We start from the raw sequence: 121,392 nt of genomic DNA on the forward strand, positions 1-121,392 counted from the left end.
CGGCAAAAAAAAACAAAAAAAAAACAAGATACCTGTAAATAGTGTGGGTGATTCCGCCCACCATTCCACTCAGTGAGCATATGCCCCGGAGTGAGCATGAGATGGGAGATGTGAATCTGCTGTTCCCTCAGTCGGTCTCAGTTCCCGCATGCCTCTCATAGTGTGAGCATCTCGCCATGCTGAGTGTGATTCTAGTGTTTAAAGATACGTATTTTTTGTACAACATGGCCCCTAAACGCAAGCCAAGTACTTCATCTGGTGCTCAACCGAAGAAACAGCGATCTGTTCCAATGCTGGAGGAAAAACTGGCTGTGCTGGACTTATTGAGAGATGGTATGTCGGTCTCCAATGTGACACGAATCTAGCATCTGTGCCATCAAGATTCGAGAGAGAGAAATTCGTCAAGCCATGGCATCAAGTGCTCCAATAACTGCTAAGGTGATGAGCCAGGTGTGTGATAAGACTTTAGTGAAGACTGAAAAGGCATTAAACTTATGGCTGGAAGACCTGAACCGTAAACGCATACCTATCGATGGCAACACGTTGCGAGAAAAGGCTCTTCGCCTCTATGCACCTTTCAAACCTCCCACCGAAGCAGGACAGCCTTCTGATGAGAAGGAATTCAAAGCCAGCCAAGGTTGGCTTAACAGTTTTAGGAACCGCTTCAACCTCAAAAACGTGCAGACTACTGGTGAAGCTGCATCTGCTAATGAAGAGGCAGCAAAAGCCTACCCCAAACAATTAAAGAAAATCATAGAAGAAAAGGGCTATCTTCCGGAACAAGTTTTTAATGCTGACGAGACTGGGCTCTTCTGGAAAAAAATGCCCAACTGCACTTACACTTCGAAATCAGAAAGACAAGCCCCTGGCTTCAAAGCAGCTAAAGATCATGTGACTGTGTTGTTTTGTGGCAATGCGGCTGGGCATTTAATAAAGCCGGGCTTGCTCTACAGGGCTGCAAATCCCTGTGCCCTAAAAGGCAAGAACAAAAATCTCCTGCCTGCGTTCTGGCAATCAAATAAAAAAGCTTGGGTGATGGCAGCATTATTTCTGGATTGGTTCCACAAGTGTTTATTTCCGGAGGTCAGGCAGTACCTCGAAGAGAAAGGACTTGACTTTAAAGTGTTGCTGATCGTAGACAATGCTCCTGGCCACCCTGCAACACTCCGGTTTGCACATAACAACGTTGAAGTCATCTTTCTCCCCCCCAATACCACCTCCATCCTCCAACCTCTCAACCAAGGCATGATTCGCTGTTTCAAGGCCACATACACAAGGCTTATGTTCTCACGGATATGTAGTGCTGATCCCAATCTTAATGCGATGGAGTGTTGGAAGTCCTTCAACATTGCCGATTGCATCACTTATATTAAACAGGCAATGGATGCAATCAAGCCTGAAACAGTCAATGCATGTTAGCGAAACCTATGGAAAGAATGTGTGAATGATTTTAAGGGTTTCCTTAAAGAAGTGAAATGCATTGTTCAGGTGGCCAGGCAAGTGGGTGGTGATGGCTTCGTCGACATCCTTGAGGAAGAAATTGAAGAATTAATTGAGAGCCATAGAGAAACATTGACTAACGAAGAGTTAGAGGAACTGATAAAATCGTCTACAGAAGATGAAGATGATGACAACGAACAGGAAGAGCCAGCAAGTTGGAATCTTCATAAATTTGCTGAAGTGTTCCAAGCAGCGAAACACTTGAATGATTTAATTTCTGAATGTGATCCCTCTATGGAATGAAGCCTCAAAATCGCACGTAGTATTACGGACGATTTGAGACCGTATCAAGAAATGTTTGATCAGCTCAAGAGACAACAGCAACAGTTGCCGATCACCATATTTTTCAAGGAAAAACCACCAGCAGCAGATGAGCCTACGCAATCAACTTCTCAAGCTGAACCAGAGCCGACCACTTCATCTACGACTCGCTCTCCGTCACCCAAGCTCTCCGTCACCTCTGTCTCCTGGATAGACATCAAGCCCTGACGACCCCCTGTAATTACCCTCCGTGTAATTACTCCCTGTAATTAAAAATACAGTACTGTAAAATTATATTTTGCGTATGTACTCTTTATTATATACTATACAGTACATTACTGTATACATTATACATTTATACATATAACTATACATGGTTGAATACACAAAACCATGTACAGTGTACTGTACTTTATGGGCGATTTAAGGGATTTTCAAGGGTAATTTTGACTATAGGCAATTTTTGCTTTATGCACTGACTTTAGAACCTAATCCCCGCGTAAAATGCGACTCCACTGCACTGTTTCATCTCTAATCCAAACGCCTTGTTCTTTCCCACCTTCACCTAATGAAAATGATACTTGTGGAATGCCATTAGTCGCTTTTAGAAACCCAATCTGATTGCCTACAGAGTTCTACTTGTTCTGTGGCTGCCCTTATAGATCTTATTTATTTCATACCAGGTGCTTATTTAAAGTCAAATCCAGGGATTATTAATGCTAGGGCCACAATTTTAATTCTTTTTTCACAGCACTTTGAGTGTAAGTGTCACTGCAACGTATATCTCAGAACTTAACATTTGCAGCTATAAGACTCATCATTTTAATTTGTCTTACACTCATCCCTCCTTTCCCTACCCCCTTCCTTTGTCCATCTTAATATTCTAGGTGTGTCTAATTTAGGGCCTTATCCTATGTGGTAGTTTAGGGTCTCCTGACAGGTGTGAGTTTAGGCCACTAAGCACATCTCAGGAAGTGCTCAGAACCTTACGGTAGTAGGCTCTTTATCCAAAGTCTTCAAGCCTGGATGCCTAAAGCGAACCTCCTAAATCCATATTTAGGCACTTAAATATAAGTGGCCTGATTTTCAGAAGCACTGAGCATCCACAAATCCCTTTCAAGCCATGGGATCTGGGATTGCTCAGCACCTTTGAAAATCAGGCCACTTATATTTAGGTGCCTAATAAGAGCATAGCTTTAGACACCCTGATTTGAATAGTTTCAGGGCAGGGCCAACATCTTTAAAAAAAATCTCTTTAAAGTGCCATCCCAAGTTATGCATGCTACAGACATGCTTATCGTTCATCATCATCATCATCACCATCATCAATATTCTTTCAGCGAGGCAGAAGTTAGCATGTCATCCTTTCCATCTGCAGATATTTGTCCAGTCGGCTTTTTTCATAACATAATGCATTATCTCCTCCATTGCTCAGATCCTGAAAGCCTTTGATAAAAGCCCTGAAGTAGGAGTATTTTGCTGAAAGCAGACACTCCCACTGCTCACAGGAAATTTGGGAATCCCTGGGAACTATACTGTTCTTTTCAAATTTATTGTAGATTATAAAATAAAACAAAACCTAGCAAGAACATTAATTCTGCTCCTGCCTTAGCCAGGATGGTTTTGTCATAACTTTCTACATAACTTTGAGGTGTTTCAGAACTTTATCTCTTCACAGTGCAGATGTCAAAACCACTCAGTTTCACTTCCCAAGCCTCATCCACATATGACAAACATTCACAACATAAGAAATGCCCACAATGGAAAGTGTTATTTTATAAAGCTAATCCCAAGGTCATGTCTGCATGTTTACCAATAAACATCTCCAATCAACTATTGTCCCAGAGATGGCCAAGGTAGAAAATATTTGAGTAGGGAAATCCTGTGCAGTGACACTTATGCTCTAGCACAGGGGTTCTCAAACTGGAGGTCGGGACCCCCTCAAGGGGGTCAGGAGGTTATTACATGGGGGGTCGTGAGCTGTCAGCCTCCACCCTAAACCCCACTTTGCATCCAGCATTCATAATGGTTTTAAATATATTAAAAAGTGTTTTTAATTTATAAGGGGGGCTGCACTCAGAGGTTTGCTATGTGAAAGGGGTCATCAGTACAAAAGTTTGAGAACTACAGTTCTAGCACATTTTGGCATTTAGTGTTTTTCTTTTGTCCCTGTTAAGCGGCAGACACAATACATTTAGGTTGATGCCTTAGCAGGGTTGCGAATTTTGGTCAGACATATTCCCAGGGGTTTCATCACATGACATAATCTTTAATTAAAGAGTAATCTTTAATTCCTGGAGACTCCAGGACAATCCTGGAGGGTTGGCACCACTAGGCCTTATATGTTTTTGCGCCCCTTCCACTGAAACATCTGATACTGGCCACAAACAGAGAGAGAGGCTATTGGATGAGATGACCATTCAGTCTGCAGTGTGAATTGTATATTCCCTCCAAGCACTGCAGGATTCTGTAATAAAGATCCAGGGCACTACAGCTTACTGCAGTGTTTTCAATAAAGGTTCCTAAAAGTCTTCTTAGTTAAACACTGGCAAATAAGTTGCTTGTTAAAAAAACTAAAACACAGCATCTGACCTGGCTATCACTAGTAAAAACATCAAGTAGCTTCTTCCTACATAACACACCAATGTTACTGACCCCATCTTAAATCAAGATTAGCATGTTTAGGAAGGGGTTTGGTTATAAACTTCTCAGGGAGGAGTTTCTTTGTTTTCTGAAGGATGGGCAGGGGTTGTCCACAAACATCGGCAAAGCGCACTGCAGCCTTCAGAATCGTTCCCTGCCAATTGCTGACACAGGCAGCCCTAATGAATCATTCTGAATTGTGATCATGTGCTACCAGCCGTCAGTGAGCTGCCAAAGAGGAAGTGCAGCTTGTTTTCTTTCTCTCACTTTCTTGGTTCCTATGCTGCTGTAGGAAGATGAAAGGAGGAGTAAGCAGGAGCAGAAGCAGCCAAACTTAATAAGCAACTCTTGACGATTTCTGATCTCAAATGGAGGCCTCTGAGTGGGACCCACTGAAAAATGACACCCTGCCTCCGACACTGACACCAGCTGTCCCTCCATATGTGAAGCTGGGCCTGACCACTGTATATACTGTTTTTTATTCCCTCCTCTTTGTGTTCATCTATGTCCAGCTTTGGCTGGTCCTCCACTACAGGCACAAGAGGTTCAGTTACCAGACTGTCTTTCTGTTTCTGTGCCTATTTTGGGCCTCACTTAGGACTGTGCTCTTTTCATTTTACTTCAAAGATTTTGTCACAGCAAACTCTCTCAGACCCTTCATCTTCTGGCTTCTCTATTGCTTCCCAGTTTGCCTCCAGTTTTTCACACTGACACTGATGAATCTTTACTTCACTCAGGTAAGGAATGGACATTTCTGTGCCTGGGTTGATTAAGTACTACAAAATTGTAAAGCTTTACTTTTTTAAAGATTTGTAAGAGAGATGTGATTTCCTAATGTACCCAGGCAGGGAAAGAAGTACATTTAATGTATTTAATTTGGAACTTTGTGTTTTGGAAGGCAAGTGACAACTACTACACTGAAGCAGCCACCCTGGGGAGAAGCAGTAAATAAATCTGTTGCCTAGTCAAAGGTGACATTTAACCTAAGGCTGAACAAATTGTACTGGAAACCTTGGGGTTATTTTATGGTGGCTGTCTAAAGTGCAGTTCTGCTCAAAGGGACACTGTAAAACCTTCTGGCTCAGCTGTTCTGTGTGCATTCAGAATCATATCGCATGGTTTTACTGACAAAAAATGAGATTTTGTTGTTTACTCCTGATGGCTCTGCAATGCCAGTATGAGTCATTGACCTGGACTCTATTTTTCTTTGTGTATCAGTAATAGAATTCAGAGTGGTAGCCGTTTAATAGAATTGTTAACTAGATTCCTGTTGCAGGTCCAAATTATTATTCTTATTTGTATTACAATAGCATCTGGGGTCCCCAACTGAGACAAGGGCTCCACTGTGCTAGGTGCTGTACAAACACACAGTAAAAGACACCCTCTGCCTCAAAGAGTTTATAATCTGAATAGACAAGATGGAACTGAGTGAAGAAAGTGTTATCCCTGTTTTACAAATGGAGAACTGAGACAAAGAAAGTTTGCCTGACTTGCCCAAGGTCAAACAAGAAACTTGGAGCAAAGCTGGGATTCGAGCCTAGATTTCCTGAGTCCTAGTGCCCTAACCACAAAGCCAACCTTCCTCTGAATTCTGCTCTTAGATTACCTGTATGAGTAATGGGTCACCTTCCTAGCATACCTGGACCTTATGGGTGAGCGTACAGATCAGTCTCCCTGCTTGAACACTCCACTGAGACCACCTATCCATTAGAGTGCAGGTTGTAATGTGGACTACCTATCCATTAAGTCCTAGACTGGGACTGGACTGATTTTTACACACACCTTCTAAGTGGTTCCCCAGAGGTGACAACTAGTATAGGTCTGCAAATTACAAATAATCTTACTGAAGAAAAGAGACTGGCTTCTGAAACCGAGAGCCACCAAATAAGAATTATAAAAACTGCATGTGTTAAGTGTGAGAGCTGATAGTGACCCAAGCTTGCTATTATAATACGGTGATTCCCTGGCCGTTGTGTAATAAATTTGGTGGTGGTCCTGTTTCCAAGAGACAAGTGTCCAGCATCACACAAATCCATCGGTCACCATAGTTGGCTCTAAATGGCACCCTTGGGCCAAATTCACACACACATGCAACTCCCATTGAAGTCTTCTGAAGAGAGAATTTCATATCTTGGCTCCCAGCCAAGAAGCTATGGATTAAAAGCATGGAGAATGCATGATGATTAGTAGTATAGGTAATTGATTCCTTTCATCTCAAGGAAAATCCAAAAGAGAGAGTGAGAGACAGAGAGTTTATATATATATACTCACATTTTCATTTTACTTGGATTATAACATTGCTGCCTGGTAGCACTTTGAAGCTATGTAATGAGTATGGTCAAGTGCAGTGGTTCTCAACCTGTAGCCCATGTGACATCCTCAGGGCCATACAAGTAGTATATCTATTGTGTAGATGCAGCCCATGTAATACATAGGGAGCTGCATATGGGGCCCACAATGGTAAATAGATTGAGATCCACTAGACATGGGGTTCTCAAATGGTGGGTCTAGACCGCAAAGTGGGTTGAGAGGCTGGTGTTGGCCCTGGGCCCCAGCAAGTCTGAAACCCAAGCCTCATTGCCCAGGGCTAATGTTACAGGCCACCTCCCAGGGCAGAAGCCCTGGGGCTTCAGCTTTGCACGCCCCCGGCCTGGGGCTGCAGGCTCAGTCTTCGGTCCTCCCTCCTGGGTTCATGTAGTAATTTTTTTTGTCAGAAGCAGGTCACGGTGCAATGAAGTTTGAGAACTGCTGCACTAGACTGTAGTGCTTAGAGGAGGGGACAAAGTTAAGGCTCCTGGGTTCCAGTCTTGACATCAATTGTGCTGTGCCACCACGAGTAAGTCACAAGCTCCCTAGGCCTTACTTTGCCCCTCTGTCAACGGAGTATAATACTGACCTGGTGTTGTGAGGCTTTTAAAATTATATTTGCAAAACACTTTACGAGTAATGATTGAAAGGTGCTAGAGACAAGCAAATGATTACTGTATTTCTTGCCGTTTGTTTCCGTGCTAGTTAATCCCATGGAAAGTCCCACTTGTAATAAGGCTCCACCCAGCTAAAACAAGGAGTTGAGATTAGAAACACAAGCACAGCCATTGTGGGAATATAACCTAATACATGGAACAAATTTATACATTTTTAGTTTACTTTTATTAGTTCTTTGCTTCCAGCCAATGGGGGGATGGCTTGTCTTATAATTAAACATGTTGTTGAGATTATCTTTTTTATGTACACCTACGTTTCCAAGGCAGACAAGCACGAACTAGTGTGAAAGGGGTGGGGAAAGAGAATTTGTTTTCAATAATCACTTTAACTTCACAAACCTGTTCAGAGGCAACTTCCCTCCCCCCCCCCCCCCTTGCAAAAGTAGACTGCAGCTGTGCCTCACTGCATGAAAGCCAACTGTTATTTAGTGAGAGGAAAAGAAGGTAGCTAGCAGAAGCAAGAAAGATGTGAAGCTCGTAAATGTTCTCCTTTTAAATGAGGGGGTGGGAGGGAAAAAATATTCCTAAATCCTTCCAACTGAACAACAAAACTGAATTAATTGGTAAGAGCTTAAAGATCATTTGCAAAACCTTTGAACTTGAAGGGGAGTTAGCAGCTACTGCTGTCTTTTGGAGTGAAAGAGACAAGGTGGGTGAGGTAATACCTTTTATTGGACCAGCTTCTGTTGGTCAGAGAATCAAGCTTACAAACTGCTCTTCTTCAGGAGTAAGGACCCTTTATAAATAAGGCCTCAACTGTGCCTTAGATAAAATGAGACAGAGTGGCACCAGCGCAGCAGGGGTTTTCCTGAGTTTTGAGCGTCACCTGCAGCAATAAAAAACCCCAAAGGAATTGTAATGCAGTGGGGAAGGTTGTTAAACCTGCTGGACCAGTGAGAAAAGCAGTTACAGATAATCAAGGTTTTGACTGCCACTGACTGGGGTCCTTGGGGTTGAGTGCTGGCTGCTGCTTGGGAGTACGCAGACTTTTACTGTGCGGGGCTTTTGATGCCCTAGATATGGAATAGTAGTAAAGGGTGCTAGAAGAAAGCATACGTAATAGCAACGATCGCTTCTCTTCCAAACCCAACTGCTGCAGGAAGTGCACATGTTTCCATAAGGAAGACAAAGATCCTGCTTCTGTGTCCATTCATTGGTGTCCTAAAGATAGGAAATAATATAACCCACTCCTTAAGAGTAAAGCTTCCTCTACTTGGAAGCTATGAAACTACATGTCAGGTTAATGTAAGAACAAAACAAACAGCAGGGATATTACTTTTGTAAAACAATAGCAGGATGCCTGCAAATAATTACACAAAATGAGCTACAGCAACTGATGTATCAGGTAACATATGGTAATATGCATTCCTGCCTCCAAGGGGTGTCTGCAAAACCTGCAGTTCTGCCTGCCTGACATCTGCCCCTCCCAACGCCACAGGTTTATTTTAGCTGTTCAAAACCATCAACAATTGTATAACTCAGCAACAAATATATTTCCTACTTTAATTGAATTCAAGAAATGTCTTATTTGCAGCCTCCCTGGTCGGGGTCCATTTCTTCTCTCTCTCTCTCTCTCTGATCTACATTTGTTGTCACTGACAAGGTTGAACCAATAAAAGCCTTGCGGTTTTGGAGGCAGTCACAAGAACCTAAGAAATCCTTCAAAGTCTGAGTTTAGAGACATAGACTATGGGTCAGCTGAGATGCTAAAAAATTTCCCCGTTTGGGAGGAATTCAGGGATAGGGTGGCATGTTTCATTTTGTTCTGTTATGTTTCAGAGTTTAAATGTAATACTTGCAGCACAGAAGTTTTGGGTGGGGGGACACAGGTTCGAGTGCAGAGAGGTTGGGTGGAGAGGATGAAGTCAAGCAGACCTAGAGAGATGCTGGAAATCCCAAACCTTCCCCCATTCCCAGGACACATACAAAAAGCTGGTTGGCAGGTCTTAAACCATCAGGGTCAGACACTTTCCAAGCATTGCAGATGACTTGAAGGAGGCTCTGTGGTGAGGTAGAGGGAGGTTCCATCCCCAGGGAAGGATGGCTAGATAGATCCAGTCCTACCAATTCAACTCCTCATTTCCCCTCTCCTCTTGGCATCCTGACTGGGAAGTTTTCCCTGCCTCACACAGCTGCCATTGCCCACCAAGAAGCAGCGTTTAGGCAACTGAGGGCAGAGAAAATCCAGTCCAAGGCTTTAAGTGACATAACCTAAATGGAATTCTAATTAATGTGTATGTTATCTCTGAGGGGAAAACAAGGGAAGTTGTTATCTAATTATTTTGTATAGAATTTAACAATATAATCTAGCCAGTAAGGGAGAGAAGGTTCTTCTCATTAATAAAAAGAGGCAGTAGAAATCAATACACAAGTTTTAAAAAGTTTTATCCAGCACGTATTCATTTAGAGAGCACTTTAAATGTACCCAGAGCTTCCCAGGAGTAACACTACAGGTGGTAAAACATAAGACAATATTCCTTGACATGTTGTAAGACATACAATAATACACTCTATGTGGTGGCTACATTAGAAAAATTAATACCTGCACAGGTGCTAAGTCGCTGGTATAAACAGGGCTCAGGTGTTTTTACTGAGAAAATGTTCATGACTTGATGGTAAATAGCCCTAGCCCTGGCTGCACTAGCATCTATGCTATTGCTACCAGCATTGGCGCGGCTGCTGTATTACAAATACTGTGGAACAAGGTAAGAGTCAATGAGGCAGAGGTATAGGCAGGAGTGGGTGTTGCCAAGTGCTTTCAAGGTGTGAGGACAAACTTGCATGGAACATGGAGGAAGAGGAGGAAGTACAAAGATGGGCAAGTTTCAGAGTAGCAGCCGTGTTAGTCTGTATTTGCAAAAAGAAAAGGAGTACTTGTGGCACCTTAGAGACTAACCAATTTATTTGAGCATAAGCTTTCGTGAGCTACAGCTCACTTCATCAGATGCACTTTCCACAGTATGCGTCCGATGAAGTGAGCTGTAGCTCACGAAAGCTTATGCTCAAATAAATTGGTTAGTCTCTAAGGTGCCACAAGTACTCCTTTTCTTTTTGCAAAGATGGGCAAAAGACACACTGCTTCACAGGTCCCTGAAATGAGAACTGATAATGAAGAGTGAGCTTCATGCCTGTGCAAAAGCCTAAGTCCTTTGCACTTAAGTCCTATTCTAGCCCTCAGAATGAGGTGTGGTCTTGGATCCAGTTCAGTAAAAATGAGTTGGGTCACCTCACACTGTGGCTCTAATCAGCATGTTTCAAATAACCTGATTTTCAATGTTAAAACTGGATAGAAAATTTCTCCACTGTAGACAAGCTCTAGGAATGAGATTATTTGCTGAATCAACGTGCAACCCCAGGGGGTGAGAGGTGGCTATAACCACCTTTACATACTCCTGATTCTGGGATACTTGTGGTGCTAGAGAGACCTGTGGTGTAACATAGACAACTTTTGATGGGACTGTCTAAGTTATGACAGCTTATCCCTGGCTGCTTATGGGCGCAGAGATACCCAGAATCGCTGCACTGCGGCTCTACCCTTCCTGCCCCAACCCCACAACTGGCATGCCACCTACACTGGGCTTTGCTTGAGTACTTCATCAGAGGACAACCTGCTGCTGTTTTTCCCAGTTTCTGCAATAGAGAATTCTCCCTAGCTGGATCTGAGGCTTTTAGAACCCCTTTACACCTCTCCAGCTCTTACACTGGGGTAAAGGGGCCAGAGTAGGGAGAGATTCTCATCCTAGATCTTCAGTCTTTCAGGGGGGAAAACAAGGACTCAAGGCAGGATATTTATAATGTAGAGAACAATTAGTAGGAAAAAATCTTTAAAAAAATCAACTTTTTTAGGCATGAGAAAAGCAGCAAGGGAGATCACAAGCGCAGTTTTCCTTCTTGCCATTCTCCTTGCTTCTTGGGAATGTCTGAAGAATTTTTTTAAAAGGGTCTCTTTTCTACTTGCTTTCCAGGCTGTTCTAGCCTGGCTTTCCCCATTCTGCTGAAAGACCTTGGGTGACTCAGATGTTGACTAGGAACTTTCTTAGTCCTTCATGGAAGGGGAGGGGCTGTTGAAGCTTTAACAAGCTGATCTTTTCTTCCAACTGCTTGTAGGGTGTTTGAGTTAGACAAGTGTTAAAAACAAAAAGCTGCATCTCCACTGGGAAAATCTGTAAGGGCCAGATTCTGATACTCCTACCCATCTGAAGAGTACCTTACTCTGTGACAAGCTGCATTAATTTCAAGGGGCTACTCATGGAGGAAGATACTACCCAATGGCAGAATCTGACCCTCTGTTTTTCTGCTTTGGTGACATGGTGGTAAGAATCCCTATGCCCTTGCACTACATCTTCTATTATTACTAGCACCCTGGGAGCTGCACTAGTGCAGAGAAATATTTACACATTTCCCTAGCATAGTTTTAAACAGTTTGAATAAAAATCACTGATCATCTCTGATAAAATTCAGATGCAGCTCCACTCAAACGTACAGTCAATCCAGCACAGCCTCTTTAGCACTCTTTCATCTCAACTTACTGCCCTGCAGCATCTACTCTTGGTAAATTCTGCAACCAGTTTTTGTAGGGTAACCAAAGCTAATTAAGGCAATCTACAACCCTGTAACAACTCTTTACATCAGCTCTTAACACGTTGAGTACTACTTTGCTCATGAAAATAATCCTATTGAAATTAATGGTAATGCTTGTGTAAGTGCTACTCCATGTGAGTAACAGTTGCAGTATCAGCCCCTTAGTTAGATGTCACTTGCCTGATCTCTGCAATGTCATGATACTACATGTTCTCCAGTCATCCAGAGCGTTGTCTTCCAGGATAAATTGGATAAACAAAAGCTGAATTTCTAGTGCAAAAAGCATGGAAGAAAACAATTTAACCCCCGACCCCCTACAAAAGACCTCTTGGGCCTTGTTTATACATCACAGAGAAGCAAAACCAGGCATAAGCTTTTTATCTCCTTTAAGCAGCAAGTAAAATAAAACAACATAAACCTGTTTCTGAAGTCCTTTGAGTACATATTATTAGGGGTGCATAGATAATTGAACACAGAATATTATGACACTACTATCAGGGATAATGCCTGGGTTTGTAGGCAGCCCAGACATTTGACTTACTTTTAAAAGATTAGAAACTGTTGCAGAAAATTCTCTAGACTTTCAGATTTTAAATGAGCTATTATTTTTGTAGGGCCTATTGAAAAGCCAGGCTCCCTCTACTGGCTCTAACTCAACAATCACCATCTCCAGAGAAGAGGAGGCTAGTGCACAAACAAAGACATTTTCCATTATAAGAGATATATTCTGTAAATAGCTGTTAAACAAAAAACAGCAAATATTATTTCAGCTGTATTTAAAGCACACGGGAAAAGTAATTCTAGTGATATGGAAAAGAAAAGACCAGTGGGAGGAAAATGGTTTTAAAAGCAAATCATCCACACTAAAACATGCAACATAATTAAAGTTGTTTTTTTTTTAAAGTGGTGAGCAGGTTCCTTTTCAGTCCATGGCAAGGAAGCTGAGGTTAAATTCCCCCTTACAAATTGCATTTACTTAGAAAACATTTTAACCTGTGAAATACTATTGATGCTTCCATACCATTTTTGATAATCATGAATGTGTTCAAAGTGTGTGGGGATATTTGTTTTTTAAAGAATGTTATTTGAAAGAGGATATGTGGTTAAAAAGGTGAAACAGAGTGCAAGATACAATCATGGAGCACAGTCAAAGGGAAGATTATGGCAGGTGGGCACTTCAGTCAGGGTATGTACTCACAGTCAGAAAAGATTTTTTTTTTCATTTTATTTTTTTAAGATAACTAACATGCATTAGCTATTCTGCTGTAAAATCCTAGTGGAGACAAGGCACAAGAAGTTTTTACTGAGATGTAGCTTGGTGAGTTCAAGCCCATGCCCCTCAGCCAGAGCTGCCCACTCCTAGCTACATCATGATAAAAATCCCTGCTCCTTGCCTAGGTTTTGTTGTAATAACTGGGCCTACCAATTTACCCCATGTGTGAGCCTAACTGTGGGAAAGTGGACGAATGTTTATAAAGTATCCCAATAACCTAAAACAGTAAATGTATCTGTGAAAAGGTAAAGACAGACTAAATTAGTCCAAACAGAGAGGCTATATATAACAGAGATATAACTCAAGGCCTGTGTTAGGATCCTGCCTAGGGTGACCAGATAGCAAGTGTGAAAAATTGGGACAAGGGGTGGGGAGTAATTGGCGACTATATAAGAAAAAAACCCAAATATCAGGACTATTCCTATCAAATCAGGACATCTGGTCACCCTAATCATGCCTGATAAACAAGAGAAGTAAGAAAAGGTTTTTGGTGAACATTAACAGAAGATGCAGCTATCTGCCAACAACCACTGCAATGAAATTTACCATCATGGCTGCCACCCCTCACCATCTCCCGGGACGCTGGGATCTACCGTAACACTGTTGGGCCTTTGTCATCCTGATCCCAAGAGACGTCCTGACCCTGGGCCAAGAGAGGGACCCAGATAACACTGCCACCTCCACTGCCTCCAGCTAAATTCCAGACATCACTTGGGATGTGAGATTTTGACACACCCACTCACTCTTGTGTGTCCTTTTCCTTCCTTATTTCTCACCCACCTTATTTCTCTTTCCTATCCTACTCCTTTTTCCTTCTGTCTAATAAAAGTCTGGCTTAGGGGGCCAAGATTGTATATTTTCCAATGCTGCTGTAAACTTCTGACCAGAAAAAGGCAGTTAAAAGCAATGATCTACAGCCTGGCACAAGTTTGTCAGGTCTCTGGGTGGCTAATAAGACTCTGAGCCATGCCTGTGCTTTTCCAGCAGTGAGGTTGCAAGTGAAAGTCAACACCAGAGACAGAAGCTGCATTTTTAAAAAATGAACCTTTGCTGTTCTTTTCTCTCCCTTCTTGTGTGTGTTTGTCTTGTTTTATCTTCTAAAATGTGATCAGACTTTAACAGCAACAACAAGAGCTTCAGCTCAGCTAACTTTTTCTCTTTTCCTTCAAAAGGACAGTTATTACCATTTAAGAAACTGTCAGACAAGAGTTTTGTTCCTTCTAAAGACTCTCTCCAGCTAAAGGGAACAAGGAAAGTTGTTAAAATGAAAGCCTTAGGCCATGTTTACACTACAGAGTTAAATCAACTTAAGTAACGTCAACAGTCATAAGTTGCTTTATTAACATCGGTTGTGCACGTCCACACAATGCTCCTTGTGTCAGCGGAGAGCGTCCAGAGTTTTTGCTCTTGCATCGACAGAGAGAGTGCTGCATTATGGGTAGCTATCTCATTGTGCAACTCCCTCCTTTTCTTTTCACTACCCTCTGTCACCCTCTGCCACTGGGAGCTCTGGGAACGGATCGTGGTACATCATGGGGACGCGCTTGCCATCCCGTGATGCAGTGCTTTCTGTCCCATCATTCCGTGGGCTTCCTACTTCGTGTTGCACCATTTTTCAACTGCCCTTGTAAACTGTGTGACTGTTGCCTCTGCGTGACAGCAGGGATCCTGATCATTCTGGTAATGAGCCTTATGAACACAATGCAGCTGGTCCTGCAGTATTTCACACACTGCCAAATAGTGACTTGCTGATGCCTGCTCTGCCATGGAAACAAATAATTTAAGATTTCTGCTGGCATTCATGGAGCAGCTTGCCATGGTGGACCATCAGTACTGGGCTAGGGAAACAAGCACTGAATACTGGGATCGCATCATGATGCCTGTATGGGATGATGAGCAGTGGCTGGAGAACTTTCAGATGTGCAAATCCACCTCCCTGGAACTGTGTGTGGAGTTTGCCCCAGTACTGTGGTGCAAGGACAACAGAATGAGAGCTGCCCTCACTGTGGAAAAGTGAGTGGCAATCACTGTGTGGAAGCTTGCAACTCCAGACTGCTACCGTTCAGTCGTGAATCAATTTGGGGTTGGAAAGTCCACCATGGGGGGTTGTGGTGATGCAAGTGTACAGGGCCATTAATTGCCTCCTGCTAAGAAGGACTGTGGCTCTTAGTAATGTGCAGGAAATAATTGATGGCTTTGAGGCAATGGGATTCCCTTACTGCGGCGGGGCGATAGATGGAACACATATCCGAATTTTGGCTCCCAACCATCTTACGATGGAGTATATCAACCGAAAGGGCTCCTTCTCTTGCAGGCACTAATGGATCATCAGGGCTATTTCACTGACATCAATGCCCTAGTGGTCAGGGAAGGTGCATGATGCATGCATCTTTAGGAACACTGGAGTGCACACTGGGACTTTCTTTCCAGACCAGAAGATTCCAATGGGGGATGTGCAAATGCACATAGTGATCCTTGGAACCCCGCCTACACTTGCTTCCGTGGCTTATGAAGCCTGACTCTGGGAACCTAGACAGCAGCAAGGAGCGCTTCAGCAACAGGCTCAGCAGGTGCCAAATGACCACTGAATGTGCCTTTGTACAAATAAAAGGTCGCTGGCACTGTCATTTTTGCTGGTTATACCTTGTCATAAATATAAAGGGAAGGGTAAACCCCTTTAAAATCCCTCCTGGCCAGAGGAAAAACACTTTCACCTGTAAAGGGTTAAGAAGCTAGGATAACTTTGCTGGCACCTGACCAAAATGACCAATGAGGAGACAAGATACTTTCAAAGCTGGAGGAGGGGAGAAACAAAGGTTCTCTCTGTCTGGGTGATGCTTTTGCCGGGCACAGAACAGGAATGGAGTCTTAGAACTTAGTAACTAATCTAGCTAGATATGTGTTAGATTCTGTTTTCTTTAAATGGCTGAGAAAATAAGCTGTGCTGAATGGAATGTATATTCCTGTTTTTGTGTCTTTTTGTAACTTAAGGTTTTGCCTAGAGGGATTCTCTATGTTTGAATCTAATTACCCTGTAAGGTATTTACCATCCTGATTTTACAGAGGTGATTCTTTTACTTTTTCTTCTATTAAAATTCTTCTTTTAAGAACCTGATTGCTTTTTCATTGTTCTTAAGATCCAAGGGTTTGGGTCTGTGTTCACCTGTGCAAATTGGTGAGGATTTTTATCAAACCTTCCCCAGAAAAGGGGGTGTAGGGTTTGCGAGGATTTTGTGGGGAAAGACATTTCCAAGCGGGCTCTGTCCTGGTTATATATCTGTTAGATGTTTGGTGGTGGCAGCGATAAAGTTCAAGGGCAAAAAGCAAAATAGTTTGTCCCTTGGGGAAGTTTTAACCTAAGCTGGTAAAAATAAGCTTAGGGGGTTTTCATGCAGGTCCCCACATCTGTATCCTAGAGTTCAGAGTGGGGAAGGAACCTTGACAGACCTCAATGAGGAAAATATTCCAATGGTCATTGGGGCCTGCTGTACTCTACATAATATTTGCAAAGTGAAGGGACAAAAGTTTCCCCTGGGGTGGACTGCTGAGGCTGGTTCCTGATTTAGAGCCGCCAGATACAAGGGCAATTAGGGTGCACAGCGGGAGGCTATTTGAATCAGGGAGGCTTTGAATAAGCATTTTGACAATGATTCCCAGTGATGCATTCAGTCAGGCAATGATTATTTGCTGCCTTGAATTACCTCTGTAGTGCTTGCTTCCTGAGTGTTAATTGTAGTGAGCAAATATTCCTACCTATAGCCACTGTGTTTCAATGTTAGCAGTGATCAATATGTGTATTTCAAAAATAAAGACTCATTTTATTTCAAAGATTTCACTTTAATAACAGGAAAAAACACAATTTTGGTCAAACAGGGAACAATGCAATGAGGAACAGTCTTGTGGTTAGGGCTCTCACAGCTGTGTGTAACTCCAGCTTTCATTGGGAAACCAATCCCTAGGCGTGGAGTGCATGGGGTACGTGCGAGGAATGCGGTGGGGGAATTTGGGGAGGGCGTGGAGCAGAGTTCTGTAGTAGCTGCAGGGGGAGCTGTGCCCGGATGTGCTCAGATTGCAGGGTGAATGAGGGACTTCATCATCTCTGTCTAGTCCTCCAGGAGCTTTATCTTCCACTCCTGTTCCTAAATCCTTTCCAGGCTATTCAAGCTGCGTTTTTCATTAATTTTCTCCCTCCTCTCTTGTTTCGCTATGTGCTGTATCTATTGACTGCAGCACTTCGTGAAACATATCCTCTTTGTTCACCGCCTCATCTGACAGAGGCAATCCGCTAGTGTGGAGGAAGGGGTCCTCAAGGCCTTTTCAGAAGCAAAGAAACAGTGAATAGACACAGTATTGTGAGTGTGCTCAGAGCTGTGAATCACAAAAGTTATACACACTTCTTTCTCGCTGTTCCTGGGCTAGCACACAAGTTGGCCCAAGTCCCAAATATGGTGAGATCGGGGCGGGGGGGGTGATATGGGGGAGAGGGCAGGAAGGGACAAAGAGTGGTTCACGAAGGGGGTTACTACAAGCAGCTAGGGAGACTATTTTGAATATTGGTACCCTTTTCCACAAGCTAGGGCAATCAAACCCGATATCTCACTCCTAAGGGTAACCCAGGTTGCAAGCGTGCATCTCCTGCATGCGTGTGGGTTCAGACTGGCTTCATATGCAGCTTGCCTGTGTGCCGCTCTAGTCCTTGCAGAAATACATTTTTGGTGGAGCAGCAAAGTTTCCTACAATGGGGGGAGAAATAAGGCGGCTCTTCCAAGGAACCTTTGGCAGAGGATTGCAGAATACCTACAGGAAAGTTTCCTAGAGATCACTATGGAGGATTGCAGGGACTGCTCTATGTACATTAACAAACTTTTCTGCCATGGACCCAGAGCAGAGAGGGATAGGCTCTGTTGTTAATTTCTGTCCCTTATCCCTCCTCTACCATATAACAAAGTACGTGAGAGCTCAGTCTTCTCTGACCATGCAGTATCAAAGCAAAATGAGCATTTACTGGAGCTCCCCTTTTCTGTGCACCAGAGCTGGAGTGCTGGGACTGGCTAGACCCCTCCAGAGTGGAAAAAGGGTCCTAACTTGCCGCGCTACCAGACAACCCTGCCAGTTGCTCCACATCATCTTCCAGTGCTACTTCCTCATCCACCACTTCATCACTGGGGTTGAGTCTGCTGAACGCTGCCTCCAATCCCTGCTGAAGTATCCACAGAGCTCTTGGCGGTGGAGGTGGGGTCGCCACTGAGGATGGTGTGCAGCTCCTTATAGAAGCAGAATGCCTTTGGCGCCACACCAAAGCAATGGTTGGCCTCCCTTGCCTTCTGGTATGCCTGCTGCAGCTCCTTGATTTTAGCACAACACTGCTGCATGTCCCTTTTGTGCCTCTTCTACATGCCACCAGCAATCGGCCCACAGGTATCAAAATTCCTACGGCTGGAGTGAAGCTGCGACGACATAGCCTCCTCTCCCTATAGACTCAGCAGATCCAACAGCTCCGGTGTGCTCCACGCAAGAGAGCGTCTGCTGCAGAAAACCAGCCTGATCAGCTGGGCAGATGCTACGTGGACTGTGCCAAGCAAACAGGAAGAGGAACTTTAAAAATTTCTGGGCCTTTAAATGGGGGAGAGGCGCATAGCTCAGTACCTTTGGGGAAGGAAAGTTCAAAGTGCTGACCAGAGTGGTCAGGATGGCATTGTGGGATGCCTCCTGGAGGCCAATTAGGGCGACAAAACCAAGTGGAGTGTCTACACTGATGCTGCATCGCTCTAACTATGTTGCAAAAAGCGCTACGCTGCTTGTCGAGGTGGTTTTATTATTTCGGCATAGCAGGGGAGTTACATCGGCAGGAGGAACATTTCAGTGTGTACAGCTCCACCGTTTTGTCAATGAAAGCTGACTTTTGTCAACAAAACTGTGTAGTGTAGACAAGGCCTTACTTAATACTTTACATTTCAAATGCTTTAACTGTTTTTCCTTCTGTTCTGTATTTTTAATAAAAGGTTTCAAAGATTTTAATGGTGTGTTTGTCATAGTAATAAGCAGGCTGAGGTCTCTGTATACCAAATGCTGAATAGCGTTTAAAACTGTGTAATGTTGGACAGTCTCAGGGTCGTGTTAACACCTTTGAGTCTTTGGGCTCATGTATTCCATTACAGCAGATTTTACAGCAAGATAACTAATGCTCCATAGCTATCTCTCTGTAAAAACACACCTTTTTTAGCAGTTAAGATGTAACCGGAGAGAACTGAATAAACTTAAGTAGAATACACTCTGCCTGATTCACATTTACACTGCTCCGGCAATGTAAAGGGCCCCTAAAGTGGATGCAAACATTTATACCCAATTTAAGGCTATGCTACACTGCCAGGTAAAGGGACCTTAATGTAAATGTGAATCAGGCCCAAGGTGTCAACAATGGCTGGTCTACACTAGAAAGTTGCACCAGTATATTTATGTTGGTTAGGAGGTATAATTATTTATCAATATAGTTATACCAGCATATGTCCTAGTGTGGATATAGTCATACCAGTGTAAAGGTGCCTTCTACTGATCTAGTTAGTTCCGATTCCTGAACTGGACTAAGTTATACCAGTGTATCTGCCTTTGGGTGGTTTTGCCACTTGGTATAGTTTAAGTGGCAAAATTTTCTAGTTCAGATAACCTGAAGGTGCAAAAAACATTTTATGAATCCTAATAACCTGTGACACATAAGATGGTTTTTTCCTCAGGATCATAGTGTATTTGTTCATTTGTATTTACTTTGTGAATGATGCAATTTTTTCTCCCTATTATTCCAGGTGATTTTCAAAGCTAAGTCAAAGTACTCTCCAGAACTACTTAAATACCGGTAAGAACTATACAAACCTTTCTTGTGGTAAATATTTTAAAATGATACTTTTAATGCCCACTTCTGCTGGTAATTTAGGAATGGGCGTAACTTGCCAACATTTAACACCTGAATTTTTTTAAAGTATTTATTTATTTAGGAAGTTTTAACAAGTCTACAAATCCTTGCCATGTAAATATCAGAAACAAAACAATCATTACAACAGTTGGCTTTTGTTTACAGAGACATTCTACAAGACTATAGTCATCAGATCTATCTATCTGCAGTTTTATACAATTTTACTCAATATTGTTAATCAGATGTGAGTAGAAAGCATTCAGAGTGGATCAGTGTGGCTACTCACTGACAGGTTCATGTAGAAGCTTTTTGTAGTTGGGTTCAGCTGAATGCTCAGGGATAGTTAGGGGAAGGTTGTGTCAAGTGAGGAAAGAGAGCGTTCAATCATCTGCATTTTGGTCAGAGCATAGGTTCTGACAACAGGTGTGTGTGTGGTGGGGGGAGTCAGTTACATGTTTTGGTAAGAGGAGGAAGAAAGTTGAGAGGACAAGGAGCCAGGGAGGATGGATTCAGTCTGGTGACTTAGCTGGGGGCCCTTGGATGGGTTTCCAGAAATTTAGAGAGGTAAGGTTGTAAAAGCTGAGTGTTTATGTTGAAAGATATGGCTGGCGTCTTGCCGGGGCCGGAGGGATTGTCCCGAATTATCAGGAGGTTCATTATAAGGTGCTGGTGGATGTCCAAGAAGCTGAGAGAGAGATTAATTAATTAATTTCTATTGAGGTAGTAGCCAGAGGCCTCAATCAGGACTGCAGCCCATTGTTCTGACTCTTGTACAAGCAGAGTAAGACAAAAAAAGAAAAGGAGTACTTGTGGCACCTTAGAGACTAACAAATATATAGGAGCATAAGCTTTCGTGAGCTACCGCTCACTTCAACGGATGCATTCAGTGGAAATGCATCCGATGAAGTGAGCTGTAGCTCATGAAACTTATGCTCAAATAAATTGGTTAGTCTCTAAGGTGCCACAAGTACTCCTTTTCTTTTTGCAAATACAGACTAACACGGCTGCTACTTTGAAACCAGAGTAAGAGAGGTAGCCTCTGTCCTGAAGAGTTTACAAGCTAAAATAGCAACTCAGGCTGAGAAAATGGAATTACCTGGAACTCTAATCTCATAGATTATAAAATCAGAAAGGATGACTATATTTATACTTTGTATTTTCGCAAAGTAATACAAAAGATCCTCTAGTCTGCCCTCCTGTATAATGCAGGCCATAGGATCTCCCAGAATTAATTCCTGTTTGGACTAGAACATATTAGAATGGTACCAAATTTCAGTTCTAGCCCTGTTGCTGTGTTGATATTTCACCATCACCTTGTGTTTTAAAACAAGACAGTATTTTCTGACTAGTTATTTGGTTTGTCCGCATCCCTACCATTCGGTAGTACATGGTGCTTTACCGACCATTAAAAAAAAAAACATTTTTCCTGCCCTGGAAAGCTTACATGCAGGTTTGGTATGGATACAACTCAACAGGTAGTAATCCGGAGCAGGAGTTTAAGAGCTGTTTGGTGGAATACTAATACAATGATTGAAAGGCTTGGTGAGGAGACAGCTAAACATGGATATTGGTTGAACAGTGTGTGAAACAGGTAGTTTTTGAGAAGACAATTCAATGAAGAAAGGGAGGATAGTTGGCTGAGACCAGCTGGCACAGAAGGTGCAAAGATAAGAACAGAGAGTGAACAAAAGTGTAGCAAAGAGAGAGGCCGCACAAAGCCTAGTGATGAGAAGATGAAGGTAGAGAGGTAAACAAGGATAATGTTGCAGAGGGGTTTGAAGGTGAGAAACAGAAGCTTTGAACTTCATCCACAACTACAGATATTTACAGTAATGCCTTTTTCTACATAATTTAAGAAATGCATCTGTGTCGAGCGGGTAGTTATTAGAGACTTTCCATTCTGAAGTATGTAATAGCTGTACTATATGTCTGTGGCTTAGTTTACACTACACAGTTTTGCCAACATAGCGATGACAACTAGGAGTATGAGGAAGAAAACCTCAAACCCTAGCTGCCATAGCCATGCTGACCCTAAGACTCCAGTGTAGATGCAACTAGGCCAGCAGAAGTGTGCTTCTGCTGCCACTGCTAATGTCGTTGGGGGAGGTGGTTTTAGCAGAAAGGCTCCTTCTGTCAGCATACGCTGCACCTACAGTATGGAGCTCTGCCAGCATAGCTCTACCAGTTTAGCTAGACAAGCAAACCGTTTGTAGTGTTGGCAAGTCATGCACCCTGAGTCATGCACACACTGTCCCAACACACAGCTTCATACGTATTCTACGTTTTTTCCTATTGCATTCAAAACATTTAGGCATGGTCTCCACCCAGTTTTTGTACATGTATAAATAACTGTGTTGGTTAGGAATGTGAATTTTTTCTTTTTTTCTTACACGGGTATCACTAGATGGGTGTAATCTCTAGTGTGCCCTATATATAGGTTATTCCCCTTCTGGTACAGGATAGCTGTATGCTCGGGAGGTTGTGCCGATTTAATTATAATGGGATAGTGAAAGAGGTACAACGTTTGTGAGTAGACAAAGCTGTAGTAATACTGGAATCTGTACTAACTGTATTTGATTTGTCCTTATTTCTGAGCACTGAATTCCTCATTTTATTTTTAATCTGTTTAAAAAAATATCTGCTATAAAGATAAAGTAACCAGGATGTGATGATGTCACAACTGTATAAACAAGGCAGTTGTGAGAGGGTGTGTTCTCAGGCCCTGTATTTATATAGATCAAGAAATGATACGATTTCAAGATAGGAAAAAGATAAATAAAACCCACCTTCACAGAGCATACACATAAAGAAAATTTCCCTCTGCTCTCTAATAGTATCAGACACTCTGGCAAAGGGGCTCATTGTTATGTTTGTAATAAAACTACCAAACGTTTCCCCTGGTTTGGGGGTTTCTTACAAAGGCCTGGTCTACACTACGAGTTTAGGTCGAATTTAGCAGCTTTATCTCAATTTAACCCTGCACCTGTCCACACAACGAAGCCCTTTTTTTCGACTTAAAGGGCTCTTAAAATCGATTTCTTTACTCCATCCCCGACGAGGGGATTAGCGCTGAAATTGGCCTTGCTGGGTCGAATTTGGGGTACTGTGGATGCAATTCGACGGTATTGGCCTTTGGGAGCTATCCCAGAGTGCTCAGTTGTGACCGCTCTGGACAGTGCTCTCAACTCAGATGCACTGGCCAGGTATACAGGAAAAGGCCCGCGAACTTTTGAATCTCATTTCATGTTTGGCCAGCATGGTGAGCTCACCTGCACAGGTCACCATGCACAGCTCATCATCACAGGTAACCACGCAGTCCCAGAATCGCTGAAGAGCTCCAGCATGGACTGAACGGGAGGTACAGGATCTGATCGCTGTATGGGGAGACGAATCCATGCTGGCAGAACTCCATTCGAAAAGATGAAATGCCAAAATATTTGGAAAAAATCTCCAATGGCATGAAGGACAGAGGCTATAACAGGGACCTGCAGCAGTGCCGTCTGAAAATTAAGGAGCTCAGGCAAGCCTACCAAAAAAACAGAGAGGCAAACGGCTGCTCCGGTTCAGAGCCCCAGACATGCCGCTTCTATGATGAGCTGCATGCCGTTCTAGGGGGTGCAGCCACCACTAGCCCAACCCTGTGCTTTGACTCCGTCCAAGGAGTGGGAGGCAACACGGAAGCGGGTTTTGGGGGCGAGGAAGATGATAGCTCACAGCAAGGAAGCGGAGAAACCGGTTTCCCCAACAGCCAGGATCTGTTTATCACCCTGGACCTGGACCCAGTACCCCCTGAACCCACCTAAGGCAGGCTCCCAGACCCTGAAGGCAGAGAAGGGACCTCTGGTGAGTGTACCTTTGTAAATATTATACATGTTTTAAAAGCAAGCGTGTTTAATGATTAATTTGCCCTGGCATTCGCGGCCAGTACAGCTACTGGAAAAGTCTGTTAACATATCTGCGGATGGAGCGGAAATCCTCCAGGGACAGCTCCATAAAGCTCTCCTGGATGTACTGCCAAAGCCTTTGCAAAAGGTTTCTGGGGAGGGCAGCCTTATTCCGTCCTCCATGGTAGGACGCTTTACCACCCCAGGCCAGTAGCACGTAATTGGGAATCATTGCAGAACAAAGCATTGTAGCATATGGTCCCGGTGTTTGCTGGCATTCAAACAACATCCGTTCTTTATCTCTCTGTGTTACCCTCAGGAGAGTGATATCATTCATGGTCACCTGGTTGAAATAGGATGGTTTTAGTAAGCGGACATTCAGAGGTGGCCATTCCTGCTGGGCTGTTTGCCTGTGGCTGAACAGAAATCTTCCCCGCTGTTAGCCACGTGGTGGGGGGCGGGGTGAAGCCATCATCCCAGAGAATTGGGTGTGTGTGCGGGGGGGGAAGGGAGAAGGGGTGTTAATTGGGTTTCTACTGACCATGAACCCGGAAACTGCAGCCCCTCCTTTTAAATTGCCAACCCATTTTAATGGCCAACCCAACTGCTACTTCGTATGGGAAATGAGGGCGCTGATGTTGGAAACCATTCCCACATGTTATGAAGGTTAAAGAAGCCAAAAGACTGTGGCTTACCATGGCTGCCTGCAAGCCGAATTCTGCTGCCCGGCCCTGCGTGAGTGATCTCTCACACCAAACTGGCATACCCTCAATAAGAGGCAAAATGCGACCTTGTAATGAAAGTGCATGTGCTATGTAACGTTAACAGCAAGGTTTACCATGAAAGAGTGTACCCATTGTTCTATAAAATGTGTCTTTTTAACTACCACTCTCCCTTTTTTTTTCTCCACCAGCTGCATATGTTTCTCCTTCCCAGAGGCTAGCGAAGATTAGACGGCAAAAAAACCGCAGTCGTGATTAAATGTTCTCTGACCTCATGCTGTCCTCCCACACTGACAGAGCACAGAAAAATACGTGGAGGCAGACAGTCTCAGAGTGCAGGAAAACACAATTTGCGAGGAGAGGTGGCGGGCTGAAGATGGTAGGTGGCATCAGCTTGCTGAAAGAAGGCAGGAGTCAATGCTCATGCTGCTGGAGGATCAAACTCATATGTTCCAGCATATGGTTGAGCTGCAGGAAAGGCAGCAGGAGCACAGACTGCCACTACAGCCCCTGTGTAACCAACCACCCTCCTCCCCAAGTTCCATAGCCTCTTCACCCAAACGCCCAAGAACACGGTGGGGGGGGGGCCTCCCAGCCACTCCACCCCAGATTGCCCAAGCAACAGAAGGCTGGCATTCAATAAGTTTTAAAGTGCTGTGTAGCCTTGTCCTTCCCTCCTCCACCACCCCTCCCGGGATACCTTGGCAGTTATCCCCCTATTTGTGTGATTTGAATAAATAAAGAATGCATGAATGTGAAGCAACAATGACTTTATTGCCTCTGCAAGCAGTGATCGAAGGTGGGGGGGGGAGGGTCCTTAGCTTACAGGAAAGTAGAGTGAAACCGGGGTCGGGGCAGGGGGCGTTCCATCAAGGAGAAACAAACAGAACTTTCACACCGTAGCCTGGCCATTCCTGAAACTTGTTTTCAAAGCTTCTCTGATGCGCACCGCGCCCTCCTGTGCTCTTCTAACCGCCCTGGTGTCTGGCTACGCATAATCAGCGGCCAGGCAATTTGCCTCAACCTCCCACCCCACCATAAACGTCTCCCCCATACTCTCACAGATATTGTGGAGCACACAGCAAGCAGTAATAACAATGGGAATATTAGAAAAGGAGTACCTGTGGCACCTTAGAGACTAACAAATTCATTTGAGCATTGGTTTCGCTGAGGTCTAACTGAGTCAGTAAACTGCGTCAGCGTGCTTTTAAATGCCCAAATGCACATTCTACCACCATTCTGCACTTGCTCAGTCTATAGTTGAACAGCTCCTGACTACTGTCTGGGGTGCCTGTATGGCTTCATGAGCCATGGCATTAAGGGGTAGGCTGGGTCCCCAAGGATAACTAAAGGCATTTCAACATCCCCAAAGGTTATTTTTCTGGTCTGGAAAGTAAGTCCGTGCTGCAGCTGTTGAAACAGATCAGAATTCCTGAAGATGCGAGCATCATGTACCTTTCCCGGCCATCCCACGTTGATGTTGGTGAAATGTCCCTTGTGATCCACCAGTGCTTACAGCACCATTGAAAATACCCCTTTTGGTTTATGTACTCGCTGCCTTGGTGCTCCGGTGCCAAGATAGGGATATGGGTTCCGTCTATGGCCCCACCACAGTTAGGGAATCCCATTGCAGCAAAGCCATCCACTACGACCTGCACATTTCCCAGAGTCACTACCCTTGATATCAGCAGCTCAGTGATAGCGTTGGCTACTTGCATCACAGCAGCCCCCACAGTAGATTTGCCCACTCCAAATTGATTCCCGACTGACCGGTAGCTGTCTGGCATTGCAAGCTGCCACAGGGCTATCGTCACTCGCTTCTCAACTGTGAGGACTGCTCTCATCTTTGTTCTCATCTTTGCTCTCATCTTTATTCTTGTGCTTCAGGGCAGGGGAAAGCAAGTCACAAAGTTCCATGAAAGTGCCCTTACACGTGCGAAGGTTTCGGAGCCACTGGGAATCATCCCAAACCTGCAACACTATGCGGTCCCACCAGTCTGTGCTTGTTTCCCGGGCCCAGAATCAACGTTCCACGCCATGAACCTGCCCAATTGACACCATGATTTGCACATTGCAGGGGCCCGTACTTTGTGAGAAGTCTATGTCCATGTCCTCATCACTCTCGTCACTGCGCTGCAGTCGCCTCCGCCTCGCCTGGTTTTGCTTTTCTTGCAGGTTATGGTTCTGTATATCCTGCTGGATAACGCATGCAGTGTTTATAGTGCTCATAATTGCTGCGGTGATCTGAGTGGGCTCCATGTTCCCAGTGCTATAGCATCTGCGCTGAAAAAAGGCGTGAAACGATTGTCCGCCATTGCTCTGACAGAGGGAGGGGTGACTGACAACATGGCTTACAGGGTTGGCTTACAGGGAATTAAAATCAACAAAGGGGGTGGCTTTGCATCAAGGAGAAACAGAATGGCCCCCTCAAGGCTAGAACTCAAAACCCTGGGTTTAGCAGGCCGTTGATTTCACAGAGAGAGGGAGGGAGGAGAAAATGAATACAAAACAAATCTGGTCTATTTCGTGTTTTGATCCACTTCATCTATCTTTATACATCTTGCTGGCAGCAGACGGTGCAGTATGACTGCTGGCCATCATCGTCTCCTGGCTGCTCATTAGAAGACGGTGCAGTAGGACTGCCGGCAGGACTGAATCGCCATGAGACAAAACTTCAAAGGGAAATGACCTGGCTGAGTCACTCCCATGTTTGCCTAGGCGCTCCTGACCGACCTCATCGAGGTCGGCTAAAAGAGCACCCTGGAGTATGGCGATGATGGCTACCAGTCATACTGCACTGTCTGCTGCCAAAAGGCAATGAGCTGCTGCTGTGTAGCAATGCAGTACTGTGTCTGCCAGCACCCAGGAGACATACGGTGATGGTGAGCTGAGCGGGCTCCATGCTTGCCGTGGTATGGCGTCTGCATGGGTAACCCAGGAAAAAAGACGCGAAACAATTGTCTGCTGTTGCTTTCACAGAGGGAGGAAGGGAAGGGGGGCCTAACGATATGTACCCAGAACCACCTATGACAATGCTTTTGCCCCATCAGGCATTGGGATTTCTACCCAGAATTCAAATGGGTGGCGGAGACTGTGGGAACTGTGGGATAGCTATCCACAGTGCAATGCTCCGGAAGTCGACGGTTGCCTCAGTACTGTGGATGCACTCCGCCGACTATATGCACTTAGAGCATTTGTGTGGGGACACACACAATCGACTGTATAAAAACGCTTTCTACAAAACTGACTTCTATAAATTCGACCTAATTTCGTAGTGTAGACATAGCCAAAGAGAACGCTTAAGCCAAACTCACCTTTCTGTGAGCTTAGGCTGTTATCAGCGGGTCTCAGGCAATTTATGGTTTCTTGCGGAAACCACATATGAAATTTGATAGTTTCATGTGATTAAACCAGACAAAATTGGTGGTTTTAGCCAAACTTTGCTTTGAGTTTTTTGGTACAAATGAACTCAAACGCTCAAAGCAAAACTCAAAGAATGTGCACAAATGGAAACTGAAGCAACAGAAAACATCTGCATGGACCCTCTCCGAGCAAAGCCCCCAAATGTTGCACAGCCCCAGTTATGTGCCAACCTCAAGATCATGGTTATGGACAATGGGTTGATACTTAAGAACTGAAAGGTACTATAAGGTAACAGGCGGCATCCTATACATTCATAAATAATGTACTTGTCACAGGGTGGCTGGCCCTTCTAAAGGGAGATAGTTCTCAGCTGTGTTGCAGGTGATTTGCCTCTCCAGGTGGAGAGAATGCACATAACAGGTGGGTCTGTGACTAAACCAGGCCTCTGAGGGAGTAGAAAAACAGAGGCTGTGGGTAGCCAAAGGAAGACATTGTAGAGTAGGGGTGGCCAACCTGTGGCTCCGGAGCCACATGCGGCTCTTCAGAAGTTAATATGCGGCTCCTTGTATAGACACCGACTCCGGGGCTGGAGCTATGGGTGCCAATTTTCCAATGTGCCGGGGGGTGCTCATTGGTCAACCCGTGGCTCTGCCACAGGCCCTGTCCCCACTCCACCCCTTCTCACCCCGTCCTGTGAGCCTGCCATGCCCTCGCTCCTCCCCCTCCCCCCAGCCTCCTGCACGCCATGAAACAGCTGATCGGGAGGTGCAGAGAGGGAGAGGGAGGCGCTGATTGGCGGGGCTGCCGGTGGGCGGGAGGTGCTGGGAGCCGGGGGGCGGGTGGGCGTTGATGGGGGGCTGCTGATGTATTATGGTGGCTCTTTGGCAATATACGTTGGTAAATTCTGGCTCCTTCTCAGGTTCAGGTTGGCCACCCCTGTTGTAGAGTGAAGGTGCAAGGAAAAATAATGTCTCCTGCAGTGGTCCCTGAAGTTGGGGCTGGGTAGAAAGAACCAGCTAGAACAGGGGTCGGCAACCTATGGCACACGTGCCAAAGACAGCACGTGAGCCAATTTTTAATGGCATATTGCTGTCTGCCGGACCCTGGCAGACAGCAGCATGCCATTAAAAATCCTGCCCGACCCGCTCTTCTCTGCCCCCCGTGCCACACTCTCTCTTTTCAGGGCAGGCAAGCTTCCCCCTCCTCCCGCCTCTTCCCCCAGCGTGTTGGGTTCCTGCCCCTCCTCCTCTCCCTCCCTGCAGCTGATCAGCTGACGGCCCTTGCTACGGAGGGGGACAGGGAAAAGCAGAGCTGCAGCATGCTCTCTGCTCCGGGGACCTTGGGGAAGGAGGTGGAATCAGGGCATATCCCCTCCAGCCCCCTGCCGTTAGCTGCTCAGGGCAGGGGGCTGGGAGCACCCCCACAACCCCAGCCCCCATCCCCAGCCCTCTGCCCTGACCCCTGAACCCTCCTCACACACCTCCAGCCCTCTGCCCTGACCCCTGCACCCCCCTCACACACTCCCAGCCTTCTGCCCTCACCCCTGCACACCCCCCACAACCCCAGCCCTGACTCCTGCACCCCCACACATACCCAGCCCCCTCACACCCCATGCCCTGACTCTTCTACCCCCCACATCCCGACCCCCACCCTTAGCACCAAACGGGAGCTCCTGCACACCCCCCCCCACATTCCTACCTGCACCCCTCACACCAAATGGGAACTGCCCAGGTAAGCACTCCACACCCAAACCTCCTGAGCCCCCTCCCTCATTCTACCTCCTGGCCAGACCCTGCACCCCAACCCCCAGCCTGCTCCTTCACCCCCAGCCCTGTTCTCGGCGCACTCCCACCCTCAGCTCAGTGCAGAGAGAGGAAGAGAATAGCTAGAACCAGGGAGAAGGTAGGTTACTCTATGTGGACAGGGCCGGGACGCCAGAGTGGCAGCGGGCTGATTGGCAGCGGGCTGAGCCGCTCAGCCCACTGCCGGTCTGGGGTCCCGGCCGCCGGCCCCGCTCAGCCCACTGCCGGTCTGGAGTTCTGGCCGCTGGCCCCTTGCCAGCTGGCGTTCCGGCCGCCAGCCCCGCTCAACCCACTGCCGGTCTGGGGTTCTGGCTGCCAGCCCCTTGCCAGCCAGGGTCCCGGCCGCCGGCCCTGCTCAGCCCGCTGCCGGCCTAGGTGAATGGAACCCCAGGCTGGCAGCGGGCTGAGCAGGCCGGCGGCGTAAGATCAGCATTTTAATTTAATTTTAAATGAAGCTTCTTAAACATTTTGAAAACCTTGTTTACATACGACAATAGTTTAGTTATATAATATATCGACTTATAGAGAGAGACCTTCTAAAAATGTTAAAATGTATTACTGGCATGTGAAACCTTAAATTAAAGTGAATAAATGAAGACTTGGCACACCACTTCTGAAAGGTTGCCGACCCCTGAGCTAGAAGCTTGGTTTTCCTTGTGGGGAGAAGACAAAGAAGCTAGACCAGGCCTTGTGTCTTTTCCTGAGATTTAGGGAATGGAGGAAGAGGCAATTTCTCAGGGAGGAGGGACTGAGCCCAGATTACAGCTGGGTTCAAGGGCCTTTTTTTTTTTTTTATTTTGGAACTTTGTTTTATAAAAGCTCCAACAAGAGCTATTACTGGACTTGTGAAAGCCTCTTTGTGAGTTACTGAGGAACCAAGAGGGGAAACTGAGATAAAACACTGCACCATCATCCCTGGCCACAAGGGGGTCCATGGGAAGAGGCTGAGCTCATACAATACTGAGATCCAGCATCTGGAAATCCCCAAGGGAGATAAACCGTCATGTTGCCCATGAAATTTCTGTTCATTTCTGTTTTATCTTGCCATTTGAATAGATGATATGCCATGGGACTCAGGGCTTGGACTGGACCAGTGTGCGGCAGTATGATGTGGCAGCACCTCTTCCACACTGCCCTCTTGTTCACTGGTCTCTAAGCTTTCATTAACCAAAATTAAGTCTCTAGCTGCTGTGGTTGCTGAGATACCCTCCGTTCATGTTTTTGAGGACAAGTGATGCAGCGTGTCTGTCCACAGTTTCAGAACCTCATACAATACCTGTGAAATGGGTGACCTGCCCCGGTCTTTTCAATAGTTGCTAATTCAGAGGCGCAGTGAGAACCCTTTAATTGTCAGAACTGTTCAGTCAGCTGAGGACTGAAATGCTTTGGTTTGACTAAAGTTACTGGGCTCAGTACCTGGGTAACTGGGTGAAATGTAAAGACCTGTGGTGAACAGGAGGTCAATCTAAAGGATCATCTGGTCCCTTCTGATCTTAAACTCCTATGAAATCATGAAACCTGTCAATTTCACTGCTCAAATTATGTAAGAAAGGGGAGGGAAGATTATATTATAAAGAGCTGTACAAACTGTGAGTTACAGCTCATCTTGACATCAGGATTGTATGAGTGGCAGGAAAGTACCAACATTTTTGGCTGTCCCCAGTCCAGGATCCAAATGCAAGAAGACTGGTACAGCCCAGAGCGCACCTCAGTCTCTCTAGTGGGGAACCAAGGTCAAAAAGTCTAGCAGGGCATACAAGCATCACTGAAGCACAAGAAGCCTAGCACAGCATACAGGCATGGGAGTTTTCAGGCCCCACTGCAAGGGACCTGAGCCAAAGGAACTCAGAGAACATGCATGATCACGTTTGGAACGTCTGTACAATCTATTGTGAATGGTGGCTTGTGGGTAGAATTTAAGAGCATCACCTTTGAGGGAAATAGTTTTCCTAATCTGAGCTAGAAGAGCAGAGTACTTTGTGTTGGGGGCCATGCATTGAGAAATGGTAGGGGAGGAGAAGGAACAGGCATGCCCACCGCTTAAAGCCTTTTGCGACCTGGCTTACATTTTATTCATAAAGTTACAATCACTAGAACAGAGAGCATAATTCTTCAGACCAATTCATTTATGTGAAAGATAAAAGCTTCAGGACTAACGTGCCCCTGACATTATTTTGTGGGGTATGATGGAGATGTTTCAGAATGTTCACCCTAAAACCTTCTGCAGGCTGGAATTTGATCTATAAATAGCATTAATGAAAATACCCTATCCTTAAAGGTTCACAGTGAGCACTATCTTCCTTCTGAGGGGTAATTTCCACCCCAGGCCATCCATGCTAACTGCAGAATGTAACTGGAAAAAATGGGATTGATTCATAAACATAAGTAGTGGCTTTAGGCTCTTTCAGTTCTTCCTGTTACATATAAAAAGGCTTTCAGGGAAGCACCCTTTCTTTTCCAATTACCAGTTCTGGCAAAAGGGAGCACTGACTCGTTTTGAAATGAGCTAACAGTGCTTTAGTTTTATATCATGATCAGGGCTGCAGATTTGTCATGACCTTTTCTATTTAAAAAAAAAAATCACAGAGCAACCATGGTAAATTCAGGAAATGCCATATGTTTAGGAGGAAGTGGTATGTAAAGTCACAGCTATGAACATTCAACTTTACTTCTTTAAATGCAGGACACGTAAATCCTGCCCTCCCCTCCTCTTCGCCCTGCCAATGGGGCACTGACCAGTCACAGCAGCACCCTGGCACCACACCTCTAATCCTGGCCTGGGGTGGAGGGTGTTGCAGAGTGACCCCTGCCCCACACTCACTCTGCAATGGCAGCTCCTGTCCCATGGGGCTGGGCTTGGCTCTTGCTCCCTGCTCTGAGTGTTGAGGCCTGGTGCACAGGGTCACAGCACTGCTCAGGTTTGGCCTAGCTGCCCCTGCCTCATGACGGGGTGGAGGTGGGGGGTGGGTAAGGCAGATGTGTTAAATCTGAGTAAATGGCACAGCAACCTCATGTGCCAGGACACAATGCTGAGAGTGGGGGAGCTGGGCCCAGTCCTTTGGGACAGGTGTTGCCACTGTGCGATTACTAGGGGGCAAGCTAGCTTTCCAGCCCTGCCCAATTCCCAGTCCTCCCCTCTGCACCATGCTGGTGACCCTTAAAACCTGACTGTGATGCACTCCTGGGTCACAACCCACCATTTGGGAAATACTGCTTCATTAAAATCACAGACACAAAGAAAAGTTGCAGAGACAAACAGAAATATCCTGGTATCTGTGACATTTCTAACACCATGACAAACCTGCAGCCCTACTCATGATTCATAAATTACACAGTATTAACCTTTTGGGGCAATATTTTCCACTGCTGTGTAGGTGGGCAAAACTGTTCTTTACAGACTGAATTTAGATTACTCAAAAGAGAACCTGGGCATATATCCCAACCCCAGGCCAAACCTCCAAGCAGAGCGCAAGATGGACTGCAAACTCATCTGAATGGCTTCTCTATTGGCCTAGGTTAGTAACTCTTAACAAAACCTGACAATACTGAAATAAGCAATCAATAAGAAAGGTAACACTTTTGCTTATTTTTTTAAGTTCTGAGACCGATTGTGATCTTGGCTCTGCTACTGCATATGGGAGTAAAGGAGCATCCTTATCCTTCTGCATGGACTTTGCATTGCAACATTGGGGATGTGTGGAGAAGAGGGAGAGCAAAGCACTTGCTGCCAAGTTGCTACCCCCCTCTCCTCACCAGATGACTGAGGAGTGGGCAGCTCTCAGACTCACCGTTCAGGCCTTGCTCTGCTCTTGAGGTGGGGCAGTGCAGCTATGTGCTGCCCTTCGCTTGGAGCGGGTTGCAAGGTGCCAAGCCAGCCCCAAGTTTTCATATTTAGAATTTTGAATGTTCCCTCAAAGAAGCTGCATGTGACAAAGATATTTGGGGGACGAGGAAGCGGTGTTTAGTAGCCAGCTGCCTCATGGCTTTTAGACTTTAAAAAGGGCTTCCTGTATTTGATATAAAATATGACTTTAAAAAATGGGTAGTCAGTGGTTCTACTCATGGTACTGAGTGTGTACAACACCCAGGCCTAAAGCCATAGCATTCCACACAGCTCGACCGTTCAGCTAACAATGGCTTCCTCACGCACACTGAGTCTGGTTGAATGGTCAGAGGGATTCCCCAGAGATATGATGTGCAGAGCCTAGCAAAGTAAACACATCCGTTTAAAATAGATGTAAAGATCTGTCTCTATTACATTTGTCTTATACATGCTTTTCTCCCGTATGTGTTAAGACTGCCCCATCTTTCATGCTTTATCCCTTACAAGTAAGTATATGGCTTGAATATCAGTTTATTCTGGATTTTAAAAATAGTTGTGAAATCAACTGTAATCATCCTCGAGGCCACGTAGAACATTCTGAATCAGTTTGGTGTAGCTGCTCTGTGTGTCAGCTGTGACAGCCTTGACGCAGGGACAGTATCTTCCCTTGCTCTATGTGCAGCTTCAAGCACACTGCTGACACTTGCTAAACAGTAGTTCTAAAAGCCTGTTTTTCCCTCTCCAGGTTGCCTCTCTATCTGGCTTCTCTCTTCATCAGTCTCCTCTTCCTCTTGGTGAATTTAACGTGTGCTGTGTTGGTGAGAACAGAGAATTCAGAGAGGAAAGTCATTGTCTCTGTCCGAGTGGCAATTAATGACACATTGTTTGTTCTGTGCGCCATCTCACTCTCCATCTGTCTGTATAAGATTTCCAAGATGTCTTTAGCCAACATTTACTTGGAATCCAAGGTAAAGTACATTTTAGAGATCATTTAAATCTTGCTTAAGAATAGTTTTGGTCAAAGGAGACAATTTAGTGGGACGAGACTCAGGTTTAAAAAATGCTTTAGACTCTGCAACCAAAGATATTAATTCCAGGAATTTCAGCTTAGCCTTTCTTCCTTCTAAAACAGATCAGTTGAATACCAGGTAGTTTACCAGATGCTTTCTGCTCTGCATGGTTACTAAAGATGCCATAGCACTTTAAATAAGAGTTTGCAGAAGTTGTCATTGGCCAGAATTTATCACATACCTCAGCTATATTTCAGTTGGCTGCTGTCCTCCACCTCAAACACAGCTGCATTTCAGTGCTGCTATATGTAGATAGTTGAAGAGCACCTTTGGGCTCCCTCAGTCTGTCAATTTACTTTAAGTCTTTAAGGGAGCAGCATGTCCATGAAAATAAACAGTAACACAAAGTATGAACTGTCTTTCGTGAATGGTGCATGTCCTTCTCTCAATGACTAAGGGCATGTCTACACTTACCTCTGGAGCTATCAATCCAGCAGGGGTCGATTTATCGCGTCTAGTGAAGATGCGATAAATTGACTGCCGAGCACTCTCCTGTTGACTCCGGTAATCCACTGGAGCAAGAGGTGCAGGCGGAGTCAACAGGGGAGCATCAGCAGTCGACTTACTGCAATGAAAACACCGCGGTAAGTAGATCTAAGTACATCGACTTCAGCTACGTTATTCACATAGCTGAAGTTGCATGTCTTATATCGATTTCCACCCCGCCCCCAGTGTAGACCAGGCCTAAGGCTGTATTTAAAAGTACTTCCACTTTATAAAAATGGTCCACTAGAAAAGGAGATTCACTTAAGATCCTGCAGCAGGTATTCTTTAAGGATATAGTTTGTTATGTTGACAAGTTTGGGATATGTTAAGTAGACAAATGGGCAGACTCATAGTTAGTGTAATGCTATTGAAGCCAATACATATTTGGCACAAAGTCAATAGAGGATATTCTGTAACATTCATAAATAGTAAAGGAGGGCTTTATTTTCTCAAAGAACTCTTGTCTTTCTGACTTGCATTAGGAGTTTAAGTCTGGAAGTAAATGACTAGAGTTTAATGAAAATATATTATCCTTCTCATCATGATGAAGCTGCCAATACTGTAAATTCAGTTACTATGAAGAAAATCTTATAGTAAAATTCTTCCCTGCTGGTTGGCCATCTAATTACTTTTCCTACTTAATCAGTGTGGACATACAACAGAAAGCCCATGACTGACTGGTAGATTTCAATCTACAGCTTTGTGCTTTTCAGATTTTTCATTTGCTGACCAAATGGCATGATCAGTGGATTTGTTTTACTACAAAGGAAGTTTATCCAACTCATGCAAATCATCAAAGCATGAGGTTTTGTCAGAGAGATGTTTACCAAGTAGAGGTTGGGATCGATTCCTTCATTCATTTCCTCCTCCCACTGGAAATCCAATCTGTCGTACGTGAGCAAAGAACAACAACTCTGAAATTAGTGTTGAGGTGATGGAAACGTACAACATGCACACCAACAGCTGAACCTAGAAGTATGAATAACCGCTAACGTATTGACTCCTATTGAACTGAAATGGGAGTTTTGCTTGTGTAATTATTGTAGGATTTCATTACATGTGTTTAGTTTACTCTGAAAGCTGGAGCTTGTAGCCAAGTGATTTTTAGGTTGAATTGTTAAAGTTGTTCTGAAATTCTTAGTAAAAATCCATGCCATGTGGTGATATAAAATAGGAATGGCAGTAGGGTTGCTAACTTTCTAATCGTACTAAAGCGAACAGCCTTGCCTTGCCCCCTTCCTCTCCCTTCCCCGAGGCTGTACCCCTGCCCCTCCCTTCTCTGAGGCTCCCCACCCCCACTCACTCCATCGCCCCTCCCTCTGTTGCTCACTCTCCCGCACCCTCACTCACTCATTTTCACCCAGCTGGGGTAGAGGGTTGGGAGGGGGTGAGGGCTCCAGCTGGGGGTGCGGGCTCCGGGGTGGGGCCATGAATGAGGGATTTGGGGTCCAGAAGGGGGCTCTGGGCTGGGGATTGGGGCCACGGGGTTTGGAGTGTGGGAGGGGCTCTGGCCTGGGGCAGGGGGTTGAGGTGTGGAAGGGGATACGGGCTCTGGGCTGGGGGTGTGGACTCCAGGGTGGGGCCAGAAATGAGAGGTTCAGGGTGCGGGAGGGGCTGGGGTAGGGGGTTGGGGGAGGTTTGGGGCACGGGGTTCCAGGAGGGAGTTTGCATGCAGGAAGGGGTTTGGGGTGCAGGCTCCAGGTGGCACTTACCTCAGGCGGCTCCCGGGACGCGGCCGGCTTGTCCAACTCCTAGGCACAGAGGCGGCCAGGGAGCTCTGCCCGCACCCACCACCCCTGCAGCTCCCATTTGTCATGGTTCCCAGCACTTGGGGTGGGGGCAGCATGCGAAGCCCCCATGGCCACCCCTATGCCACTCAAGGGACATGTCGCTGCTTCTGGGGAGCCTAGTGGAGCCATGTAGGGAGCCTGCCAGCCCTGCACCAACCACACTTTTAACAGCCTGCAGCGGTGCTGACCGGAGATGCCAGGGTCCCTTTTCGACTGAGTGTATCAGTCGAAAACCAGACACCTGGCAACCCTAAATGGCAGAAATGCCCACATTGTGGTATTTGGAGATTTGGCACCCTTCCATTTGACCCTCACATCTGCTAGCTCCCTCTGTTCAAATATCACAGGGGTGATAAAGTGCACAGGGGTAAATCCTGCATTCTCCTGCATAGTCACAGAGCCTCAGGAAGTGGAACTCTTTTAGTTCTACTGTGAAAAGTTGGGGCTGGAGTGGGAGGGCCAAATGTGGGGTACACAGCACTCACATAGGTAGAGCCCCATTCTTTGGAGATTCCTTGCATGGCACAAGCAGTGAGTGCATGACTAGAGTGTTGCCACTTCAGGTATCCTCAGCCCTCTGAAGAGGGCATGTAAACCTATTGCAGCTAATAGGGTTAAGCAACCTTTGTGGCCTGTGAGGAAGGATTCCCTTCCCTTATTCTCCCTGTGTATCTTCCCAGCACCCAGCTACTTAGGCTGGACACTGCTCTGAGGATTTGGCCCATAGAGGACAAAACATTTTTATCATGCCATTTTATTTGTTGAGCTCAAAGTGATTAAAGCTACAACATCTTTAAATATTATACTGCACTAGCCTTCCCTGTATTCTGGCAAAAACAGCACTGAAAAATGCCAGCTGCTTTCTTCTGTCTTGTGGTACCTGCAGCATGGAGAACTGAGCTGTGATGTCTGAGTCAGCAGCTTCCTCCTCTGTTTCCATAACAGCATAGTTGATTCTCCAACACAGAGTGCGAATAGAGAAGTACGTAACAACTGTTTCCTCTTTACAGCATTTCCTGTCGTTTGCATTGGTCTCACCACAGCTTTCACCGCTACTTACCGTATTTCTGGTTTCAATCCTCTTATAAATATCTGAGTCTCTGAACTCAGCACAAATGTCACTGCAAGCCAGGCCTGCCACCATATTATGCTCCTGCTGACGGGCAAGTCTAGCAGTATTTGCAGCATCCATCTAATCAGACAGTCAGTCATGCTGATTTACAAAGTTGTGAACTCACATCCAGGATGTCAAGCAGGCTGAGTAGTACTCGGGACACAGTGTATCAGATGAATCAATGTCTTAAGTCATTTTGCTGCAAAGGGTGTGCTAGCTAGTTTTTCATAAATGGTGATATAATTCCCAAACATAGGGGCTGACCCAGGCTTCTTGTGTTGGTAGGAAAAAATACTGCTTGTGAAGGGGGATGATCAGTGTTGGCATAATTATATTCTCTCTCAAGGACAATTTTTAACTCTGCTGTTGGCCAGCTTCATATACAATATATTGAATGAGCTCAGTTTTTACAACACTATGAGGGGAAAAAAACAGCTAAAGCCTTCCTTTCTCCACTCATTCCTCTCACCTTTCCCTTCATCCCAGCTGCTCATGGTCTGCTTGCAGCAAAGAGAAAGGTGCAGTCAGGACAGTGAATCTAGTGAGTGCTATGAGATAACCCCCAAAAAACCAGCCAGGCAGGCCACTGCTTGAGAAGACTCTACTGCTCAGAGTGCCAAGGGACACTCTGAAGCAGAAAGCACCCTCAGACTGTCAGAGTTAGGAACACAAATTCTCACAGAAGGCAGAAAAATGTCAATACTGCATTGACGTGACATTTATAAAAGTGTAACATCAGCGCAACAAGGCAACGGAATGTGGCATCTCAAGGGAAAGCACTCCCACTATACCATGCTGCATTCCTGTGTACAAAGAAAACAGTGCATCCTTGTACAGCTGGTCAGAGTTATTTGGGGTCTCATGAAACCATGCCCCTTCCATGCTGTCACAACTATACAGCTGAAAAGGCCTCAATAGAAATGTAGAGGAAGAAATATTTTATGTGAAGGTTTGGAGACCACTATAACCTGGTGAAATGACATGATGCTTAAGTAATTGTATCCTCCTTGTCCTAAGCCTTTGATCCCACTACTGCTTGCCTTTAGACTTTGTAACCCAGGCTAGACATCTTGGAGTTATGCTTCTGCCCGGGTAGGCCTTCCTATCCCCCACAATATTGTAAAAGGGCCCATGATGAGGTGGGCAACTTCCAACTCTGTCAGGTTCTGGAGCCCATTTATTGTACTATATGCCTCCATTGTGGGAGGGAGAGGGAGTCATGTGAGATGGAAACAAGGGTTTTCCCTTCCCCACAGGGGCTGAAAGCCTTACCTCTGCTCATCCAGAGAGCTCAGGACAACTTTGTTCTCTCTCATTTGGTTGTGTAAAAGGCTGCCACCAGGCCAGCCCCACAGAGTCCTTATTGAGCCTCTTCCCCTCCATCTATTCTCTTGTCTGTATATGTGCCTGTCTCTAGGACAGAACTAACATTGATCCTTAGCCAAGTCCTGTCTGTGCCCAGAGATTTAATCAGATCTTGTCTCAGTACCTGTGATGCCTACTGTTATGGGCTCTCTCTCTCAATCCCTACCCTCTGAATTTCTGCTGCAACCTGGCTACTCTCAATCCTGCAGGTGGATCACACCATTCCCCTACAAACTCTATCCATTTCCAAGTCCAACAGAAGAGAGCTCTCCTAACTTCCAAAACACTGACCAAGGCCCCACTCCAATCTACATTCCTGACCTCAAATTCACTTACTGTTCCACACACTTATCCTACTCCTCTAGTCTTTGCTCAATGAGACTCTCCTGTTGATACTAAATTATAAATTGGGCAAATCTGCAGTGTAGGATGTGAATTCCTATGTGCAATGTGTTTACCAATAACTGTTACCAGCTGTTCTGTACTTACTCAGAGGGCTAATATATGGGTAGCATGTAGCTGTAAAATGCACAACATTGCATGATGGTATTAGTGCAAGATCTGATATAGGAAGTTCTCAGTCTGGTGTGGTGTTGGAGGTTTTATTTTTGCATGAGGATGGAATAGATGATCTATCCAATAGGTTTTATTCCCCATGTACAATTCTTTTTTGATCTTATTTTAGGTACTTTAAGACTAGTACTTCCTGCAGTATTAGACAGAGTCATTGAATAGTAGCTGACCATGCTAAGAGCTGGAAGCTTGGAAAAAGATTCCCAGATAAAAAAAAAAAAGTAAATTTATCCAAGATTATACACAGTGAAGCAGAGATCACCAAGCCCATGCTAAACGGTGTTCTTGCCATTATCAGACATAAGTACTAAAATATGCTTAACTCTCTCTTCTAGGGTTCATCTGTGTGTCAGGTGACAACTATAGGCGTGACCGTTATACTACTTTATACCTCAAGAGCCTGTTACAACTTATTCATCTTATCATTTTCTCAAACCAAGAAAGTCAATTCTTTTGATTATGATTGGTACAATGTATCAGATCAGGCAAGTATGAAGTTTACTGCTAACAAGGAAAACTGATCCTGTATAGTCAGAATTGACAACAAACAAGAAGTAATACAATAAAATCCTTTGGATTTTTTAAATTAAAAAAAAATGCACCAAGTTTGTTCTGCTCCAAGACTATGATCTTTCCAGTAATAAAAAGGTCAGGGAAAAATAATCCGGTCAGAAGAAAAAGCAGTCACAAAACCAACAATATAAAAAAAACTTACCTTCTGGTTATTGCACTTTATTTATATTTATTTTTAAGATTTAGAAAGGCAACTCCCCTCTATTAAAAACAGGTGTATGGGATTTGTTTTGTTTTTTACTTTTACTGAAAGGACTACTGAATAGTTTGAATCATATTTGGGTAGCAGTGGAGACAAGAAGGTGACTCCATTTACAATTTAAACACATGGGCAAAATCGTGGGTCCTCTGAAGTCAATGTCAAAGCTCTATTGACTTCAGTGGGGCCAGCAGCCCCCCATAAAAAAGAAGTGTTTTTCCTGCTCTATCGATAAAGAATAGCTGCATGTTCCCTTCACATAGCACCCGTTTTAACATATGATGATCGGTCAAGTTTTAATTAAACCAAAATGACAGCTAAGACTGAATGCTGGTTCACACAATTCCTGTTGAATTTCAATGGGAGTTGAATGCCTCACTCCCTTAGGTTTCAGAGTAGCAGCCGGGTTAATCTGTAGTCGCAAAAAGAAAAGGAGGACTTGTGGCACCTTAGAGACTAACAAATTTATTTGAGCATAAGCTTTTGTGAGCTACAGCTCACTATCCGATGAAGTGAGCTGTAGCTCATGAAAGCTTATGCTCAAATCAATTTGTTAGTCTCTAAGGTGCCACAAGTACTCCTTTTCTTTTCACTCCCTTAGGTTCTTTTGAAAATCCCAGCCTTTGACCTCAGATATTTACATCGTTTAAAAGTAAACAGGATAATGCTCAGGTCCCAGTACATGGGTGTTGGCTTAAAATCAGGGGAGTGCAATTAAATGGGAGGTGCCGTATCCTACCTACATTCCTGGTCCATGTGCTTCCCCTAACCTGCCACGAAGTTTCATGGGACATGACAGCCTGTGATGCCTCTTTTCCATAAAGGCCTAATACCTTCTGCCCACCAGGGGACTGGACCATTGCAGTGCATGCTGGCTGCTCTCACAACTAGAGATGGCCAATGACTGATCTTTCATTCTGAATTTAGCAAAATATGACTAGCAGTTCCTGGTGCCTTCATTTTTGGGTGCCCATGTCTACACAACATTTTGGAGTCATTTGGAGTGAGCCTCCTAACCCCGTCGACAGACTCGGGCTAGTGGGGCTTGCACTGAACTCGAAAGGTTTTAATTTGTTTGTTTCTCAAAGCTTGAAAGAGTTTAGAACACTAGTATCTTATTTTCTCACTTTCTTGACAGTCTAAGAGCTTGGCAGGCAGCCACGAGACTTAACTATTCTCTGTAGCTTTTGGGTAGGGGAGAAAAACACCCTAAGGATGATGATGATGATCATTTAAAAAGGAGGAAGGGAAAGGTATTGTACAAAATAAAATAGAATTTTGTATCCTTCCAAAGGGGTTTTTATTGTTAAGGATTTGTAGCCAGGTTAATCTGCTGCTTTACTTTTATACACAGCTACTAGATGTTCCATCATATTCCCTTATGCTTACATACATTTCATCCTAAGAAAGCTGATTTTGTTTCTTATACTTTTTAAAACAAACTCACTTTCTCATTTTTTAACATGCTGCTCTGACTTTTCAACAGGCAGATCTGAAATGTCAGCTGGGAGATGCTGGGTACATAGTATTTGGAGTGATCCTCTTTATCTGGGAGCTGCTGCCCACTTCCTTAGTTGTTTACTTCTTCCGTGTTCGAAACCCTACAAAAGACCTAGTAAGTAAAACCATTTCCAGGCACAACCTTCAGATAATCCTCAGAGCTCAATTTACTGTTAGTTTTTATTTCTCCACATTTTAACTTTTTATTTTCAAACTGTTCTCAGTAAAAATAAAATACTTTAGATCATCCAAACATACCATTTTCCCCTCCTAGGTCGTTACTGTAGAAAATTTACCTGGCACTTGAGTTTGATAATGGGGTACAGTGTCTTTCATTTTTAGGGCATTGATTCAAAGCCAGCTGCAAGTTATCATCTGATAGCTGCTCAGTGGCACATATGAAATGGGTTTGATGGTCCTAGCCCAATTCTCCTTGAAAAAGTTTCCATATCACAAAAACCAGCACCACAATTGGCACTAACTGAAATCTTGTTAGCAGTTTCAGCGGAGTGGTGAAGCCAAGGTTTGAAAGCTAAACGTATGTTGGACTTAAGTAGGCAGAGAAACCAAAATATCTTCTCATAGCAGCAGGCAATCCCTCCAGATTAATATGGGACACACTGGCAAATGTGTGGGAAAGTTTGCACTGCCATTTAGGGTCTGATCCTGCAAACCTTTACTCATATGAATAGTCCCACTGAAGTTAAACAAGACAACAACTATGGACTACATTCTTCTGCTAAATGTTAGTGGAAGAACACATTAGCTAACAAGTTCTAACATTACACCTTTATATCTTGTCTAGACAAAACCCTAGGACTCTAGAAGTTTGGTGGGGTAGGGTGAGGAGGAGCAAGCTAGTCCTAATTTAAATAGAGAACTCTGTAACTTCACTCATTTTACAGGTACCTTTTACAGGGGCTATGTTCTTTACCTAACATTGCTGTTAAATGTGCCTGATCAAATACTACGGTTTTCATAAATTCAAAGATTTCAAGGTCAGAAAGGACAATTGTGATCATCTAGGGCAATGGTTCTCAAACTTTTGTATTGGTGACCCCTTTCAGACAGCCAGCCTCTGAGTGCGACCCCCCTTATAAATTAAAAACACTTTAAAAAATATTTAGCACTATTATAAATGCTGGAGGTGAAGTGCAGTTTGGGGTGGAGGCTGACAGCTCACGACCCCCCCATGTAATAACCTCACAAATCTGTGAGGGGTCCCGATCCCCAGTTTGAGAACCACTGATCTAGTCTGACCTCCTGTTAACACGGGGCACAGAACTTCCCCAAAATAACTACTTTTGAACTAGAATACTTTTTTTAAATAACCAATCTTGGTTTAAAAATTGCCAGGGACAGAGAATCCCCCACAACCCTTGGTGAATTGTTCCAATGGTTAATTACCCTCACTTTTTAAAAATGTATGCCTTATTTTTGTGTGTGTAGAAAAATAACAAATAGGTTTATGCTTATCTATGTCACAGCAAGAGAAAAACTGAAAAAGTTAAATAAACAACCCCACTACAGTTAAGCTCACAACTTTCGGTACAAAAAAATCAACAAAAGCCCAAGCTCCAGATTCTTTAGTAAAGCCACACCATGAATTTTCATGCAAATTTGCCACAAGATGGAGTCCAAGAGTCACAGGAGAGTATTGTAATATAAACATTTGTTAATAGTTGCAGAACTACCAAGTACTTATTAATATGCTGGAAAAGGATTGCCAAGAAAAGAGGAAGATTATATATAAAGCATTACTATTAAAACAAACTGCATCCACTAGTCCACAAAATATCTAGAAACAACCAAAATTTAGTGAAAACCCAACATTTGGCTCTGCTTTCCTTATTTATAAATGGTGATCGCTTAAACAGAAAACTTTGGGGTAGTGTTGAGTTGGTTGCATTTTCCTCTCCAAAATTAAAAACTAGGAACTGCTTAGCTCTATTCAAAAATAAACTTTTGGTTCCTAGAATTGTTAAGGAAATAATACTCTTGTTTTGCCGTCTCTGGTAATTTGTTTTTGCCTGTAGAGCATAACTGAGTGCTCTTATGCTAACATTGCTAGAGTGTCAAGCAAGTGAACTGGGGGGAAAACCCACACGTTTACTGCTTGGGTTTTGGGTTGCTGTTTTTTTTAATACAAAAGGAAAAAAGACTAACTAGTTTTATGCCAATGAACAATGCAGGATCAACCCTTTATCTTGCTCTGGGCCGAGAATAAAAATGTTGCCCCAGCATATCCAAAGAGTCGGGGGGAAGGGGATACTGGCACTGAATGGAAGAGAAAAAAAATTAAGTGTGCATGGGAATGTGTAGGACAGTGTCTTGAATCTGAGCCACACTGTGGGTCAGAGTGAAAAAAAAAAACACACTAGTTAAACTAAAATGAAAATGGTTTGGGTTTTTATTTTTGTAAATGGAAAAATTGTGTGGAGGCCCCTTCATTCCCTCACCCAATGGATGTTTCCCCCTGGCTTGGCCCACGGCTCTGCAGTAAGTATATCACTGCTGAGAGACATAATAAAATTCTACTCCCACCCTTTAACTGGGTATAGTTTCATCAGGACAGATTGGTCAGTTTCCCTGGGTTAAGGGGAAGCTGGTAGGGGATGCTGTGCCAGTAAAGATAGGAGAGTGAATTTCAGGACACTGGGAGGTTGTACTAGAGGTCATTTGCCCGGTGGCTACAGCTCTCTAACCCTTTGCCTGGGAATTCCTCATCTCCTCAACCTTATCATCCTACTGTATGCCTCTTCCTCTGTCTGCCGGGTCCAAATTGCTCTCTCTAAGGGAAGCAAGTGGGCGGTGTTATTGGGAGGGCAGACTGGGGTGGAGAGGAATTGATATGGAGCTAGGGTGACCAGACAGCAAATGTGAAAAATCAGGACAGGGGGTGGTGGGTAATACGAGCCTATATAAGAAAAAGACCCAAAATTCAGGACTGTCCGTATAAAATCGGGACATCTGGTCACTCTATATGGAGCCTAGAACAGACATGTGTAAAGCAGCAGGTCTGGTAGCATGAGCACTTCTACTCATGGGAAGTGGGGGGTTGGTAGGTGTAAAGGGAGGAAATGGAGAAAGCAGAACAGGAGGCGAGAGATAGGGGGGAAAATAGTTGAACAGATGCCTGCCATATCTCTTGGCTGGGAGTCTTTGGCGAGCTGTCGCCTCAGGGGTATTCTTTAGAAAATGAACAGGTGGCATCTCGGACACTCAGGTACAAATTGGTGTAACTTTCACTGATGGATGATTTCCCCCCTAGACAAATCCAGGAATGATACCAAGCCATGGATTCAGTCCACGATCCTATTTCTTTGACAACCCTCGGCGATATGACAGTGACGATGATCTGGCCTGGAACATTTCACCACAAGGCATACAGGGCAGGTGAGGTATTGGGATGGTTATAGGAGGAAGAGATCAGTGAGGAACGATTAAATGTTCTACTTATTTTATCATGATTTTTGACCAAATTCAGACACAATACTTAGGGGTAGGGAAAAAAATCTGTTAGAAAGGAGAGTTCAGCAGGAGGATGCGTTAGGGAACAAACATGCATGTATGTGTGAGTGTAAGGGTGGGAGGCAAGGCATTAAAGATGGTAGCACATAAACATTACAAGGATAACAGAATGAAGATAGAGTATCTTGATTTAACAGCTATAACAGAGGGTGCTGGCCCTTTAACTGGCAGGACCAGAGCAGTAGTTTCAGTTTTGAGTTCAGCTCTTTAAGGACAGAAGTTCGCAGACTTGTAGTTCAGGGTGCTATTAGGACAATAAGCTTGAGAGCAAGACAGGCCGGGAGAGGAAATGGTATAAAGGCAAACTCCTTTTCCACGGGCAGCACATGACTCCGGCATTTGGGGAAGCTGGCCTGAGCGCCGGAAGCTCCTCTGGTGCCTGGACTGTGGCTCTGCTCTGGGGCCCTGCCCCGGGGCCCTGCCCCCACTCAGTCTCCTCTCTGGCCCCCTCCCCAGGGATGAAAGGACTTATCGGTGCCCCAGAGTTCTGAGCAGGAGGCGTGGCCTCAAGCAGAAGGGGGCAGGGCCTTTAAATTGCCAACAGAGCCCCAGGGGTCCTGGCTGCTGCCGCAACCCCAGGGCTCCAGCGGCAATTTAAAGGGCCCGGGGCTCCAGCCGCTGCTGGGAGCCCTAAGCCCTTTAAATTGCTGTCTGGGGAAACCTTGCCAGTACACCGAACTGAGGCGTACCGACTTACTTTCACCTCTGCCCCTCCTCCGAGGCCCCCCTGCCCACTGAGTTGCTGCACCCCTCCCCCCTGAAGACTCCTAGCACCTGCCAAGCCCTCCTCTCCTCTACACACACCCCCAGTTCCCGCCCCTTGTGCTCTCTGCTCCTCCCCCAAGCTGAGTGCTCTCCCTGCCCACTGCAGAACTTGAGCAAGTACAAAAACTGGGGGGGGGGGGGGATTTGCTGCCCACAGGTACCCCTAATTGCCACCTGCTGCTTACCAGGAACACTGAAAGATTCTGGGCCAGGTGTAAGTGGCAGGGGGATCCTGGCCATTGCAGTCAGTGCTGCTCAACAGCCAGCCGACTTAGCTGGCACCGGCCCTGAGGACAGCATGGTGGTGCCTGCCACACACAGTGATCTAGGCCTGCAGTGGCTTGGAAGGGAGGGAATGTCACACCCACTGGCTCCGCAGAGCATAAGGCTGGCCTGGCGTCTTGTCTTGTGTAGCCCTTCCACAGAGGGACATAGCGGGCAGCAAGTACCTCAGAGGAGGGGCAGAGCAGGGACCGGAAGAGGTGGAGCATGGGCGGCGTCATGGGGGGAAAGCAGGAGGGGGCCTCAGGGTGGAGCGCAGGACCTATACCCTTTTCCTAGAGTGGGGAGAAACCTAAAGGGGGTAAGAGCTGCTTGTGGACCTCTGCAATGAGGAGACCTGGAAAAGAGAGGGTCTGTGGTGAAGACTCTAGTAAGAAGAGATGTAGGCATGAGACTTTATGAACAGACTGAGCTGGTAGGATGAAGCAGTGAGGGGAGGAGCTCCTAGATAATTCGTATTTTGTACTTGAGAATCTATTAAATCACATGCAAGAGGGGGAACTTTACTCAGCACTAGGTTTAGGTCCAGGGAGTGTCCTTTTCCACTGCTTGCAAAACACAGGAATTCTGTATATTTGAGATCCACCATGAGTCAGCCCCTTATTTTTAAAAATATTATTAGAGGAATAAGCACACTATGAAATAATCTTTAAGAAGGCTCCCTTAGTAACTAATTCCCACCCATAGAGAACCCAATTCTTGTTTTTCTGTTTATTTGCATATAAAAATTAACTTGGTTGAGTTGGGTGCAGCTTTTTCTCCGACCCACAATGCAACCATAGTTCAACAAAGCTTGCCTATTCACAGCTACCACGCTGCCTGGGGTGGTATCTTTGCATTTGGGGAAAATCTACAGAGCCTTTGGCATATCACAGAGTGCTTGGAGGTCACACGCATACTAGCACTGGTGACAGTGTAGTCTGGGATCTCCTACTGCCCAGAGAACCAGGAAGGAAAAGAGGAGGATCAGCCAAACTGCTTACAAAGGGCTGGTTGGGGAGTGCCACCCAAAGAACATCTTAAGTGTTTGGAACGGTTTATAGGCAGACAACCATATGGCATCCGAGCCAAGTTCCCAGTTACTGACCAAGTATTACCCATGTTAGATGTGAACACAAAATATGTTTAGATCCAGCAATGCTACTAGCTGGATCCAAGCTGTTGGAACAGGAATTTAGGCAGGCTCAACCTACTGCTGTCCAACATCCTTGAACACCCTGAACCCTAATGTGGGAAAGCGAAGCCATTAGGTGGTAAAAACCTTCAGTCATTAATGAACTGGACAGGATTTCAACCGGTAGCCTAAAGATGAAAGTCTCTCTAGTTCATGACCGATTCCTTGAGCCCACAATACTGCTGAACAGGAATACATAGCTAAATAGCTGATTTGAGACTTAAGTACAAAGTCTACTAGTAGCATCTCTAGAATTTATGTAAATTATATTTATGAAGTTATAGTCTGTCCCATTTAAGTAAATGAGCCATACAGAGAATGAAGGCATCAGCCATAAATTCTTGTGTTTTGTTTTTTAGTTTCTCTCCAGATTATTATGATTGGGGACATCAACACAACAGTTTCATGGCTTACATAGGATCACTGCAGCCAGAGTCAACAATGGACACAGAACGACCAAGCCCTATATAGCTCCAGTCAATGACAGTATTAAGACATTCCATATTAAAAAAATATTCTGAAAAACAAAGTTTAGCAATTTTCCTTTATCTGTTGGTTTTTAAGGGCACTGTTTTGTACAAGGAGCAATAGAGGTCTTTGCCACAGGATTCTCAGCATTCAAGGAAAGTTGTAGATTATGTAATGGTTTAATGTCATGAAGCCACATTTTAGTTGTTCCATTGTTCTAAGCCTTGGTATTTTAGACTGATACCACATTTGCTTAACATTGTGCACGAAAATACCCACGTTGAAGGATAAGGGCCTTAGTGGGCATAATGTAATCATTGTCTGTTATTTAAGAGAGATTTTTACATAAACTCAAACACTGTAACATACTGGAAATTTTGAGAATTTTTACAGTGTATATGAACAGGACTTTTAAAAATGCATACTTCGCTTTATAAAATACACCGTACCATTTATAACACACATTACAGTTGCCTAAATTGCATGTCAGTCTTTGGTTTTAAGACATAAAAACCCAGTAAAGAAAAACATCACCCCAATTAAATGGCAGCATTTTTGAAAATTGTTGCTATGTTTTTGCAGCAAATTCTGCTCTTCAGTGTGAATTATGGTAATGTGGCAAGTGAAGCGTTTCGCAGGCTGACAGAAGCTCTTGTGTTAAGGTTATTGTCTAACACCATACTGCCTTTCTCCAAAAAGACTGTTTTCTGGTTCCTTCATCCTCCACATTTGTGGGGATGAACCCAAAATAGCGGAATTGCTTTGCCAAAAGTAGGGGGAGATCCAGCAAAACGATCAAACTCATCTACACTGCTGTCTGACACGTGCAGAACTTCAGCCAGACTGAAATGTACAAATTACAAGTAACCTTGGAAGATTACATATTTGTTAAATCCCACGAGCAGCCAAGCTGCTATCTATGTTTTAACATATATAAAAGAGCAATCCAAATGCCAAATCTACCACCGATAGACAAGAGATGGATTAGTAACCCTCCTTCAGCTTCTGGTGTAGGATTAGGTAATTCATTGACTCCTGCTTTACATGAGACATAAATATAAAGCTATCTTAACCTGGTTTATAGAAGAGGAGGAGCTCTGCTATAATTAGAAGTTTAGCTGTCTCAGAACACCATACATGGATGGATGCAAAATGGAACTTGCTCATAGAAAGTGTAAGGGGTGAGATAAAAGTATTTTGAGGAAGGGGGCCATAGTTCCCAAAGAAGTGAAGGGCTTGTCACATGTAAGTCATTAATTACTACAGAATACACCCCACCTTTTAAAGAATGATTACTTAACCGACAGTATCTTTGGTCCAGCGAGATCTGTGGTCTATATTCCACTCTTAGTGCACATGTGCTCGACGTCAGAATCTTTTGGTCAGCAGCATCCACTGGGCTGCGCCTGCACCCTGAATACTCTCACACCCCTGATCCAAGGGGATAAACAGCAGAGGGGACTAACAGCCCCTCAGTTCCTTTACACAGAATCCAGATGTTATTAGATTCTGTAGTAGATGGAACAGAAGGTGTGTCATGGAATCTATATATATGGACAAATATTTTAAAGAACCATGGTACTTGTTCTTTATAAGGTGGGCACGCGTGGCCCAAAAGACACTGCTGGTCAAAATATTGCAATCAAGCACATTGGACACATGCTGCTGGAATTATTATTTAAGCAGGGTATTACCACAACACCAATTTAACCATAAATTCCTTTATTAAACCCAAAACCAATTGACATTTATACAATTGCTCTGAACATGACTAAAAAGCCTAAATAATAAGCAATGTTCTGCATCCACACAGTAACAAAACATTTATAAGCATTTGATCAAGATATTTACAAACAGACTAAACCCAAAGGTGCTTATAACCCATATTGGTCAGGCAGGTATCAGCCTGACGAATTTACTTTTTTTTTTTAATACCCTTTAACAAACAAGTCATGTCATTGCCAATTATCCCACCTTACAGTTTGGTTACAGTGTGTATGGTAACACCCATTGTTTCATGTTCTCTATGTATATAAATCTCCCCACTGTATTTTCCACTGAATGCATCCGATGAAGTGAGCTGTAGCTCACGAAAGCTTCTGCTCAAATAAATTGGTTAGTCTCTAAGGTGCCACAAGTCCTCCTTTTCATTCTGTATCAGTTTACTAGAACAAGAAATAGGATAGCTACAGCAATACTTCAGGAGAAAGCCATGTATGAGCAAAGGGAAGGGTTAAACACTAAGCATATCTGGCAGATCTGGAAACCCCTGTTCCAGCCACGTCTACACAAAAGTCCAAGGGTATGAATTTGGTATAAATGAGATGTGATGACATTTTTGAATGAAATGCATGAAGCTTCAAAAGGCTAGAAATCAAAGAGCATTGGAAACTTCAATCATGCTTGAGAAAATGGTTCTCTTTTGTGTAAAGCAGAGTGATGCACCACAAAAGTTCAAACCCTACTGTGAAGTGAGAAACTTTTAGGAGTGATTTTCAAAAGTAGCTCAGATGCCTCTTTGCAAATAGGTCAAATTATTTCTAGTTTAAATATAAATACTGTAATATGATCTATATTTCCCATTCCTACATCTCAGCTATTTTCTCAAACCAATCTCAGTGATATAATATTTAATAAACAGTCCCACTTCAGGGTATTACTAGAGCAGGGGTTCTCAAACGGGGGGGGGGGGGGTCACAAGGTTATTACATGCGGGGTCACGAGCTATCAGCCTCCATCCCCAAGCCCCACTTCACCTCCAGCATTTATAATAGTGTAAAATATAAAAAGTGTTTTTAATTTATAAGAGGGGGTCACACGCAGAGGCTGGCTGTGTGAAAGGGGTCACCAATACAAAAGTTTGAGAACCACTGTACTAGAGTATCTCAAAGAAGTAAAAGAAAAAGGATGAAGCTTTTTTAAGCTAATAAGAAAAGCCAGGCGGCTTTTAACACATGCTGGAAATCTTACATATTTGACATTTCACATTACAAGACATAATCAGCCTAGATTTTCCTTGCAGTGAGAAATATGAGGGTTTCCACTGCTCTCTCCCACTTCAAAAGTTTTTTCCTGTATGTTAAAACAAAAGTAGGAAGCATGTCTTTAAGCTAAAAAGCTACATGAAGGTAAAATAAGGGGGAAAATTATTTGCCTTGTAATTCTGCTTCTCTAAAGATATCTGGAAGGATTCTCACGCCTGGATCTTAGCTCCTTAGAAGGAGACTGGCAAAAACTGCCATAGCTCATAAGATTTTTTGATCATTCAGGGCAATAATAGGGGTTCAAAGCTTGATCCAGTCTCCCATGTGACTGCATGCTGCACTCTTCCAAGTGCAAATGTTGCCCACTAAATATTCTGGTCAGTTCCTTTGATTTAACACAGAGGTGGGCAAACTTTTTGGCCCAAGGGCCACATCTGGGTATGGAAATTGTATGGTGAGCCATGAATGCTCATGAAATTGGGGGTTAGGGTGCGGGAGGGCTCCAGCTGGTGGTGTGGGCTCTGGGGTGGGGGCTGAGGGGTACAGGAAGGTGCTCCGGGCGGGGACCAAGGAGTATGGAGGGCGGGAGGGGTATGGAGGGCTGGGGCAGGGGGTTGGGGCAAGGGAGGGGGTCAGGAGGGCAGGCTCCAGGCGGCTCTTACATCAAGCAGCTCCCAGAAACAGTAGCATGTCGCCCACATGGCTCCTATGCCGAGGCGCAGCCAGGCGGCTCTGCACACTGCCCTGTCCTCAGGCACGGCCCCTGCAGCTCCCATTGGCTGTGGTTCCCAGCCAATGGGAGCTGCGGGGGCGGTGCTTGGGTTGGGGGCAGCATGCAGAGTCCCCTGGCTGCCCCTACGCATAGGAGCCAGAGGGGGAGACATCCTGCTGCTTCTGGGAGCCATGTGGAATGGGGCAAGACCACGACCCCACACCCTGGCTGGAGCACCTGAGCGGGACAAGCCCCAGATCCTTCTTCCCCATGGGAGCTCGAAGGAAGAATTAAAATGTCTGGATGGCCTGATGCGGCCTCCGGGCCATATGCCCACTTCTGATTTAGCACTGAAATGCGTTACCTAGGCAGGCGGTGGAATCTCCTTCCTTTGAGGTTTTTAAGGTCAGGCTTAAAGCCCTGGCTGGGACGGTTTAGTTGGGGATTGGTCCTGCTTTGAGCAGGGGGTTGGACTAGATGACCTCCTGAGGTCCCTTCCAACCCTGATATTCTATGATTCTATTCTATGATTCTATGAAACCTCTGGCAAATAAAAACCCAATTAAAAAGATCAACATAAGCTAAAAAAAGTGTGCCTCAGGAAAATGGAAATAGAAATGCAAAAGAAATACCCCTAAACAAAAGCCAACATCCAAACTCATGGGAGGTGGGTAGATGGGTGACAAGCCTGAAGGATATCTCCAGAGAAGCAGAATTTGCATGGTAAATTAATTTCTCAGATTCTCAGTTTTGGAGAGCAAGCAGCTTCATGGATGTCCCCCAAAAGATTAAAAGTACAACTGCAACAAGCAGTAAGCAAGACCAAAGCCAACAATAGGGTTGAAAGAGAACCTAAATATACCTCTCAAAATCCATCTGGGGAAATACAAAAGGAACACTGGCCAACTGAAAATAAGAGGGACAGCCTGAAGGGATGATTTTAGTCCATGTGTTCATTTAGTTTACGAATTTGTTTGTAGCAGCTAGTTGTACTACTACTGCAGCTGTTTGTTATACAGAGACTTTGAAAAATTAGGGGAAAATGAAAATATTCTTAGTTTACTAACAGCATTATCACATTAATATGTTATCCACCAACATTTAACACTGAAAGAAATGACGTTAGAACAAAGTTAATTTCACAGTAAAAAGGTTAAAAATTATTCTAGTCCCAAAGATGACTTTGCAACATAGCGTAGCTGCTTATGGTTTAGATATGAATGCTTTTGCTTTGTGCTCATTTCAAGCACACTTGTAAACAATTAGTCAGCATTCAAAATTTCAGACCTGAAGTAGGAATAAATGTTACAATAAAGAAGTTAACATGACAAGTTGTCAATACAGATTACTAGGCAGCAGTGAAAGTCTGCTCAGTACAAAAGAGACCAAGTGAGCTCTACAAATAATTCATCTGTACCTTCCAGTACTGCCTCATGAGAAAGCTGTCACTTAAGCATTGGTATAAGCACTCTCTTGCAAAAAAATAAAAAAAAAAATCATACAAAATCTGAAAATTCAACAACATTTTAAAGTTTAATACCCAGCATAAGAGTAAATTAAAATCTGACACTTACACACAACTTGAAACAATTAATATGCAAAATAGGTGAGGTCAGGTTGTCTTATAGCTAAAGTGATAAGCATGAGCAAGCTAGAAATCTGGATGAGACCCCAGAATGCCAATAAAAATGTGCTTCTGGCCTTCCCATATGATGCAGCTTTTAGATAGAAAGATCTTCCATTTTTTCCCTTTTAAATCACTTGTTTCTTGTCGACCGATTCTTTCCCTGCCATCCAGAACACACAGGTTCAGACAGACAATCTTGAGCTGAAGAAGAATGTAGTTTATTTGCTGCTTCAGTGCTTTCAGTCCACTGAAACAGGGCACAGCTTAGGGTTAAATACAATGCAAGTTCACACCCACATTCAGGTGCCTTAAATAAAGTATATTGTATAAACACTTTTACTGCCTAGCACTAAGGTTAGTTTGCTAACTCAATTGTTTACCAGATCAGATTGCTGGCTCAGTTTTTTACCTGACAGTTCTCTTTCCTTGCCAGACAAGAAAGCATCTTTTCACATGTCCCAATACCGAAAATATACATTTTACATATTACATCCTACATTTCTGCTGAAGTATTGAGCACTCAGAAAGCACTACTCTATAATTTACTAATGGTGCAGAAGTGCGTACAAATATTACAGAAATAAATACAGGGAGTCCTCGACTTTATGATGTTCAACTTGCAATGAACGGCACTTATGTTTCTGATTTGACATCCTGATTTGACTTCTGACAATCGGTTTCGACTTTACGACACTCGGTCCCACAATGAAGTGGATTGCAGTTCCAAGTTATGACTTTTCTACTTTCGATGCAATTGTCAGGAACCAATTGTGTCGTAAGTCCGAGGACTGCCTGCGTGTTTAACTTCATATTCAATACAGCCTTTGTGGAGTCTCGGACGATTTATTTTTAAGGAGCAATTCTGGATGATGAACAAGCTAAAGTTACTCCAGCAATGAAGGTACCTGACATATCTTTTCAAGATCTCCAGAATCCATTTGTTTAGCCAAACCAGTCAAGTTAGTCTTAAAATTAAAAAAAAAAATTACCTTGAGTTTCTAGGACATGCTTCTATTTTGTGCAGCTCCCTCCTGCTAAACTACATCAAAAACAGAATCATAACACAAAACTGAGCATGCCAGATGAAAATTTTTGTCCAATCTTTAATTTTTGGGGGTGTTACTTTGACAAAACATTTGAAAAGTAAGATCTTGACTCTGCAAGGTAATGAACATCCTTCTCTCTCAGGTTTCAGAGTGGTAGCCATGTTAGTCTGTATCACCAAAAACAATGAGGAGTACTTGTGGCACTTAGAGACTAACAAATTTATTTGGGCATAAGATTTCGTGGGCTAAAACCCCACTTCTCTCAGTAATTTCAATGATAAATTTGAAGCATGCTTTTAAAAAGCCTACCTTTTGAGGGCATATTATTCTCTCTAGGGAGCTAGTTAAGACATCAGCAACTTCTTTAAAACATCCAGAACAGAAAGTTAAAAGGTTTCTTGAATTGGCTCGTAAGTTCAAAGAGATCAGCAGGTATATGAAAAATGCGGCACCCAGAGCACAGCACAAAGCATTGAGTCTTTCCCTGGATTGGTAGGTGTACACCTTTAGTATTTTCTTTTTCAATCACAAGCATATTATTGAATTTTGAGATACACATTAATGTAGGTGCAACACTGACAGACCCATTAGCAGACGGGATCGAACCTGGGGCCTCCGGAGCTTAGTGCATGAGCCTCTAACTGCATGAACTAAAAGCCAAATGGCTATTAGCTAACGCTGTAGAGGAAACTCATTCGTCTCTCTAAGTGGTCTCAGTGCCACGAAATGGGACAGAACACCACACCCATAAGGTGCATGGGTTACATAGGCTCTTCCTTAGAAACCAGATTGTAATACGCTGCGCTCTACTGACATGCCCGGGCAGAATCAGAACAGCCTGGGAAATCTATTATGGTGCTCGCACAAAAGTATTTCAAGATCTATTGCAAATCAATAGGAATTACCCCAATTTCTTGACTTTATTGGCTATGTACATTTGTAGCTGTACTGTAAACAGCTAACACTTAATCGTGGTAAATTTGTATTTTAAACAAACTGGACAAAATTAATCCCTAATCCCTTTGTATCTCCATAGAAGCAAATGGAATTACACTATGGATGAATGTGACCAAACGTGTTGCAAAACAATGAGTTTAGTTTTGATTTCAGACACTAAGCACACCATAGATTAGCTCTAAGCTAATTAAGACACACACACAGGAATGAAAAGAGTAAGATTAAAAGACTCAACTCTAATCACACTACAATTTATTTACTATAAGCCACTAAACAGATGCTTGTGGCAACCTGCACTGGTCTGTCAACATAGTTAAGTGTGTACTAGCATCCAGATTTTGTGATAAAGATGCTCTGTGAAAAATGCATAAAGATGACAGAGCTATTTAGCCTTATGTACTAGGGCTGTCAAGCAATTAAAAAAATTAACCGTGATTAACAGCGCAACTAAAAATATTAATCACAATTAATCACACTATTAAACAACAGAATGCCATTTATTTTAATATTGTAGTGCACTCTCTTTATCATGAAAGTTGAAGTTACAAATGTAGAATTATGTAACAAAAAACAAAACAGTGTAAAACTTTAGAGCCTACAAGTCCACTCAGTACTACTTCTTGTTCAGCCAATAGCTCAAACAAGTTTGTTTACATTTGCAGGAGATAATGCTGCCTGCTTCTTGTTTACGTCACCTGAAAGTAAGAACAGGCATTCACATGGCACTGTTGTAGCCAACGTCACAAGAGATTTACGTGCCAAGTGCCCCAAAAGTTTCATATGTCCCTTCATGCTGCAACCATCATTCCAGAGGACATGCGTCCATGCTGACGACTGGTTCTGCTCGATAACGATCCAAAGCAGTATTGATAGACGCATGTTCATTTTCATCATTTGAGTCAGATGCCACCAGCAGAAGGTTGATTTTTTTTTGGTGGTTCGGGTTCGGGTTCTGTAGTTTCCACATCAGAGTGCTGCTCTTTTAAGACTTCTGAAATCATGGTTCACACCTAGTCCCTCTCAGATTTTGGAAGGCACTTCAGATTCTTAAACCTTGGGTGGAGTGCCATAGCTATCTTTAGAAATCTCACATTGGTACCTTCTTTGCGTTTTGTCAAATCTGCGTGAACGTGTTCTTAAAATGAACATGTGCTGGGTCATCATCCGAGACTGCTATAACACAAAATATATGGCAGAATGAGGGTAAAACAGAGCAGGAGACATACAATTCTCCCACAAGGAGTTCAATCACAAATTTAATTAGCACATTTTTTTTTGAATGAGCATCATCATCAGCATGGAAGCATGTCCTCTGGAATGGTGGCTGAAGCACGAAGGGGCATACGAATGTTGAGCATATCTGGCACGTAAATACCTTGCAATGCTGGCTACAAAAGTGCCATGTGAATGCCTGTTCTCACTTTCAGGTGACATGGTAAATAATAAGCAGGCAGCATTATGTCCCGTAAATGTAAATAAGCTTGTCTTCACAATTGACTGAACAAGAAGTAGTTCTGGGTGGACTTGTAGGCTTTAAAATTTTACATTGTTTAGTTTGAGTGCAGTTATGTAACCAAAAAAACCCCAAAAACCTACTTTTGTAAGTTGCACTTTCACAATAAAGAGACTGCACTACAGTACTTGTATGAGCTTAACTGAAAAATACTATTTCTTTTATAATTTTTAGAGTACAAATATTAATCAAAAATAATATAAAGTGAGCACTATACACTTTGTATTCTGTGTTGTAATTAAAATCTATATATTTGAAAATGTAGAAAAACATCCAAAAATATTTAATAAATTTCACTTGGTATTCTATTGCTTAACAGTGCGATTAAAACTGCAATTAATCAAGATTAATTTTTTGATCACGATTAATTTTTTTGAGTTAATCGCGTGAGTTACCTGTGATTAATCAACAGCCCTATTATTTATATAAGACAATTTCACAATAAGAGCCCAATTTGCTGAATAAAAAATAAAACTGATTATTTCCCATGTTTAAAAATAGAGTTAATTTCAAGAATTCTTCAGACAGACATTGTGGCCAAATTGCATCCTTGAATGTATTTATGGCCACTCAGTGAAAATCATGGGAACCCATATATGAACATCCATGGGCTGAATTTGGCTTGTGTACAGCTATGTAGTCAGAACTTGTCTGCATCATACATCACAATACAGTTTAAGTGGTGACAGATACATGGCAATGTTAATATTTATAATTAAAAGTCTGAATAATAATACATTAATTTACTTTTGAGTAGGATTTCTCCAAAAAGAATATGACAGCCTCCTTATTTTCTTCTAATAGGTTTGGGCAGAGTTGTCCCTTGGGTACGGTGAATCGGGGTGACTGCCTCGGGTCCTGCACTTTGGAGGGCCCCGCGCTTGGATGAAATCATGAGGAAGCGGATGGGGAGGTGAGGTGGGAGTCGGGGGGCGAGCGGGGTGAGGAGGTTAATGGGGAGGTGAGTGGCAGGCAGGGGGGATGAGGAGGATCCCCCCCCCAGAACCTACTCCATCCCCCAGCGCCTCCTGCTTGCCGGCGGGCTCACCGATCAGCATCTCCCCCTCTCTCTCAGCACCTACCACGGATCAGATGTTTCGCGGCGTCAGGAGGTGCTGTGGGAGGGGAGAGGAGTGAGGGCACAGCACGCTCGTGGGAACAGGCAGGGAAAGAGGTGGGGCGGGAAAAGGCGGGGTGGGAGTGGAGCCTTGGGGGAAGGGGTGGAGTGGGGGTGGGGTCTGGCTGGAGCCAGGGGGAGGATCGCCCAGCAGATTAGAAACTCGGCGCCTATTTCCCAGGTCCCGCACCCCCCTAGGGACAGTCCTGGGTGTGGGGACAGGATAATAAGAGATAAATAGGTAATTTAAAGTTTTTAAATTATACTGTTCCAGCACTAGAAATAATTTGGGGGCGGGGGAGAGAGAATAAAAACATACGGTAAGTCTAAAGAAAAGAAAATGGTACTTTCAATGAAAAAATCCTATAAAGTTATACCCACAAAAGGAAGATGTGTACCAGAGAAAGAGTTATTTAATTTTCATTTCTCAGATTCTGATATAGATAAGAAAGATTTGTAAATGTGTGCGGATCCCTCCAAGCAGTTCTACCTCTGAATTTTGGATTGTGGTAAACATGCTACATATTTTCATAAATTACTTTAGATACACCAAACATCCAGGTACCGTGGAGTCCTCAGGTAGGTGTTGTAGATGCTTTTGCTTATAAATTAACAGGCTACAACATATTAAAGACCATTGCCCAGAAAAAGCACAAAACAATAAAAGTCAGATGGAGGATAGGTTTTTTCCTTCCAACCATTAGAACACAATTCTAGAAAACATGGCACAGTGTGGCATTTCATGCATATATATATACACACAGCAACGTATTAAACACAAGTAACAGACTGAAATGGGAAAAACATTTTTACCAAAACAATTTGCAAAGGTCAGTATATCTGTTACAGTTCTATCAAGTTTGTATCATCTCCATCTCAGGTACTGGGATCTTAAGTTCAATAAGAGTGTCTTAACTTAACATGTACAGTTTGCACCAGATCTTTTTATTGTCCCACTTAAATGGTATCAAATCCCAGTGACTAAGGGAATTTCAAGCATTTTTTTTCTCCTTATTACATTACTATATCAACTATTACAATCATTCTGTCATTTACACTAGGAAGTATATTTTTGTTCTGAAGTGAATGGCAGGCAAGAGCAGTGTTGACAAGCCAGCACTAGTCAGTATTTACCTGGAATCTAAAATAGTTTACACTCATGAGTATCAGTGCAACTGCCTCATTTTTAATACCAGAAACAGGTCTGCAAGTTGTTAAAATTTAATTTAATGTATAAAGAACTATATGTCATCTGATTCACATGGCAAAACTTCATAAGCAACATATTCAAAGAATGTACATCAAATACAGTTAAAAAGGTACATGACAGAGGAAAGTTGTTTCAACTAGTTTTGACACAAATCTCTCAATAAGGAAAGTATTTCACTTCATTTGGTTACTGAGGAGGTGAGCTCCATCCTCAAATGCCACAGAATTGTCTCATACAGAATTCTCTTAAGGTTCAATTATGCCCTTGTTACCCAGCCATATGTAGGAATAGAGGAAATAAACTCCACTGCCTTATACAGCTGCATTAGCCTTGTGTGGATTATGGCTATGGGTGTGAGGGGAGAATAGCAGCTGTATGACCCCCTACCCCACCCCATATGAGCAAGTGGATGGAGTGGGTACACAGCAATGATGACAATGTCCATAAATGTTGGTCAAACTTTGGTGGAGGAACAGAAGATTAGTAATTTGTCTTTCCCCACAAAGCAAGGAGGGAGCAGGAGAGAAAAATATAACTGAGGCTTAAATCCTTTCAGGAGCTAATCCTGGGGCTATGCAGCTAATTTATTTTGATTTAAATTATAACTAAACAGATGCCTATCTAAGGCTATAGGGATCTGAACCCACCATTAACCATACAATTAAATCTCACCTGTGCACCACCTCTCACACAGGAGTGAGTCTAAAACCCTCCTCCACCCTTAATAATTAACCCAAAAGCCAGGAGAATGACAAAAAAGGTAAATAATGGAGTGTCTCTCAGTCAGCTATAATAAGTCATTAAAAACAGATATTTTAAATCTTAAGTGGCTGAGAACTAAAAACATGGCAGCTAAGAAAGGAAAGAAGTCTCTTGTTATATTACCGGGCAAGGAAACCCTACATTAACATTTTGAGGTTGTCATTAGTTTACTCTCACTGCCTTAAGACGTCTATTAATGAGTTATACCAATGTTATGTAATGATTAAATAGTAATGTATAAAGACCAGATATCAGCTTCAATGCTAATTTATTTAACACCAACCAAAATGATTTTTCCATTTAATTTTCATCAGTTTGACGCCAAAGCAAATACGGAGAGCAGGACAGCCTATTTCCTTTTCAATCAAATGAAAAAGGTAGTAGTTTTGTTTATGGACTGGGAAGGTTACGAGAAGAACACAGTACATAATGCTGCTTTCAAAGTTTTTTCCCCTCTGAACTGTAGAGGGCAACATTATGGAATCTAACACACTTTAACATGACCTATAGTTACAATACTATCAGAGGTGAAAGTAAGCCGGTACGCCCCGGTACGGTGTACCGGTAAGACCTGGTGTGCCGTACCGGGACCGGCTTTCCAGATGGCAATTTAAAGCCCTGGGGTAGCAACGGCAGGGCTGCAGCAGGGATTTAAGGGGCCCCGGAGCTCCAGCCGCTGCTACAGCTCCAGCCCTTTAAATCCCCGCCCGAGCCCTGCTGCCGAAGCCCTGGGGTAGCAGCGGCGGGGCTCTGGTGGGGATTTAAAGGGCCCCAGAGCTCCAGCCCCTGCTACTGCCCCAGCCCTTTAAATCCCCACCACGGCTACCCCAGGGCTCAGGCGGCAGGGCTCAGTTGGGGATTTAAAGGGCCCCAGAGCTCCAGCCACCGCGCTACCCCCCCCGGGGCCCTTTAAATCCCAGCTTGAGCCTTGCTGCCCGAGCCCTGGGGTAGAGGTGGGGGGGCTCTGGTGGGGATTTAAATGGCCCCAGAGCTCCAGCAGCTGCTACCGCCCCAGACCTTTAAATCCCCGACGGAGCCCTGCTGCCGAAGCCCTGGGGTAGTGGTGGTGGGGCTCCGGAGTGGATTTAAAGGGCCGGGATGGTAGTGGCGGCTGGAGCCCAGGGGCCCTTTAAATCTCTGACAGAGACCGGCCGCCACTACCCCAGGGCTCGGGTAGCAGGGCTCAGGCGGGGATTTAAAGGGCTTGCGGCTCCAGCAGCCGCTACCACAGCGGAGCCCCAGGCCCTTTAAAGCTCTGCCAGACCCCAGAGCCCCAGGGTAGCGGTGGCAACCAGGAGCCCCCAGGGCTCTTCAGTGATTTAAAGGGCCCGGGGCTCCACTGCGGCAGCTGGAGCCCTGGGCCCTTTAAATCATCCCTAAGTCCCAGGGTTCCCAGCCGCCTTTGCAGCTGGTAGCTCAGGGGTGATTTAAAAGGGCCCTGGGCTCCCAGCCGCCACTACCACAGCTGGAGCCCTGGGCCTTTATATAAGATTTAAAGGGCCTGGGGATTTAAGGCCCCGCCTCTTCCAATTAAGTCCACGCCTCTTCCAGTTGAGGCCACGTCCCCTGCTCAGGGCTCTGGCATACCGGTAAGTCCTCTAACTTACTTTCACCCCTGAATACTATACACTTTATAAACAAAAACACTGAGTAAGATTCGGTAGGATGAGAAAGGTTTAAGAGCACTTTTTATTTATTTATTTTGTAAAGATCATTTTAAGTTTAAGAATAAAAGATGCTATAGACATATCTATATACTATACCAGCATTACTGACATTCATAATGTACTCAGATAACTTCACTAAATACTACATTTATTACAGCTTAAGCAAACTGTTCAAAAATGCTATTTACTTTTATTACTTCAGTTTTAAATTTAAACAACTGTTGGTTGCTATTGATCAGTAGTACTTTTTGGAAACTGATGCAGCAAATTAACAATCAATTTACATAAGATGCTCTATGATATACCCGTTTCATTAAATATGTTGAATATCTTTTTGGAGAAGATATGGTTAGGGATTGCATAGATAAAAGTATGCACTATTAAATGTTGTCATGTTTTGCCATTTTAAAACGTATTTTTGAAAAAATCAAGTCTATCAAAACAAGCTGTCTTTTTTGCACTGACCTTTTCATGCTGCTCAACAAACATAATCCCATTAAAGTCCATTCCAAACTGCATCTGTTCTTAATGCATTTCCACTGCCCAAACAGAGAAAGAAGTATGATATTTTAACTTCTTATAATGCTAAAAGAACAATTCCTAAAGACTGATCCTCTGATTCTAGGGAAGGAGAGGAAAAAGGAGAGACTGGAGCGCATGTTTGATCAGAGCTCCTCATTCTAGCAGTGCTCCACTAACAACCCCATGGGGTAGACCAAGGTTGCCGAGTTAGGGCTCTGGAGAAATAACGTTCATCCTTATTCCGTCAGCGAGAAGGCAGTTATGACAGTGTGTGCATGTGTGGATCAAGGAAGTTTAAAAACAAGGGCATGGTGAGAAACAGTTGGCATCAATGAGGTGCCAAGGACCTCACAGCACAAAATAAATTTTCTGTTAATTAATTTCCCATTGTTTAGAGTTATACAATGCAAGGAAATAAAAAAGCAAGTGAAAACTGAAGAAAAACAAAAAGAAAATAAGGATTTTCTTCTATACAGCTAGAATCAAGCAGTGACTACTCCCTTAGAATACTTTCATGTCCAATATTTAAAAGGGGGACCACTTATTTTTGTTTGAAGCAGCGCAAGTTTGTTCACATCAACATTGCATTCAAGATGTAGGAACAGTAATTTAATGTTAAACAATTATCCTTGAATGAAAGACAACAGTGAAACAAAGAAAATGTATATAAAATGGCGATACAACAGAACAATGACCAGAGAGAAACTTGACAGGAGATCAGCATAATTTATGTGTTTAAAAACTATATACTTCATTCATAAATATCTTTCTAATTAATAACCATTCCTATTTTAAACATAAATATTCAAGTTGGTATCTGATTTTTTCATTTTTTTTAAATCAGCTTGTAGTATAAGTCCTGTAAGGATCCATTTCTTTTTGCTTGATGCAGTCATTTAATGGTCATCACTACTGGGATGGGTAAAAACCATCATTACCTAGTATGTTGTAATAAAAGTTTAAAATTCTGCAACTCTTTTATACTTGTGGAAAGCCTGTAAAACAAAAACAAACCCGTTTTGTATTAGTATATGTTGAAAATAGCAAAGATATTGCAAATTCTTCTTCCATTTGTTTGTTTCAGGGCAGTAACGAGAGATTTTTAAACAATTCTAAAAGTAAAACTTCTTTTCCCTCCAAAAATCTGCCCTATTTATAAGACTGACAACTATATTTAAGTGAGAGATTAGAACGATTTCAAAAGAATTCCCTTACTTCATTATTTTATTTAAAAGACGACCAAATTTGCTAAGCAAAGTTCAATAGCTGTTTAATCCTACCTAAACTGGTTTCAGTGGGGGTTGGGGGGGCGGGGGGGGAAAGTGCCAAAAACCTGTAAAGCTTGCTCAGTTGCCCAGAGCCTAGTATGAGGAACAAAGTGGAGGTTTTTCACCCTTAAAAATTGTAACTCACACTGATGAAATAAAACTTTAGACTGATTCTTTGCAGACAGGCAAAATTCTGCCAATTTTTTACCAATGAAACAGCTACACTAAAGATATATAGTGATGTGGAAAAAATGAGCACCACACACAAAACTTTGCTCATTTGTAAAACTGAATTAGAACTAAGCATGCTTTTTTTTTTTTTTTTTTTTTAGGTTCTCTAACATGCAGGTAACACTTTTGCACCTGTCCCACATTTTTCATGTGTGCACATTCAGGACCCAAAGTGCATCACTACTGACAGAAGAGCTGCGCTCATAGTATTCCTGGCTCAGAAAGAAAAAGTATCAGAAATCTCATGATAAAGCTTGTTGAAGAGATTCAAAGCCAAAATTTCTAAACTTAATTTCTGATAGCTATGATACGCATTCATTCTTGTGTATTCATCCAAATATGAACATTTTGAGACTTGCCATCATCACTACTCCAAATAGTTCGCACCAAGGTGTTAGTGATATTTATAAACTTACTTACCCTTCTCCTCCCCCAAAAAGGTAATCTCAACCTATTTTTTTCACAGATTTTATCAGGAGTTAACCTTTAAAATCTACAGCCTGCCGTTAGAGACCTTCAAATAAAAAAAAGGTAACTTACCTTCCAAATGCATTTAGGAGAGCAACTATTTCTTGACGTGTGAGTTGAAAACCTTTTGACGGGCTATTCTCGGGAAGGTTCTGAATCTCTTTTTCAGAGAATAAAATCTTTAGAGCAGTTCCTAAGCCTTGAGTCTAAAAGAAATTCAGCATTTTTAACCATTAATAAAGCAGTCTAGTTCACCCTTGCAAATTGTCAAGAGAAATTTACTTATTCAGGCATAACTCCTTCTTACATACAACACTGCCTTCCCCTTCAACACCTGGACATGCTCCCACATGTACCAGTACACACCTAACAATGTGCATGCACTCCTCCAATTACACACCACGTTCATCCTCTCTCTTTTACACATACTCCTCACCTTCAAATTAATGAATTCTCTTCCCATCACCATCAAATTTCAGTTCTTCCCTCTCCCTAGCCGCTTCCTCCCAAATTCATGATTTTTCTTCTCTGCCGAACCAAATCTACTACCACAAAGCAGCAGCTCTTCAAGGTTGCTAAAGCCACCTGAGCCCCTCTCCCCTAATCAGGCATCCTCATGGCTGCCTCAAAAACCTCTCCCCCTCAATCAAACCATTAGGCTCCTCACCTCCTGGCTGCTCCACTTTCCCTGCAGAGGCTAAAGTAGTAACACTGAAAGAGGGAGAGGTTTCTGCTTTAACTCCTTCCTTTGTGTGTAGAAAGTGGCTATTAGAGATTCTGAAGTGCTAAGGTGCCAGTTACCTTCTATTCCTCCCCCCCCCCACACACACATACTTCTATGGCCTTTGAGCAGGGGATTGGACTAGATGGCCTCCTGAGGTCTCTTCCAACTCTAATATTCTATGATTCTATTATAAGGACCCATTGGATCTGAGCAGGAGGCAGTGGTTGGGGACAGTTTCAAGAGGATGCTGCAGGGCAGGAGAGGTGTGTGCCTGGCTTAAGTTGGCCTCTCATGAGGAGAAAAAAGGATAGTGGAAGCACAGAGGAGCCAGTGAGGGGGGGATCCTGAGGATTCAGCAGAGGTCATTACATTTGCTCCTCCACTTATTCTGCTGCTGAGCTGAAGGAGGGTGAGTGGCGCTCCCTACATGCCTGATGGTGTAATGCCAGCAATTGCTCTCACAGTATTGGTTATTCTCAGTTCACATTTTTAAGACTATTTCCAACACTCAGGGGTAGTAACTTTAAATTCTGCTTTTAATTTAAGTTTAAGATCTGCAGAAGTCAAGACATTGGTAGTGTTATCAACACTTGCAGTTTTATTGTGAGTCTTGTAACATTTGGCTTCTTTCTTAAAGCTGCAGTTCCTGAAGGCTAATGAATACATGAGAATCTCAGCTTTCATTTTAAAAAAGGTTCTAGCCCTAATGGTTGCAGAGAGAAGTCTGAAATCATGAAGTAAGGAGGACACCCTAAAGATGCAGAAACTAGAAAGCAAACAGAGTGTCCACAAATATTTGAAGTCTCAGGATTCTTAAATCAATCTCATAATTTCTGAATGCTTGTAAGTAGAAATACTGCATTTGTTATACTTGACAGGAAAGCTTCCAATTTTCTGTTGGCAAGGGTGATTTTGCAAGGTTCATCTATTTACTGCATATTAGACATATACACAAACGTGTCTTAAGATGGTTATAAAAGACATCACTAATGGGATTTTGCTTTTGAGGTTTGCTGAAAATTATGTTTCATAACTTTGTGAACATTTACATCTTAATCAGTGAAGTAACTGTGGCAAACACTAATAGTTTCTAGAACTTATTTTGAACATATAAGAAGTACTATACAACATTTGAGCAATACCACATGGATACCAGAGAACTAAACAGTGACAGCCGTTAAATTTCTAGATAAAATGGCAGATTCCCAAAAAGGTATGCATACACAGAAAAGCAAAGGGGATTAGTCCTGCTTTGAGCAGGGGGTTGGACTAGATGATCTCCTGAGGTCTCTTCCAACCCTGATATTCAATGATTCTATGAAAATACAACGTACCTGCAGTTTGCCCCACAATCTGCATTTATCGCATCCAACACAATCCATTATGCGGGATATATTTTTGAAATGCAACCTGAATTCTTCCTAGCAATAAATATAGAAAAAAAGTTTCACACTAAGGCAGGCTTTTAAAAGAAGTCTAGTGCTTTAAGCAGTTCAGAAAGTAGCAGGCTCACTAATTTGGAGAATCTACTATTTGTGGAAAATATGGAATTCTGGTTGATGTTATGAAGTAGTTATGAAATTGTATTGTGGAATGCCTCTATGTGGATGTAAACATAAGAACATAAAAATGGGCATAGTGGGTCAGACCAAAGGTCCATCTAGCCAAGTATCCTGTATTCCAACAGTAGCCAATATCAGGTGCCCCAGAGGGAATGAACAGAACAGGTAATCATCAAATGATCCTTTTCCTGTTGCTCATTCCCAGCTTCTGGCAAACAGAGGCTAGGGACACCATCCCTGCCCATCCTGGCTAATAGCCATTGATGAACCTATCCCCTCCATGAATTTATCTAGTTCTTTTTTGAGCCCTGTTATAGTCTTGGCCTTGACAACATCCTCTGGCAAACAGTTCCACAGGCTGACTGTGCGTCATGTGAAGAAATACTTCCTTTGTTCGTTTTAAACATGCTACCTATTAATTTCATTTGGTGACCCCTAGTTCGTGTGTTATGAGAAGGAGTACTTGCTCCACACCAGTCATGATTTTATAGACCTCTATCATATACTCCCTTAGTCATCTCTTTCCAAACTGAAAAGTCCTACTCTTATTAATCTCTCCTCATACGGAAGCTGTTCCATACCCCTAATAATTTTCGTTCCCCTTTTCTGAACCTTTTCCAATTCTAATACATCTTGCAGTATTCAAGAAGTGGTGTACCATGGATTTATATCGAGGCAATATGATATTTTCTGTCTTATTATCTTATTATCATTATTTCTTAATGATTCCCAACATTCTCGTCGCTTTTTTGACTGTTGCTGCACATTGAGTGGATGTTTTTAGAGAACAATCCATAATGACCAAGATCTCTTTCTTGAGTAGTAACAGCCAATTTAGACCCCATGATTTTACAATGTATAGTTGGGATTATGTTTTCCAAGATGCATTACTTTGCATTTATCGACACTGAATTTCATCTGCCATTTTGTTACCCAGTCACTCAGTTTTGAGAGATCCTTTTGTAGCTCTTCTCTGTCTGGGACTTAACTATCTTGAGCAATTTTGTACCGTCTGCAAATTTTGCCACCTCACTGTTTACCCCTTTTTCCAGATCATTTATGAATATATTGAATAGGACTGGTCCAAGTACAGACCCCTTGGGGACACCACTATCTACTTCTCTCTATTCTGAAAACAGACCATTTACTCCTATCCTTTGTTTCCTATCTTTTAACCAATCCATGAGAGGACCTTCCCTCTTAGCCCATGACAGCTTACTTTGCTTAAGAGCCTTTGGTAAGGGACCTTGTTAAAGGCTTTCTGAAAATCTAAGTACACTAAATCCACTGGATCCTCCTTGTTCACATGCTTGTTGACCTCCTCAAAGAATTCTAGTAGATTGGTGAGGCAAGATTTCCCTTTACAAAAACCATGTTGACTCTTCCTCAACATATTATGTTCATCTATGAGCCTGACAATTTTGTTCTAAACTATAGTTTCAACCAGTTTGCCCAGTACTGAAGTCAGGTTTACCAGCCTCTAATTGCTGGGATCAACTCTGGAGCCTCTTTAAAAATTGGCGTCACATTAGCTATCCTCCAGGCATTTCATACAGAAGCTGATCTAAATGATGGTTTAGAGATTACAGTTAATAGTTCTGCGATTTCACATTTGAGTTCCTTGAGAACTCTTGGGCGAATACTATCTGGTCCTGGTGACTTATTACTGTTTAATTTATCAATTTCTTCCAAAACCTCCTCTCATGGCTGTTAGGATATAGATATTCAGGCCTGTCTGTAAAGGCCTATACTCTAAGAATTTAGGTGTATTCTTATCACTTAGCTAGTTACAGAGGTATAAAAGAAAGAATCAAAATCACTGTCTGCCGGTGTAAGGACCTTCTCTTACTGTGACAGTCTGAGGCCCTGTTGTTAAGCTAAGGCCTTTGGCTAAGCAACAGAGGCAGCCGTAAGCTGGGAAGCCAACGGTCACATCCTCACATTCCAAACTAGTCACATTGAAATAAGGTGCTATTGGGCTGTTAGGAATACAATCCTGTCCTGATAATGCCTATTGCCTCCAGAGAAAGGGAAGTGCCTAGAAGATGTAAAAGGAAACTTAGTTTGACAGCATCCTGTCTGGCAAGAACTCACTTATCAATAGCTGGGATGTGAAATCCTCATTTCTTTGTTCTATCACTGTAGTCCCCATTTCCCTATTGTTTGTCTGTATAATCTCTGCTGGTTCTGTGATTGTTTCTGTCTGCTGTATAATTAATTTTGCTGGCTGTAAACTAATTAAGGTGGTAGGATATAATTGATTAAATAATCAGGTTACAATACGTTAGGATTGGTTAGTTAAATTTCAGTAAAATGATTGGTTAAGGTATAGCTAAGCAGAACTCAAGTTTTACTATATAGTCTGCAGTCAATCAGGAAGTGTGTGTGTGGGGGGGAAATGGGAACAGGGAATGGGGGTGGGGAAATTGGAATCATGTTTAGCTAAGGGCAGGAATGGGAACAGGGACACAGGTAAGGCTCTGTGGTGTCAGAGCTGGGAAGGGGGACACTAAGGAAGGAAACTGGAATCATGCTTGCTGGAAGCTCACCCCAATAAACATCGAATTGTTTGCACCTTTGGACTTCGGGTATTGTTGCTCTCTGTTCATGCGAGAAGGACCAAGAAAGTAAGTGGGTGAAGGAATAAGCCCCCTAACAATGACACCTCAATCTGGGACAGTTCCTCAGATTTGTCACCTAAAAAGAATGGCTCAGGTTTGGGAACCTCCCTCACATCTTCAGCAATGAAGACCAATGCAAAGAAATTCATTTAGTTTCTCCGCAATGGACTTATCGTCCTTGAGTGCTCCTTTGGCATCTCGATCGTCCAGTGACCCCACTAGTTGTTTAGCAGGCTTCTTACTTCTGACGTACTTAAAAAAAATTTTTGCTATTACTTTTTTAGTCTTTAGCTAGCTGTTCTTCACATTCTTTTTTGGCCTTCCTAATTATATTTTTACACTTCATTTGCCAGAGTTTATATGCTCCTTTTATTTTCCTCACTAGGATTTAACTTCCACTTTTTAAAGGATGCCTTTTTGCCTCCCTTATTTGCTAACAGGGGCTATAGCATGTCTCTGCCAGATCAGGGATAATAGTAAGTGATTGAACATTAATGGTTGCCCATCAGGAAGAAACACCTTGGGACAATGGGTTGGCTAAAGCTAGGAGAAGCTAGCTAGCTCCTCCAACTTCTCGGTAGGGAGTGGAGAGTGGAAAATCCTTAATAGCAGAAGGAAGAAACCAAGTGTTGGTAAGGGACATATAAACTTAGGAACTCACAAAGCATGACACAGGAAGCTTTGAGCAAGAAAGAGGGGCATACTTTTGTAGCAAGGATGACCTGTGATGATAATTGTGGGGCCAGCCAATGTCAGAAAAAGCTAGCTAACCTAGAGCAGGAGAAAGGCTACATGACTCTGAAGAAAAACTATGATCTGAGCAGAAGGGTCCTGGACACCCCAAAGGACTCTCCAAGCTGGGAAATTAGAATCTTGTGCAAAGTCTGTTTGTGTTTGCTTTCAATATCACATGCCCCTAATGACAAACTGTAAACTCAGAGCACCCATGTTGCTGGAATTTATAGCAGAGGGTGTGGTGAACTATGGAGAAGTCTGAGGGATCAGCAGTCCCTGGGACAAGGCAGTTGGATCACAGAGGTCTCAGCAGAGGATCTGCAGCCTGAGGGTGTCCCTAGAGATACCAGCCAGTGACAGTTGCCTGTATTCTGTTCAGGTTCACGAGTCTGAAAGAGTACACATGACTCAGTAAGGTGGGCCCCAAACACAACATCTTAGTGAGTATTCAGATGTGGGAGGTCGTGTGTGTGTGTGTGTGTGTGTGTGTGTGTGTGTGTAAAGTGTAATTACTGAGTAATGTTTTCCACCAAAGGAGATGGGAAAAACAAGATTAGGCATACCATCTCCAATTCCCTAAATGGATTTCCTGTGAAGAATTACAAAATAGATGTTTAGCAGAAAATATGAACATGCAACTATCTGTACATCATAGTGAAACTAGATGGCCTGTCAACTCATTTAAGGAGGCAAAATTAGGAGAGAACACAAATAGAATCCATATGTATCCACAGCATTTTATCTAGTTAGTAGCTGCTGGGCCTAACTCATTTTCTGACAATGCTAATAGTTTCGTCGGCAATCCCTGTAATGTAAATAAAATTACTACACTACAAATGAAACAATGATGTGAAGAACAGATTTGCACCTTTACTGTTTACTAATTCAGTGATCCAAGTTTCTGAATCTGAACAACAGACCATGCAATAATGACAAATGTTGATCACATGGATGGAGTGCTTTAAGATTAAGTATCTGCCTCTACAAATCAAGGTTTCCTCATGTAAAATTCTTACTCAAGCTTGTTTGGAACTGCATTACACCTCCCCACCTTGTTAAAGGATAAGATGAAGCTTCGTGGGAAACACTCTATTTAAAAACAATACTGTTTCTATCACTAAGACTGATTTCATGAATTTGTCTTGCCACAGTAACAGTGGCAGAACAATGCACTCCAGTACAGATTTCAATCTGCCAGGCTGAGGATACAAGAGAAAAGCAACTAGTAAGCAGCCTTAATTGTCATTTTTGGATTTGTCATGCAATCTTCTTTATTGTCAAGCAGATGAAATTAGGTCAATTTGTTATAGGTTACTAAGTTTCTTTTACAAGGTCCAAAACACAATGCTATTCTCATTGTCCTTTCCCTGCATCCACCCTAGGTACACTGCTGTGAAGGTTTATTAAAAGTGGTTCTGTTGTGTAAGTAAATAATATTCTGGGTTTTAATCATTCAAAAAAACGTACATTAGAGATGTGTTTAGGACTTTACCTTTAACGACTTGGCCCCTTTTTTATCTCCTGCAAACATGGACTTTTCATCAAAGTGCATTGGAAAGGATCTGCTCAAACAAAAAATTGTAAAGAAAATCAGCACACACTACAATTTATCATCCAAGTTTACAGTATAACTCTACTAACTATTTTACAAATCACTTGGAAGTTTCTGCTCTGGTTCATTGAAGACAAGTCACGATAGCCTGTGCGGCAGTGCTGATTAATGCAAACACACACTATAAGCATAGTAAACCACAAAGTCAAAAAAACCCAATCCTCTGCCATGTCTGAGGTGTGTATTAATCTGCATTAACATAAAGCCAAAAGTATCTCAGGATTATAAAAAGAGCATTCTTAAAAAGTCAACTTTTTTGAACTCTCAGTCCATACAAAACAGTTTCTTGGGATTGCCGTATATGGTACCCATTTTACAAATTTAACACTACCTTATTTGAAGCAGTTTATTTGTTTTGCAGAGATTTCTCTTTGCTCCCCTCTGCCCACTAATCAAGACCCCTTTCTCCGATAGATCCTCTTAGTGTTCTTCTTGCAGCCTAAAAGTTACTTAGTTTTGTTATGATTTAGGACGTGAATAACTATCTGAGTTTTTCTAGTGCAAAACGAAGCAGAAGGCTGACTGAGTCACACAGTAGAAGAGGGGAAATGAGGTGACCTAGAACAAAGTCTAGTCAAAGGGATGCTAAATATGAGTTGGTTGTGGGGACTCCCAAGTAGCAGACATACAAGAGGAGAGGAAATTGAGCAACGGGATAATCTACTTGTAAAAACTGGTTTAGCAGCAGGATCTCTGCTAAAATTAGATGTTACATTTTACTAATATTTTATATTAAATGGCAAGAAATCTATTTTGAACACCTGGGAAAATGAGGGTTGGATGTTTTAAAATGTTTCTTAATGGCTCTAACAAGAAATGTTTCCTCCTTCTCCTATTTTTTGGCCCCTCCTCCTTTCCAATGCACCCTTCCAACTTGTCTCCTCATTCTCTTCCCCACCATCATTTTCTTTATCCTGCTTCTCCAAACCTTCTATCCATCCAAAAGTCACCTCTGTTCCTAGAAGATGGCTGAAATAGCAATACAAAATCTAATGTCTCACTTTGTATCTCTGAAGATGTCTAGCAAGAGGGTTTTAGATTCAGCATCCTCTCGGACATTTCCAGTGTAAAGGTCTACAAATGAACGCTCGAAGTATGGTGCAACTTTTGACAAAGCACGCAGCTCAATCAAATATAAGAAATATAAATTCTTTAGCCTCCTTGGTCCTTCTCCTTTTGTTTCAATAGGGTCAAAGCGATGAATAAACTCCTTGACATTGTGTCCCCAACGAGGCTTCCCCCAGGTTTCTAAGCAGAGAACAGAAAGATAATTTTCAGTAAAGACAAACAACTACTGCACAAATACATAGACAAACTGTGTTTACATACACACATTTAATAGGCTTAATATACACACAAACAGACAGGACAAACAACTATTCCCAATGGCCATATAAGACACATTTTCAGGGCTCTTACATAAAAATATAAATTACCTTCAAGAAGATAGTTTGCACACAGATGTAAGTTGATGCTAACATGAAGTCCAGAAATGAGTTTATAGAATACTCTTTTCTCCAGACAAAGACCTGGTTAGAAAAAGCATTGATTATTAAAAATATCATTAAGATAAAAAAAATGTTCACTGAAAATGTGATGCAAAATTTGCATTGTTTAACTTTTAGTGTTGGACTTAGAATTAAGGAAAATGCCACTTTAAAAAAATTCCTATTGCTTTCAGTGGGAAGAGTTTATATCTTAAGTCTACCACTTCACTCACCTGCCCCCCCACCCCTCCATAACAGGCACACTTGTTCATTACCAGAAGGCTTTTGTCAGCACACATTAAAAAGAAAGGAGCATTTAAGTATTTGGTAAAAAAATCAGGACAAATCTCCACGCAAAAAAAATGTCATGTTTGTGTAGTTTGGGTAAAACAGATTTTGAAATAATCTACTTTGGCCTCTACAGCTAGGGACACAATTGTACTAGTGACCATCCAGAAAGTAAAACAAAAATAAAAACTATCCCCCCCCCCCCACACACAAAAACCAAACAAACAAGGTATCCCAACCTAATGGTCACTGCTATCTGCAACTGATATTTTATGGCCAAATTTAAAGGCAGCATTTGAATCTGCTAAGATTGTTCTTTTTGGTTGCAGGGATAAATGCACAAAAAATGGCAAGAATAAAACAAATACTTGGACAAAACTGGCCAAGATAAATGAAACTTAATAGTGGCAGTGGAATACCTCAAGGCTACTGCTTAACTATGATACAACTTAAATAGTTAAGATAAAACTGAGAACAAAAGAGGCAGAAAAAAACAAGACGGAAAGCAATTTCCTGGGGAAGCAGAAAGGGGAGGCAATGAGGAGAACATAAAGAGCACCAGCAGCCACAAAACAATTTCATCACAAAAAAGGTGATGATCCAGGCATATGTCCTTAAGGGTCTGGACATGATCACTGACACCACCCATGAGGTGGTTTAACTGAAAAGTGCTATAGTAACTCAGAGGGCTGAAGACCCAAAAGATGTTGTTTAGTGCAAGTATTCGAAAACTGAAACATACTGATGATATTTGAGGGAGCAAAATCAAATTAAAGGGCAAATTAAACTGAAAGTGGGAGTCTTCATTGGAAGGCAAATCAGAACAAGTCTTTGAGGAAGCATTTGAAGATGACAGTGGAGGTTGCATGACACAAGAAATGGGAGGACAACACAGGAATAAAGGGCTGTAAGTAAAAGGACATGGAGTCACTTATGGAAGAAGGGGACTAGGAGGGAATCTGTTAAGGTCAAGTTAACTAGAAACCATATTTTCTGAAGTCAATAAGCAGTGTTGTCCCCGGTGTAGAGAGAGAAAACTGATACGTATGCTACTTCCAAATGTAGAGATTCTGTCTACACAGCGGGGTAATGTGCAGTAGGGGATTGTGATTTTTAAAGTGCAGTAACGTGTTTCACATGAATTAGTCTATGTAAACTCTGTTGTTGCACATTAAAAGTTCCCTAGTGCACTTCAATGTAGTACTACGGCACTACATTGAAATGCACTAGGGAACTTTTAGTGCACAGCAACAGGGTCTACACTGATCCATTAATGCTCAACATGTTAATGCACTTTAAAAATCACCTTCCCTCCACCCCAAGTGCACTTTACCCCACTGAGAGGACAAACACTTACTACATATTTTCCAAAAGATTCTGGGTAAAATGGTCCTATTGCCAAACTGAAGTAACTGCCTTTTAGGAGGTCTGGCCTCCTTTACCGCCATATTATTTTATTTTAAAGAGCAGATATTATGCTTTCCTGTGCTAGTAGCTTTTACAGCTGCTAACAGCAGAAGTAAATGCTTTATGCAGAACAAAGTTAGCTGCTTAAAAGGCTTAATGATGTTTTCTAGCTCCAATTAACAAAATATTCTTTTCCACACCTCTAGGATACCTTTGGTTGCTATCAGTATTAAACCTGCTTGGCATTTTAAGGCAATTAAAAGGTAAAAAATTGCTTTTTGCTGCTAACTGTTCTTATTCTCGGTCTTAAAACCAATTCTGCTTGTATAAATGAGCGGTTCAACCACCCCTGCTTTCCAAAACATCTGACAATTAGTCCTAATAAAGATCCTAGCAATTTCTTTGTCTACTTCTTCATTTTAGATTCTAAAAATTGGGAGTCATGAGTAGCTAAATGGTGAGCATTTACAATAACAAGGCAACTGAACAAAAGAGGAGGTCTCTTCAAGTCTTTGAATGCCTCTTAAAGTACTTTTATTGCTCAAAAATATCTCTGCATAAAAAGAGTGCATTCTGAGTATGATTGCTTGAATAATTTCAGGAGGCTAATTTACCCTGATTTCAAGTCCAATTTAGTTCACTCTAAATACTTTTAAAAACCTACACTACCAAAAACTCTTGATTTCACACACCATATGTAGGTTCATAAAGAAAAGATATTCATAAATCTTCGTGTAGGTCAGCTGAACATAATATACAATCACCTAGATTTTCTAAAACATGTATGAGGACAGGTTTATCTACAGTACAAAACCCTATTGCTTAGAGACAACTCTCTCATATATCATGGATAATTAGACTTGGAAAGTGAATACCAGTGTTCTAGCAGTGTAGAATGTCAACATAAGGGTACAAAATCTCTTACACATACTACAATAACTGATCCACTAACAAACAATTACTGGCTTTGGGATGAAGATGTACACTCACTCCAGGCACCAACCAAATATGACTGATAGTGAGTAGGGATAAGAAATTGGGGAACACTACTGGTATCTGTTCTTTCTAATGCAATTAACATTAATTTTAGGCATCATTATATCAACTTTTCTTTTACCTTCTAGCCATGTGTAGAAAGATTCTCCTGAAAACACAAAAATACATAGTTAAATCCATCAGCATTCATTTGTACATATTAACATCCTTTAAGTAGAAATTAGGGCCGTCAAGCGATTAAATGACCTACACGATATCATTCATAAAGCTGGTCAGAACTGTTCAAATCTGTTCAAAAGGCATTTTTTATGGACAGAACTTGCACTAAAAATGGCTTTTTGAACTATATGAAAATTTTGTGGAAAGTTTTCATATCTTAAAAAAAAAATTATTTTTCCACCAAATGGAAAAAAATTAATCAGTTCCCCTTCTCTTTTCCTTTTTCACTCACTTTTCTACTAGAAAAAAATGGAAATAGAAAGAGCGGAGGACCCAAACCTGAAACCTCAAAATCTGTTTATATTCAACAAATTTTTCATTTTATTAGTGAAAAAATTAAGATTTCTATGAAATTTAAAAAATTCTTATTTCTTCCAAAAATTTTCAAGGAAGATTCTTATTTTTGACCAGCCCGCACCACTCATTATTTCACACACAATAATGACTCCTCGTCTGCTTTGCAAACTAAATTTTCTTACTCTTTTTAATCTTTCCTAACATGAAAGTCTTCCCATGCCTTTAATAATATTCAGTGATATCCTCTGGATCATTGCTATTTCTACTATATAATTTTTGAGATGGGGTGATCAAAAGTAATGAAAGTGTTCAGGCTAACAGCGTAACCACTGATTTATACAACAGCACATTTTCAACATTTTCTAACCCTTTCTTGATAGTTGAAAATCTTGTTTGCTTTGACTGCAACTGTGCAGGTTTTCACTGAGCTGTCCACAATGACCCCTAGATCTTTTTAGAAATCAGCAATCATAAAGCATTTCTTATCATACACAGACTACAATGGGGAAAAAAAAGGGGGATAAAACACCCTGACTATATATAAAGAAACTATCCAGGTATTCCTTTATCAAAATAAAAAGATTACATCTGCCATCAATGGAAAAGAGGAGAAACTCAAAGCGCTGCACAATTCAGGCCCAAAAGACTTCCACCCCATGTCTTGTAAAAACCTTCCCAGACCCGCTTTCATTTTTTCACCTTCACTCTTCTTGCTATTCATGTATTCCAGCAACAAGACTATAAATATTCTTATGGGAAAAAGACAGACAAGTGAACTATATAATTAGGGCAACTATCTTGCCTCTTTTTTTTCCCCACTGGTAAAAAGAGTGAAAATTATTTCTTCCTCTCCATCCAAAAGAAGTTTATGCAACAAGTAAACAATCACAATTACCGAAGTAACTCCCACTATATATTTAACTAGTATGGAGAATGTATTAAATCAGACTTACCATCATCCTCCCCTGGAAAAAAAGAAAAAAGTTGTAAATAAAGATGTAGGAACATTAGAAAAAAAACCTTTTCCACTCTGTATGGGAAATGACACATGTACCCTGCTACACAGATATTTAAAGATGCAAGAAATGCTTCTTCGGTTCATCTCAGGAATCTTACAAATTGTTTTTCTTTTACACAGAAGATATACCGTAGGTCAAACAGAAGTTATGGGCTTGGTGCAGAAATTACTGAATGAGGACCTATGGCCTGTGTTATGCAGAAGGTTTGAATAAATGTCTAATGGTCCTTTCTTGGTCTTATAATCAGTGAACTGTTCACTCCTGTGCATGTTACATTATAAAACACGCTTAACATTTTAAATATAATTAGTACAGTACAATATTCAAATATACTTAACTGCCTGTCAACGGTTAATATCAATATCACTGATCTAGGAGGTCAATATTTAAGTTTTTAATTAGACAAATTAAAAAAAACACAGAAGGAAGTATTAGGGAGTAACAGAGACTCTGCCTATGTTCATGCATATAAGATATAGGGCTATATTGTGTTATTTTTTAGACTGAACTAACTGATTTCAATAGTGACATTTAAAAACAAAGACTGGTTACAATTTTGCCGATAGTCCTCATCTATGCTAAATGAGTCTTCCTTCATTTCCAACACGCAGGGTTTCTTTTTGAATGAATTTAATTACAACATTAATATTTCATTGTTATGGGAACTAGGCAACCATCAGTACAGAAACTGAAGACTTCAATTTAGAGTCACTGAGAAAATAAAAACTAACTTGTTTTCATTTAGAATTTTAACATCAAAATTCTATTAGCATAAAGTGTGCCTACTTAACACTGCTTTTCAAACTTTCATCTTTAAGGTAAATCTTTCCAGTGGATCCCACTTTGTATAGTAGTGAAATGATACTACTGTCAGGAAAACTCAAGTTATTACTAACTTGACTATGAAAGAAAAGTTGTTACTGTGCATTGTATTAGCCAATAAACATACTGAAGTGACAAAATTAGATGCTTGAGGAAAATAAATCAGATTCAAGATATGAATTTTGAAGATACTGCTGTAAGGTTTTTCTAACTCCCACCCATCTTAGTATGGGATTTTGACCTTGATCTTGTAAACACTTATAGATGTGCTTTAATTTGCACACAAGTAGTCCCAATGACTTTAATGAGATTGACATGCATAAGATTAAGCATGTGTGCAATTTAACAGGATCAGAGCATTAATTTTAGCTAATTAAGTTTTTGGTATATTAGGGTCAATTTCTTTATATTTCATGATCTAGTTTTTGTCACTTTATATGACACTGAGTGGACAACAGATAGTACTACAGCGTAGGATATTATTTGTATAATTTGGACTAGAAAATTCACTAAGGTGAGTTGAAATGCTTTTGAAAATGTTTTAATAAGTACAAAATAGTTAAGAGACCCACCCCTGCTGGGTGCCAATGGATTTAAAGGACGATAGACAGATCGAGGCCTGAAAAAAAGTTAAAAAATAAATGATCTTTGTATTTTGAAGAAATGTTACTGTTCAAAGTATAAAGTGCATTTTCCTCCCTCCCCAGTTACTTGAAGCAGTTTTCTTCATAGATGCTGTTCCACACTCTCCATGCAGAGGCCCCTTTGTATCCAGTGTAACGTTCTGGATTCAGCAGCAAATCCACATACTGCGCATCTGGAGATCTCTCATCTAAACAGGAAACCCTTTGTTACATATTCTAACCAGTCACTTTAAAAGGACTGAGTTTCACAAAAAGCAGTTATACAGAACAAAGTAAAAGTGAGATCTTGGACATCAAACACTATCTTATCCTCTAATTTGGTTTTAAACACCAGCATAAATATCCTGTATATAATATACAGTGTTATACGCTAAAGGTGACATTAAATAAGATCTGCTTCATTCTATACAGGTTCTTGTACTGCTCTCATCACTGCAGCAGCTGAGTACCTTCCAGTAGGGCACTAAGCAACAGGACTAACACTGTCACGTGTGGGTCTCTCTCTCTCATTCTTTTCCAAAGAGAAGATTTGTGTATGCAAATGTAGTGGTTTTCATTTTTTTTTTTTTTTTTTTTTTTTTTAAACATGCTTCCACTGGAGAAGAAGGTGGTGAGGCCTTTGGTGGTCCTTTGCTCCTGTGGGAGTTCGTTCCACAGACTCTTACTATTGCAAATATAGGCCCCAATCCTGAAAAAACTAATGCTTGGGCTTAAAAGTTAAGCAAGTGAATGGTCCCACTGGACACTGGGTCAACAGGACTACTCAGATGCTTTCAGTTAAGCAGTAGTCAATAGTGGGTCAGTAGTCAATAGGACTACTCAGATGCTTACAGTTAAGCATGGCAACGTACAGTAAGTGTTTTCAGGATTGGGGCTATATGTTAAAAAAGAACACTAAATAATGATAGAAATTAGGACTTCCAATGTTCAAATTCTTCTAAAATCTAGGGTTTATTTTATGATTGCTTTTACAAGATGTATTTCTCAAATTTTATTCATTAGCTAAAAGAAATTTGTAAGATTTATTTTTAGATGCTTTAGTCCACATTTTCTACCAATTTACAATGCTGCCAACTAGAAATATTTTATAGTGCATTTTAGAATGCTCTTATAGCCAGGAAAAGCTATAAATTGCAACAGAGCATTTAATCATTCCTCTTATTTCTAGATATATTATTTAAGTTCAACATGAATGCAAAAGGACCACATCCAAAAATAAAATTTCAAGATAGCTAAATATAGCTTTTTCAATGCTTTTTTAAAAATGTGAAAGATAACTGAAATACTACTCCCAAATTATTAAAGAAGTAAAAACTAGAAACAATTACATATAAATAAAATATCTGATTTGAAAGGTCAAAAACTACAACCAAATGTCAAGAGTGTGTCACCCAATCAATCACAAGAGTAAGCCAACAGAAGCCCCTGAGCACTTGCTCTTGTAATGCTGAATGATGAGCAACTATAGTAGAAAGTAAGAGCTGTTCTAGCAATGAAAAAAAGAATACCATCAGAACAGCAGTTAAGTGTCATTTCAGAAGTGATCAAAGAAGAGTAGAGAGAGGTGGAAGGGAGACAGTCAGAAGCTAAAATCATCTTGGGAAGCTGAACAGGCAAGGTGCAGGCAGCAGGCAGAAATGATGATGATAGAGAGGAAGCAAAAACCTATGCAAGCTATGGGTTCCAGAACTACAATCTACTTCCCACAAAAATCCATACAAGCCAGAAAAATAGGTTTTATGTGTTCTAATACTTTACCAAACACTACTGAGACAGCTTTAGTTCGATCTCTAACCTTTGTTAATAAGTTATCTAGAATAGGCTGCAATAATCAAAACTACTGTAGCAGTTACCAGAAATAATAGCAGCCATGTTCTGAGATGAAGATAAATGTCAACCCAAAAAGATCAATTTTTGCTAATTATTAAAGATAACATGTTTACTAAAGGTAAAGAGGATTACTTCAATCCAGAGGCAACTAAGAAAAAAGCGATGCGGTGAAAAAACAAGCTCTTTGAAAGTGCAAATTTCTAAAGGTTAGCAAAGGGAATACAGTAAATGACTGACGGTATAGCTACACCCTCAATATAGAAAAAAACAAAAACCAAACAAACGAAATAAAACCCCAGCAGCTAGCCTCAAAGCTCAGATCAACTGACTTGGGCTTGCAGGGCTAAAAATAGCAGTGTGATGTTTGGGTCCAAACTCAGAGACCCTCTCTGCTCCTAGCTTTCAGAGCCCAGGCTCCAGCACAAGTCTACACTTGTTAGACCTGCAGCGTGAGCTCTGGGAGCACAAGTCAGTTAACCTGGGCTCTAAGGCTCCCTGGCGCATTGTTTTTTGTTTTGTTTTGCTGTGTAGACATACTCTCAGTAGGTTAAAGCAATTAGGTTTTGCGTAAGTGGTCTTATGTTTGCCCCAGTATGGAAGGAGGATTTCAGCATCTTTTACTATTACTTGTGCACTCTCTTTCCTTTTCATTTCCATAAAATAGACACCTGTCTATCCACTATCAAATGCCTCACATGTCGGTACTAATAGAGACTATCTCCCTATGCCCCTAGGTTGTACTCCCCCGCCCACACACACTAAGAACTTTCCTTCTACATGAGAAGGTCTGAGATTTTCATTTGGCCAGTCAGCACAAAATTAAGTCATTTGTATTACACCTTTAAACTTATTTACTGACAGTGCATAAATATGCTTTCTTAGAGAACTTCAGCTGTTTTAAAAGTTTATTCACTTCCATATCTATTTTACCATCAAGTTCACAAAAGTGGTCCTGTGAATCATCATATCTTGCCCAGTCAATGAAAGCCTCTTTACTTTGGTTACTGAGAAAGAGAGAAAATAAACACATATAATTGAATTTGACTTGTAAAAATATTTTTATTTTTGTTTTTAAATGTATCCATGAAGAGTGTCAAAATTAGCAATCATAAAACCACACAAATTAGATAATTTTGAATACAGAGAATTGATGGTGTACAATATCTCTGGAGCTAAATTTAAAATGACTGTATCCAAAGCACTGGAACATATCAGTGAGCTATTGCCTGTTAGATGCTTGTAAATTTATCTCAGGAGAAAGAAAACGAATGCCTGTATTCAGACTTGTCATACAAACACACCTTTCATGGCAAGCTGGAGTGTAAATCTAACCTGCACTAGACTACAAAGCACTAAGGGCCGTGTGGACACTGCTGCTGTGCACTAAAAGTTCCCTAGTACACTTTACTCTGCCCTGCATTGAAATAGGAGTAGGTTAGAGCACACTAGGGAACTTTCAGTGTGTGGTGGAATAGATACAAACCCCAGCTTGCCAAGAACTGTGTGTTCGTATAGACAAATCTTTATATATTGTAGAAAAAACCCTGCATTGGCAAAGATGGACATGGGTCTTTCATCTCCTGTGTCCCATTTCTAACATCAACTGATTCTACATTACAATAGGAGACAAGCCAATGATCTTGATTATGTATATTGCTTTGTAAATAGGATTATCCTCTTGAAAAAAACCCGAAGAAAATACCAAGGAATTAATTGTCACATTTCCCTAACTCTTCCTCTCCAATGACCTTATAGTATTTGTAACAAACTCAAATGTTTCAGTCTTGAGCATTTAGCAAACAATGGTAAGCCAGCCATTAACTACAGCATTTCAAAACCAAACACCAATGAACTCTCTCCTTGGTAGTTAGCATGGCGCCTTGGGAAGTAATGAATAATCCCTCAACCACCCATTCTTTTTGACCAAGTTAACCCAAACTCAGTTTTACAAACCTAGGACCCAGTTCTGCAACAAGATCCACGGATCCCTCTCCTTTTGTCATGTTTGGAGAAAGCAGGAAGAACCTGAAGGTGTATCAGATGGAGAGAAGCTCTATTCCTAGGAGCTTCCCCATCCAGTCAACTTCCTGTATTTTGCCAGCAGGCAACCCCAGTTTGATTAAATTCAGCCAAACAGGCACAATACCCCAGAGCTAGGAGCCATTAAAAGGGTGAACTGCTGGGTTTGAAGGATTTGCATGGGAGGCATAGATACCTCCTGGCCTCCGCATAACTGCTATCTCCCACTTGTTCCTATATCAGTGATTATCTTCCTGTTCCCTCCCCAACTTAAACACTCACTTTCCATGTTCCCAAGAAGCATGCTTATCTCTCCAACCCTCTACATGCCCGCTGTCCACTTTCCCAACCTCGTGAGCTTTAGGAGGCTTTTCACACTTTAACTCCCTTTTTCTTGGGAGGGAAAAAAATCTCTCAGTGACAGGCCAGTTTGGCCCTTTTTTCTGCAGAGGGAGAAGGCTGAAACTTTTTTTTTTTTTTAAATAAGAGCAACAACTTAGGAATCTTACTGTCTCCTGATTTACTATAGCTTACACTGAGCTTCCTGAAGCCAATACTCTTAAGATGATGTTTCCAAGAAGAAACATCTTATAGTTCAGGTTTTACTGTTCAAAACTGGGGCCCAAAAGTATGAGATCTCTGCTAGGAAAATCCACTAAAGTTAATTTTATCTTTCTACCTTTTTTGGGAGGATGGGTGGTAGAAAATGTCAAAAAAAAAATTACATTCTGAAACTGTTTACCTACTCAGCTTTTAAGTGGGCCCTAACTCAAGAGCCTCTAATCCAAATCATTTTGAGTATTGTAGAAAAATATTATTCCTGCTTCAGATCAAATCTACTACTTTATTTTATTTTTTTTGTTTTGGAAGGATGGTGCTGGGGAGGCAGGGGGCAGGTTAGAGAAGAGGCCAAAGTTGAGCTTATAGGAAATTGGTTCCTCAACTATGGAGCAACTGCCATTGTTGCAGTGTCAAGCTCCTTTGATCAAAATGGCCCTTCAATATCCGGCTCCAAACTTTTCTCTGCTGGGAATCCAGATCCCCCCATGAAGTACTCAGTAAATGCTATGTTCCAACATTGAGATTTCAGAGGCTGAGATATTAGTTCCGGATGTGCAGATAAAAGATTTTAGACCAAAGTCCCCATTCTCTAATATTTGTTTGTACCACTCTGCCCAGGACAAAGTGGTAATAAAAAACCCAAATGCTCTTTTTCCTGGGTTTCCTGCCTTTCCTGCTCATAGAGTTTTGTATACAATAAAAATCTTCCTTTAAGAAAGGAAAGATATTTGTTCTCTTCCTTCCGATCTTTAGTTTCAGAGGTTTTTGAGTCCATTAACTCGTATTTAACACCAGGGCTATTTTCCACTGTTTTTATAGGGACTATATAAAAGTGAAGAGAACAAAAAGCAGCAGTTTCCAAAATAACATACCAGAATCAAGATGACCTTTTGTTGGTACTATTTACTTTAAGCACAGCTTACCTTAGAGTACTGTTAATTGCTCCCAGTTTGTTAGCTTGTTCACAGTCTTCCAGTTCTTTGGTGTTATTTGCTCTTTTTGAGTACTGTAAGAAAGGTTACATTTAGTACACAAACATTAACTAGAAACGTCCTTTACTTCACCCCTTTCTTAGGGAAGTCAAAGTTGTGCAGTAAATACAAATCTGTTGATATGGAAAACACAAAGATTCTGAGGATGGAAGGTAATCTTGCTCATTTTGGAATCTTCTCCAGAATCAAAGTTTCCTTTAAAAAAAGCTTAGAACCTTTCCTATGTAATAAAAATCAATGAAGTATTTGTTTGGACATTGTACAGACACATTGAAATACAGCACCAATGCTGGTGGGAACATTCCCTTTCAACTTAAATAGAGCACTAAATTCAAAGACTAGCGTTAGGACCACAAGAATACTTACAATTTTAAGTTTGTACAGAACAAGAGCATGATCTGATCTAGGAGGTCATTCATCACTGGAACCTGTCCATCGGCAGGTAAGCACTTGCTGTGACTGAATTTAAGGACATTCCTATAAAGTCCAAAGATTTTTGAGTTACGCTGGGGAAAGCACAAGTTGAAAGCATTGATGAATTGGACTCATAGGCTTCTTGACAGTCTTAGCAACGAGAAGCCAGCCATCAAGATAGGGGGAAATGGTGAAGCCACAATGCCTGATGTGGGCTGCTATTACTAAGAAGACCTTAGTAGTGACCCTCGGGGCTGTAGCAAGGCTGAATGGGACCCACACTGTATTGAAAATGGTCAGGGCCCACCAGGAATCTGAGAAAGCATCTGATGGGGTGAATGGCCACGTGAAAGTATGTGTCCTACATATCAAGAGCTGAAAACTACATGCTCTTTTCTAGGGATGGGATTATAGATGACAGCATAACCATGTGAAATTCAGTTTGCGAATAAGGCAGTTAAGATGGCAGAAATCAAGGATAGCCCAGCTGTCCTTTTTGGGTACTAGGAAGTATATTGAGTAAAAACCCTTTCCTTAATACTGAAGAGGTAACTGCTCACTTGCCAGGAGTTTATGTTGAAGACCCTGAACTTCCTCAAGGGAGATCTGCAGCTCCTCTGCAACACTATGTAACAGTTCCTGGAACTGCTTATGGTCATCGGGGGGAAGGAGATATTGGAGCAACTATTTATCCAAATATGAGGACAGTCTCATCAGTACCGCCAGCTCCAGATCCATCTTCCTCTTCCATGGGGTCAGGAGGAATTTCTAGTTGTTCTCTTGCAGGTGAAGGGTGGACAGGTGGATCATGTCGACTCTGCAGAGTAGTACAGATCCCAGTACCCCAGAGAAGGCCAGGAAGATGGGTCAAAGGGTGGCTGTGGGACTCTCCCTACCATAGGGTACCAACAGTTCTGAGGGAGGTGCTGAAGTGGAAGTTGGTTCCAGACTGGTCTGGGAAGACATGTTTCAGAGGAGGAGACATCAGTTCTTCAGGTTGTTCAGAGTCTCCGAAGAAACAAAATACCTACTCTGGATCTGTTGGCAGCACCAATGGTTCCACTGGAAGGAAACTATGGCTGTCCAATAAAATGGGAGACAGACTCCTCCCACAAGCTGCATCTCCTGATGGAGTCAGTCACCCACCCTCTGGCCTCTGGGTGAGGTCTCGCAGATCCAGAATAGGTCGAAGTCCACCCTTGGCCTTGGGGATAGGAAATATCAGGACTAAAATCCCTTGCCCCTGAACTCCTGGGAACCTCCTTTATCTCCCCCAGAGTGAGGAGAGATTGCATCTCCTGGAGAAGGAGTTGCTCATGAGCAGGGTCGCTGAAGAGGAACAGAAAAAGTAGGGGGGGAAGGTGGGATGGAACAGAACTGGATAGAATATCTCACCCCTAACGTGCTCAGAACCCAGCGATCTGTTATGATCTGGGACCAAACACGGTAAAAGTGGGATAGTCAGTTCACAAAGGGAGGGCAAGGATCTTGATTGAGTCCTGGTGCTCCGTCCCTGGGAGCCCTTCAAAGATTAGGTTTCGGTGCTGTGGGCTGTTTGGACCAGCCCTGGCCTTGGCCTGAGAAGGACTGCAACTGGTGCCTCCTATTATTCCTGCTCCTTCTCCTGGCTGAGTCCTGCCTCGGGGGTATGGAGTAGAAGTGGGAGGGGGGCTGGGGTTTGAAGGGCTTGACACCACCTTGACCTCCTCAAGAAGCGCCACAAACTCTGGGTGAGAGTCTGATGGGAGCAATTCCTGGAACTTAGCTAGTACTCTCCAGGAATTGAAGGCGTAGCGGCTGAGCACTACTTGCTGATTAGCAATGTGAAGCTGGAACCCCCCAGCTGAGTAGACTTTACAGCCAAAAAGGTCCAGCTTCTTAGCATCCCGTGACTTTGGGACAGGACCTGGTTGACCTTGCTGCTCTTTGTGGCTCGCTGTATCCACCACTAATGTTGCAGGCTGAGGGTGGGTAAAAAGGTGTTCATACCCCTTCTGCGGCACAAAATACCTCCTTTCCACCTCTTTGGCTGTGGGAGGTATGGAGGCAGGGGTCTGCCATAGCACCTTTGTGGTGTTTTGTATGGTCTTTAAGGGGCAAGGCTACCCTAGAAGGACCCTCCGGGGCAAGAATGTCCACCATTGGGTCTGAGTCTTCTGGCACCTCCTCAGCCTGGAGGTGTAAGTTTTGGGCCACCCTCCTAAGGTGGTCCTGGTGCGCCCTATTGTCCATCGCAGGGAGTGTGGTGGTGGAGGTGCCAGCCACTGCCTCATCCAGAAAAGTAGGATGATGAAGCCCATGCGACTGGGTCCTCCTGACCCTCAGGCTCCCTAGAGGCTGGCTTGGATAGGTCTGCCCTATTCAAAGCAGACTGTGGTGCTGGCTCAAAAGTTGCACCTGCTTGCGAAGACCCAGGGTCCTTGTCACGTGGGGGTGGGGGTCTTCAAGTGCTGTGGAAGTATGGTGTGGCACCAACATGGCTGAAGGAGGAGCACAGGGCATGGACACTACAGACGCAGCCCTGGAGCCCCACCCTTGAGCCTGATGATAGGCCCAAGGAGTCCAAAAGGGCCAGTGTACTGGCATATCCCGCGATCTGTGGTGCCGGGACCGAGACCTGTACCGACTACGTCGGGAGATCAATGACTTATTATCAGAGTCCAAGGAATAGTCTGAGCCATACCATGGAGGAGCGGAGCCCAACGGTGCCAGGGAATGGTAATGCGGCGATGGGGAGCAGCGCCATAGCATTGTTGGCTTGCCCCGGTGTTGAATAGGTGGTGGTACCGACATCGGTGCCGCAGACTGCACCATCACCAGGCCTTGTGCCTCCACCTGGACCGGTGGTCGCGCCTGCAGGGCTGGGGACTGTGCTGTCATGCCAATAAGGTTCTGCATGGCCTCAAAAGGTATCCATCGTGGAGGGAAGATCAATCTTGTCCTCCAACTCCTGCCAAGTCAGGGAGTCCACAAGCACCTGAGTCCACAAGCATCTGAGGGCCAAGCCATGGGTGCCCTGATGTAGGACATACCCCGCTAGGATCCCTATGCTGTTTCCTGGTGGAGGACCAACCCGTCTGCCTTCTTCTTCCTATGTGGCACTCGGGACTGAGAGCGGTACTGCATGCTCGAACCAGCTTTGTGAGCCAGGGAGCGGCGTCAATGCTCCCTGGAGGAGTCTTTTTTCGGTGGTGAAACTGGTGTACCACTTCAGGTGTCGCTGGTGCCACTTCCGGTGCTGGCTGAGGGTGAACAGCCGCCTCCATTAAAAAGAGCTTGAGACGACAGTGCCACCCCCTCTTCGTCCTGGGTCTAAAGCTCCTGCAAATGGAGCACTTATCTGTTTGATGGCCCTCGCCCAGGCACTTAAGGCATGACGCGTGTGGCTCCCCCTTGGGCATAGGCCTCCCGCAGTGTTCACAGGAGATCCAGGCATACCCCAGTCAGGGAAGCTGGGGTGGGGGGGAACCCCCTGAAATAGGCTAACTAACTACAATTTTCAAGAACTATTTACAACTAACTAGAAGTAACCACTAGGTAGACACTTGGGAAGCAAGAGACTGAAGGAATCTCCAACGACCGTCACTGGTGGTAAGAAGGAACTGAGCAGGCGGTGGGTCGGCAGTGTCCTATATTCACCGCCATGAGGGTGCCACTCCAGGACTCCACTGCCGACCTGACAGGTACCACTAGGGGAAAACCTTCCGACGATCATGCACGTGGCACGCGCACACACACCTACTGGAATGGAGACGACCAAGCACTCAAAGAAGAAAAATGTATTTAGAGGGGGTGCTGAGCACCACTGAACCAAACTGTCAACCCTGTATATGATGGAAACCACTTCAAGCCAGGGGACGCACCAGCACACCCAGTTCCAGCACCAATGTCTGATACCAGCAGAGCCCTGGACTTGTGGATTTTCTTAGAATGTCCTAAATCTCAGAGTCATGACAAGTCCTCATGAGCTGAGCAGAAAGACTTGTTTGACTTCAGTAGCATTGTATCCAACTTTTTTGAAGTGGACTTAGAGGAGGATTTGCTCTCATGTTTATGAGAACACTCCTGGCCTTCCCATCAAGACCCCAACAGGGGAATCTGTGGGAGTAAATTCCCTCACTCCTAAGTTGGATCTCACAGCAGGAGGCACACTCCTTGCTGAGTCAGGCCAATACATGGGGTGGGGTGGGGAGGGGGGCAGAGGGGAAGGGGATCCCCAGGCCTGGATCCAACTGTTTCTTCATGGCTTTTCCCCATTACATGCTTCTTAAAATGAAGTTCCCCCCCCTTGACAGGTACACATGGGAAAAAAGCAGCAGATACTGCAGCATGCCACAACATGAGCTTCCCAGAGGCAGCACAAGCAGTGCTGATGGTTGTCACTGACAGAGAAGGAGCATCAGCAAGCACAACAGATTTTGGAGTCCAGAGTTCTGGACACAGAAGCGGCAGAAGTGCCTTAAAAGGGGGGCAGGGGGCAAAGGTGCCCAAATCAGGGCCACACCGCCATGCTGTCTCTTCTCCCCAAGGCCCCACTCATGTACCACCTCCTCCCCCACAAGACCCTGGTCCCTGCTCGCTCCTCTCCGCCCCCCCACCCCTGTTCACTCACCCTTAGGGCTGGTAACAAGTGGGAGGGCCATGGCCCCCTGAGCGCCGCCCCCCCATTCAGGCACCCCTGCCTGGGCAAAGTCCAGTAAATGTATTGGGATACAAGGGGAGGGGAAATTCCCCAGTATAGGAATTAAACTATAAAACTTAGCTAAATACTGTCAGAACATTTACTTTTCTCTCTCTCTCTATATATATACACACACACACACATATATATATACACACACATACACATACACGCATGCATTTACTGGTGGAAGAATAAAGGAGACAAAAAGCTTCAGGCACTGGAAGTTCCAACCCAGCCCATGCAGTAGTAAGAAGGAACTGAAGAGATGTCCACTCCACCCGTTAACTCCCCAGTTGGAGGCATGAGGAGAGCAAGGCTACATTTGCGGAAACATGGACACTACTTCCAAGAATTCTCCAACTCCAGAGGCATGCATATCTACAGTGGAATATGAATAGGGACCAGCCCTCAAAGATGAACTTCTTCTATTGTTTTTCAATCTGAGTCTGAAGAAGACTCAAATATATTTTTACATTTTCTGTTTACAACTGTTTTTCATAAAGGTCAAGAGTGACCGAAAGGTAACAGCCGATAGCTTGTCTTGCCTTAAACCAAGCATATCTGAATAGAGCTGGTGGCCTCACTTCTCTTCAAAGTAGATGTCCACACCACAAAAGCCCCTTTTATATCTAGCAAACTTGACAGCAGTTTGAGAGAGACACTGAAGAGTGAACAGAGCATTCTCCCTTTATAACCTGCCAATTCTGCATTTGATAAATTGTTAACTCAGTACTCTGAGTATTATTTATATTGTATTATATTTATTATAGGGAATACCTGGAATACTATAGATTCTGAGGACAAGATAGCTATTTTGCATGTGTGACTAAATACACCCCTGTATTCACACCCTACATACTACTGTCATGATCTTTGTGCAAAATATGAATTGGGATGCATCATTTGAAAATGAATAACTGGCTAGTCAATTATATCATGGTGAAATGTACGTAGCAACGTTATATGTAAAGTTATGAATTCCCTCTGTATGATAGCACATGTTCAAACCCATGGAGCCCTAATTAGGCAGAAGTGGTTAAGCAGGTGCATCTTAAACAAAGGAATGTGTTTACCTCAATTTACATAAGTAGTAAGCAGGGTTCTTGACACAGCGAGATGGAGACAAGGCAAATCTGCATTTCGGCATATACAGAGGAGAAGAAAAAGCCTGGGGGCACCTTCATCCCCAGACTCCATGTCACCTTCTTTACTGTGTGAATAAACTTTGCTTTGAGGGGTAATCATCAGAAGAATCCACTTCAAAGGAGGACTGGACTATAAAAGTGAGGGGCAAAAACACCCCAGTCTCTCTCCCTCTTCCTCTCCCCTCACTTTCACTGAAGACAGCCCTTTGGATTTTGGGGAGAGATGCTGATCTGAGAATTTGGTCAGCTATATTGCTAGGAACATGTGGTAAGGATTTTACCTTGAATCAAATCTAGTTTGTTAAGTCTTAGCTACTATGTACTGTTTTATTTCTCTTGTAACCATTTCTGACTTTAACACCTTGTACATACTTAAAATCTACCTCTTTATAGTTAAATAAACTTGGTTTTTTTAATCAAAACTAATCCAGTGTTGTGTGTAAACTGGATTGTTTGGTAACTTGCATATTGACCCTTTACAGGGCAATGGACCTCTAATATCTGAACTGTCCACAAGAAGGCTGGAGAGTGCAGAACATGCCATTTCTGGGAATATCTGGGACTGGGAATGTTGGGGGCCACCCTGGAAGTGGTAACTAAGGCTAGCAGAAGCTGCTGACTGGAGTGTTACTGGCAGGTTGCAGCTATAAACAGACACTCAGAGTGTGACCTGGATGCTGCCCGTCTGTCTGTCTGTGAGGGGCCCAGATTGTGAGCTACTGCAGTAATTCATTATGAGGCACCCAAGGTTGCAGGGCAAGTGATGACAACCAATCATTGGTCTGTACTGCACACCAGAATATGATAGCATATTTAGGGGGTGACTGCCATAGGCACGAAAACTGAATTACCTTCTTTTCTTTAGAGAAAAGATCTCCAAAACAAAACTTGGCAAGGCACTGTCAGGCCTTGTCTACACTAGGGACTTTCAGCAAAAGATTTGCCCCAGTGTAACCACCAGTTCAGCTGCACTAATGTTAGCTCTACCATAGACAAGACTCTGATGGCATCTAGCATTTTTACTACCACATTAGTTAAACTGCAAAATAGTAATATGTTGGAAGCTGCTGGAGAGTTGTCTATGGGGCTTCCACTATGATCCCAACATAGCAGGAAATTTTTACAGCCATAGAAGCTTGCACTCTTGTTCCCTGTGCTGTATCTGTTGCACTAATAGATATCAGCAGTTGAGGAACACCAATCAGTATGGCATCTTCACAAGCACTAGGTTTGTTGGTTTTTTGTTTTTGTTTTTTTAAACAGTCAGTGATCTGTGGAAGCTATTCTCGTGCTAGTTGCCTTTTTTCTTTTGGGGCTGGGAAGTAATTTCCCCCCTCACTGCCAGATTAGCTGGCGCAGGGTGGCTTTTTTGCCTTCCCCACAGCAGACTAGGGATCTAGTGAGATAGGTAAGGTCAAAATGTTGCAACTCAGTGGGTAGCAGATGTGGCATGTGTCCCATGCAAATATCATTACAAAAGGAATACTGTTCCCTGATAAACAGGAGTTGGAGGTGAATTTAAGGGAAGACATCCCCTAAGAAACCTGCAAAAAGAGGGGTTGTGGCTCCTACTGTGCAAGAAGACCACCCCACACTTTTCCCCAGTTCCCCTTAATCTTCATAAGAGGGTAATGCAGTGGTGGTAGGAGCCCAGCATCATAGTTGGGAAGGGCTGATGGCAGCCCTCCCAAAGAAGTGGAAATAATTAAGGAAAGAAAGATGCCCAGCTCTGTATGTTTTACTGACAAACGTTCACTGATATTTTAAGTGAATTAAGTCTAAGTGCCTAACTAAGTCACATCCCCTGCATCTTGTCTTTCTTCCCGCTGGAACAATGGAAGCTGGTTCAGCAGCTAGGAATGGAGCTTGGTTAACAGCACTTTGAGCTCGTTTTAAACTCAGCATAGGAATTGTTATATTCCACTTTCTGCTATTAAAAAAAGATACATAAAGTTTTACCATGTGTTTTGCCTTCCTCCCCACCCCATGACAAATCCATAAACTGATGTTATGAACCATTATTCAGGTAGTGTCTTAGGGTATGCCTACACTGCAACTAGGCACCTCCCACCTCACAGGGTCCCACAGCTCAGGCTCCAGCCTGAGCCCAGAAGTTTACACTGCAATGAAACAGCCCTGCAGCCTGAGCCTCATGAGTCTGAGCCAGCTGGCATGGGCCAGCCACAGGTTTTTCATTGCAATGTAGACATACCCAAAGTCATCATGCAAATACATCTTTTCAGACCATATTAAATTCTGTTGATTTGTTGATTGAGGAAACAACTGTATTTGGGCGCATCAAAGGCTACGGAGGGGAAGAGGTGTCAGAATACTGTATCTTTATGCAGTAATGTGAGAAGTCAGTGTTCAGAAATATATGCTAAAAATAAAAAGTGAAGTTAAAGAGATTTTAATCAGGTCTTCAGGAGAAATCAGCAAAAGGAAGAAATTATTAGCTGTAATGGAAATGTTACAGTTAGTTAAATTTCTGAGGCTAGCTTTGTGATCAAAACTTCTCCTAAACTTCATTTTCCTATCTTCTGTGTATTTATAAAACCCTTTCTGTTCCATCTGCAGCCCACACAACAACATAGAATCCCTCCTCATATACAGAAAATAATGCTGCCGAATAGCTTGTAAGTGACTCAGACAACAGAAGGCAGACAAATTTGCATACTCACAGCAAGATATCAATAGTTTTAGCGCTTATATTTTTTTTATAAAATGTATGTAAATTGTTATTTCTTTTCATAAGCATCAAATCAATGTTACAAGAGTAATAGAGCATCAAACATTTATTTTGTATTTCTGTAATTTAAAACCATTTTATAAAAATTGTGTTCTGTAAAGTTTTAGCAAGCAGAAAGTTTTTACAGCATAAATTATAGAACATTTAAAATTCAGAAATAACAGAAAATGATGGACCCTTACTTCAAAGCAACATTAATGAGTAAGGCTATTCATACAAATTGACTTGGTTAGACTGTTGGTGTTTTGAGACCACTGCCTATCATGCTGACCAATATTGTCTCATTGTTTCCTTGTACTCCCGCATCTGTTGTCCCATCTGATATTTCAACTGTAAGTTCTCTGGTGTAGAAAAAGTCTTTTTGTTCTGTGTTTGTACAGCACCTAACACAGGGCACCCGGTCAATAACTAGGGCTCTGAGACATTATGGCAGAGGTTCCCAAACTTTTTTTGATGAAGTATTTCCTGCTGAGACCCCAGACAGCATGGAGGATGCCATTTTGCAGAGCAAAACTGTACCCTTCACGCAGTGTGACCACGTATGCATGCCATTGTGCAGAGTAAAATGGCGCCTTCTGAACATCAAGTGCTCGTATGCACCATATGTGGGGGTCAAGCTGTCCAAAGCAAAATGGTGCCCTCCACACTTTTGGGGTTGCAATCAAACAGTTTGGGAACCACGGCGTTACGAATAAAAAGTAATTCGTGTTCCTTCTCTTGAACATGTTGCAATGGAACACTGACAAGAAAAATCCCAGGACAACAATTCAGAGGTGGAGAGATCACCACAGGACTCAGAGAAGAGTGTCTGAATGAAGAGATTTGAATGAATTGGGGAAAAGGAGAAAGAGCACTTGACTAACATGAAGGGGAAGACTGTCCCAAGCAAAGGGGCAGCATGAAAAATGTACTAAGCTAAGAGTCTGAGAAAAGAAGGATATAGCAGCAAGGACAACAAAGGATCCATATAAGCATAGGAGGGATCAGAGCAAAGACACAGACAGTGATGAGATTCGGGAGGGCCTTAAAAGGGGAGGGGAGAAGGATCTTGAATGTGATACCGAAAAAGGACAAACCAGTGAAGACGAGAAATGAGCAGTTTAATTTTGGACAGAATGAGTGAGACGGTGACGGGACCATCCAGCAGGTTACTGGAACTGCAAGACTTTGCAGAGGAGCTGAGATTAGAAAATACACAGCTTTCTTAAGAGGTAGATTTTGGAGAAGTGGAAAGGATGAACTGAGGAGAGGCGAGCAGGAGCAGACAGTGTGCTCATGACCTAACAAATAATTAGCTCCTAGTTTAAGCTTACAAATCTCATTGTTGGGCTGAGTTTTCATCTCAAAGGATTAAATGCATCAACATACTGCGTCACAGAGACCCCTTGGCAAACATTTCTTTGTTCTTTGCAAACATTTCACCTTAGACCTGACAAACTCACTACACCATATACCTTACAGGATATTTTTCCATAAAGAATAACAGGTAAGACGTATCTACACATAAGCACAGCCCAAGAAAGTGCTACTGATATGGCTCCACTGAGCACATGAAAATACAAACCCCGATCAGCCCAGGTTAATGCAGCTACCTTAGACTCAGGACCCACAGAGGTGTCTGAGGGGACCCTAATAAATTTTGCAAGGTCTGACGCATTGGTGGCTGAGATAGAAAGTGAATGGCAAGGTATGCCTAAGCTGGAGGGACACTGGCACCCAGGTGTCTCTGGTCAGAAAAAGAGTGTTATAGAAGCTGACATGCTCCCAGATGAAAATGTAAAAATCCTTCCATTGGGAAAATCTGAAACTAAATGTACACTTAGCTCAAGCAGAGTTGGAGTCAGAAGGTTTAAACGTTACTTTAAAATAAAACAATGTTGAGAGAAGGGAGACCTCTCAATATTTATACAGGCAGGACAGGTGTCCGATATTCTTTAATTAAAAAAAAATACATTACTGGCTCTCTAGCATTCTGGCTTCTCCACCTGAAATTCTGTTATTAGATTCTTCCATCATGTTCATCATTGTGGGCTATGTGTACCCATAAGGTAATAGAACCCCTACCATGCTGCATGTCTGGGGACTAACGAATAGGCTCACAACAGGGAGCTTCAGAGAGAGAAAGGAAGACGAGTTCATTTACGAGAACTCTGTTCCCCACAGAGCCCACCCTTCCACTTTACCTTTTATTGATGTAATGCACCAAGCCACTTTTCTTCAGACTTGATTAGTCTGCTGAGACTCAAGGCTGCCAGTACACAGTGTTGGACTGAACCGTATGTGGCAATTATACCCACCAAATAACACCAAAGAAATATATACATACAATACTTGTTATTTACCCACAATTCCCTCACAATGAATACATAAAAGGCATTCGGGGGTTGTTGTTTTTTGTTATAAGCAAAAACTACACACACAAGAAGACATACATAAAAAATAAAGTTTACCACGGATCCAAGGCTGAAAAAGGACAATAAAGACTATACATAGTATTTCTAATTTTGGGGTTAATTTTTTTTAATCAGAAAAATAGCTTGGAAAATAAAAAGACATTACTTACTTTATTAGAACTCCCAGCTTTAATTCCAATTGGTACTTTACTCTAAAATAAAAAGACAAATTACTATCTTTTTGCACTGTTCACAAAAATGATTATGCCACAGTGCCTATAAGATTGATAGCTAACAAAGCTGTTAACTGTTTTCTGCAAGTTGACACCTTTTAATTCCTTGCTGAGGTGATTCCTAGTTCTCTCAACTTACGCTACTCCAACCCAAGATAAGAGCAGTCGGCTCCTTCTAGGTTGAAGGCTTATTTCAATTTCTTTTAATTATTTGAAACTTATTTTTGCCTGACAAAAGCAATACCTAATACTTTTGGATACCCATCATTCAATTTTATCACTAATGGATACTATTATTAAAAAGTATTTCAGTTTTATTACCCTGAACAAAAGTAGCAATAACTAAAGTTTATTACAGCCAATTTTTTTTTTTAACCAATTTAAGATTTCACTAGCAGATATTAAACATTAGAGACTAGAATGGTGTGTAAATACACACATATGTCTAATAAAGCTCATCCCTACTATTTAAAGTAGTTCTGGAAGGTCTACAAAAATCTGCAAGAAATATTTGTCTCTAACCAATATGAACACAATTCCTCAATTTCATCTGCCAAAACTGATTTTTTATTGCAAGTCTGGGGAAGATTAGCTTTCAACTGACAAAGTAAGACCTTCAATTTAACAGTCTAGGAGGAACTGAAGTTTATCGTGTGTATATTCCAAAAGCATAAGTTACATATACACACTGTATGCCTGTCCTAAGAACCCCTGAAAATGTCAATTACTATAAATTTTACTCCCACACGTGTCATGAAACTTCATTAATCAATGTTTGTAGAATGCTTTGGTATCTGGATGAAGGGAGCTACATAAATGCAAACTATTCTGACCATCCAAATTGAGGAATAATTGACCCACATTTTCAAATTGAGTTGGGCTCCTAGTTACACACCTAAACAAAGTGGCCAAATTTTCAAAAGCGCTGAGAACCCAGAAGCTCCTCCAGAGAGTACTGAGGCTGTTCATGACATTTGCTTTGGGGTGGGAAGGATAGAATGGCTGAAGATTAGAAACACGAGAAAAAGGCATAATAAAAAAAAAATTGCATGTTCAGGTTTACTCTACAATTTTTGCTACATTCTAGAATGTTCTCCAAAATTCTAAGCTTTAATTTAAAAAATACTCCTTTATCTTTTACAGTTGTAAAGATATGTTGTCAATGTAAACAGATGTGCTGCTGCCCCTATTAAAGTGGCATTACCAGAAGGTGGCCAGTCAAACAATGGACCAAGTTGATATGCATTCAGCTCTGATTATTCAGTGGGAGCTGTGTGCATGGTTCTGTAGATATAACAGACCAATAGAGACAGAGATGAGAACTTATCCTGCCATCAGTGAGGTGGGCATTTAAGAGCTTAAGTGGGAGATAATTTAAGTGTTAAAATAAAGTACAGCATAAAACCCCAACATGAATTGTTAAGTGTGCTCAGTTGATTCAGAAAATGCAAAAGTTAAAATGTTTCAAAAAACAACATTAACTTGGCCATGTTGCACATATGTTGAATTGTCTATTCCCTTTTTCCTGGTTAAACCAATAGTTTTATATATAACTGCTTATCATGTAAAATCTATACCATAAGATGAGCAATGAAGCCTAGTTAAAAGTCATAGAAGTTACACAGATCTATTTACTTCACATCACCTTCTGCTAAATACAGAATATAGTTCACAATGGACAGTATAGTCCACTGGAGAGAACAAGGAAATGGGAGCCAGGAGACCTGGATTATTTTCCTGATTGTGCAAACAACTCACTGTGACTTAAGTCAAGCCACTTGAATGATCTCTACCTCAGTTTCCCTGTCTATAAAATGGGGATGTTTACCCACCCTTATGAAATCCTTGTGATTTCTGGATGAGGGGCATAATAAAAATTGTAATAAAATATGAAGTATGAAACTGTTATGTATCTACATACAATAGAGACTGAGCCATTTTTGTACAAGTAGAGACATTATAAGGTAGTCCACCAATAACTTAAGAATTATGAATTCCACTCCAGCTTAACTATTTTAGAACAACCCACAGTGTTTTTAACTATCATCTGTTGGAAAAGGGAAAATGCACACTATCAGAAGTTTAAAACAAAAACTGAAACATTTTAACAGTTACATCAACTTGATCACACTTCTCTATGAACATTTTTAATCAACTACTGTTAAAAGTAAAACCAAAAGATTACTATAATTAAAAAATTGTTTAATTTGCACATCTGATACTGCTTTACATATAGTCAATTTCACTTTTCACTAATGACGTTGGTCATGAAATAAGACTATCATGGAGGGGATAATGACTTAAAAGGAGAGGAATTAACTGAACTATGTGTGTTCAAGCTATTCAAACTAAGAAGTCTGGTGTTAGCAGTAGTTCCTAAATCTGCTACAGCACAGGTATAAATTTAAAAAAATAAAATGAAAAATAAAAATAAAGAGGATCTGCATGGGAGATGCAGAGATCGTTTAAACCAGGAGATAACCATAGAAGAAACTGGTCTGGCTATGCGAGAGAATAATGATTTCTTGTTTTACTTTGATCCATACCTCAGGACAAGGCTCTACGTGACAATCTCTGATAGAACAATGGCCATCATCAGCCCAGAATGGACATGGTCTCTTAAGATTAACCTAAAAAAAAAAAAAAAAGGCAGAAACAGAAATATGCTATTAGCAAATTGATTTAGAGCTACTCGAAAGTCTAGCAAATTCTAACAGCATAGTCTTCCTATTGAAGGATGGGGAGCAAGGAATCATTAATGATTTGACAGTCTACATTTTTTTTTAAGTTAAACAATCCTCCCACTTTCAGTATTCACTTCTTGTGAAAAGAATCAATAAACTCTTCCACTAAGATTGACTTCAACCCAAGTTGTTATAATACTCCAGAGACCTCACAAATTAATTTTGTCTATGTACACGGATAGATATCTTGTATCAATAACTGATCTCCTGAAAGTTAAGGCTGAATTGGGTGTTTTGTTTTGTTTTGGGGGGGGAGGGGGTTGCATTCGTTTCAAGGAAACAAGAATAGCAGAATACTAATGCTCTCTTAACCACAGAGCTGATGTACTCAATTATATTTGGATATACTGAAAGACTTACCAAAGTACAGTATCTTACTTTGCTGGTTACACTTCTAAAACCATATGCAATAGTCTTAGTGTAAGTAGAAGCAATGAAGAAGGACCAAATGGTGACCTAAACAGCGAACACCAATGGCATTTTCTGATTGAGACTGCTATCTGTCATCAAACAGTACAATAATAAAACAATGCAATACAAATTGGGCTGTGGAGATAAGCTAGAGAGAGATTCTGAATTGTTCATTTCTGATCTTTTTAAATTATACTTTTTAACAATTCAGGTTACAAAAAAGAAACAAAACACTGTTTTCCTTCCTTTGAATTAGCCTTAACAACCAAACAAAAAAAAAAACCTCAACACACCGACTGAGATTCAAAAGCATCCTCTTGCCCTATGCTTACCTCACACAGCAAAGTCTTTTGTCTTCAACCCCCAGAACTTGCCTGCACTGAGAAATTTAGCAGCGTAATTATACCAGTATAATTATGCCAGTAAATTTCTCCTTTTAGACAAGCCCCCAGAAAATGAGATATTTGAAATCCAATATTATTTCAATTGAAAAATAAATCAGAAAGCATACTAGTCTTTGTACTTGGTTGCCAAAGCATTTGCAGCTAAAATATGGCAGACTTCTGAGTAAAAACGGTGATCATTTAAACACTTTCATGCCTAAGGTGTATATACTTTTTAAGACCTCATTTTGTTGTTCTTTTTAATGTGGCCCGTACAAAATGTTCCCTCAGTTAATACACACCACTCTAAAGGGCACTCAGTGGATCAGGATATTATTTAGATTCAGTGTTGTCCAACTTGAACATCTTGCTAAGAGGTAGCTAAGTACCACTTTGAAACTGGTAAGAGTAAGGGACTTAATCATGCTATCAAATACGCAGGCTACAAATCTTGTAAAAAAAATCAGATACTTTGTTCGAATGCAGCAAAACTGATCCAGTTATGCAAGACAGCATTCGCCCTAAAAAAATTTAATACTAAATTTACAGCAAAAACCTTTGAAGCAGATTTGTAAGTAAGAATTATATATAAGTAATTTAACAATTATATGCAGACTTTAAAGGAGATTTTAAACCAGAAACCAAACCCAAGTAGTTTGTTTTATGGAAATATAATCAATAATAATAATAATAATTTCCTATATAGCACTCACAGCAGATCTCAAAGCACTTCACAATCTAATCCTATAAAACAACTTGAAACTATAAAATTTAGAACAAAAACAATAAAATCTTAACTATGAACAAGAATAAAAAAGAGTTTTTCTACAAATTTTGGAAAATGCATCACCAAGGACAAGAGAGTATAGCAGAAGTACAACTCAGACCATGCAATGGTGAGAAGGAACTGTAGACATTGGTGGCCTGCCCCACCATTTATCGCCTCAGGGGAAACCATGAGGCAATGCAAGAATGCATGCGCGGACCGCTGAATAGTATTACTTTCAAAAGCTCCAGCTTCGGACGCATGGCACATGTGCATAACCCCCAGTAGAATACAATTGGAACCATCCAAAGAAGGTTAAGTGACTAGTCCATTGTCACATAGGAAGTTTGCACAGAAGCAAGGAATTGATCCTGGATCTCCCAAGTACTAGCCTAGGTTACGAGTACAGAGAAAACACAGATACCACAAGTACACAAATTCCTATAGTTTATAGCATCAGAAACCTTTCACAAATTTTATTTTGGAAAAGTCTTAATAGTTTACATCAGAAAATATTTACTTCCTCCACCTCTTTACCTTATTATATCATGGGTAGAACCCACAATAGGTAAGGTGAAGTTCCAATATCCATTTTCACCACTATTACCCTTTAAGTGCCCATAATTTTCTCAAGTTAATTTGGAGCTAAAATTTTCAATGCTTGTTTATAGCATAATGGTGAAATATTCTATAAAGTCTAAGCAAACCATTCAGCCCTTTTTCAATCATCAAAACATTTAGGAACAAGCTACCTCACATATTTTCCCCCTTGTTTTCAAACAGAAGTACCGACTCTTGCATAACTCAAATCTGCTTAAGCTAGAAACTCCATCCAGAAATTTTGAAGTTACAAGCACTTAAAGTCAAATTCATGCATATGGCAGAACCAGAACAGCCACTCAAACTGAATTTCTTAACTTCTGAGTACTCATTTTCTCAACCTTAATGATACATTAGTGGTAGATTTTGTATTTAAGTAGTACATATACACACACAGAATAAGTTCAGAATTAAGACTGCATTTCAGTCTCTTTGCCCGTAACACACTTTCACAGGTCACACATATACAAGGAGGTAGAGTTACATAATGCCAGTACAATGGTATAAAAATTGTATATAGTATGTCAATACACCTGTATTAATCTGATACTTTAAAATGAAATTTTTAATGCATCACATTTATTCATTTCTAAAATAATTTTTGCCCGGTAGTGTTTCACTGCCCGGAGATAGCATATAAAATCTTATGTCCAATCAATTTTATACAAAATACTTGTATGTAACAAAACAATTTCAAATTCCAAGCAGAAGGATTAGGGAGGACAACAGAATTATATAAATCTCCATGAATAGCAACAAGTACTAGAAGGAGTCTTCTATTCTCTAAAAAAGGCTTTATAATATAGCTCAAAAGTATTTATTTCTTTCCCTGTAGGAAAGGCAAACAAACACAGTGTTTCAATTAATGTTCTTTAATAAAGCAAACAGCATCTCCTACTCAAAGAGAAGAAACAAATCTGTCACTTACACTTACAGTACATTTTTTCTTATTTTTATTACAAATGAGGAATAAGATATCCCTTAATTATGAATACCACCACCACCCCCCAAAAAAGCAGAAGCTCAGAAGCCAGTCTGTTACAAACAGGCCAAATCTTGATTAGTTACACAATGTTGAGTCTGAGTGATGATGTTTAGTAATACAATTTGTATTTATATGCCACCTTTTATCAGAGGATCCCAAAGTTTTACAGAAGTTGATACATTATCCCAATTTTACAGATGGGGAAACTAGGAAACAAACAGTATGTGACTTACCCAAAGTCACACAATGAAACAGTGCCAGAGTTGGGAACAGAACTGAGCGCTCAACACCAAATCCCTTGTTTTAACTACTAGACTACTGCTTCCCCTGTTCTCTAAAAGAAAGCTGAGAAATCTACTACACATAGCACCAGCAGATTTTCTGACTAAGTAACTAAGTTCATACAGGCTAAAAATAAGAGAAACATTCTCTAGTCAGAACTGCTTTGCATGGCAAGAATCAATTGATGGAAGACATCAAGACCTTCTGAAATAGCAGCTCAGATGGAAAAAACAAAAATAATATTCAATCTGCCTTCCCTTAGCTAACTGCATTACAATGGAGGAAGTGCTTTAAATTCATCCATTTGGGGGGTGCTCAATTTATTTGGTTTTAAAGTAATTTTGCATTGAGATTTCTTTTTTGTTTTCTGTATTTTGGAGGAATTTATGACTTGTGCTGCAGTTGCAGAAGAAAAGTGGAATTCAGAACTCAGGAATTAATTGACCTGTTTAGGCACAAAAGAAGGGGATGAGATTTTCAAAAAGTGTTTTGTTTTTAGCCATTTGTTATTTCTAAATCTCCACGTACATTGCTAATTTAGCATAGAACTCTTAAAAATTGAATATTTGAAATTAATCCTGAAAGTTAAATCTCTTCTAGAATAATTCAGTTCTTGAATCTCATTAATTCATACTAGCTGGGAGACTCACAAGTCCTGTGTACAATGATTCAACGATTCTCCCCAATGATTTAGCACTGAGGAGCTGCACTAATGCGAAACTGAAAATATTGCTAGTGTAGGCAAAACCATGGTAGATAAAAGTTTGTGATTTAGTAAGAGAACAATCAGTGAGACTCAAGTATACTGCAACACAAAATTGCATGTTTTATTATTCTGACAGGTAGACTTTAATTTTTAATTATGTTATCACTTCATATTATATTAGCCAACATGCTGCAGCATTAAGTGTAGATGTAGCCAAACTATGATCCGTGGAGAGTTGTCTAGTCATATAATGCTGGCTCTCCTTGTTTCCAGTTGCTAACTGCATTAATAGGTAACTAAAAGATATTAAATACTGCCCTAAAATTACTCTTCCAGTTTAGCAATTGCTATAGTTAACACAGAGATATCATGTAACTATGAATGAAGAAAGGGCAGGTGGTCCACAAGACTACATAAAAGATGGGGTCCACACCACAAAAAATTCAAGAATCCTTACCTTAATAAGAGTTCAGTAATAAGCTCTCACTACAGAACTACTAGCAAATCTTTGAAAAGTAGAGCAAGACTGCTGACTGTTTTGTAATAACTTTAGTAGCAAAGTGAGAATTAGCAATGTTCTGTCCTGACCCCGGAAACAAATGATACTAACAGACAGAAATGCTAGCCCTGACTTGATATGCTGCTAAAACAAAGGCATCTGTAATGGGTACTCAGTGACATCAGATGCATCATGTATTTCTTTCACATTTTAAAAGTCACATTAAGTAATTTTTGTCTGGATTAAGTCAATTTGTTTTAAAAGCAATTTAGTTCACTCAAGTGCAACCCCTGAAGATGATTAGATGCTTTTGGTCATCATTATTCTCAACAAATTTTGGATTGGCCTAGTAAGCAGAAGATAGCTAACTTACATATATGCTTATATTTAATTTTCTTCCCCTTCAGCAGTGTTATAGCCTATGCTTTGTTACTTCTTTGATCAGCTGCAAATTACAACATTGCTAGCAGTTAGCCTTAAATGCAGGACTTCAAAAAGATGTTAGAAACCACAAGATTGCCTGGAGTCTACCAGTCTTAAAAGGAAATAAGGTTAGACATTAAACATTTTTCCCTCCACAATACATAAAGGAGGTCAAAGCGTTATCCCACCCTGCCACTTCTATTGTGAAGAACTTTTCTTTTCTTCCTGCCTTAAAAAAAAGCACACAACAAACATTAGATATATTGTTCTCATCTACCTTCTCTCTCTCTCTCCCCTCTTGGCCCACAATCCCTTCCCAAAAAACTATGGACGAATGTAGAATTGCTGGATAACAAAAATACCAGACAAGGGAAATTTGAGTAAGCGCACAAGTGATTTTTAGTCCAAGTGTTTAAAAACATTTAACTCAAATGCCTATGTAGCAATTGTGGGAAAAGATGTGCTTGTTAAAGATTCAGTACTCCGTTAATTAAAGGCTAAAAAAGCTCCCATTCCATTTCCAATAAATTCTGCAACAAAATCAAGGAAGACCAGATGACATTCCTGATATTAAGTTCAGGCCTTGTGTTACATCATAAAGAACCAAAAGGACACAAGCTAACTTTTTTTTTTATTATTATTATTATTAAAGCAGATTACCTTTAAGGAATCATAGACATCTTTTTCTTTGACAATCTATCTAGGCTGCTTGGCTTTTCCACAGCATTTCTTTCTCACAACTTCCAGTCTCTCCCCCCATCCCCCACATAACACCTAGGATACATCTATACTGCAATAAAAAACCCACACCATTGAACCTCAGAATCAGGGTCAACAGACTCAGACTCACAGGGCTCAGACTGTGGGGCTAATAATTGCAACACATATGTTTGGTTTTGGGCTGAAGCCCAGTCTCTGAGACTCTCCTCCCAAACAGGGTCTTAGAGCCTGGGTCCAGCCTGAGCATCTACACTGCATTTTTCAGCCCTACAGCCTGAGCCCTGCAAACCCAAATCAGCTGGTCTGGGCCAGTGCTGCAGTGTAGATGTACCCCTACTGGCATTCTGAGGTCAGGTCAGGGGCTAAAAGTTAAGATACAAACTACTGAATGTCAAAAATATTTCCCTAGCAAAATGGCTAGATTAGTACCTGTTAAAACTGCAGATTTTAAAGCCAATTATTTCTGCAGCAGAACCTCAGTGGCAAGAACCAAAAATCAAATTCAAAATCAGTTTCTCTAGCCATTACCTATGATGTGGCTAACCATATTATGAAAAAAAGATGTATCAAGTTGTGATGTTTGATTTGTAGTGCACATGAGATGTGGAACCCTGAATTCTTACTATATATAATGATTCTCACTCCTCCCCTCCAATCACCCTTCTTCCATTATCCTAGCAGCCTGCGGGGGGGGAGAGAGAATGGGAAAGGGGAATGGGAAATCAAACCTCTGGACCAGAAAAGTGAAATCTCTTACTACATCCTTGAGGGACAAACCGTTCTCTGTCACTTAAACCATCTATTCCCTGACTGGGATGTTCTGACGTGAAACTGAATGTGAAAAACAACCTCCTATTTCCACTGCCTTGTGAATATTTCAAATTGCAGTAGGGCACAATTGACATTTTGAAGACTGGTAATTCTGTATATGCTATTGCCACTCTTCTCAAAGTACAGCATGAAGTTTACTTCTTGAAAAGAGCAGGAGGAGAAATTTAGCAGAATAGTGACCTGCACGAGCAAGGTATCCATTTCTTCTGCTCTAATGTAGTAGTATTTGTGAGGAAAACAAACAGTTTCATCTTCAGATTCAATTTGGATGTACAGTATACTCTCGCTTAATCAAAACTCCTACCCGAATCCCTTCCTTGTCCCCCAGCATGAGATACATGGTGCAGAGGCCATGGGAAGAGATTCAGGCATTGAGGAGGTTCGGCTAATAAAGCAGATAGCTCTGGCCAGGACTGTAAGGAGGACGACAATGACAAGTGTAGGCTACCTCGATGCTGAATGGCTCCTGCAGTAGTGCACAGAGTCCTCTACAGCCCCACTATCATGGAAGTGAGCAGTGCAGAACAGAGACCCCCGGCTAGGATTACAAGGAGGAGTATGACGAGGCCCTGGATGTGGAGGAGGCCTCCCCACTACTGAACGACTCCTGCCATCTCCATTATAGGAACTTCTGATTCTATGAATAAAATCCATGTCCCCCATGCTACTCGGATAATTGCACTGTACTCCTTTGGTATACTCAGGAGTGTTAAGTTCAGGTCTATCAGATCAGGAATTCATTCCTCAGCAAAGAACAAGACGTGCAGTGCAGAGAATACAATTTATTTTCTTTTCAATAACTCACTTGGGAGACTTAAAAAAAAAAAAAAAAGTAAATTACAGCTATATTTTCTAGTCATGTGAACTACAACTGTGACCAAGTTGTACTTAGCCCTGGTCTACACTAGGAGTTTAGGTCGAATTTAGCAGCATTAAATCGATGTAAACCTACACCCGTCCACACGATGAAGCCCTTTTTTTCGACTTAAAGGGCTCTTAAAATCGATTTCCTTAATCCACCTCTGACAAGTGGATTAGCGCTTAAATCGGCCTTGCCGGGTTGAATTTGGGGTACTGGGACGCAATTAGACGGTATTGGCCTCCGGGAGTTATCCCAGAGTGCTCTATTGTGACCGCTCTGGACAGCACTCTCAACTTAGATGGACTGGCCAGGTAGACAGGAAAAGGCCCGAGAACTTTTGAATTTCAATTTCCTGTTTGCATGGTCACCTGCAGCTTGCCACGCTGGCCAGAGCTCATCAGCAGAGGTGACCATGCAGAGCTCATCAGCAGAGGTGACCATGATGGAGTCCCAGAATCACAAAAGAGCTCCAGCATGGACCGAACGGGAGGTACGGGATCTGATCGCTGTATGGGGAGAGGAATCCGTGCTATCAGAACTCCGTTCCAGTTTTCGAAATGCCAAAACATTTGTCAAAATCTCCCAGGGCATAAAGGACAGAGGCCATAACAGGGACCCGAAGCAATGCTGCGTGAAACTTAAGGAGCTGAGGCAAGCCTACCAGAAAACTAGAGAGGCAAACGGCCACTCCGGGTCAGAGCCCCAAACATGCTGCTTCTATGATGAGCTGCGTGCCATTTTAGGGGGTTCAGCCACCACTACCCCAGCCGTGTTGTTTGACTCCTTCAATGGAGATGGAGGCAACTCAGAAGCAGGTTTTGGGGACGAGGAAGATGATGATGAAGTTGTAGATAGCTCACAGCAAGCAAGCGGAGAAACCGGTTTTCCCGACAGCCAGGAACTGTTTCTCACCCTGGACCTGGAGGCAGTCCCCCCCGGACCCACCCAAGGCTGCCTCCCGGACCCGGCAGGCAGAGAAGGGACCTCCGGTGAGTGTACCTTTTAAAATACTATACATGGTTTAAAAGCAAGCATGTTTAATGATTAATTTGCCCTGGCATTTGCAGCTCTCCTGGATGTACTCCCAAAGCCTTTGCAAAAGGTTTCTGGGGAGGACAGCCTTATTCCACCCACCATGGTAGGACACTTTACCACACCAGGCCAGTAGCACGTACTCGGGAATCATTGTAGAACAAAGCATTGCAGTGTATGTTTGCTGGCATTCAAACAACATCTGTTCTTTATCTCTCTGTGTTATCCTCAGAAGAGTGATATCATTCATGGTCACTTGGTTGAAATAGGGTGCTTTTCTTAAGGGGACAGGCAGAGGTGCCCGTTCCTGCTGGGCTGTTTGCCTGTGGCTGAACAGAAATGTTCCCCGCAGTTCGCTGGGGTGGGGGGGTGGATGGGTGTGAGGGGCTAGCCACGTGGTGGGGGGAGACAAAATGCGACCTTGGAACGAAAGCACATGTGCTGTGTATGTAATGTTAACAGCAAGGTTTACCATGAAAGAGTGTAGCCATTGTTCTAGAAAATGGTGTCTTTTTAAATACCACTGCCTCTTTTTTTCTCCACCAGCTGCATGTGTTTCAATGATCACAGGATCTTCTCCTTCCCAGAGGCTAGTGAAGATTAGAAGGCGAAAAAAACGCACTCGTGATGAAATGTTCTCTGAGCTCATGGTGTCCTCCCACACTGACATAGCACAGACGACTGCGTGGAGGCAGACAATGTCAGAGTGCAGGAAAGCACAATATGACCGGGAGGAGAGGTGGCGGGCTGAAGAAAGGGCTGAAGCTCAAATGTGGCGTCAGCGTGATGAGAGGAGGCAGAATTCAATGCTGAGGCTGCTAGAGGATCAAACCAATATGCTCCAGCGTATGGTTGAGCTGCAGGAAAGGCAGCAGGAGCACAGACCGCCGCTACAGCCCCTGTGTAACCAACCGCTCTCCTCCCCAAGTCCCATAGCCTCCTCACCCAGACACCCAAGAACGCGGTGGGGGGGCCTCCGGCCACCCGGCCACTCCACCCCAGAGGATTGCCCAAGCAACAGAAGGCTGGCATTCAATAAGTTTTTAAGTTTTAAACTTTTGAAGTGCTGCGTGGCCTTGTCCTTCCCTCCTCCACCACCCCTCCTGGGCTACTTCGGTAGTTATCCCCCTATTTGTGTGATGAATGAATAAAGAATGCATGAATGTGAAGCAACAATGACTTTATTGCCTCTGACAGCGGTGATCGAAGGAGAAGGGGAGGGTGGTTAGCTTAGAGGGAAGGAGAATGAACCAAGGGGCGGTGGGTTTCATCATGGAGAAACAAACAGAACTTTCACACCGTAGTCTGTCCAGTCATAAAACTGGTTTTCAAAGCTTCTCTGATGCGCACCGCGCCCTCCTGTGCTCTTCTAACCGCCCTGGTGTCTGGCTGTGCGAAACCAGCAGCCAGGCAATTTGCCTCAACCTCCCACCCCGCCTTAAACGTCTCCCCCTTACTCTCACAGATATTATGGAGCGCACAGCAAGCAGTAATAACAGTGGGAATATTGGTTTCGCTGAGGTCTAACCGAGTCAGTAAACTGCGCCAGCGCGCTTTTAAACATCCAAATGCACATTCTACCACCATTCTGCACTTGCTCAGCCTATAGTTGAACAGCTCCTGACTACTGTCCAGGCTGCCTGTGTATGGCTTCATGAGCCATGGCATTAAGGGGTAGGCTGGGTCCCCAAGGATAACTAAAGGCATTTCAACATCCCCAAAGGTTATTTTTCTGGTCTGGAAAGTAAGTCCGTGCTGCAGCTGTTGAAACAGATCAGAATTCCTGAAGATGCGAGCATCATGTACCTTTCCCGGCCATCCCACGTTGATGTTGGTGAAATGTCCCTTGTGATCCACCAGTGCTTACAGCACCATTGAAAAGTACCCCTTTTGGTTTATGTACTCGCTGCCTTGGTGCTCCGGTGCCAAGATAGGGATATGGGTTCCGTCTATGGCCCCACCACAGTTAGGGAATCCCATTGCAGCAAAGCCATCCACTACGACCTGCACATTTCCCAGAGTCACTACCCTTGATATCAGCAGATCTTTGATTGCGTTGGCTACTTGCATCACAGCAGCCCCCACAGTAGATTTGCCCACTCCAAATTGATTCCTGACTGACCGGTAGCTGTCTGGCGTTGAAAGCTTCCACAGGGCTATTGCCACTTGCTTCTCAACTGTGAGGGCTGCTCTCATCTTGGTATTCTTGCGCCTCAGGGCGGGGGAAAGCAAGTCACAAAAGTCATAAAAGTGCCCTTACGTATGCGAAAGTTTCGCAACCACTGGGAATCGTCCCAGACCTGCAACACTGTGCGGTCCAACCAGTCTGTGCTTGTTTCCCAAGCCCAGAATCGGCATTCCACCGCATGAACCTGGCCCATTAGCACCATGATGCCCACATTGCCAGGGCCCCTGCTTTGAGAGAAGTCTGTGTCCATGTCCTCATCACTCACGTTACCGCGCTGACGTCGCCTACTCGCCCGGTTTCGCTTTGCCAGGTTCCGGTGCTGCATATACTGCTGGATAATGTGCGTGGTGTTTAATGTGCTCCTAATTGCCAAAGTGATCTGAGCGGGCTCCATGCTTGCCGTGGTATGACGTCTGCACAGAAAAAAGGTGCGGAACGATTGTCTGCCGTTGCCCTGACGGAGGGAGGAGCAACTGACGACATGGCTTACAGAGTTGGCTTACAGGGAATTAAAATCAACAAGGGGGGTGGCTTTGCGAGAAACTGAATGGCCCCCTCAAGGATAGAATTCGAAACCTCAAGGATAGAGCTCAAAACTGGGTTTGGCAGGCCGTTGATTTCACAGAGGGAAAGAGGAGAAAATGAATACAAAACAAGTCTGGTCTATTTCTTGTTTTGAGCCACTTCATCTATCTTTATACATCTTGCTGGCAGCAGACTGTGCAGTATGACCGCTAGCCGTCATCATCTCCTGGGTGCTCGGCAGAAGACGGTGCAGTATGACGACTAGCCATCATCTTCTGCTGGCTGGAGGTTAAAAGACAGTGCACTGCCGGTAGGACTGAAATCGCCACGAGACGAAACTTAAAAGGGAAATGACCTGGCTGAGTCACTCCCAAGTTTGCCCAGGCGCCCGATTAAAAGGGCACCCAGGACTACATCGATGAGGGCTACCAGTCATACTGCACTGTCTGCTGCCAAAAGGCAATTAACTGCTGCTGTGTAGCAATGCAGTACCACGTCGGCCAGAACCCAGGAGACATACGGTGACGGTTAGCTGAGCAGGCTCCATGCTTGCTGTGATATGGCGTCTGCACAGGTAACTCAAGAAAAAAGGCGCAAAACAACTGTCTGCCCTTGCTTTCTCGGAGGGAGGGAGGGAGGGAACGGGGGCCTGACGATATGTATCCAGAACCACCCGCAACAATGTTTTAGCCCCATCAGGTACTGGGATTTCTACCCAGAATTCAGATGGGCGGCGGAGACTGCGGGAACTGTGGGATAGCCACCCACAGTGCAATGCTCCAGAAGTCGACGGTTGCCTTGGTACTGTGGACACACTCCGCCGACTAAATGCACTTAGAGCACTTGTGTGGGGACACACACAATCAACTGTATAAAACCGCTTTCTACAAAACCAACTTCTATAAATTCGACCTAATTTCATAGTGTAGACATACCCTTAGACAAGACCCCTTAAAACAAACAGAAGTTACCTAGCATTCTCCCTTTCAGTCTACTCCCTTCCTTTCTAAAAGCTTCAACCTTGAAGAATAATACACAAAGCTTCAGAATTTGGGATTCTAGTTAACTTTGTTGTATTTTCTTTTTCTAAGCATATTGATACCAAAGTGGAGGGAGAGAGAAACATAGTGCAAAATCCCTACCACAAAAACAAAGACAGGAATACAGAAAAGTACATAAAGACATGTTTTCTGTTCCTGATTTCCACAAAAAGGATCCAGTTACAAAAATCTCATTATTTCTCGTGAGGAGTTATGGGCTAATAGTCGAATATTCTGATATGCTAATTCTCAAGAATATACAGGCATCAAATAGTTTACCAGGAGATCGCCCACATATAGTAGACCACTTTAGATGAAAGATTACTACAGAACCTTAAACTGCAGATTATTTCATAAAAACAAACTGGTGTAGAGATATTCCAAATTCCAAAATGAGACAAAGGCACTAGAATCCATTACATATTTAGTATGTGTGTTTGCAGAAGGGACAATGAAAATACAGGCATTATGCAATCACCCAAATTAACAAAATACAGGGGGGAAAAATAGCCAAAAAGTATTTAGCAAGAAGTCTCATAACCATCCTTGCAGCCTCTAGCATTACAATCAGACTTACTGAATTCATCCCTAGTAAGCATTACTGGATATCTTGTCACAATTTCAGTATAAAATATGTAGTTGACTGGTCAGGAATCTATCACATTACAAACATTTAAATAATGGCTTGGGTTTCTACATTCCTTAATTGTTTTGGTGCTTTTTTTTAATTTATCAAAATATTCCAGTACAAAGTTGCTCATTCCTGTAACTCCTCCACTAAAAAGCTTCCTTGCAATACAGTCATGCTTGCAGACCACTTGGTGTAGGGAATCATTTGTCCATTGGATTACAATTTTAGTGATTTAGTGCTGTGTTAAACCCTGTATCAGTGGCAAATACCAGAGCTCAGACAGTATAATTTTCAATCAAAAAATTAAAGACTATCAAGTGATAAAAGGGAGTTTTGGGCTGCTAAGAAAGAAATTGATAAGATTTCAGAAAAAAAAAAAATGAAGATCAGACCGAGTTAGTCTATAGACCATCATATCCTGGGTTTTCACTTAGCTATGTATAACAGTGCCATTCTTACTGTACCTTGTAATATCTGAAGTAGTCTCGTTCTTGCAGTTTCTGTATTTTGGGGAAGATCTTGTAAGTATTGAAGTTATCAATGCTTTCTATATCACACAAGCAGTCATCCAACAGTCCGGAGAGCTACAAGAAACAAATATATTCTATTGCTTTACTGACCAAGATTCAAGGTAGTAAAAATTATTCTTAGATAAACAAATCAACCCCAACAAAAATTAGAGGATTTTTCTTAATAAAGGTGGATGAGGAGTTAGATAACTGTATTACATTAATGCATCACTAGTTTTCATATGAGTTGGGTTAAATCCTTGCTGAAACCAGTGGACGTAACAGCCACCCTCAATTTGTGCAACAGTTTAGCTCCTTTATGGAATCAGACAGCTGAAAAATAGTAGCTTACACTCAAAACAAAGGCATATGCAGGCAGAGAGATTTTGTTTTGTGTAGATGTGTGTGTCTGTGAAAGTAAGAAGGCAAGAAAGAGAGGCCGCAAGCAAGCAAGCATTAGACATAGCCACAGAAGCACTGATAGTCTGGCCCTCAGTGAAAGTTATGCGAGCTTTTGGGCGGAGTGCTGTCTAAAAAGGGGCTTGAACCATTGAGCAAAGAAATTGTCTCCTGCCTTTTGATTCTTGCTATGTTCAGAAAACAGGACTTTGTACATTCTTTGTAAATAAACAATAGTATCAAATGGTATCTGGCTGTGTCATCAATTTCTCCTCAAACAAAACCATAGGACCCTGAATTTTGGATAACTGCTAAACTCAAAGAGGGGTGACAATATCTTATCTTTACACTTGTTTAGAATAGAAAACTAATTTCTGATGCCATGGACTGGCATCAATTCACCTCCAGGTGCAATACTATTTGAACGTAGTAACTATGGAGATTAATGCTGTGGTCCTGCAATTTGTACTTCAATTGAGACCATCTCTGTGGAGCATGTTGCAGCCTGAAGGGCCTATATTTCCCAAACCAGGAGGATATATCATGTTAAGACATGATTTTATGAGATGCATAGTACTGTCACAGAAATTGTTTACAAACTTGTGAGATTGAGCCCCTAATGTACATAAAAATCTTGTATTATCTTAACTTAAAATACTTCACTTTGAGTTTAAAATAAGTTCTGTTAACCCATTTCTAAAAGAGGCATACTTACATTATACTCTTTAAAGTATTTTGATACTTATCTGCAGAATGTAGTAGGAAAAATATTAGAATAATAGACTGTTACATATATTACAATTCTAATAATAATGTAAGAGCAGCCATAGTGGGTCAAACTAATGGTCCATCTAGCCCACTATCCTGTCTCTGACAACAGACAGTGTCAGATGCTTCAGAGGGAATGAACAGAACAGGGCAATTTTGAGTGATCCCTCCCAGGTTATCCAGTCCCAACTTTTGGCATTTGGAGATTTAGGGGTGCCTGGAATATGCAGTTGCATCCCTGACCGTCTTGGGTAATGGCTATGGATGGATCTATGCTCCATTAACTTATCTAATTCTTTTCTAAACTTGTGAAGATCAAAAATATAACTAATATCCTCCAGTTCCACAGACTGACTCTGCATTGTGTGAAGAAGTATTTCCTTATGTTTGTTTTAAACCTGCTGCCTATTAATTTCATCAGGTGACCCCTGGTTCCTGTGTTTTGTGAAGGGGTAAACAACACCACCTTATTCAATTCCTCCACACCATTCATGATGTTAATAGACCTCTGTGGCATCACCCCTTAATCATCTCTTGTCTAAGCTCAACAGTCCCAGACTCTCTCTTCACACGGAAGCTGTTCCATACTCCTAAACATTTCTGTTGCCCTTCTCTGTACTTTTTCCAATTCTAATATCTTTTTGGGTGACCAGAACTGCATGCAGTATTCAAGGTGTGGGCATACCATGAATTTATATAGGAGCATTATCTATTTCTTTCAGAATGGTTCCTAACATTGTTAATTTTTTTGACATACGCTGCACATTGAGAACTAAACATGATGATTCCAAGATCTCTTTCTTGAGTGGTAAACAGCTAATTTAGACCCCATCATTTTGTATGTATAGTTGGTCTATCTGTATTTACCAACACTGAATTTCATCTGCCATTTTGTCGGCCAGTCCCTCTGTTTTGTGAGATCACTTTGTAACTCTTCACAGTCTGCTTTGGACTTAACTATCTTGAGTAATTCTGTATCATCTGCAAATTTTGCAACTTCACTGTTTACCCCCTTTTCCAAATCATTTATGAATATGTGGAACAGCCCTGGTCCCAGATCCTTGGGCGACCTGGCTATTTACCACTCTCCACTGTGAAACCTGACCATTTATTCTTACTCTTAATTTCCTATCTTTTAACCAATTACTGATCCATGAGAGAACCTTCCCTCTTCTCTCATGACTGCTTACTTTGCTTAAGAACCTTTGGTGTAAGACCTTGTCAAAGGCTTTCTGAAACTCCAAGCACACTATATCCACTGATCACTCTTCTTCACATGCTTGTTGACTACCTCAAATAACTTAATAGATTGGGGAGGCATGATTTCCCTTTACAAAAGCAATGTTGACTCTTCTCCAACACATCATGTTTATGCATCTGATAATTCTGCTCTTTACTATAGTTTCAAACAATTAGCCTGGTATCTAAGTTAGGCTTACCAGCCTGTAACTGCCAGCATCACCTCTGGAATCTTTCTTAAAAATAGGCGTTATATTTGCTACTGTCCAGTCATCTGGTACAGGGGCTGATTTAATACACACATAGGATTTGATTCTGTAAATACCTATAGGACTAATCCCACTGACTCCCAGGTCACGACTCAAGTAAGCGTAGCTACTCACATGAGTAAGTATTTGCAGTATAAGTGCCTAAAATTACAATTTAAAACCCTAAAAGCATTTTTAAATGCCTTTAATAAATTTAACCATACTTGTAGATCTTAGTCCATGGTCAACTATAGAAATGGCAATAGAACAATGTAACACATTACTGTTTTTCAGTAAATCCTACAGCTTGTGTTTTAGTCTTCCAAACACAAATTAAGAGTTATTCAGCAAGCAACAAAACACTGAAGATAGAAGATGGACCCTTCAGAAATGAGGGGAAAAAGAAGACATCTGAGAAGTCCTGAGTCTAAAGACAAAACAATTTTTAAAAAAGACTACCAAAATTATCAGTGTTTACAACATAGTTCATATTGTTTCCTATCTATCTCCAATGATCTATTTTCAAAAATGAGAATGTTTTTTTTATAAAATAGCAAAAAACCTCTTTGCAAGGTGTAATTTAAAATTAAACATTGTTGTAATTGTATTAAGATACTCTTTTAAGGTGTTTTAGTGGCCCATGTTATGAGTGAAGGCACAAGGCTCGAAGGTGATAACTCTCGTTCATGATAAAGCAGCACAACAGATTAAGGGTTTCAAGCTACTCATTAAATTTACAGAGCGGTTCTACTAGTGTGGATTACACACTCAGAGCTTTATCTTACTTCAAAGTACTCTATCATTCAGTAAATTAAATGCAACAGGTTTCTGCATCTTCTCTATTAGTGTTTGAATATTTGCATGGAAATAATTCTCTTTACTATGTTGCCAGAAAAAGAATTACATTTTAAAAGATCCTGTGTTAAAACATTATTAGAACAAATAATATTAAAAGCCTATTACTTTTCACTATTCATGCTGAGTTGTTGCGGGTTTTTTTGGTTGCATTTCACTGATCTCTGACAATGAAACTAGACTGGTTAGTTCACTTGATAGGTATAGGGCCAAATGCTGCCCTGGCATGAGTTATCACATCTCCGGTGATTTTAATGGAGTTGCATTAATGTATGCCACGACTTAATTTGGTCCATAGCATTTTTCTGCTTCTTATACAGTACTTTTACTTCCGATACCGTAAGGAATTTGCACCTTTGGAGAAAGGGACTTAGACATATAACTGAAATTTAACAAACAATTTAATGAAAATATTTCTAGCGCTAATAGATTTGTAAATTTTTTTTTAAATAAGTCTATTTACAAAAATTACACCTACAACACCTCATTAAATATTCCACTTCTTACCTTGGAAAACATGGCAATGTTCAGTTTTATATATAAAACTGAGGAAGGAGAAGAATGAGAAACATAACATAACAAGTCACTTAAATTAATGCTGATATTAATTTTTCAGTTACAACTGTTACATGCATACATGTTACAGGAAGCGGTAAATGGACCAACTAAATATAACCACAATGTATGCAATTCCCTCATCACTGTCTTACTAGCAACTATAAGATTCAAATTAATTACAAATTGAAAAATACTAGTGTATTACTTTTAATTTTATTTGTATCATATGGATCAAAAGTGACTACCCCACAATCTAGTTTCCAGGAACTGTATTAAAGTATTTTTCTACAGTGTCTGTGAAAACGATTGCTGTATATATGACATCCGATGTAACCTGTAAATGGTTAATTCTCTAACTTGTTTTCCAATATAAGTCAACCTTTTATAAAAGTTATGCTTAAACATGAGTTAAGTTCCAAGTCATATGCATTTAAAATATGGAGTTTGTAGAAACATCTAAATTTATTATCTTGTAAAACATACAAGCTCTGAATAGAATACATGAATGCAGTAACATTGTTAGCACATTTATACAGACAACCTTAAAGGTGTGCTCTCAGGTGGTTGTATTTTAATTGCTTAAACATATTTCCTCATTAGAAAACCAACCGGGACACCTTGTTTTGCTCCTCACAGTTTTACCACTTTGCTGCATACACAAAATGAGAGACAGAAAAAAACTAGTAGTCAAAACACTGTAGAGAACCAGGGAGTAATAGATATGTAGAATCTGAACTGCAGCAACAAAAGATGTTTAATATTTTATTACAAATATATAGAGCTGTCAAGCGATTAAAAAAATTGTGATTAATCATGCTGTTAAACAGTAATAGAATACCATTTATTTAAATATTTTTGGAAGATTTCTACGTTTTCAAATGTATTAATTTCAATTACAACACAGAATAAAAAGTGTACAGTGCTCACTTTATATTTATTATTACAAATATTTGTACTGAAAAAAAAATTATATTTTTCAATTCACCTAATACAAGTACTGTAGTGCACTCTATCATGAAAGTTGAACTTATGAATGTAGAATTATGTGCAAAGAGAACCCTGCATTCAAAAATAAAATAATGTAAAACGTTAGAGCCTACAAGTCCATTCAGTGCTACTTCTTGATCAGCCAATTGCTCAGACAAACATGTTTGTTTACGTTTGCAGAAGATAATGCTGCCTGCTTCTTCTTTACAAAGTTACCTGAAAGTGAGAACAGGCCGCTCGCATGGCACTGTTGTAGCCGGCATCGGAAGATATTTACATGCCACATGCACTAAAGATTCATATGTCCCTTCATGCTTCAACCACCTTTCCAGAGAACATGCGTCCATGCTGATGACAGGTTCTGCTCGATAAAAATCCAAAGCAGTGCGGACCGATGCATGTTCATTTTCATCATCTGAGACAGATGCCACCAGCAGAAGGTTGATTTTCTTTTTTGGTGATTTGGGTTCTGTAGTTTCCGCATCAGAGTTTTGCTCTTATAAGACTTCTGAAAGCATGCTCCACACTTTGTCCCTCTCCGATTTTAGAAGGCACTACACATTCTTAAATCTTGTGTTGAGTGCTGTAGCTATCTTTAGAAATCTCACATTGGTATCTTCCTATTTTGTCAAATTTCCAATGAAATGTTCTTAAAATGAACATGTACTGGGTCATCATCCGAGACTGCTATAACATGAAATATATGGCAGAATGAGGGTAAAACAGAGCAGGAGACATAAAATTTTCCACCAAGAAGTTCAATCACAAATTTAATTAATGCATTATTTTTTTAACGAGCGTCATCAGCATGGAAGCATGTCCTCTGGAACAATGGCTGAAGCATAAAGAGGCATAGGAATCTTTAGCGCATCTGGCACGTAAATATCTTGCGACGCCAGCTACAATAGTGCCATGCAAATACCTGTTCTCACTTTCAGGTGACATTGTAATTAAGAAGTGGGAAGCATTATTGCCCATAAATGTAAACAAACATGTTTCTTTTAGTGATTGGCTGAATGAGAAGTAGGACTGAGTGGACGTATAGGCTCTAAAGTTTTACATTGTTTTGTTTTTGAGTACAGTTATGTAACAAAAAAACCCTACATTTGTAAGTTTCACTTTCATGACGTACTACAGTACTCGTATGAGGTGAATTGAAAAATATTATTTCTTTTATTGTTTTACAAAGCAAATATCTGTAATAAAAATAATATAATGTAAGCACTGTACACTTTGCATTCTGTGTTGTAATTGAAATTAATATATTTGAAAATGTAGTAAACATCCAAAAATATTTAATAAATTTCAATTGGTATTCTATTGTTTAACACTGCAATTAATCGTGATTTTTAAAATTACAATTAATTTTTTTGAGTAAATCATATGAGTTAACTGTGATTAATCGACAGCCCTACAAATATATAAACCTTGGTTTAAAAAACAATTGATATCCCTCCCAGTTTAAAGACTAAACAAACAGTGAAACTTGCATTAAGGTTTTTTAATGACAGCATTAAGGGCCACCAGCAAAAAACAAACACAAAAAACAAAAAAACCCACCAACTCTGCTTTAAGGGCAATTTAACTTGGATATGGATTAATGTACCATTTATGTATCCCATGAAATTTCCAACACATTTTCATAGATTCATGGAGTTTAAGGCCAAAAGGAACCATGAGATCATCTACTCTGACCTCCTGTATATCACAGGCCATTAAATTTCACCCAGTTACTCCTGTATTGAGCCCACTAATTCCTTTTTCACTAAAGCATAACTTTCAGAAAGGCATCCAGTGTTAATTGTAATTTGAGGACATCAAGAATTCACCACTTCTCTAGGTAGGCTTGTTCAAATGGTTAATCACTCTCACTTAAAAATGTGCACCTTACTTCCAAATTGAATTTGTCCAGCTTGAGTGTATTGTTTCACTTAAATAAAAGGAATCTATACTGCGATGCACCGATGAAGTGAGCTGTAGCTCACGAAAGCTTATGCTCAAATAAATTGGTTAGTCTCTAAGGTGCCACAAGTACTCCTTTTCTTTTTTCAAAAAGAAGGGTAAGCATTACTATCTCCATCTGTATAAGGGGGTAACAGAGCTTAAGTTAGATGTCCAACATCACCAAAGAGCAGTCAAAGTAAAAGGAGACCTGAGTTCTGTTCCCAGCTCTAATTCCCAGATCTTTAAGTGCTACCAATAGATCATACTATACCTCCCACAGACTTCCTAAAGAAGTCAGAGTTTTGCTTAAAACTGAATGGCATGATACAACCCATATCTTGTGAAATACTCTGGGATTGTTTAGGATGAAATTTGTACATATGAATATAAAGTACTGCTTCCTGAATTAAGGAACTCCTCTATTTAACGTCTGAATCTTTGTATAAAAATATTATTATATCCCATAACAGAGAACTTCTCTGTGCATTCCTCTTTTCCAAATTTCATATAGTACCCCAATCATATACCCCCGGGGCACGGTTACAAGTCAGCCACATTAAACGTCTACTCTGCTACTGTTAGCAAATGAAACCAAAATAGCTCCCCACTGAAACCTCAGTGCATCTCACTCAGCAAGAGGCAGCGGAAAGAGATATAAAGTCGATACTGCTTGGTCCTGCAAACCGCTGAAAACGCGCAGTGCCCCCTCTTCGGATCCGCGGGGGCACGGGGCAGCCAGCAGCACCAAACCCAGAGTCCACAAAGCTCATGGGATCCCTCGGGACAGAAACCGCTGCGCGCACACGTGAGCCGTTATCCAGCTGCGGTCTGGCCGAAGGAGGAAAGCCCGGAACTCTGGTCCTCCCTCTCCTCCAAGGTCCCTCCCCGCCCCCGACACAGGCAGCCGCCGTCGCCCGAGCCCCATCTCTCTCACCTGGGCCTCCACCGGAGTCCAGATGCTGCCCAGCAGCAGGAGACGCACCGCCAGCCCCGTCCCCGCCGCTGTCCTCCGGGCGGCTCCGCGGGCGCTGCTCATGCTGCTCCCGCCTCGCCCCGCCGCCCCGGGAGCCCTCGCCCCGCTCCGCCGCGCGGCCAAGGGCTCGGCACCGGGCAGGGGATGGACGCGGGGGCACGGGCACCGGCGGACGCTGTCGGCGCTGCCTCTGCCGGCCACCTGTCAGGAGAGGGCGCCGCGCTCACCTCCGCCCGCCTCAGCCACGCTCCCCTGTGCGCTGCGCCGGCCCGGCCCCCAGCCTCCTACCTCGCACAGCGGCGGCGGCCACCCAACCGCCGCCTGCCGCGCAAAGCACTCTGGGACTCGGAGTCCAACCGGCCGCACTTCCCAGCCCGGTGTGGGGGCTGGGACGACAGGAGGCGGGGCCCCGAGCGACGGCCAATCAGAGATAACCACGCGCACCTCCAAAACAAGAGGAGATGACTTAGTACCTGTCACTGGGAAGGAGGGGCGGGGCTAGGGCTTCCCAGAGCCTCCTGCTCCGACCCCTTCAAGGGCCCCTGGGAAAGGGGCTGGGGGCGTCCGAGAGGGTCTTCTGTGACATCGTCTGCACAGCTGGCCGGCCTCTAGCCCGCCTCTGTGTGTTCTGCGCCGCGCGCACAGATCTGGGGGGCAAGCGCGTCCGTGGCTGCCCATGTGGCAGTCAGTGGGGGTTTCTTCGGTGCAGCCACACGGGAAGATACTCATTATTTTAAAGAAAAGGAGTACTTGTGGCACCTTAGAGACTAACCAGTTTATTTGAGCATGAGCTTTCATAGCGATGAAGTGAGCTGTAGCTCACGAAAGCTCATGCTCAAATAAACTGGTTAGTCTCTAAGGTGCCACAAGTACTCCTTTTCTTTTTACGAATACAGACTAACACGGCTGTTACTCTGAAACCTGTCATTATTTTAAAGGTAGAAAATGTGATGGTAACCCCCCAAAATCAGTGGGGAGCTTGAGCAAACCTGGTGCTGAAACCAGTTATAATTCCTAATGCACTGCTCCTGGGGTTTGACCCATTATTGCAAAATATAGGATTGTTTTTAAATAAAAATAGCCATATTTTAGAGTGACCAGGTGTTCCAATTTT

At 42.2% G+C, this 121,392-nt stretch overlaps 2 protein-coding genes and 1 long non-coding RNA gene across 5 annotated transcripts; 2 read left to right on the forward strand and 1 right to left on the reverse strand.

The window, feature by feature from the left end:
* The first annotated feature begins 4,618 nt into the window (after positions 1–4,618).
* Positions 4,619–48,694, forward strand: GPR137B (G protein-coupled receptor 137B). Its single transcript, XM_007069001.4, has 7 exons — positions 4,619–5,141; positions 20,043–20,092; positions 34,489–34,711; positions 40,477–40,626; positions 42,400–42,528; positions 45,685–45,809; positions 48,525–48,694. Exons 1-7 carry the CDS (start codon positions 4,773–4,775, stop codon positions 48,634–48,636), a joined length of 1,158 nt encoding a protein of 385 aa, XP_007069063.1. The 5' UTR covers positions 4,619–4,772; the 3' UTR covers positions 48,637–48,694.
* A 9,580-nt stretch (positions 48,695–58,274) lies between these two features.
* LOC122465320 lies at positions 58,275–75,515 on the forward strand. The gene is made up of 4 exons (XR_006290067.1): positions 58,275–58,385; positions 59,021–59,098; positions 64,716–66,284; positions 75,360–75,515. It is a non-coding gene; the product is annotated as an uncharacterized LOC122465320 (long non-coding RNA).
* Positions 62,223–120,612, reverse strand: ERO1B (endoplasmic reticulum oxidoreductase 1 beta). Of its 3 annotated transcripts, none has more exons than XM_037895291.2 (16): positions 120,240–120,610; positions 112,263–112,382; positions 98,717–98,800; positions 96,108–96,149; positions 84,484–84,566; positions 81,911–81,984; positions 79,218–79,338; positions 79,079–79,125; positions 77,619–77,663; positions 76,271–76,297; positions 73,408–73,500; positions 72,973–73,219; positions 71,852–71,921; positions 66,776–66,862; positions 64,790–64,923; positions 62,223–63,745 (listed from the first exon to the last, which is right to left on the reverse strand). In XM_037895291.2, the coding sequence occupies exons 1-16, from the start codon at positions 120,339–120,341 to the stop codon at positions 63,685–63,687; spliced, it is 1,437 nt and encodes a 478-aa protein (XP_037751219.1). In that variant the 5' UTR covers positions 120,342–120,610; the 3' UTR covers positions 62,223–63,684. The 3 variants fall into 3 exon arrangements, with proteins under 3 accessions (XP_037751219.1, XP_037751220.1, XP_043400272.1); XM_037895292.2 differs by having other exon boundaries at positions 77,619–77,630; positions 120,240–120,609; XM_043544337.1 differs by lacking the exons at positions 96,108–96,149; positions 98,717–98,800 and having other exon boundaries at positions 120,240–120,612.
* Positions 120,613–121,392: the final 780 nt, after the last annotated feature.

The sequence above is a fragment of the Chelonia mydas genome, chromosome 3 (assembly GCF_015237465.2).
Source record: "Chelonia mydas isolate rCheMyd1 chromosome 3, rCheMyd1.pri.v2, whole genome shotgun sequence".
NCBI lineage: Eukaryota > Metazoa > Chordata > Testudines > Cheloniidae > Chelonia > Chelonia mydas.

What these genes read in the sequence shown, in the direction of transcription:
- ERO1B (XM_037895291.2), bottom strand. Translation starts at nt 120,341, where the DNA reads ATGAGCAGCGCCCGCGGAGCCGCCCGGAGGACAGCGGCGGGGACGGGG. An exon ending in ACTACTTCAGATATTACAAG is followed by an intron (nt 98,801 to 112,262) that starts GTACAGTAAGAA and finishes TTTTTTTTTTAG; the next exon opens with GTTAATCTTAAGAGACCATG. An exon ending in TATGAAGAAAACTGCTTCAA is followed by an intron (nt 79,126 to 79,217) that starts GTAACTGGGGAG and finishes ACTTTTTTTCAG; the next exon opens with GCCTCGATCTGTCTATCGTC.
- GPR137B (XM_007069001.4), top strand. Translation starts at nt 4,773, where the DNA reads ATGGAGGCCTCTGAGTGGGACCCACTGAAAAATGACACCCTGCCTCCG. An exon ending in ACATTTACTTGGAATCCAAG is followed by an intron (nt 34,712 to 40,476) that starts GTAAAGTACATT and finishes TCTCTCTTCTAG; the next exon opens with GGTTCATCTGTGTGTCAGGT. An exon ending in CCACAAGGCATACAGGGCAG is followed by an intron (nt 45,810 to 48,524) that starts GTGAGGTATTGG and finishes TTTGTTTTTTAG; the next exon opens with TTTCTCTCCAGATTATTATG.